The 144,179-nt window shown below is 42.2% G+C and overlaps 1 long non-coding RNA gene across 1 annotated transcript; it reads left to right on the top strand.

Annotated features, from left to right (window-relative positions):
* The first annotated feature begins 27,248 nt into the window (after nt 1–27,248).
* LOC128832384 (uncharacterized) lies at nt 27,249–128,836 on the top strand. Its single transcript, XR_008443976.1, has 3 exons — nt 27,249–27,280; nt 127,345–127,443; nt 128,630–128,836. It is a non-coding gene; the product is annotated as an uncharacterized LOC128832384 (long non-coding RNA).
* Nucleotides 128,837–144,179: the final 15,343 nt, after the last annotated feature.

The raw sequence follows: 144,179 nt of genomic DNA, 5'->3' as shown, positions 1-144,179 counted from the left end.
ATGTACATAAGGAATTCATGTTTCCTCTCAAACACTAAGTACAGCAATTCACAGAGACTTCAGATTTTAGGAAGCTGGTCTTAATCTCGACTGTTCCCCTAGAAACTTTATTTTTTTTATATTAGTGACTCGTGTGACCTTTTTGTGGTAACATTTTTGTTCCTCTGGTAAGGTTTGTAATATTATTAAAAAGTGTTGTCAGACCACATCCTTCCACTGAGAGAGAGAAACACTTCAAGGGGGGAAAGCTGCCAAAATATTCTACACAGTGTTGGGAAAAAGAATGTATAGTTCATTATTGTTTTGCTCAAAGGTAAACCAGGAAACCCCCATATGTATTTTAAATACCATGCTAGTTTCTACAAATTAAAAAAAGAGATGAGAGCCAAAGCTGCAGAAAGAATATTACAAGCTTAGGGAAAAAATTGAAAGGAGAAGTGACCCAAGAGGAATTATTCAGAATGACAGTTGTGATGCTCTCAAAGGAGGAAATAAGGTTCAGAAACATAATTTTTTGCCCTCAGTTATACCGTAAAACCTCATTAACTTCACTGGAGCTGCATGCATTTAACCAAGGGCAGAATTAGTCTTTGGGTCAAAAGACTATGAAAGCAATGGTCAGAAAGCGCTATTTATTTTATGATTACTCTCACAAGTTCAGTGCCATGCTTGAGGGTCAAGTACTGCTTTTTTAATGGCTCTGTAACCTGGTACGAAGAGGAAGATGTCTCAGTATGAAACCCTTTAGCATTAACCCTTTGTATGGCATATGTGTTGTACACAGGTCTGTGAGAGCAAGTCAACCAAAATATGCAGCTGCCATGTGAATATATTTTTTGTTTGCTGTCCATAGACAATGAAAGGGTTAAATGGATACCAGGTTAAAAAACACTTGAGAGCCACAAAACCTGATCCCTCATTTAGCCTGGAGGGATATCTCTGGGTATTTCTCAGACCAGTGACATGAAGGATGGCAAACTCTTCTGTATTTATAATGGCACAGTTCCCAGCCTTTATACTGTACACTTCCTCCTCCCCCCCCCCCCCCCCCCCCCCAGCCCCTGAGTTACTCAGATCTTTATTTCTCAGAATGACAGTCTTGAAGTGATACATAACACCAGTCTTTAGCTGAGACATATGCATTTCCAGCACACCCTCTCATTTTATGGGAAATGTCAGGCTCTTGATAATGAGTCTCAATGAGCTCCAATGAAGAGAAAGCCTCATTATATTCCCAATAACAGAACAGTCAATTGTTAATCTCTAGATGAGATCATTATTTTCAGTCTGACTCAGTTCAAAGATTTCACAGCACAAGACAGCCATGGTTCCTTATAAACCAATACTTCTCATTCACTTTAAAGGAAGCTTATGAGCGCTCAGATGACTTATGAATCATTCTATTTATCTTCATCAATTTACTTTATAACTGTTCTAACGCAAAATATTTTATAACTGAGTGATTTATAGTGTAATAAACTTAATTGCATGTGTTCACAGTTACTTCTGTTGCAGAACAAGATTTTTTTTTCTTATTGTTTTTTGACAAACGTAATAAATAATACTTGGGTTGTTACAAGCTCTTTATTTCAGCCTCATTAGCAATAAGTATCCCCTGAGCTAATTTAGTTAACAGCTCAGCAACTTGATCAACCATTATATTCTCCAGAAGGTTTTTGGGGGGCGGGTGTCTCATTAATATGTGTGTGCATAAAGTTTGCCACATTGATAGCCCTGCAGACCAAAGTCCATTTTATATGCACAAGAACAGGCCGCGAAAGCTTCCTCGCAGTGCATTGTTAACATGACTCAATTTTGGTTCGGGGATGACCAGCTATGTAGTTGTAGTTCACGCTCCATGGCATTCTTTCCTTGGCTTTGCCAGTGAGGCTGCCAACATAATGGCTAATTAGTACCCGTCATCGCTGTGGTTATGGTAATTCACTGTGGGGAACTGGAGAGGAGCCACAAGGATGTCGGGCACCACTAAAAGGAAGGGCAAGTCAATAGAAGTTGGACACCTAACTCCCATTTATGATGTGGAAAATATTTCAGAAGACGGCAACAGAATTTAGGGTCAAATTAATCCCTGGCGTAACTCTACTAAAGTCAATGAGATTACACCAATAAGGTTGACCCATAAGCAATAACCTTTGGCTGCTTGGACAGTGGATCTCACAGTGAGATTAAACAAAGTACCATAGAATTGTTGCTGGCCAAGTGTAGTATTTAATTGGGGTATTTTTCTTTTACACTAATGGAACAGGATTTTATATGAATCATTACTAACAATGTTGTACACATACTCCTAATGGCAGCATGTTTCACACTTCACTATACTTAATTGAAGGTGAACGTGCATTATCACTGATATAAAGGCATCTAGAGCTATCTAACAAGTTTTGTGTTTCCAATAAGAATAAATAATAAAAATAGTATGCCACAATTCTTTAAACTTTCATTTAACACTATTTTAAATTATATGTAAAACATCTGTTAAAAATATACATATATGTGGGACTGTCTTCCAGATGTGAAAATGTTTATCAAAAGGACAGAACTCAAAGCAGTTATCACTGAAGTGGATCAAGAGGAGGTCTTAAAAGTTACATAAACCTATCGAAGCTCCTTAATAAGCTGGAGGATATAAAATAAAGCCTGAGAGCTGGGTCAATACAACTTTATCTGCCAAATGAATGGTGTGGTTCTTCACAAGATATGATGCCCATTCAGTCAAGCTGGGAATTCAACTGAATACATTCCAAATTACATTTACAATAATTTTTATTGAAATATAGTTCAGGTTGCTAGTACATTTAAGATGGAGCGTGTCTGACATGTTAACACGGGTCTCAATTGTGCTACTTAGGCACAGCTCCATCTTGAACCATACCTATCCCTGAAGAAGTTACGTGATGAGTTCTACTTTCAGGAAGCAAATGCCTCTCAGAACTCCTCAGCCAACTGCTATACACCCTTACATGGGGCAACATACTTCCATTGTTACACCAGTCCCCTTCTGTGGCCCTGTGGGAGAGGGGTTTGGGCCATACCCTCATCCCGTCACACGTGGCCCACCTTCTTATGGTTAGACAAGCCAGCAAAACCCAGGGCTGAATCTAGCCGACAGGTTCTGGTCACACCAATATGAATTTTTAACCATCAATACCATTTTCTGCAAAGGATTTTCTACTATGAAAGCTTCCAGCCAGATCCGTCATTTCTCCAAAATGTTCATGTATTCACTGTAATGAACCTAGCCATTGTCAATTGTTTTCTTAAGATTCACTGCAGTGTCTCTTTCTTTGGAGGCTGCTTTTATAGATTTTCCAGTTGTAAGTAAGAGTAGTTTTCATATACCATACATGCCCCAGTCATGTCTTTTATTTCTGTTACTACAGCCATTTGTTTCTGACACTAAACTGGGATATAGTAGCAGACATGTTTTGAGGGACTTCTTATTTAATCATTTAATATTACATATGGTAACTCAGACCAGGTTTGTCAACAGATCCACTAAAGTTCACAAACCTTTCATAGAATTATAGAATTATAGAATATCAGGGTTGGAAGGGACCTCAGAAGGTCATCTAGTCCAACCCCCTGCTCAAACAGGACCAATTCCCAACTAAATCATCCCAGCCAGGGCTTTGTCAAGCCTGACCTTAAAAACCTCTAAGAAAGGAGATTTCACCACCTTCCAAGGTAACCCATTCCAGTGCTTCACCACACTCCTAGTGAAAAAGTTATTCCTAATATCCCCCAACCTAAACCTCCCCCACTGCAACTTGAGACCATTACTCCTTGTTCTGTCATCTGCTACCACTGAGAACAGTCTAGATCCATCCTCTTTGGAACCCTCTTTCAGGTAGTTGAAAGCAGCTATCAAATCCCCTCTCATTCTTCTCTTCTGCAGACTAAACAATCCCAGTTCTCTCATCCTCTCCTTATAAGTCATGTGTTCCATCCCCCTAATCATTTTTGTTGCCCTCTGCCGGACTCTTTCCACATCTTTCTTGTGGTGTAGGGCCCAAAACTGAACACAGTATTCCAGATGAGGCCTCACCAATATCGAATAGAGGGGAATGATTACGTCCCTCGATCTGCTGGCAATACCCCTACTTATACAGCCCAAAATGCCATTAACCTTCTTGGCAATAAGGGCACACTGTTGACTCATATCCAGCTTCTTGTCCACTGTAACCCCTAGGTCCTTTTCTGAAGAACTGCTGCCTAGCCATTTGGTCCCTAGTCTGTAGCAGTGCATGAGATTCTTCCGTCCTAATTCCAGGACTCTGCACTTGTCCTGTTGAATCTCATCAGATTTCTTTTGGCCCAGATCTCTAATTTGTCTAGGTCCCTCTGTGTCCTATCCCTACCCTCCAGCATATCTACCACTCCTCCCAGTTTAGTGTCATGTGCAAACTTGCTGAGAGTGCAGTCCACGCCATCCTCCAGATCATTAATGAAGATATTGAACAAAACCGGCCCCAGGACCGACCCTTGGGGCACTCCGCTTGATACCAGCTGCCAACTAGACATGGAGCCATTGATCACTACCCGTTGAGCCCGATGATCTAGCCAGCTTTCTATCCACCTTATAGTCCATTCATCCAGCCCATACTTCTTTAACTTGCCAGCAAGAATACTGTGGGAGACTGTATCAAAAGCTTTGCTAAAGTCAAGGAATAACACATCCACTGCTTTCCCCTCATCCACAGACCCAGTTATCTCCTCATAGAAGGCAATTAGGTTAGTCAGGCATGACTTGCCCTTGGTGAATCCATGCTGACTGTTCCTGATCACTTTCCTCTCCTCTAAGTGCTTCAGAATTGATTCCTTGAGGACCTGCTCAATGATTTTTCCAGGGACTGGGGTGAGGCTGACTTGCCTATAGTTCCCCAGATCCTCCTTCTTCTCTTTTTTAAAGATGGGCACTACATTAGCCTTTTTCCAGTTATCCGGGACCTCCTCCGATCGCCATGAGTTTTCAAAGATAATGGCCAATGGTTCTGCAATCACATCCGCCAACTCCTTTAGCACCCTCGGATGCAGCGCATCCGGCCCCATGGATTTGTGCTCATCCAGCTTTTCTAAATAGTCCCGAACCACTTCTTTCTCCACAGAGGGCTGGTCACCTCCTCCCCATGCTGTGCTGCCCAGTGCAGCAGTCTGGGAGCTGACTTTGTTTGTGAAGACAGAGGCAAAAAAAGCATTGAGTACATTAGTTTTTTCCACATCCTCTGTCACTAGGTTGCCTCCCTCATTCAGTAAGGAGCCCAAACTTTCCTTGACTTTCTTCTTGTTGCTAACATACCTGAAGAAACCCTTCTTGTTACTCTTAACATCTCTTGCCAGCTGCAACTCCAAGTGTGATTTGGCCTTCCTGATTTCACTCCTGCATGCCCGAGCAATATTTTTATACTTCTCCCTGGTCATTTGTCCAATCTTCCACTTCTTGTAAGCTTCTTTTTTGTGTGTAAGATCAGCAAGGATTTCACTGTTAAGCCAAGCTGGTCGCCTGCCATATTTACTATTCTTTCTACACATCGGGATGGTTTGTTCCTGCAACCTCAATAAGGATTCTTTAAAATACAGCCAGCTCTCCAGGACTCCTTTGCCCCTCATGTTATTCTCCCAGGGGATCCTGCCCATCAGTTCCCTGAGGGAGTCAAAGTGACTCTTGCCCAGTTCTGTGTATGCGTCAAAATCATGTGAAATTACAAACTCAACTTAGTTTTCATTCAAACCCAGATGATATGCAATGTATTCGAACCTGAAAATCAAAGTGTAATTCAGCAGGAATAATGGGGCTATGGCTTTGCAGACCAAAACCAAAGAAAGTGTTTGCACATGTCCCTGTGAAGGGAACATTAGGTTGTGCATTGTTTAGCAATGCACTGTATCAAAAGAATGATGAGAGAACCTTGCATTCCTGTGAAAACCACTTTGATCTTTACTTGCAAGTTGAGTTATCTGGTACACAGATACCATAATGATGTGGCTTCAATCAGAAATGTCTATATAGATCTTTCGAAAGAGTTCAGCCCCCCATCTAATCTTATAAATGAAGTAGCCAGACTTTTGGAAATGCTCAGCACCCAGCAGCTTAAAACCATATTCACAATACCCCTTTTCAGTAAGGTATAATATTTTCCCAATAAGAACCTAATTGAAATCAACCAGTCAGACATTACAAGGACCTAGACATTCTCCTACTGATAGGTAAATATATATGCATGCTATATTCTGAGCGGGTGTTCTCAACTTTTCTCCAGCCACAACCTCATATTCGCCCTACTTTTCATTCTGTGACTCCACATTGTGCCACTTTTAAACAGTCTGGCACAGATGCAACCCAGAATCTTTTGTGCTGGTTCCTGTGGCACTTCTAAGGAGCCACTTCAAGGATCAGCAGAGCAGTTTAATAAGGAGTTTTGGTATCTGAGCAGGACTGGTTCTAGTGTCTGAGCAAAGCTGCTTCAGCAGAAGGCCAGAGGAAAGGAAAGAAAGCAGGATCATAAACCAAGGTAACTGCTGGCTGCTTTCTTGGGAGGCTGATAGGTCATGGTGCTGTAGCTGAAAGTCCCTGATACGGCATATATGGAATGTACTTTTTTTGGTCGATGTAAAAGTGTTTTAAACTAATTAACCTGGTGTACTGATGACAAGCATTCAGTGTCCCTGTCAAATTGGTGAATTACTGAAGAAATAAAAGTGATGATTACAAATAGCGGCTTCCATTGATAAGCCAACACTTTCCACGCAGTGGTACCAGTACTTGAGATATAAGAAATAACTGCATTACTTCAGAACCCACTGGATGCTGTCAATAAGATAAATGCTGGGTTTTTTTAAAATAACAACCACTGTGCTGAATGGTGATAATAAAGTACTGCAAAACTTCATTTTACACCTTAGTGGACAGTTAATTTTTGAATTAAACTATTGGGGGCAGGGGTCATTGATGTTGTTATTTATTCGCTGCAGTAAAAAAACTCAGCTCAGAGTAGTCACATGAGTTCTGGTGACAGCCTGTTTTCATTCTATGTTCCATCTGTGTTGACTGGGGCATCAAGAGGTCAAGTGACTTCAACGGTGGCTTTCCCATAAAGGCAGAGCCAGCAGTTGTCTAGTGTCGCAAAACATAAAGCAGAATAATATTTGGTGACTTTTGAGCATGTAAATAACTGCAGGCTGGAAGGAGATGACATTTTTCCAGTCCGCCCAGAGCAGCAAAATCCTTTGGGAAGGTGCTCTGTGATTGGCCTAAGATCATTAACTCTCAGCCAGCATTAGAACTAAAATCTTCCTGGTTTCCTAGACCTTTGCTTTAATCAGTTGTTATCCAGAAGGATTATACCTGCACACATATAATACTCACTGGGCCTGAACTTGCTCCCACTTATATCAATCAGTGTAAATAGGAGCATGATGGAGTTCTGTCACCGCTCTGAAAATGTAAAAAACTCATCAAACGTGCAGTACATAATGGGCTAATCTCACACAATGGAGTTTAATGGGATACAACTAAGGACTTTTTCTCTCCTTGAACAATGGTCGCCATGACAAAGTCAAAATTTGCCAGCCTTTACCACATAGCAGTATCTAAGATAAATAAAATTACTTCCCATCCTAGATACAAGTGTAATCTGCAGCACCTCAGCGTATGTGGTAACGTTTGGCAAATGTTACTTAAATTATACGTTTAGCTTTTGGGTCAAGGGGTGACAGCTCTCTGAGCGGATGAAGGGGGTTACTAACAGAGGTGTAAAAACCCTCAATGAGTCCAGGTCACACAAAATCCTGCTGCCTTTCCTGTTGGCCTGGTTTATGCACTAATTTGAAGCTGTACCTTAAGAAATGGTTTGCATCCACACAAACTCTCATGGTCAGAAAATTTCTGATGAAATGTATTTTCATCCTAATATGCTGTTTTGTCACAGCCAAAATATTTTGCAGAGTCATCATGATTTTGACGGGAGCGCCAGGGTGCTCTGGTCACTTCTGACCAAAGCCAGAGAAAGAGAGACCTGAATTGAAAACCTGACATTGTTTATCAGAAAACTGTTGTTCCAACTCAATTCTGTTTTTAAATGCTGCAGTGGTTTTGGGTTTGTTCCAAAGTGGAATGACGACAAATTTCAAAACTTGTCATGAATTGGAGTTTTATCCCCTAGCCATCTCTATGCCCATGCTCATGGCATGGTTTCTTGTATAGTCATAGCTTGTTTGACCTGGAAACGGGGCTAGAAGCCCTTTTGTAGAGTCTCATGTGCAGGGGTGAAAGTAAGTTAGGTCACTTTACCGGTACGGGCCAAAGGGTGCTCCGGCCCCCAGAAGGGGCGGGGTCTTGGGCGGAAGGGGCGGGGCTGAGGTCAGAATCCCCTAACCAGCCCTTTCAGGCCACCTGGTCCTCACCACCCAGGGCTCCCGTGTTGATTTAAAGGGCCCGGGGCTCTGGTCACCGCTGCTGTGCTAGCGGCAGCAGTGTCCGGAGCCCCAGGCTCTTTTAAATCGCTGGCCCCAGGGCAACTGCTCCCTTTGCCCCCCCATCCATCAGAGGCTGCGGGGGAGGGGGAGCCAATGGGGAAGGGACATTAAAGTGCTTTAACGTTGCTGTGCCCCCCGTCAACTGGGGGGGGGGGCACGCAGGAACATTAAAGCGCTGCCGCAGCAAAGGACTGTCCTTAAAGTGCTGCCGTAGCAGTGCTTTAAATGTCCCTGCCCCTTTTGCCTTCCCTATCGGTGGCCCTGCCGGTACGGACCCTACCAGCAGGGCCGCCAACGGGTGGAAGGGGCAGCGCTTTAAGGATGGTCCTTTGCCACGGCAGCGCTTTGAGGATCCTTAAAGTGCCGCAGCTTTAATGTCGCTGCCCACCCTCCTCCCACATAAGCAGCCCTGCCAATATGGACCCTACCAGCAGGGCCATCGACAGTGGAGGCAAAGGGGGAAGGGACATTAAAGCGCTGCCGCAGCAGGGCTTTAATGTGGGCTGGGTATGGGCCAATGCGGGTTCTTACCAGTACGGAGTACCGGCCTGTACTGGCTCACTTTCACCCCCGCTCATGTGTAAAAATACTCAGACACTTCACACTAACTATCAGGGCCATATACATTCTCCTGAGGTTGAAAACCGGACACCTGACAACCCTAATCTCCTTTCATTTACACCTGTGCACTTTCAAAAGAGTTCCACTATTTTTACATTGGCTCTTACTGCACACTCTGTGTTCAGGCCTCTGCCCGGCAATAATATTCTAGCCCCCAGCATTATGCAAGAGAGAGCTCAGGTATCAGTGAAAGAAACTTCCCCTTGTAAAACAGAGATAATGATTGCTATTTACTAAATGGCAATAATACTTAGAAAATTCCCATTGTTGGGGGAATTACAGAAGTGTGCATATGCCTCAGCACAAGGATACTGCCTCTGAACTGGTTTGTTTCATTCTCAAGGGCCAGGAAAGAAACATATGTCAGGACAGAGCAAAGTAGCTCTTTTAAGCAGTGCATGAGACAGGAAGTTAACGTAACATTCTCTGAAATATATAACACTAGCTTGCTGGCTGATGTATGATGGTATCGTTACTATAACTAAGGCAAAGAACAACTTTTTGACAAAACAAGCCTGACCCAGCTGGCTTGACTAGGGGAAGTGTCTCTTTTACAGCTGTTGCCTATGGACCACAAGAGTATTGGTTCAACGGCATGTTCTGTGATAATACGCAGAAAGCGAAGTCAAATTGGGACAGACATTAAATGTCACGGCCTTTCTAAGCCAAGGGATGTCAGTAACTCATTAACTCATGAAAGAGTGATAGATTACAGAAAAGAATGGAGATTTTTTAGGACAACTGGAAGCCTCTACAGTCATAGAGACTCTAAGATCTTCAGCATTGTCATAAGGAAAATGTGTTAACTGTACATTAAAATAATCTTCTGAGATATTTTCCCTTGTGCCATTTTCCTTTACACACCATAACAGACTTCTCTTGTTCTTTCTGCTAATTAAATGTTCTGCTTACAAATAGAACTAACAGCTTGAACCAGATGTTTGCAGCAGGAAGTATTCTGCGGAGGAGCTGAGGTAAAGCTATGGTTTTCATTAAAATTCATTGTAGTTCATCCATTATAGGTCTGTTACACTGGTAAAAGTTCTATTCAGATATTACATAGAACATTATGATGTTTAAGTCAGCATGTAAAAAAGTAGTCTCTTAGATGCCCTGGAGATAAGCATTTTAGAAATGTCTAGACACAGATATTTTATCATATAATGTCCCTACAACACATGCACACACACATAGGTTTGGGAATTATGAATAAACAGTTGAACTCCATCTCCTCCTAAATTAACAACTCATTTTTTTTAATTGCCAATGGAATTTGGAAAGGAAATTCCCCCTTGATTTGCAGTAAGGTCTCTGACTTGACCTACAGCATGACTAAATTGTATTTAGAAAGATAAATTTCATGAGTAGAACAATGTATTTCTAATCTCTGGACATACCTGTTTTTCAGATGGGATGAAAGTAAGACCTTTTTAATTCTACGAATCTCCCAGGAAAGCCTTTTCTTCGAAGTACTGAGAAATTGGAACATTCTACTCAATGGTGAATGGAGGTTCTGTTCACAGTTGCTGCTTTTGCAAAACATGCTGTGTATCTAGGCATCACTGAAGGGGTTAAAAATACATCCAGGCAGTCAAAATCAGGAGTGTTTTGGTTTCAGGTCTGTTTGAATCCCACTATATGGCTACATTTAACAGCACCATGAGACGGTAAAATCTGAATATCAGTTTATATCTGCTGTTCTCCTTTCCATAAAATGTGTGTGTGTGTATATATATAAAAGGCAATTTGGAAACATACAACAGATGGGAGATCCAGGAGTGACATGGGGTTCCAATTGCAGTAAAATGAACCATATGTCTAATTAAATATATATGTTTTCTATTGATCTTCTCACTAAATTGCTGAAAACAGACACACGTCTTCATCTAATCAGCAGTTAGCTATACTTAGCTATAATCTGCCATTCTGCATGAAACAGCTTTTCCTCACCTGTTGTTCATCTTAACCCTTTGTAGGTAACCACTTTGTTTTTTGCTAGAGGTGTGTGCTAACTAGGATACTTGGATGTGAATTTTAGTGCTTCTCTGTATGTCAAGTGTATAAATAATCTTCACTTAGGAGATAATTACAGGTAGGTTTTTAAAGAGTGACTAGTGATGTAGAGTGCCTCAAGTTTATAGCATCTCAAATTGGTCACCTAAAGGGGTGGGTGCTATGTGCTTTATGAAAATCAGGACTCTTTAAGCTACGGCAGGTTGAACAACCAAAAGGGAAACTGCCTGCGGATGGCTGATTGTAAATCTGTTTCTCATGTACTTCTTGATGGGGAGTATTTGTACGTAGCTACGGCCCAGACACCATGCAGAGTTAGAAGAGTAACAAATATTTTTCAATTTTAGTTTTAATAGTGTACCCATAAAGCAGTCAATGTCACAGACTATGTTTCTGGTTCTTTTAACAAACGGGATGCCTACAAATTGCTAATGTCAGCTTGAACGGACATTAATTTAAGAAAAATGCCAACCCGGGGTAGATAAATTAAATCACTGCACAATACTTTAGACATAGAAATAAACGTTTCCTGTAATAAAGAATGAGTTATTAAAATTTTTGAGGATGCAGAAAAAAATGACCATTGAAATCATGTAATGCATTTTAGTCCTTGAATGAATTTGGTATCACAAATTATGTCTTAGTAATACTGTAGTAACCTAAAGCAAAGACAGTTCATCATCGTTACTAACTTTTAAAACACTATTCTGCATTGACCGGTGTAATATATAGACCCTTTGTTCCAGCATTTCCCTTAGTCAGCTTTGAATGTACTGTACTTTTGACTGGTCACAGTCATTGAAGACATATGGAAAAAATAAACAGAAAAAACAACTTCAGTGTAAAAAAGCTGCTCTTTAAACTCTGTCAGGGAGGGTTGTTGTGTTTTTTTGGTATTTTTGCGAGAATAACTCTGCCAGATAACATCCCCAAAATAATTAATTTCTCTATCATTGGATCATGAAATATGTATGCAGTATTTTAACAATACCTTTTCAAAGGGTTAATGCATTGTATTGGTTCTGGGTAGATATACCAGGCATACATTTACACATAGTGTCAGACGTGTGTCTACCTATTTTTAACTATTCCCAACCACAAAAACTTAATTGAGGTGAAGTTAAGGTTGAATGTCTAGTTCAGTAAACTAAGGGTAAACACCCTTACAAGAAAATTTCAAATTAACAAAAAGCATCTATTAAAAGCCAGGAAATTTACAAGAAATCAAAGCAGTTGCAGTTAAGGCACTCAACTTATCTTACGAAATCAGAGTGGTTGCTGAATGATTCACAGACAGAACAAAGGTATAAGTTTTTAACTAATATTATTCACAATAAATTATTTGATCATTTGCTCATATTTCTTCTCTCTCTCTCTCTTTCTAGCACACACACACACACATTCAGGCGTGTGCTAACTTGATTTTGATCTCGTATAATTCCATTGACTCCAGTGGAAGTACTCATAACTTACAGGTATAGATCAGAATCAGGCCCAGTGCAAATAAAAGTTAGAGAAACCAAAGTCTGGGAGTGTTCAGAGCCATTGTTTATAGCTATAAAGACCACCTACAAAATTTAAATCTGGATCCAAACATTCATGCACTTCAGAGGGTGTTCAGATCCTTATCTTTGATTTGTGCCCATCTGTGATTAGTGCATTTAAAAAACCCTCTCAGTATTATTGAACAAATAAACAAAAGCCCAAAGCAGGTTATCCCTTCCACTACACATGATCATTTCCCAATCAAAATTCTCAAAACCATTTCATCTCACCTTTTGCTGCAAAAGGGACCAATTCTACCACCCTAATTGATACTCAGTGGTTCCCTACTCTGCAGGTAGATGCACTGATTTCATTGGGAATACTCATGGAGTAAAGTCCTACTCAATGTGAATGAGAGTGGCAAAAATGGATCCTACTTACTGGTAGTTAGTACTCTGTTATGTCCGGATTCCTAATATTAGTTAACTCCTAGTCACTCCTGATAGGTCTTTTTATTTGTCAGTGAATGTGAATCACCAGTAGATGCTTTGCAGCTCTCCTTATTACAAAGTGGAATTTGGACAAGCTATGGTACTAAATTTCATACCTCAGAGAAAGACTTTGGGCCAAACTGTGCCTTCACTTATTCCGTATGCAACTGTAATAAAAAAAAATAGTTACATCCAAGTGTCTGATTTTTTTAGGAATATTTTCCAAGGTAAGTGCTCTCTCTTGCTCTCCCTCTGCTGAATTTGCAGACTGAAGCTTCCAAAATGGAGATTGCTCTGACTACCTTGTCACCCCACCCCAATGAAGACTGCCTCCACCCCTCCTCAAAAAAAAAAATGACAGCTGCTCTTTTCAGTAGTGCCATTCATTGGTCATGCTCAGTAGAGCCATTTACTGATCAAAATGCAGACTATATAATATTATAATAAAATAAATAGAGAAAAATATCTACCTTTACTGCTGATTTTAAAGAAAACTTGTACTTGGGACAGCATTCTGTATGGGAAATTCAAGACATTGTTTCAGCTCAGAGTTGTGTTTTGTGTTTTCATCCCAACCAAATACAGTGTGAGAGCCAGAGTGCTAAAATTAGTGATAGCAAGAAAGCTAAACGTAGTTAGGGATTTGAGGTAGGTGTGTTACACAGAGGAGGGACATGTTTTCTCCGTGAGTAAAGGGTAGCACAGTGTCATGAGTGAAAGACAAAGGGAGCATGTATGGAAAAGTGTAGAGAACAAAAGAGCCATTGGGAAAAATCAGAGCTGAAATATACAATAGGTAAGGGAAGACCAACACAGAACCTTGAAGTTGAAAACACAAAGTTTGAATTAGATAATAAATGAGACAGGGAGCCAGTAAAGGGAGTCAAGGGGATGGGAAACGTAGTTGAAGCAGCAGAAGAGCAAGATGATTTCAACTGCAATCAGTCATGCTGCAAAGAGGAGAGAAGGAAAGGAGAAGGTGCAGTATAGTCTTTTGTGCAAAGTCCCCTGTGTATGATCTGAGATCTTTCATAGATTTTAAGGTCCGAAGGGACCACTGTGATCATCTAGTCTGTCCTACTGAATAATACCTAATTCTTTCAGTATCTTATAACTTCTGGATTAGCTGTAGCAGATCATTTAAGCCTTATCTACACAGAGTGTTTATTGCACATTGAGTTGTAGCTCCCTGGCTCATAAACATTAAATAAGCCTCAGTGATAGTGTACACAGGGACAGCAGTTTTCGGTTTCAATCTGTATCACTGCATACATATAACAGAGACGTTCTGCGGAGTACATCCACAGCACTCTAGTGGGTATCCCATGGTCCCTAGCTTCACTGCTGGGCTGTATACATTCTGGGACTTTTCTTGCTGTGCATTGTGGGATACATAGCAGAAGCCAGGCAGAAGCATAGCACAAGCTGTGCAGTTTCTACAGTTACTATGCTTTAAGTGTTTGCTTTATGTGTATGTAGGCCATCACAATGAGCACAAACTCAAGTTAGCACATAGTAACCCCCCATGTAGAAAAGCCCCTCAAATGAAATCCAGACTTGATTTAAAAAACATAAGAACGGCCGTACCGGGTCAGACCAAAGGTCCATCTAGCCCAGTATCCTGTCTACCAACAGGGGCCAATGCCAGGTGCCCCAGAGGGAGTGAACCTAAAAGGCGATGATCAAGTGATCTCTCCCCTGCCATCCATCTCCATCCTCTGACAAACAGAGGCTAGGGACACCATTCTTACCCATCATGGCTAATAGCCATTAGTGGTCTTAACCACCATGAATTTATCCAGTTCTCTTTTAAACGCTGTTATAGTTCTAGCCTTCACAACCTCCTCAGGTAAGGAGTTCCACAAGTTGACTGTGCTCTGCGTGAAGAACTACTTCCTTGTATTTGTTTTAAACCTGCTGCCTATTCATTTCATTTGGTGACCCCTAGCTCTTGTATTATGGGAATAAGTAAATAACTTCCTTATCCACTTTCTCCACATCACTCATGATTTTATATACCTCTATCATATCCCCCCTTAGTCTCCTCTTTTCCAAGCTGAAGAGTCCCAACCTCTTTAATCTCTCCTCATATGGGACCCGTTCCAAACCCCTAATCATTTTAGTTGCCCTTTTCTGAACCTTTTCTAGTGCCAGTATATCTTTTTTGAAATGAGGAGACCACATCTGTACACAGTATTCGAGATGTGGGCATACCATTGATTTATATAAGGGTAATAATATATTCTCAGTCTTATTCTCTATCCCATTTTTAATGATTCCTTACATCCTGGTTACTTTTTTGACTGCCTCTGCACACTGCGTAGACATCTTCAGAGAACTATCCACGATGACTCCAAGATCTTTTTCCTGACTCATTGTAGCTAAATTAGCCCCCATCATATTGTAGAAAGACTGCAAGGGATGGAGATTTTGCCATCTGTAGATAAAATATGCCAGAGGTCAATGGTTGCACTAATTACCTGCACTGTTAAAAATTGACACCGTGTTTCTAGTCTGAAATGGTCTAGCTTTAACTTCCAGCCATTGATTTTGTTAATCCTTTGTGTGTTAAATGAAAGAGTACTTTACTATCAGAAAACTTCTCCACATGTAGATCTTATAGACCAAGTCACTTCTTAAAGTTTTCTTGGATGAATAGATTGATCCGCAAGAGTCTATCAGACTGGATTTTCCAGACATCAGATGAATTCTGTAGCTCTTTTCTGAACTCAGCAATTTTTCACATCTTTTTTAATATGTGGACACCAGAAATGGATATAGTATACCTTCCACTCAACATTTCCCGATGTATACATCTACGGACTTCTGACAGGGTGGACTAGGCCCTGAGGCCTCCTGCTTTGGAGGCCTTGTAGATCTGCCACTCCCCACCCCAGAAAAGGGAAGTAGAGAGGTCATCCAAGCTGTGTACAGTGGCTGTGCGGGAAGCAGCCAATCAGGGCCCAGCAGGTCAGTATAAGAAGAGCTGCAGGGCCTAAGTTAGAATGGGTTCTTGTTAGAACTTGAGGAGAGTGGATGGTGTTCCAGGCTGGCTGCTAGGATTCCTGGAGGCCCTGAGGTAAGGGTGAAGAATGTGCGGGACCCATAGGGAAGTGGCCCAGGGAATTATAGCAGCAACACAGTTTATTTAAAGGGACATTGCAGATGGCTGCTATCTATAGGGTTCCCTGGGCTGGGACCCAGAGTAGATGGTCAGCCTAGGTCCCCCCAACCAGCCACTGGGAAGTGGCTTGGACTTTGAGGCACCCCAGAAGGGGAACTGAACTGTAGTGGCCCAGTTGAAGAGATAAAGACACTGCCTCCAGGGAAGGAGCCCTGGGGCACTGCTCTATTCCAGAGCAGGGACAAACAGAGAGACATTACAGAGGGCACAGGGAGGCTCCTATTGGACTTGTACCTGAAAGGGTTTGCATTGCTTTTATCTCACAGACAGACTGTCAGACTTGACTGGAGGTCTGAGTCACTGAAGACCCACTACAAACAGAGAGGGAGTGCAGGCACACACACTCATCCAGGGGCTGCTTGCAAGAGGTGAATGTGACCCTGTTACAGGACTGCATTTGCTTTCTTACCCACAGCATTGCAGCTGGAGCTCACATTCAGCTGGTTATTGACCATGGTGCACAAGTCCTTCTGAAATTCACTGTTTTCCAGCATATAGTCCCCCATTTTGTAAGTGCATCTTGACATGCATTTTGACATGCATCTGACGAAGTGAGTATTCACCCACGGAAGCTTGTGCTCCAATACGTCTGTTAGTCTATAAGGTGCCACAGGACTCTGTCGCTTTTTACAGATCCAGACTAACACAGCTACCCCTCTGACATTTTGTAAGTGTGACCTACATTCTTTATTCCAGTTCCTAGATGCCCCTGCATGTGGCTGTATTAAAATGCATGTTTAGATGAGCCCAGCTTCTTTGATATTTTCCTTGTGGATCATGAGTTTGTCAAGTCATGTAAACTCCACTGGGAGGCAAATTTTGTGTCCCTGAATGTAATGTAAACTCACTGAATTTTCTGAGTAGTGTTAGCCTTCCTGCAGCTTGAGCCATCACTGTGATCACAAGGTTTTTATCTAAGTATGGTCTCAGCATGCCATACAGAGAAGAGCATTCAGGATCTTCTTACACAGGCATGCTAGACATGCATATAAACCAACATACTTTTTAGGATAATTGCCTATCAGAGCAATACTTCTGTGCAGTAGTCCTGAGCCTATGGACTACCCCACAACATGAAGGGGATGGCTGGCAAAGTTAAAACTGGTTTGTCAATATGAACTTTGAAACACAATCTATGCAGCTGTGTGTCCAAACCCTGCCCACCTAAAGCTACCCTAACACCACAGCAGAGCTTTTGCATGGTTCATGGGAAGGAAACTACTTCCCTAGGGCCCAAGGATTGGTCCTGGGGCAGGTTTTGTTCAATATCTTCATTAATGATCTGGAGGATGGTGTGGACTGCACCCTCAGCAAGTTTGCAGATGACACTAACTGGGAGGAGTAGTAGATACGCTGGAGGGTAGGGATAGGGTCCAGAGTGACCTAGACAAATTAGAGGATTGGGCCAAAAGAAATCTGATGAGGTTCAACAGGACAAGTGCAGAGTCCTGGACTTAGGATGGAAGAATCTCATGCACTGCTACAGACTAGGGACCAAATGGCTAGGCAGCAGTTCTTCAGAAAAGGATTAGTGGACAAGAAGCTGAATATGAGTCAACAGTGTGCCCTTGTTGCCAAGAAGGCTAATGGCATTTTGGGCTGTATAAGTAGGGGGATTGCCAGCAGATTGAGGGACATGATTATTCCTCTCTATTCGACATTGGTGAGGCCTCATCTGGAGTAGTGTGTCCAGTTTTGGGCCCCGCACTACAAGAAAGATGTGGAAAAATTGAGTCCAGCGGAGGGCAACAAAAATGATTAGGAGCACATGATTTATGAGGAGAGGCTGAGGGAACTGGGATTGTTTCTTCTGCAGAAGAGAAGACTGAGAGGGGATTTGATAGCTGCTTTCAACTATCTGAAAGGGGGTTCCAAAGAGGATGGATCTAGACTGTTCTCAGTGGTAGCAGATGACAGAACAAGGAGTAATGGTCTCAAGTTGCAGTGGGGGAGGTTTAGGTTGGATATTAGGGAAAAAGTTCACTAGGAGCGTGGTGAAGCACTGGAATCGGTTACCTAGGGAGGTGGTGGAATCTCCTTCCTTAGAGGTTTTTAAGGTCAAGCTTGACAAAGCCCTGGCTGGGATGATTTAGTTGGGGATTGGTCCTGCTTTGAGCGGGGTTGGACTAGATGACCTCCTGAGATCCCTTCCAACCCTAATATTCTATGACTAAAATTCTAACCCTTACATACTTAACCAGAGCAGCCAAAAGGCTGCTCTGGTTAACTTCCACTGGTGATCAGACCAGTGCAGTCAACCCAGGACTGGAGGAATACAAAGGTATCTTAAAGTCACCTTTGCACCAGCCTCCACTTGAAAGCTGAAATAGGTACTCATTGGCACCGGCCACTAAGTAATAAACTACATAAATGTCTGAGGGTTAAATAACTTTAAAACCAATTCAAACACAAACAAAGTGGAATGATTGTATATTCATAGGTTTGTGGGATATGGCTTGAGAATAAGCAAATGACTTGTGTGCCTAATAACAACCAGCCCTCAGATTCCAGAGTGGCTAAATATAATATATTCACAGAGATCTACTAGCTGAAAATACTCAAAGAATGTGAAATATTAATGGTTGACTTGTATTGCATATTTCATTTTATACTGGATTTCCTATTAATTGTATGATACCATTCATTTGGGTTTCTAGCAGCCTCTGTTATTCTTTCACAAACAAAATCTAATAAATGGAGGCAGCTAGTAACAACTGATACACTGGAGTTTCCTACTTCTCCATTGTTTTCTGAGAACAAAACATTTTTTTCTCTCATTTCAGATCAACCACTCATAGTTAAGCTCAGCTGTTGCCATTTATTATTGCTTACCCCACCTCCCCTTCTCCTTCATTGCCAATTTTTGTGGAGAATGGGTGGGGGGGCTAGGCAGAGAGAGAAAGGAGGAGAAGGGAACAATCGCATTGCAGCAGTCCTGGATGCCAGATGTCATTGTCTCAGCTCCAAGCTAGCCCAATATCCTGAAAGCACAGTTAGCATATTGTACTATATGAGGTGAGAAATAAAACTGGGGAAATCGGCTGAACCTAGCAGCAAAAGCTTCTGCTGTGATGAGCACGGTGGCTTCTTTAAATTATTCCCCGCAATATCAAATGCCATCTTACAAGGTAAAGGCAACTAGTTTTGACACTAGCCTTTGTATTTTACAATTCAAAGAACCACATTGAACAATGGTTTAAAAACATGCCTTGTAATAGTTAGTCATAATAAATGCATTCTCTTGCAATTTGTTCCCTTCCTGTGAAGGTTTATCTGTGTGAATTTTGTTTGCAAGAATGTTTGTGGAAAGAGAAGGTGTCATGATTATGTATTCACAGAAGCATTCATGCCAGAGGTAGATAGTGGCTCTTTGTAGATTTGGGAACCATCTAATCAAGGAACAGTGGATAAGTCACAGACAGAACATGGGATTAAGTTTGCCGAGTCAATTGTTTGCTAATAGTTCACCCAGTTCTTACCCCTTTCTTTGCATATATCACTAGTTGGGCTAGGGTTTCATGTAAATAAGAATGTCAGGAACCGGGAGTGCCAAAGGAAGCAGAAGAAACTATCCTTAAAACTGTAGTTTTACTTTCTATTTTAATTAGCACATAGGGTTACCATATTTTGTGCCTCCAAAAGGAGGACAGTCCACGGGGCCCCGGCCCCGCCCCCAGCCCTGCCCAAGCCACAACTCCGCCCCCTCCCCAAAGTCTCCGCCCCCTCCCCTGCTTCCCGCGAACATTTAATTTGCGGGAAGCCTGAAGCAGGTAAGGAGGGTGTGGGGAGAGGAGGCGCGGCCCAGGCTGGCCCCCCCGCCGGCTCCAGCCTGGGTCGGCTCAGGCCCTGGGGTGCCGGCCCCGGCCCCTGGCCGACCACCCCCGGCCCGCCCAGCACTGCCGGCTCCCGGCCCGGCCCCCCGGCCCCGCGGCCCAGCACACCCCCTGGCGGCCCGGCCCCCATCCCGGCACCGCGTCCCCGGGTCTCCGCCTGGCCCCGCGCCCAGCCCGGCCCGGCTCCCGGCCCGGCACCATGCCCCCGGCCCCGCACCGGCCCCGGCCAAAGAGGCCCCGGCCGAGCCCTCCCTCCCTCCCGATTTTCCCGGACATGCCCGGCTTTTGGGGATTTCCCCCCAGACGGGGATTTGAGCCCCCAAAAGCTGGACATGTCCGGGAAAATCCGGACGTATGGTAACCCTATTAGCACAAGGAAGTAAGAACAGGACCTTGGAATTTTGACTGAGCACAATGGGGTCCTGAGGGTGTAGAACTGACCACAGATCAGGGCTGCCCAGAGAATTCAGGGGGCCTGGGGCAAAGGAATTTCAGGTGCCCCTTCCATAAAAAAAAGTCGCAATACTGTAGAATACTATAAAAAGAAGAACAGGAGTACTTGTGGCACCTTAGAGACTAACAAATTTATTAGAGCATAAGCTTTCGTGGACTACAGCCCACTTCTTCGGATCCGAAGAAGTGGGCTGTAGTCCACGAAAGCTTATGCTCTAATAAATTTGTTAGTCTCTAAGGTGCCACAAGTACTCCTGTTCTTCTTTTTGCAGATACAGACTAACACGGCTGTTACTCTGAAACTTGTAGAATACTATATTCTCTTGGGGGGGCGGGGTCTGGGGCAAACTGCCCCTCTTGCCCCCTCACTTCTCCCCCCCCCCCCCCCCCCCCCGGGCGGCCCTGCCACAGATCAGCTTCTCTGCTTCTCTGTGAGCTGGGGGAAGAATTACTGCCTCAGCATTGCAGCTTTATGACTTTAGCTGTGTGCTGGGATAGGAGTTTTTCCATAAGTGTTGGTCTGACTGTATGTATGTCTGGTTACATTAGAAGTTCATTGGGGCAGGGAATCTCTCATTATTATTCATTTAATCAAGGATCAGGGCCTCATTGTAGTAGGCACAAACATAAAAATAGAAAAGGGATGAGGTTGTGAGTCCCACAAGAATTCTGAGGCAGGAACTAGCTACATGGCAGACAGAATGCAAGAGCTGCACAAAACAGACAATGACTAATAATAAAATGAACAGTTTGGCTGACAAGTATCTCTCACAACTGCCACTATCTAAATAACTGCCTGTAGTAGGTAGAGCAGCCACTATGTAAGTAGAACAGGGATCAGCAACCTTTGGCACGCGGCTCACCAGGGTAAGCACCCTGGCGAGCCGGGCCGCTTTGTTTACCTGCCCCGTCCACAGGTTTGGCCGATCGCGGCTCCCACTGGCCGTGGTTTGCGGCTCCAGGTCAATGGGGGCCGCAGGAAGCGGCGCAGGCCGAGGGGTGTGCTGGCCGCCACGTCCCACCGCCCCCATTGGCCTGGAGCAGCAAACCGCAGTCAGTGGGAGCCATGGTCAGCCAAACCTGCAGACGCAGCAGGTAAACAAAGCAGCCCAGCCCACCAGGGTGCTTACCCTGGTGAGCCGCGTGCCAAAGGTTGCCGATCCCTGAAGTAGAACATTGAGCTCCCCTGTATTATAGCACTTGTTCTCTGCCTATGGCGCACAGTTTAGTTTCCTGAGGACTGAAATGTTTTGGTCTAACTAAAGACTTTGAGCTTAATATAGGAATATCTGGGTGAAATTTAATGGCCTATGCTAGACAGAAAGTCAGACTAGAAGATATGATGGCCCCCTCTGGCCTAAAACTCTGAAATTATGGAGAAAGACTAAGGACTGTACCAGACACAACTTTGGTGTCTGAAGAAAGTTAGGCTAAGGCATATTGACCAATGGTGACAAGGCACAGTACTGAGGCACGTCTGAGAGCAATCGGTAAGGAGTTTTATGCTATTTCTTTAAATTTTATTTTATTTTATCTACAGAGACATTTTTTTTCTAGCTACTAGTATGCAAAGGCAGTTGCATCAAGTTTATTACAGAATCTTGTCACAGAGTGGCTGGCCCAGTGATTGAAATAAGTCCAGTGCCCCTGTGCCTGAGTAGCAGCTCCCAGTTACGCCAATTAAAGGGGTGGAGCTGCACCTAGGATATAAATGGTCAGCGGGAGTTCAGTGAGGGTAGAGCAAGAGGGACTGCAGAGTAAAGCTGCAGGGAGGGTGGGTCTCCGGCAATGGTTCCTGAAGAGGGGAGTTGTGGCTGGATAAGAACCAGCTGAAAGTTTTGTTCCCCTTTGAGAGAAGGCAGGTCAGGCCTTGCATCTTCTCCAGCTGTTCAGACAGCAGAAAGAGAGAGCACCTCAGGAGGAGGGGCTGGGCCCAGCTTGAGACAGGGTGGAATGTTTGTTGTGTTTGGAACTTTGTATTAATAAAGAAACCAGGCCCTCAAGAAGGGCTGTGAGTGGATGAGCAAGATTGCATGGAGTTTTGTTTAAGGAGCCCCAAAGAAGGGAGAAACAGAGGCAGGGCCTTGCAGAGGCACTCCTGTCCATGAGGGGGTGGTCGGGTGGCAGTCCTCCAAGCCAACTCCTAATTACTAATGTAATTGTATTCATTGGCATTTTATTAGCGTTCATTAGGCTATGAACAAAGTCATAATAGAGGGGGGGGAGAAGAGCAAGGGTCAGAAATTTGTTATAGAAACCAAACAGAGTAGTACAGCTTCCCCCCCCCCCCAAAAAAAAATTATGTCCTTGAAGCTGGGAATGGGTGACAGGGGATGGATCACTTGGTAATCGTCTGTTCTGTTCATTCCCTCTGGGGCACCTGGCATTGGCCACTGTTGGAAGACAGGATACTGAACTAGATAGACCTTTGGTCTGACCCAGTATGGCCATTCTTATGTTCTTAGGACTCTCAGGAATTTCATATTTTATAGAACCATTTACCATCCTTGGAAATGGATTGTCAACTCTGACAAAGATCTTTCGTTATCCCATTTTCATCCCCGGTCTAAAATTATCAAAAATGTCTCCCATTGTCCAATGTGAGACCACATCAGGCTGCTGGTCCTTGCAATGCAAGGACTTATTTGAAGAGTGTGGGATGTCAGAGCAGTGTCAGGAAACCTGGGTTCTGTTCCTGGCCCTGCAAGTGACTATATGACCTTAGACAAGTCAAGTCACCTCATTCATGTCTTTGTGCCTGTCTTTCCCCTCCTGCCATTTCTTTCTTATCTATCTAGAGCATAAGTGCTCGAGTGCACAGATTCTCTTACATTTACAAATATAGTGTGTCTGTACAATGCTGAGACCAATGGGGCCCTGATCTGTGTTGGGACTCCAGGCATAACTATCCTATTGCTGCTACTACTAGACTAGTCTGTGCACGAGAGTACAGTTTACTCTGAGTTAATATAGCCCTCTGCTTGTGTGGATTTTGATAGTTGTTTTAAAGTGGGACCGTGAGGAGTACCCAGTTTTTCTTTAATGAGTTTAAGAAAATTTTCTATATATGGGCTCACAGAGAATTTTATTGCATGCAATCTGTCAAGATTATTTCTCTATCATTTTCCAAAGACTGTATTGTATGAATACTACTCTCCTATTTCTCTCCATAGGTCTCTGCCTTTTCATTGCAGGCTAAAGATGGCATGCTATGGAGAAGCTGTGCTCAAAACATCAAAGTTTATGGAAAACTAGGATATCTTTTCAGACATTTTAAGGCCAACAGGGCCCATTATGATTATTTAGTCTGACCTCTTGCATAACAAAGGCCACAGAACCTCACCCAGTAATTCCAGCATCAAGCATATAACTTCTGTTTGAGCTCCTGTGATATGTAACGCGAGCACTGGGTCTGCAAATTGATGTATGAGACTAAGCTGACAACCAATTAGCAGAGCTCTTAGTCCTCACAATTGATTTAGGGGCTTGCTTCATTGCATCTGCACATTACTGTAGAATTTTTGTGTCCATTTTGCTGAGGTAGTCTGTCTACCAGGAGAGCAGAAAAGCTATGTATTTCTCTTTTCCATATCAGTTCAGATAATATCAAAGTCCTATGATGACAGCCTCTTTGCTCCCTGTTTAGCATATAATTCTAACAAAGCTTACCTCCACATAAAAGTTAACAGAGACAATACTTTGGCAATGATAGCGCTGTTAATCAATATGCCATGCCACAAAATCAGAGTAACTCGCTAATGCCAGAAAAGGCAGTCTGCAACCTGGTTACCTACTTTTCATCTTTGAAAAAGAAACAAATGTTGCATTCTGCCAGATGAACAGATGCCCCAAAAGTTTGTCTACCTTCAACATACCTTGACTGGGTGAATTTCTCAATAGATCATAAACAAATGCATGTGAGTCAAACTGCAGCAAACACCAACATCCTTTTAGATGTTAAAACCTAAAATTGTTTGGGATTTTATGGCTTTACAAACCCAAACACTAAAGCCCATTTCTAGGCATGGAAGTTAACACACTTAATGTATTAATACATTACAATATTCTTTTATTAGTTACTTATACTGTATCCAGTCCCCTAAAATTCCAAAGATTCTATGCTAAATCCACTACCCCCTGTTCTAAGACAGTTCAAGAATGCTATTTGAGATTATCTATACTACCTTGGCTTGTGATCTTGACAGCTCACATACATTAAGCAGTCTTTGGCAGGGCCAATACTATTACTTATTATTTGCATTATCATCGTGCTTAGGAGGGGCCAGGACCCCATTGTACTAGGTGCTGTACAAACACTGACCAAAAAGAGGATCTTCTGCCCAAAGGGTTTATAATCTAAATAGACAAGACACCCACAGGGTGGGGAAGATGTATATCACAGAAGCAGAATGAACAATGTGGTGGTGGCAAACTTCATGGTAGTTCTGTGATTATTTCCCCCCTATACCAAGGTAGAGGAATATTGAAGGGAAGTGGGGTGAGAAACATAAGAGGGGCAAGTGATGCTGAAATGAAGGGGCTGTGAGGGAGGGGGAGAATTGGATCCAACAGCCAGTCAGCATACAGAGAAAGTCCAGTCAACTAGGGCATCTAGGTGCAACTATAACAAAGATAGATAAATGGTTGGAAGAAAGTGACATTGGTGTTGGTGATTTGAGCAGAGTGACACCTACTAATGAGTCAGCTTTGCATCAGTTCCCCAGCATGGCTTTTTTAGGACATTGTACTCGGAATCAGAATTTAACCTATTTTGCCAGTCTAAAATTTCCCTTGTTGTTTCAAGTGGATATGACTTTGTCTTAAACTGTGCTGTGTTGTTCCAGCGTGCTGTTAAACAATTGATGTTTTCTCTTATTTCTATGGTGGAGGGAGTAGCCTTCTACAGTTTATGTATTTGACTAAAGATGCCATAGGGTGCATCGTATGAGTTGCTGGGGGGTGTTTGACCTCTGCTCCACTCCAGGCCTTGCCCCCACTCCACACCTTTCCCCTAGCTCCCACCCACCCTGCATCCTACCTCTTCCCTGCCCCCTCTCCTGAGCACGCATCACCCTCACTCCTCTCCCACAGTGCCTCCTACATGCTGCTAAACATCTGATCCACGGGAGGCACTGGGAGGGAGGGGGAAAAGCTGATTGGTGGGACCACCACCAGGTGGAAGACACGAGAGGGAGGGGGAAGTGCTGATCTGTGGAGTTGCCAGTGGGTGCTGAGCACCCACTGTTTTTTCTTTTCCAGGGGTGCTCCAGGGCTGGAGCACCCATGGAGTCACTGCCTATGAAAGATGCTATGTAGAAATGTAAGATCATTGTAATCCTAGGCTAGTGTGTTACCTAGATTCCCATCTATATTTAGCCTGCAAGAAAGAATAACGTGTTGCTTCTAAGCAGTGTGACACAGACAGTGAAGTGCACTCTAAACTGGTGGAGTGGGGGGAAGGAACTCTTATTGCTTTGATAGATTTCATGGTTGTTGATCTCTTATTGTATCTTAACAATCAGGATTCACTACTAGTTCATTTCTCCTCCAACAGCTGATTTTTAGGTAACTGCTAATGGTTGTATGTCATAATTGATATAATACAAGAAATTGATAAAGAAATTCTGAAAAGGGAAGGTAAGTGTGTCCTTTCTATGCTGCAATTTTAAGTATCACCTAGGGAACCTGGAAAAAATGTTTGCACTGATTATTGCGCATACATGAAGAGAATGTAAATAAAGAAACCAGAAAACATTTGCTAGGCAGAGAGGTTTTCCAGATTTTTTTATTTTTGTTGTTGAGGGAAGTGAAGAATCCAACAACAGAGAGGTTTTGCTGTATCTTTGCATGCTGCATGCCAGATTCTGATCTCGGGTACACTATTGCAGGATAGTAGGGCCTTGAATGGTAGAGGAATGTTAAGCTGGGGGAACTAGTTAGTGTAGTAGAAAGTAGCTGCTTTCCAATAAACATTAGACTTAATCCATTGTCTGTTACTCGATTGGACACCATAATTACAGTAACACTGACGTGAAGGTAGTATTTCATTTGCATTCAAACAGCCCGGCCAAGGCAATTATTCACAACTGCCTTCCATCAGCATGGGGAAACCTGAATACTGTAGGTTTGTGTCGTCCACAAAAAATCAGGTGTTTACAGTTATTCAAACCTGTTAACTTCCCTTCTCTATATCCCATTCTTCTCCTTCTTTCCTTCCGACAAGCCTTTCTTCCCCTGATTCTATTCTGTTCCTTCTCTAAAATCTCTGATCTTCTAATAAACAATAACAAATATATAAAAAACTATAAGTCTGAGCACCTTTATCCTTCCCTTTCTGGGAGCAGTCCTTATGCTCAAAGGAATCAACTGTGGCTGAGCAATGTCTTTCTTACATACACATGCAAGACCCACCCACAACCCAGTCCAGTGCAAGTATCATAAGGTACAGGAAAAAGCCATGGTGAGTTATGCCAAATTTCTCCTTATCTCTTCAGACACCTACTGTCATAAACAGATAGTTAAGGGTTAATACCTCCTTTTACCTGTAAAAGGTAAAAGAAGTTCACCTAGCCTAGCTGATACCTGACCAGAGGAACCAATGCGGGGACAAAGTCCTTCAAAAGGAAGGAGGGAAGTTCCCTTTGTCTGGGTCAGTTTCAGTTTTGGCCAGAGTGGAAAAGATCAAGGAATCAGCTCTTATCAGAGTAGTAAGTATTAAACAAAACCTATTTATTCCTTTTCTATTTTCTTTTTGTAACTTGTCTTGGCATTAGGGGAATAATCAAATTGGGTATTCTTTTGTGTAACTAAGTTTTGCCCAAGGGAACAGCCTCTGTTTTGAATCTGTTGTCTGTGAGAGTAGCTGGTATGCTAATCTCTCACAGAGGTTTGTCTTTCACCTTTCTTTTCTTTAATTAAAAGCCTTCTTTTTAAGAACCTGATTAATTTTTCCCAGTTTTTAAGATCCAAGGGGATTGGATCTGGACTCACCAGAAATTGGTGGGGGGAAAGGAGGGGGATGGTTAAATTCTCCTTGTGTTCACCAGAAAAGTGGTGAAGTCTCTCAAGGCTATCCAGGGAAAGGAGTTAGAACTTGGGAGTGGTGGCAGCAAGACCAGATCTAAGTTGGTAATTGACTTAGGGGTTCACATGCAGGTCCCCATATCTGTACTCTAAAGTTAAGAATGGGGGTGAAACCGATAACACCTACATATCACTTTTCCTAGAAACTTGGCAAAGTAGACAGCATGGTGAGATCACCTGTTTATTATTTCATATAGTCCTTTACAACACATTTACTACAAGTGAAGGTTAAAGGTAAGATATTCTGTCAAGATTCCAGTTTTTTAAAATAATTGGAGATAGGACAGGAAGTTTCTCTGGCAGTGTATTGTCATGGAATAGACCAGAGAGCAAGTCCCAGATTTCCACATTAAAAGTCTCTTGGAATGCATAGCTAATTTCCTGCAGACATGATTTTTAGGCTTTTTATGTAGTGTTGCAATAAATCTTTCCCAAATCTGTCCAAATAACTTTCAAGCCTAGTTAATTATTTTTCTTTTTTCTGTACTAGGCTCCCCCCATTGAGTAAGGATATCAAGGTAGAGCCACAATCAGAAACTTTGGTCTCACTCTGTTTACACTTCTTTATTATGATTTTCCAAATAATGTTGCACAAGATAAAATACAGTCAATGAAGTGGAAAAACTCCTCATAGTAGTCAGGGTTACTGAACATGTCAGAGGAGATGACAAAGATGGTCTACTTGGCAATTGGCTACAGCAGTGAGCCCCAAATAACCACTGTTTATTGGAAGCACTATAGAGAAACCTTGTGAACCAGTCAAAACAGTACTTCGACAATTACAGGTCTAGAGCTAGTGTTCCCTGGGCTGGAGTCTCCAATCCACTGAAGTCACTTTGCACTGCATAAATAGAGCATAGGTGTAGCAGAGAATCAAGGCCCTTGTGATTCAGTGGGGGTTTTGGATATGCAAGGAATGCAAGATCAGATCCATATATAACTCTTAATACCTAGGATCATAGATCCCATGGAAGAGCAATGTTCAAGATTAGATCTCATCATGATGAGAATATATTTGTGAAAGCCGTGGAATTTAGACATTTTTTTTCAAAGCAGGTGAATTAAATATCCAGGGCATCTTTTAAATCTACAGAAAGAGAGAATTTAGAATAGTAGTAAATTCACTGCAGACCATTCTCTCTGAAGCCCACTATATAATTTTTGCAGCTAGATAAGTGTAGATCAAACACCTAATGAAGACTTACGCATGCAGGGTAATACCTAATGAAGAAAAGTGTATATTCATATCAAAATTCCTGACTTTGTAATTAAATATCTTAATATTTAATACTAAGGTATTCTAACAATAAATTTTAAAAAATCAAATGGAGATGTATCACCTGTTTAAAATAAATATATATAATCAGATGTGTACATCTCCAGTGTTCTCTAATGGGAAGGTACTTGTTGCAAAGTGGCTAATTCTAAGTGTATATAATTCTTCCACCATCACGCCTTCAAATCACCACTATTATTCCCACACCTTCTCATGCACTGTGGCTGTGATGGTGGTGTTCTAAGGCAGTAATATCAGGATCCTCTTAATTTCTTATATAGACACAAAGTTTGAACAAACTGTTTTTCTTGAGGTTTGTGTCCCAAACATGGGAGTGAGAGAGAAACAGTCTGTTCAGAAGCGCATTCTCACATTAATCAATGTCTACAACTATTGTATGGCTTCAGCTTTTCTCAGATTTCTTAAACTGGGGATCAAGCAATGCTGCCACCTCTGTCAAGTTTTGGTATTTTATTATTTATACCGCTGGTCAATGTTATTGAAGTTTAGTTTCTTTTGTTCTCAAAGATGCTTTGGTTTGAAGACTGTGTATAGCTAGTTTAGTCAAGAATCTTGGTAAAATGAGACCCTGAATTCTCAGACATGAGCCTCCTGTCCCCTTAAATTTAGGGGCTACCCCTTTGAAGTTTGACATAAATGCCAGTGGAAGACATCTTCCCACATTTCCTAGCATTGTATTCCTATGCAATATAAATGGCTATTGGTCTTTAAAAATCCATAGAGCACAATGCCTGGGAAAAGCGCTCCAATTCTGTTACTGCCCTGGACATTGTATGATGTCCTATTACTCCAATGCATTGATAAATGGCAGAGGCTGGCTTGAAAATATTACTTTATACACTGTCAAGTGAACTTGACAGAAACGAATAATGACTTTGAATGGATGAGTGCAAGAGTAGAGATCAAGGCCACATCTACTTTACTGAGCTTGGACTTGTCTGTATTGCTATGCCTGACATTGCCTATGTTACTTACCACCAATGCTCATTTGATATTTGCACTTGGAGGGGTTGAATCCCATTTAATTGGAAAACCCCCTCCAAAGGCTGCCTCCAAATGACTGCTTTTAATAAGAAAACATTCTGCTAAGTCTCATAGCCCTCAGACTATCCATCTGGGACCATTCCATCTCACAGTATTATACTGGGTGAAAATGCACTACAAGAAAACCGTTCAAAGGATGCCTTTACTTCCAACGGGAACAATGATTAAAGGATTGGAAAACCTGCCTTACAGTGAAAGATATAAGGAGCACAATCTATTTAGCTTAACAAAGAAGGTTAAGGGATGACTTGATCACAATGAATAAGTATACACAGGGAACAGAAATCGATAATAGAGGGCTCTTCAGCCTAGCAGACAAAGGTATAACAAGAACCAAGAGCAGAGCAGATGTAAAATTCCTCACATAATTTTCCCCTTGGAAAGAAAGAAGGTGAAAAGGCGGGCGGGGGGGGGGGGGGGGGAAATAAATGCAAGTCACACAGCTTAATGCACTTCAGGAAGGTTCTCAGGCCTTGGCTACACTCGTGGATTCACAGCGCTGCCACGGCTCTCTCGCAGCGCTGCAAGTACTCCACCTCTCCGAGGGGAATAGCTTGCAGCGCTGCGAGCGAGCGTGCAGTGCTGCAGGCGCTGATTACACTGGCGCTTTACAGCGCTGCACTCGCTGTGCTCGGGGGGGGGGGGTGTTTTTTCACACCCCTGAGCACAGCAAGTGCAGCGCTGTGAATTGCCAGTGTAGCCAAGGCCTCAGACACTAGGGCAAGGGGGAGGGGTCTTGATATAAAAAGCTGAATAGAACTGTGTTCCCTTTTGTCTCAGAATGCATTTGTTTCTAACACTAACAAGAAAGGGCAGATGAGATTGGTGATTGAGATTTTCAAAGGGATTTAACTGAGGCAAATACTCAATAACAGTTGATGTTCACTGGAGGTGGGGTGTCTAATACTTTTAGGATTAGGCCTTTCAGGCTAGGAATACACTGATATTATGTATCAAGGAAGTGGTGGTGGGTGGCGGCTAGAACCATTATTGAAGGTGTTACCTGTACTCAGCCCTTACCTGATATAGATACATGTGTTACACACAGTAGTTAAACCTCAGTAAATTTTGCACAGCTATGCCCTGCTTTAGGGTAAGAGGTGCAGAGGGGCTGCATTACCATCCAGCGCTCTTTCTGAGGCCCCCTAGGAGCACATACTGTAGTGGCAACTCTGTACTGTAGACAGCTGGACCAGTTCCTCAGCTGCTGTAAACTTGTGCTACAGATTAATTCATAAGGAAAATATGGCTTTTGTGTACAACATTTTCATTCTTTTATACTACATATAAATAAGGTACATCTTACATTATTAAACTGAGTATTTACAGCTACCAGGATTAACAAAATTACAGGGACTACCAATTCACATGCTTTAAGGCATAAATTTACCACCTCCTCAGCTGTGCTAGCTGCTTCACTAGTCCAAGTTTGCCTTATGTGACTCCAGAGGACCTCCTATATGTAGAAGGACCTTGTGATGATGTGTAGCCATCATCACCACTCTCACACCAGCCTCACACAACATGGCCCAAGCAGGCTATTTTCTCTCTCACCCCAGCAGTTTCCAAGTACTAAAACAGTCGCTTGCAACCATAGGCAGCTCTAAATTATTATGTACAGCAACATAGGCTGTTCTAAATTGCTCAGTGAAGATAAGTTCTAGATCAAAGGAATACATACGCAATTTAACGCCCTTTCTGCACCTTGACTTCAGAGATACCCCAAGTGTTCTTTGGCCACAGCTCAGGATTTGGAGTCTGATTTTTCTTCTTTTTAATCTTCATCTGAAGCCTCCTGCATTGTTCTTTCAATTGTGACACTGGAATAGATAGCATACCATTAGCCTGGTATGCCAGTTATTACTGCATGCCTTCAGAGATCTCCCTCCTCGTTGTGCCCATGTTGGTTTGGTTTTACCACTAATCAACGAACGTTGGATGAAGGTAGTGGCAGACGAAAAAATTCATTGCGAGACCAAGCATGAATTCTGTAATGCTTCCTGTTATAAACTTAAAATGATGATTAATTCAATCTAGCCATAGAGAATGGCATTTCTGGTGGAGGACAGCAGAGCTTAATGGAAGATGTATAGTCATACAATAGTATATCCCTTACTGATCTCATGGAATAGCTAAACCTCTGTTAAACACATGCCAGTCTTGAAACTTCTTATCTTGCCAGGCCATGTTTTAAAACTTAGAAGCCTAAAAATATCCACCTTTAATGAGAAACAAGGTGAATAGTTTCTGTTACAAGCAGAGAGCAAACTCCTAGAAACTTTACTGAGCACTGGCAGAGTGCATGAATAAATAGTTCTGAAAGAGCAACTCTCAGGATATCATCTGATATCACAATAAATTCCCAGCTTTCATAAATTACTATATTAATATTATGTGATGCTATTGTTATATAAACACTTATTATAATAAACACTAACGACATTATATGTGGCTGTAGAAACTTTCTTAATCTTTAAGGTCCTCAAGTTCAGGAAAGCCCTTAAGCATGTGCCAAAGTTTTAGCACATGTTTATGTGCCAGTGATTTATTGGTACAGTACTTAAGCTCATGCTTAAATTCTGTCATGAATAAAGGTCCTTTCCTGAATCAAAGTAGCTGCTCATCTAGCTTTAGAAATCTGTCCCTAGCTACTTTGATCTCGTTTTGTGCCTTGGCTTTTCTAATTTTGTCCCTACATACTTGTGTTATGTTTATATTCATCCATTGTAATTTGACAGTTTCCACTTTTTGTAGGACTCTTTTTTTTTTTTTTTTTTTTAGTTTTAGATCATGGAAGATCTCCTGGTTAAGTCAGGATGGTCTCTTGCCATACTTCTTATCTTTCCTATACAGTGCAATAGTTTGCTCTTGTGCCCTTAATAATGCTAACCTAGTGAGGAGGGCTTTAAACTAGGTTCGACGGGGACAGGTGAGCAAAGCCCACAGGTAAGTGGGGAACATGGAGACCGGGGAGATGGGTCGGAAACGAGAGGGAGTGTGGGCTATATTGGCAGAGAGAAAGGAGAGTCAGGACAAAACTGGGAGGAAAGATCAAACCAGTATCTTAGATGCCTATATACAAATGCGAGAAGTATGGGGAATAAGCAGGAAGAACTGGAAGTGCTAATAAATAAATACAACTATGACATTGTTGGCATCACTGAAACTTGGTGGGATAATACACATGATTGGAATGTTGGTGTGGATGGGTACAGCTTGCTCAGGAAGGATAGACAGGGGAAAAAGGGAGGAGGTGTTGCCTTATATATTAAAAATGTACACACTTGGACTGAGGTAGAGATGGACATAGGAGACGGAAGTGTTGAGAGTCTCTGGGTTAGGCTAAAAGGGGCAAAAAACAAGGGAGATGTCATGCTAGGAGTCTACTACAGGCCACCTAACCAGGTGGAAGAGGTGGATGAGGCTTTTTTCAAGCAACTAACAAAATCATCCAAAGCCCAAGATTTGGTGGTGATGGGGGACTTCAACTATCCGGATATATGTTGGGAAAATAACACAGCGGGGCACAGACTATCCAACAAATTCTTGGACTGCATTGGAGACCACTTTTTATTTCAGAAGGTTGAAAAAGCTACTGGGGGGAAGCTGTTCTAGACTTGATTTTAACAAATAGGGAGGAACTCGTTGAGAATGTGAAAGTAGAAGGCAGCCTGGGTGAAAGTGATCATGAAATCATAGAGTTTGCAATTCTAAGGAAGGGTAGAAGGGAGAACAGCAAAATAGAGACAATGGATTTCAGGAAGGCAGATTTTGGGAAGCTCAGAGAGCTGATAGGTAAGGTCCCATGGGAATCAAGACTGAGGGGAAAAACAACTGAGGAGAGTTGGCAGTTTTTCAAAGGGACACTATTAAGGGCCCAAAAGCAACCTATTCCGCTGGTTAGGAAAGATAGAAAATGTGGCAAGAGACCACCTTGGCTTAACCACGAGATCTTGCACGATCTAAAAAATAAAAAGGAGTCATATAAAAAATGGAAACTAGGACAGATTACAAAGGATGAATATAGGCAAACAACACAGGAATGCAGGGGCAAGATTAGAAAGGCAAAGGCACAAAATGAGCTCAAACTAGCTACGGGAATAAAAGGAAACAAGAAGAATTTTTATCAATACATTAGAAGCAAGAGGAAGACCAAAGACAGGGTAGGCCCACTGATTAGTGAAGAGGGAGAAACAGTAACAGGAAACTTGGAAATGGCAGAGATGCTTAATGACTTCTTTGTTTCGGTCTTCACCAAGAAGTCTGAAGGAATGCCTAACATAGTGAATACTAATGGGAAGGGGGTAGGTTTAGCGGATAAAATAAAAAAAGAACAAGTTAAAAATCACTTAGAAAAGTTAGATGCCTGCAAGTCACCCGGGCCTGATGAAATGCATCCTAGAATACTCAAGGAGCTAATAGAGGAGGTATCTGAGCCTCTAGCTATTATCTTTGGAAAGTCATGGGAGACGGGAGAGATTCCAGAAGACTGGAAAAGGGCAAATATAGTGCCCATCTATAAAAAGGGAAATAAAAACAACCCAGGAAACTACAGACCAGTTAGTTTAACTTCTGTGCCAGGGAAGATAATGGAGCAAGTAATTAAGGAAATCATCTGCAAACACTTGGAAGGTGGTAAGGTGATAGGGAACAGCCAGCATGGATTTGTGAAGAACAAATCATGTCAAACCAATCTGATAGCTTTCTTTGATAGGATAACGAGCCTTGTGGATAAGGGTGAAGCGGTGGATGTGGTATACCTAGACTTTAGTAAGGCATTTGATACGGTCTCGCATGATATTCTTATCGATAAACTAGGCAAATACAATTTAGATGGGGCTACTATAAGGTGGGTGCATAACTGGCTGGATAACCGTACTCAGAGAGTTGTTATTAATGGTTCCCAATCCTGCTGGAAAGGCGTAACGAGTGGGGTACCGCAGGGGTCTGTTTTGGGACTGGCTCTGTTCAATATCTTCATCAATGACTTAGATATTGGCATAGAAAGTACGCTTATTAAGTTTGCGGATGATACCAAACTGGGAGGGGTTGCAACTACTTTGGAGGACAGGGTCATAATTCAAAATGATCTGGACAAATTGGAGAAATGGTCTGAGTTAAACAGGATGAAGTTTAACAAAGACAAATGCAAAGTGCTCCACTTAGGAAGGAAAAATCAATTTCACACATACAGAATGGGAAAAGACTGTCTAGGTAGGAGTACGGCAGAAAGGGATCTAGGGGTTATAGTGGACCACAAGCTAAATATGAGTCAACAGTGTGATGCTGTTGCAAAAAAAGCAAACATGATTCTGGGATGTATTAACAGGTGTGTTGTGAGCAAGACACGAGAAGTCATTCTTCCGCTCTACTCTGCTCTGGTTAGGCCTCAGCTGGAGTATTGTGTCCAGTTCTGGGCGCCGCATTTTAAAAAAGATGTGGAGAAATTGGAAAGGGTCCAAAGAAGAGCAACAAGAATGATTAAAGGTCTTGAGAACATGACCTATGAAGGAAGGCTGAAAGAATTGGGTTTGTTTAGTTTGGAAAAGAGAAGACTGAGAGGGGACATGATAGCAGTTTTCAGGTATCTAAAAGGGTGTCATAAGGAGGAGGGAGAGAACTTGTTCACCTTAGCCTCTAAGGATAGAACCAGAAACAATGGGTTTAAACTGCAGCAAGGGAGGTCTAGGTTGGACATTAGGAAAAAGTTCCTAACTGTCAGGGTGGTTAAACACTGGAACAAATTGCCTAGGGAGGTTGTGGAATCTCCGTCTCTGGAGATATTTAAGAATAGGTTAGATAAATGTCTATCAGGGATGGTCTAGACAGTATTTGGTCCTGCCATGCGGGCAGGGGACTGGACTCGATGACCTCTCGAGGTCCCTTCCAGTCCTATAATCTATGAATCTATGAATCTATGTCTCTTTGGAAAAACTGCCAACTGTCTTCAATTGTTTTTCCCCCTTAAACTTGCTTCCCATGGGATTTTACCTACCAACTCCCTGAGTTTGCTAAAGTCTGCCTTCTTGAAATCCATTGTCTTTATTGTGCCGTTTTCCCTCCGACCATTCCTTAGAATCACGAAGTCTGCCATTTCATAATCACTTTCACCCAAGTTGCCTTCCGCTTTCAAATTCTCAACCAGTTTCTCCCCATTTGTCAAAATCAAATCTAGAACAATCTCCCCCATAGTAGCTTTCTCCACCTTCTGAAATAAAAAATAGTTTCCAATACATTCCAAGAACTTGTTGGATAATCTGTACTCTGATGCATTATTTTCCCAACAGATGTCTGGGTAGCTGAAGTCCCCCATCACCACCAAGTCCTGTGCTTTGGATGATTGTTAGTTATTTAAAAAAAGCTTCATCCACCCCTTCTTCCTGGCATGGTGGTCTGTAATAGACCACTACCATGACATCATCCTTGTTTTTACCCCTTTTATCCTTTACCCAGAGACTTTCAACAAGTCTGTCTCTTATTTCTATCTCAATCTCAGTCCAAGTGTATACATTTTTAATATATAAGGCAACACCTCCTCCCTTTTATCCCTGCCTGTCCTTCCTGAGCAAGCTGTACCGTTCTATACCAATATTCCAGTCGTGTATTCTCCAACTATATCATAGTTGTGTTTATTTACTAACATTTAGAGTTCTTCCTGCTTATTCTCCATAGTTCTCGCATTAGTCCAGACACTTAAGATACTGATTTGATTTGTCCTCCTAGTTCTGTCTTGTCACTCCCTTATTTCTGCTATAACAGCCATGCTCCCCCCAGATTCTGACCCTTCTCCCAGGTGTCCATGTTTTTGACTTATCTGTGGGCTTTGGTCACCTGCCCCATTGAACGTAGGTTAGCCAGTCTGTAGCCAAATATGCTCCTTCCCTTCCTCAATAGGTAGACCCCTCATCTCTGTTTAGCAGTCTCTCTTACTGGAACAGCATCCTGTGGTCAAGGAAGCCAAAGCCCTCCAGGCAATACCATCCTCACAGGATGTATCTGTCTCAGTCAAGGCCACTACCCTTGACTGGAAGGACTGAAGAGAACACTACCTGTGCTCCCAACTGCCTCACCCTTACTCCCAGAGCCCTATAGTCACTTCTGATCTGCTGAGGGTCATACCTCAGAGTATCAGTAGTGCCCACAGGGATGAGTAGCATGGGGTAGTAGTCAAAGGGCTCATACTGTCCCCAAACACACAATCCCAATTGATCCTGTAACTGAAATAACCTAAAAGAAAAACAAACAGCCCAACAAACTCACTCACCCCAAGCTTAGTACTCACACCTTGTTTGTTCAGCAGGGGGATCTCATTGACATCATAGGAGTCTTTCCATTGACTTTCATGGGAGTTGGACTGAGCCCTATGAAAGCAGAACTAGGGAAATCATGAAAAAAGAGTTTTTGACTAAATTTTTCAGTTCACATAGTTGCAAATGAGTCCCCCAGTTCCACAAGCCTGGGGAACAAGGGGGGAAATATCACTATCTTAACTGAATAAATTATTTTGGAAATATCATTCTACCATCTTGATACAAAATAAATCCCCTCACCCATCACTGAAATGCAGCCACTCCTGGAGTAGAATGTAGCAGCCTTGTAACAAACCACAGCAACACTACACAATCATTTACAACAGCAAAAATGTAATACTATATACTCCATCTCCCATTGAAACTGAACTCAGATTGGCTGGATGTAATTACTCAACCCAGATTTTGGCCAGGACACAGGAACTAACTCCCTTATAGTTGCAAAAAAGAGCAGACTGGAATATTTAATGAAGACAAGTGAGGGGGAACATAGTTTGACATTTCAGGCAAAATATAAATAAGAGTATGGAGCAACAAAAATACAAGGAAGTAGCCATCTACAAGTGACTGAAAGGTGAATTTGGTGACACAGGGCCATATTGTAGGCATGGCCCTGATAATCCCATCCCTTATATCCACACGCTAGGGGAATCTTCTACAAGTGAATCTCCCCTCTCCACTGCCCTTGCTCTACTGGACCCTGCATGACAGGATCTGCACAGGAGAGGGAGTAGAAAGTGGGCAGATGAGGAGGAGGAGTGAGCATGTGAAGGGAGGGCCTGGATGGGTCACACATCAGCCTTCCTTCCCCCCTGTCCCTATCGATCCCTGAAAAGGTAATACAGTCTGGAGCTACAATAGTTTGCATGGAGACCACTGCAGCCTCCTGCAGGGGTCCCAAGAACAACTACAGCTAAGGACATAGTGGGGGAGGGCCCACTGGATGCCAGTCAATGCAGAGGGATTCACCCATTTGCAGGATCCATGGCTGTTATAGACTGGAGGGAACACTAGAACTAGAATGGCATTTTTCTCCTCTAAGACCCCTCCACAGGCCACCCCTCTCCCACCCACCCCATCTGAGGGGATGGTCTAGGACTTTGGTTACATCTCTGTAACTAAGCAGAATCTGGCCCATTGTCCCTGGTGCAGGGAGAACTGTTCTCCACTGCATTGAAATCCCCATCATATATAAACAATCCAATGTGGTATGAAAAAGCTTTTGACCTGGATCCATTTTTGTTTTAAGGGAATGAGTGGCCCCTAGAGAAAAGTTCTGATAAGAGACTAAATTCAGATCTCCAATTGCAGACAGCCGTTAAATAAGTCACAAGTGAAATGACTTTGGCACAGTTAATTCTTGAAAACAGATATGCACTGAGCATTCAACATGTCTGGCTTCAGCACCTCATTTTTCACTCCATTTCTGTTTTCTGGGGGTCCTTAAATGGAGCAACTTCAATTTAAAATTTGATGCCTGCTGCCAAGAACTGATTGAAATAACATGGTGCATGAACAATACTTTTTCCAGGTATATTTTTAACTGTAGGACTTGGCTTTAGAAGAAAATTACTGTTATATCATGCTTTACATTTTAATAAAAGAATCACTGAACGGTTTTAAAAACTAAACTCTTTATACTCTGTGCAAATGCACATTTTCTGCTAGATTACTTCTTATTTTGTCTCACTTTTCAGATGTATTTTGGTACATTTCTGAGTCAGCTCAGTTAAGACCTTTTGAACTCTACTACAAGATAAATTATGTACTTTAACTGAGAAAATTATACATAATACACAGCATTTCCTTTCAACATACCTGTTATATTTTGTTTGTTTCCTGGGTTAATGAGCCCTCCCTCTCCATCAGCCACAATGAGCTCTCCTTCTTTCCTTTTACTAATCAAAGGTGGAAGTGATGCTTTCTCAATAAGCTAGATGGACACCTTTCCAATCCCGCCTCTCTATGGCACTGTATGCAGTACCAACCCCAAGCCAGTTTAACTAATGATGCTGTTTAACCAATGAGAGCAGATAGGTCAAATGGGGAAATCCATGGCCCAGTAAGACCAAGGGGCATTTCAGGAAGGCCATAAGTGCTCCACACCAGATAAAACCAGTTGTTACACCACCAGCAGTACTTTTTGGAATGATGGCACAGAATCAACCAACCAATGAGGTGACGATGTCCTTTCTGGCAACAACGCTTTCAGAGCTAGTACCGCTGAAAACAATCACACTCATAGGGCTTGTTTAAAAGAGAAGCAGATGGGCAGGATACCTGGTTTGTCTACAACTCTTTAAATTGCAGGTAGCCACACCAACTTCAGCTGGCTCACTTGTCTCCTCTCTAGCTTCCCTTCAATGAGTCCCTTTCCCTTATCAAACTTGTTTCAGCTTTCAGGGAATTTGACCTTTCTGAATAATACAGAATGCTCTTGTATAACAGTTCTTATATCAGTATGTTTACCATCTGTTCTCTGTTTTCAAATGCAGACATGTGTTACTGTTTATCCACTATGTGTCATCAGTTTACTACAACAAATTCAGTGAAGTGGAAATCAGGTCAAAGTAAAATTTATTTCAAGCTTTGTTCCAGTTCATTTAACAGTTTGCCACATGTCAATCATGGAAATTCTGAGCCAAAATCAAAAAATAAAATTACACTCTGGCTTCTGACTGATGCATTTTCAATGGACTGTTTCGTTCACCTTTTTGAAAAGTTCTGACTTGGCTTCACTGAAAAAAAATGGCTGCTGGAAATCTACTGGTTGGAAAACATGGAAGGCAAAAGCTGAAGCCCTGAATGCAAAGTCAAAGAAACAGCATGGTCGTTCTTACATGTTTGGGTTACGTGCTGTGGTGGGAGAAGTTACATGCTGCACCTCACCCTCCATGTGCACTGAATGCAATGGAAGCTACACAGCATCCTATACAGGGTGTCTAAACCACCGGTTCCAGTGAAGACAATGCATATTTTACCACTGACTTCAGTGGGTCCAGGATTTCATCCCATATGTGTTGCAACATTGTTCCACGGGGACTTCTTCTATGGAACTCGGGGCTAGATACAGAAGGAATAAAGCAGATAGAAGCTATGGTACCTCAGTTGATGCTTCACAAGAGCAGCAGGGAGATAGTGAGGGAGTATTTCATCCCTTTAACCCTCATAAAATTTGCCAGCCTACAGACCATTTACCTGGAGGTGTAAATTGGCCTTAGCTACATAGTTCTCAAAAGCTATTTGCCTCAGAAACAGCAATTTGCGTATCCTAAGGGACATTATTAAATTTGTGAAAAATCACTTTAGTTTGCAAATTTTCCTATGCATAAACCAGAAAGTGCATATTTTTGTATGTCCCTGAGAATGTGTGAATTTAGACAAGTGCTAAAAAGTTGCTGCTTCAGTCTGAGAACACAATTTCCTCCATGAAAACCTGAAGAAATTGCTCTCGCTAACAAATTACAACTTTTCTTATAATTGCACCATGACATTGTCATAAAACCAATGCTCTCCTGAATAACTGTCTGTGATCACTCCATGTCTGATCTTTCAATACACATCCTCAAAGGCAAAAAAACTTCAAAAAGGCAAGCCTGTGAACTTAAATTCATAATTCTGCTAAACACAAAAATACCATGGACTTAACAGGGATACTGGTTTTATATTTCATTACATAAATGAATGTAATGGGGGGGGGAGGTCTAGGTTAGATGTTAGGAAAAACTATTTCACTAGGAGGGTGGTGAAGCACTGGAATGGGTTACCTAGGGAGGTAGTGGAATCTCCATCCTTAGAGGTTTTTAAGGCCCAGCTTGACAAAGCCCTGGCTGAGATGATTTAGTTAGCTTTGAGGAGGGGGTTGGACTGGATGACCTTATGAGGACTCTTCCAACCCTAATCTTCTATTAAGTTGACACACCGTACTGCCTGCTAACTCTTAATTGCCTACTTCCTTTTAAATGGTCACCTGTATTCTGTGAAAATGTATGCATAACAATCTAACCCTCAGTTGCTCACTTCAATTTAAGTGATGAATGCTTGACAATTAAGCCCCTTCCACTAGCAAAAGTTGGTCCAATAAAAGTTATTACCTCACCTACCTTGTTTCTCTCTCATATCCTGGGACCAACATAGCTACAACACTGTAAATAATCCATTTTTGCCAATTTTTATATAAACAAGCACATACATAAACACTAAATAAATTCATAGCATTGTACTCACTGGCACTGCGTGTGGACATGTGTCATTTTTAATGCTTTGCCAAAGACAGCATGACCCAGGGTGTTATTAACAAAGGTGATCATTATTACTAAACACTTATACAGCAGTAGCCCCAAAAGGACTCAACCAAATTGGGGCCCCATTGTGCCAGAAATTATACAAACATATAGTAAATGACAACCCTGGTCCTAAAGCGCTTGCAATCCATGTTAATGGGCTGTGGCTATTTTTGCATTAACTTGCATTAACACAGCCAAATTAGGGGGTTTTGTGGCCACAGATCCTTCTAATTGTAAATCTGGGGTGAAATGTTGGCCCTGCTTTGCCCAATGGTAGCTTTGCCATTGACTACAATAGGGCCAGAAATTCATCACTGCTCTTCCTCCATGTTCTCCTTCCTGTGAAGAAGTGACAGGGCCCAGATCCATGATAAAGAGTCCCATTGCATGCCCACTCTACAACTGCCCACTGCTGGAACAAGTGTCCTGCCTTCGACAGTGAATTTTGCTTAGAGGGAATAATATCTGTTCTTTGGTGTGGGTTAATTTCTCCCTCCTGCCTCCAGGTCTAAAATTGTCTTAACCTAGTGACCTGCAGGGCACAAAGCAAGACCCACTTGTTTTCCTTAGCTAGGAGTATTAAGAGAACTCTCGTGGGAGATGGTAAAGATTTCAAATATCTTAGCTGCTATATTGCAACATGTGGTTAATTGTTGGGCAAAGGTAGGTTACTGTTTTTATTACTGTATTCTCTTAAATGAACCAAACAGCCCTTAGAGCAAAGGATAAGCCTTTGTACAGTAAAAGCTTTGTTATCCAGCATGTTGGGGGAATGGGGGGTGCCGGTACATCAAAAATTCTAGTTAACTCAGAGGGAGGGAGTTTGGGTGCGGGAGGGGGATGGGTTGCGGGATTGGTGCAGGATGCCGGATCTGGGCCGTGCTCACCTCAGGCAGCTCCCCGCAAGTGGCGACATGTCCCTGCTGCTACTAGGCGGGGCTGCGTGCTGCCTCCGCCCGCAGACACCAGCCCCGCGGCTCCCATTTGCTCATTTAAAAATATTGACAGAAACAAAAATTCATCTTAAAATGGAGACACATATTAGTGAAATTTCTGCCTCTCATTTTCTACTTCACTGTACAAAAGAATTTTACAAATGAGTCAAAAACCTGGTATCTCAGCTCAGGAAATGTAGCTTCTCCATCTTTTATGTTTCAAGATAAAAAACAATTACTGTTTTTTTGTGGTATGGGCATGATGTATAAAATCTGAAATCATTTAAAAGTCTAACAAACCTACTCAAATTACAAAGCCAGTATTTCAAATGGGTTCTTATATTACACTGTCTGGTTTTATCAACACCATTCTTGTTTTTGTAGTATAAAACCATGGTAAGTAGAGACCTTCCAATTGTCTAGATATTACAAATATATTCTGTTGCTTTTTGAAAAAAATCTATAGCATTTTCTAGGTCATTCCCTAAATTCTCCTGACACTTAGTTCATGTTTACCTTACTCTGATGTTTATTACATCAACAATGGTAATGACTTAGTTTTCATAAAGGTCAGGAAACAAACCTGCTATCATAACTGACTGTTGAGATTACATAACTGATGCATTACTTTGTAATATAAGATACAGAATTGTATTATAGGAAACCTTGGAAGCTGTATTCCAACTATTTCCTAGTCAGAATTTTGGATTTGTTGATTTAATTGCATACACAGCAGATTATTTCAAAATGTTTCCATTTTTGACTTTGGAGACAATGTTAATAGGATAAGCTAAAGTAAAACAGATACAGTGTAGTGTGAGCGAAGGCTGTGTACAGGGGAAGCCTATTCAGCATAATGGCAGATCTACGGCTTCAGAAATGGCACGTTACTTAAGCAGAAGTACTGTATCAGTGCCCAGATGTTTTCTCTTTTGGCCTTTCAAGCACCATATAATTGCCCAAAACACAGAGGCCCAGATACTCAAAGGTATTTAGGCTCCCTAACTTTCATTGATTTCAGTGGAAGTGAGGAGCCTAAATACCTTTGAAGGTCTGGGCCAGAGTTATTTGTGTCTCATCTGAGAAGAAAATTTGTGAATGGCTAATACATTTTAATTAGGTTACAGCTAATAAGAACCAAAACATTGTCATATTAAAATAAAAGTAAGTCCCCAAGGCTCAAAATTCTTTTATCCTGGCTTCAGTCTACCCTTGATCTTGAGTTTCACATTAGAAGATGGGACTCAGTGTGTGTCTTGAAGCAGCATTGTATAGAGGATAGCACTATTCCATTAGTCTATATTTAGTGTCCTGCTTTTCACCTGATATAGCTAGAACTCTAAATTAGCTATTCTACATGCTCCCCATGCTCTGTCTTAAAATGTAACTTTAAAATTGCATTATTACATGAGAGGTAGAAAAAGCATAATTATTTTCCACTGATAGATTCATTCAAATCAATTCATCCTGGCAATGACTCCAATGAAATAAGCTGTGTTTGAGAAAGGTGTAATCTTTCAATATTTTGCTTTCAGGAAGTACTACCAACTTTGCAAAAACTGTGCAGAATATAATCTTTTACCAAAAACCCTCTGGAGCTGTTGCATCATTTTTTGGTGATCCCATTCTTAATGTTTGTGATTACTATTGTTAGCACTTCTCTGTCAAATAAAGCTTTCTGTAGACAGACTCCTCCTGGAACACTGCATCATCTGAATGCCTCCTTGATTTCTCAAGTGATCTGGGATACCAGAGATGTTGGTTTTCACCTTTCAGTCTATTCTTTATGCTTTATCCAATAAAGGATTCTGTTTGAGTCAGTTGTTATGGCATGTTAAGATATCACCCTGCAGCTCTTGCCTGGAAGCCAGTGGGAGTGCTCGCCTGTGAAAGGACATTTCACATAGGTAAAAGTTGCAGAAGCAGGCTTTTCTGTGGGCCCTGATCCAAAATACAGTGAAGTCAATGGGATTTGTTCCATGGATTTCAATGGGCTTTAGACCAGAAGAGGACGTAAGGGCCAGCAATGAGGGCACTAGTTTAGGAGTAGGCCTGGGTTCAGTGCCCCACTTCAACACAAACTTCCTGTTTGACTTTGGGCAAGTCATTTACCCGCTCTGTCCCTCAGTTTCCCATCTTTGAATTGGGGATGATACTTCCTTACTGGACAAGGTCATTAACAGGACAATACATTAACAATAGCAAGGCATTCATATACTATGGCAATAGAGACGTATAAATCCCTTAAACTAGACATGCAGAGCTACACTAGCTTCTGCATAGTCTTAGATAATATTTAACAGACTTATTTCAAATAACATTGGAATGCAAAAAAAATTAAACTAAATTGCAAAAAAATAGATTAAATGACTTTTTAAAGTACATCTTATTTCATTCAAATTTTTGAATTTTCATTATTTATCCACAATGCTATGACTTTTGTTATTTCATTGTGACAAATGCATTCTTCCCATTCCCCCCAAAACTTATCATGAGAAAATGCCAGCATAATCAATCCAATAAATAATGCAGAAATGAGAAAGCAATCAGTATATTCAAACAGAAAAACATTAACATAATTTAAATGGCAATTTCTGTGGAAAAATATGCATTAAAGCAACTTGTAAAAAAGGTTTCAGTTACTGGATTATGGCCAAAACCCAACCTAATCTGTGATTATTTTCCCTGTCAAAAACTATTTGTGTGTGTAATGGCTGGGCCACCAGAAATATTCTTTATTGCATCCATATGAAAAACAAACCTCACCGCATTTTATTTTTGTACCACAAGAATTTTCTTTTTGCTAGCATGCTGGAAGCGTAAATTAAAGATCAAAAATTATTCTCTAAAACAAAAGGTTAGGATAATTAGTTAAGAATAAATCCATTTTATTTGTCTATGTGGAAAGATACTAAATAACCTATTCCTGTGATCAGCTTTCACATATAGAACGATCTATAGAATAGACCTAAAAAACATAGTGACATATTTCAAATGTGCCCACTATTAAAAGTCTTCCAACTTTCTGGGCATCCTAAAAGCACCCAAATGTCACCATGAGCTCAATGCCAGGAGTGAAATCCTGGACCCCTTGAAGTCAGTGGTAAAACTGGAGCATGCTGCTGGTGGCTCTACATCAAATCTGCCTTTACAGTTTTGTTCCTTTGCTTCTGCACACAACATGCAGAGATCCTCCATTGCAGTTGTTAGGGAATCAATTAAAAGAAATATAGAGTCCAGTTTTCAGAATGAGCGAGTGAAGTTTACATGCACAAAATGGAGATCACTGGTGACTGTGTCAAAACTATTTAGTTGTTTCTTAGTTAGCAAATGCACGCAAGGCTAACAGCATCTTTGAAAGTGCTTTTCAGCCTTCTGCTGTGTCTGACAGGCTGTTAGGTTCAGAGCCTGATGTCTTGCTGTGGCTATGACCGGCACTACTGAAACATGCATGGTAACGGATACCCCAAAGTGCAATTTTTATGTGGAATTCTGAAAATACTTACACTGTTAAATTAAGTGCTCTACATGACACAGATTCCAGGTGAAAACTATGTTTTACTTTCATATATTTGTGTGAGATCCCCATGTCTAGAACCATCTCAGACTTAGGCCCTTTGAAATATGGCCCTATCATGTAGCAAGAAGGTGGAGGGAGGTGTTCAGTCTTCTCACCTGCTACCTTGGGCTGAACTTTCACTGATAGACCCTAAGGGCTTGTCTACACTTAATACGCTACCGTGGTACAGCTGTAGCACTTCAGTGTAGACACTACCTATATCGCCCACCTGCCACTCACCTTCCCATTCACCTCCTTATCCTGCCTGCCCATCTCCTGCCTTACCTTCCTGCCTGCCTCCTGTGGGGGCCCCGCAAGCACGGCACCCAGGGCGATTGCTCCAATTCACCGTACCCTAGGGATGGCTCTGGTATCATTTATGTATAAGCCTTTCATTTTAATAATACAGGAAGAAAATAATATAATATAGAACCAAACAACTTTTAAGTTCCACGTCTGGAGGATTATATTTAGCTAATTATATCTAGCACTTTTGTTGTCTGCAAATATCAGCAGGAAGGTAAAGGAATTTTTTTAAGATAAAGGATCAGAAACATGACTATGGGAATAAGAGAGAATATAGGAATAGCGAAGAAGCCGGCACGTTGGAACTAGAGATGTGAATGGACGAACTACAGGGATCACAGGAAGAAACTGAGGAGACCAGAGAGGGCTGACGGGAGATATAATTTAGGAAGAGGATTCAGAGGAGGGTTTGGAACATCAGAGATCACAGGAACAGGGCCGGCTCTAGGCACCAGCAAAACAAGCTGGTGCTTGGGGCGGCACATTTTTAGGGGCGGCATAACCGGCGCCAGAATGCCGCCCCTAAAAATGTGCCCCGGCCGCCCTAGCTCACCTACGCTGCTGCTGCCACGGCGCGCGAAACAGCTCATTCGTGCGCCGCTGCTCCCCCTCCCTCCCAGGCTCTCAAACCTGGGGGGGGGGAGACTCCGAGTGGCCGCAGCGCAGGCGCCGCTTCTCCCCCTCCCTCCTAGGCTTGAGAGCCTGGGGGGGGGAGGCAGGGCTGGGGATTTGGGGAAGGGGCGGAGTTGAGGCAGGGCCCGGGGGGGGGGGGGCGGCCAAAATTGTTTTTGCTTTGGGCGGCAAAAATCCTAGAGCCGGCCCTGCACAGGAAGAAGGAACAGAGGAAGCAGAGGTCTGTGGGGCAGGCACCACTACACCTGAAGGAGTTCAAAAAGCAGCAAAGAAGTTAACACAACAGAAAAAGTAGAAGTACAGGGGCAGTGAAGTGGCTGGCATTGAAGAGACTGCATAAAGAGAAGCTGGAGCAAAGATGCCACAGCCATAATTTGAGTAGAACGGTCAGCAAAAGGGCTAACAATCCTCCAAGGCAGGAAAACAAAGCAACCTTAGCTTTTTTTACAATTCTTATACACGAATGTCTTCAAACAGAATTTGGTGGGTATTTATTGGGTTCTGTTGCACTCACCAAAAACCAGATGCCCTAGTTATATTTGGATTTGCCACAAACCCCCCTCTGTCTTCGTTTTGGTAGCCCCAGTACAGTACTCAAGAATGACTCTTTAAAGGCCTGATCCAACGCCCATTGACTTCAGTGGAAAGATTCCCTCGGTGTTTGGACTGGGCCATAAAAAAAAAAAAAATTTCCTCAACCATCTGCTGGAATATATATATATATTTTTAAATATGCTTTTTAGAAGATTGTTTTAAACACATGGCAGCCTATCAGTGACCTAGTTGTGGTTTAGCAATAGCAGAACCATCTACTGCATATTCAGTATGCAGTACACTGTTCTTTTGCTGAGCCCTAAGGGAAAATAATCCAACAAGGAATGAAAAAATATTCCTCTTTTCTTTTACCATAAAGCTGTTTTAATTTGCTCTCCCCTGGAAAAGGAAGGCCAGCCTCAAAATCTGAGAACCACATGGCACAGACCAGAGAGATGCTGGTGTTACTTTTGTGTACATCTATTCTACATCTCCTGCACGTGAGACAGCTATATATACTATAGGAATGCAAAAGTGATCAATTGCTATATCTAATATCAAATAGAGGCTATGCAATGGGATCATATTTACCCTATTACATAAGAGGATTTGTGCAAATAACCTAACATCAATTAAGGCAGACAAAGAACAGAGGCACCCTGTAGTGTAGAAAAATTGTCATGACTGTCTGCACAGCTTGTTGACACAAAAGACTGAATTGTGCATCCCCTGCATGAAGTGATAAGAACCAGCTAGCTATGGAGCGTACACATAAGAAAGCAAACCTTACCACAAACTGTAAAGTACTTTTAAAAATAAACATTTGCAGGAGGGTACCGTAATTTATGTCCTTTCCTTCTTCCTCTTTTTTGAAAGATCAAGATTACATTAGCACCTATATTTTTACCTTCATCTTGTGAAAAGTGACATACTATAAGATTCCTTGAACAACCCAATAAGTGAGACTATTGCTTTTGTTGAATTTGTTCTTGCTGCTTGTCATCATTTCAGATAGCAAATATTAAATTAAGCCCAAAACAGAGGCAAAATAGTATGCTGGGACACAAATGCAAAGCCTGCTTGGGGCCAGAATCTACCAGGGTGGACTGTAGGCATTGCAAATCTACTAACATGGGCTTTACACAGTCACTGAGACATGCCCCCTACCCCAAGAGGCTTACAAATGAATGACCCAATCCTGGATACATGCTGTGATGGATTGACTGAAGGAGCGGCCTAGCTACCTGACACACCAACTGGCCTAGGACTTTCAAGGATGAGCATAATCTTGCGGAGACAGCATATAGATTTTTGTTGTTTTGCCCAAAGAGCTGTAATTCTGGTATGTTTTCAGGATAACATTTATTTTGGTTAAGAAACTCCTGTGCAAATCCTGTGTTCCTCTTTTTTACTTGCCATGTGGTCCCCAAAGAGTTAAACTATAAACCAGTGCACATAGGGAACTGGGGAGGTTGTGGGGTCTCGGCACTGGTTTCAGAACCAAGGACAGTTGGACTGCAGAGTCCTACATCCCAAGGAATTTTGCTAGACAAGGAGTTTGCACCCAGGAGTATAGTATGGGTACATCTACACTGGAATAAAAGACCTGTAGCACAGCTGCAACTGACCCAGATCAGCTGACTTGGGCTCAGGCTGCAGGGTTAAAAATTGCTGTGTAGACATTTGGGTTTAGGCTGGAGCCTGGGCTCTGAGACCAGCCCCCTTATGGGGTCCCAGCCCTTAGGCTCCATCCCGAGCCTGAATATCTATGCTGCAATTTTACAGTCCGGCAGCCCGTGCACCGTGAGCCTGAGTCAGCTGACCTGGGGCAGCTGCAGATGTTTAATTGATGTGTAGATGTACCCTTAGCTGCTCAGAGCTAGAAACAGTGACTAGATTCTGCCCAGACCAAGCTGGCTTGGAAGCAGGTGGGATCCAAAGGTTGGATCCAATTATGACAGACTAGTGACCATCAGCTAGGGGAACTCAGCCGGGTCTGTAACACATGCATGTGAGGAACTCTACTCATGGGAGTAGACCCACTAAGCACACATTCAGTAAAGCCATGTGCATGTGTTAGGGTTTCAAGGACAAGGCACTACCTGGAGTACAAGACGGGGCAAGATGGAGGGAGGAAAGAAAGTACAAAATAAGAGTATGCAGTGGCTGGTCTGGCACAATATGCATCTTAGTGCTTAGATATGATGGCAACAGACACCCTAGGAAAAAACCCAATAGCTGAGAGGAGAAATCAGTAGAAAATGTTTTCACCCCTCAGTTCACAGAGAGTATTGCATGTTATGTAAGATGTCATATAGATGACAGTATCTGGGGTAAGGGCTGATCCTATCATTTGATATTTTAACATTTATGGAGAATTGATTTAAGTCATGAAGGAGTTACAAAAGGATCAGCGCGGTGTGACTCTTGTTACGGGGGCTGGCCATTTGAGGGGGCTCAACCTATCTGTGACAGGCTCCGCTAAGGAAAATGAGCCAACTCAGATCCACTGTCAGCAGTTAATTACCTCAGTGGCTAGGCAGCAGTTAATTAGTTAAGGAATAATAAAGGCTTCTGAGGGCTCAGTCAGGAAGAGAGACTCCTCAGGGGAGTTGGTTCAGAAGCTGAGTAGAAAGAGGTCACAGAGGTAATCTCAACACGCTCTAGGCCTTTGCTCATCTGACCATCCAGTGGCACTTGAACAGAAGTTGTCTTGCCCCATAGTGTAAAAGGGATTCCATCTTCCATTGAAGAATCACCTAGTAGACTGGTCCCCGAAGAGGGAGTTGGAAGGGGGTGTGTGAGGCAGGAAGGAGAGAAGCTCTATGGACACACCTAGCCGAGACATTTCTGGGTCTGCACGCTCCCAGCAACTGGAGCCAGCAGCATGGATATAGCGCCGATGGAAGAGCTTGTGCTTTCAGTCCTATTTCAGGAGTCAGGCAGAGCATTCTTGAAATGCTGATGGACATTTCATGGTGGTATTTGTCCTATTAAAGGCACCTCTTGGAGGGTGATATAAACCTGGCAGATACTACCCGGTTGATGGTACATATGCCTGTTGCCATAGCCACAGACTCCCCATATGTAGAATGGTGCTTTTGGAACAGGGCAACAAGCTACATTCCCTCTAAGCTGCGTGGCCACGCAGCAGCCTATTAAGCATCGTGCAGGCGCTCAGGCTATGGTGGGGAGAGATGCCTCTCCCCCAGCCCCGGACCTGCCACAGCCAGGGGAGAGCACCCTTTCCCCGGCCCCAACCCAGCCCGGCCCATCCAGGGGAAAGGCGCCTCTCCCCCAGGCCCAACTGAGCCTCGGCCTGGACCTGCCACAGCCCAGGGACAGGTGCCCCTCCCCCAGACCCAAACCTGGCCGGGACCTGCTGCGGCTGGGGGAAACGCGCCTATCCCGCAGCCACAGCCCCAGAGCTGCCACAGCACAGAGACACGCCTCTCCCCGCCAGCCCAGGTGCTGCTGCAGGAAGAGTGAGCTGCGGGCAGCCTGCACCCCAAACCCCTCATTCCCAGCCCCACCCCAGAATGTGCACACCCAGCTGGAGCCCTCACCCCAAACCCTCTGCCCCAGCCCTGAGCCCCTCAGCCCCACTCCAGAGCCCTCACCCGCACCACAACTCTCTGCCCCCTCCCACACTCCAAACCCCTTGGCCCCACCCCCACCACATTAATTTTGTTATGTGCACCAATACACATCACTTCCATATTGGTTCACATAACAAAATTCATTCTGCACATGCTTGAGAAAAATTAGAGGGAACACTGGCAACAAGCACAAACTGGTGATCACATCATCATGCAGACCTGGAAGGAGCACTAGTGATTCCAGAACTTTCACATGAAGAAGCAGACGTTCCTGGAGCAGCTTGCCCTGCCCCTTCAGCATCAGGTCACATACATGAGGGAGGTCAAACCAGTTCAGACATGGGTTACTATAGCCATCTGGAAGCCAGCTACTCCAAACTGTTACAAGTCTGTGGCTAACCAATTTAGTACTGGCAAGTCCACTGTTGGGATTGTGGTGATGGAAGTTTGTGAGGTGATGAGGACTGTGATTCACCCAAATTGGTGGGCATAAACAATGCCCCTGAAATAACAGCTGGTTTTGAGAGAATAGGCTTTCTAAACTGCACCAGGGCGTTGATGGGACTGATGTGCCCATAGTTTGCCCACTGCAAGGATAACGTGAATACATAAACCCAAAAGGGTAGTATTCCATGATTATGCAGGCACTGGTCCGCCACAGAGATAGGTTCATGAACACTAACGTAGGATGTACTTGCTATGAATAGCATGGGCCTGCCCCCACTGGCATGACCTCTCACGGACAGTTCATGTAAGGTCATGCTACATGTGGAACACCGTTTTAAGGAGTGTCCTGCTCCCCCCACCTCCTCTGCAGCATGACCTCTCACAAACAGTGCATGCAAGGCCAGACTAGCAGGGGCTGAGCAGTAGGCTCTTCAAAATGGCATCCCCCGTCCAATACCAGATGAAACCACATCCAGTTTTGTCTCAGTGCCAGATGGGAGAAAAACCGCCCAAAAAAGGACTTTCCAGTTTTAAACTGGACAAATGGCCTCCCCAGTGCAGCCCCATATACCCTATTCCCAGCTTCAGGTGGTGTGTAGTTTAGATATAGTGTAGGAGAGAGTCTCTATTCTAAAGAGCTTACACTTGAAATCATGGGGGAAGGGATGCTCAGCAAGTTACCAGAGATGCTCAACACCTCATAGCATTGGGCTCCTGCATCATTCATTCTAACCTTTAATGATCTGCTTTCATTGACTATTAAGGGCAAGATCTTGCAACCTCTTACTCACACAAGCAGTTCTATTGAAGTCAGTGGAGCTTGTCACACGCACCAAGACTACTTATGTTAGTAAGAGTTTGCAGGATCAATCTTTTACTTTCTTCTGCCACTCTCAGGAGGATTAATGTAAATATTTAGTGTGGCTTCCTCCCGATCATACAATGAAAACATTCCAAGGCTAGAACTAACTGGTATGTCTATTTTTTTTCTCCTTGCTCCTAATACAGTTTAAATTTACTCTGAACAGAGTAAGGCAGTTTGGTTTCTAATGGTTTAAAGGGAAACTTTTTGTTTTCTGTTTCCCAGAGAGGTGAGCAAGCACCCGTTTTGTGACCTACACCTGAGGTGAAAGGAGTGCCTGGACTGGGGGGCTTGTCTTTATGTCCATCACCTAGGACAAGCTCATTTATTTGGAAATATTTCGGCAGGCATAAGCACTTTCCTAGAGTTGTACTTTTCAAACTGATAAGATCAAAATGTACATAGCAAAGAGCTAGATGAGTTTTCCCCAAGGCAGGACAAGACACAGGCCAACTGCAGTGGCCTTTGCCCTTATTAAAGTAAATCTGACTGCTGCTAACAAGGAGTTCTCTTCCCGACCTGTGTGAAGTCTACTGTAATCTCACAGTTTTGGCCTGTAAGTAACTTCAGAGTGTCTGGCTTGTCTAGCCCCATTTTTTCTTCAAGAAATCTGTGATATGGAAAGACAGATTATAGGCATTATTGCCAAACTGAGGCATCTGATTACAGTTATGTAGCCACAGGCTAGGATTTTCCATTTTATGTTTATGAGCAGAGTTGGGCAGGTTATTTATTATGAACAACTTACTCAGCAAACTTTGGGGTTTCTTCAGATTGTGAATTGTCCAAAAACTGATCTGGATTTCTATGAACGTGTTTGCTCTATTTAAGTATTTTGCAACTGTATCAAACTTCAACCTGGGGGTTGTTTGCAAACAGTTGACTGACCTTGATTCTCCTCCCATAGAAGTTAATGATAAGGCTGCGACTGACTTTAGTGGAGCAGGGTTGTGTTCTTCGGCTGTTCACTATTCATAGTGTGTGAATTGTCACCTACATCACATGGTGTTGGTTCTGTTTCCAGGACTGGCCAACTTTTTTAAACAGGAGAATGTCACTTGTCATTGTTCATTAATTAGTCAATGAACTATATCATGTGGTTTAGCTGGATAGTAATTTGTGATAAAACTCATCAAACTTTCAGGTTTTGCTGACTTTTTCATGAACAGACCAGCAGTTGTCTGATTACTTGTTGACTACAAATAACAGAGGACTACATATAGTGAACTCATATTTATGTGAAACTATTTGTGACCTACCTTTTGACTCCTTCTACTAGTCATTCAAAATGATAAAACTCATCAAACTTTCAGGTTTTGCTGACTTTTTCATGAACAGACCAGCAGTTGTCTGATTACTTGTTGACTACAAATAACAGAGGACTACATATAGTGAACTCATATTTATGTGAAACTATTTGTGACCTACCTTTTGACTCCTTCTACTAGTCATTCAAAATCAAAGCTGGACTAGGATATTCTCACATTTAAAACCAATCTAACAGCCTAACCTTGACTTTTGAAGGAACTGCAATTCCAGCAATTTTTTTCAAAGAACTGTACTTTTAAAATTACTGCAATTTTTAAATGCCTGTCAAATGGGTATTGCCAGGGGGTGAAGAGAACCATGCTGCCAAATGAAATTAATATATTGGAATTTCAATATTTATTTTGAGTTTAAAGAGTCATTCCCAAATTACACCTTGTGGACCATGCAACCAGACTATGGAGTTCTTCCTGATGGTATCCAGGCCCATCAGAACAAACAGAGAATGCTGGGGGAGGGGGCGCGGCAGGGGAGGGGTATTGTGAAGTTGGAACAGCATGTGTTTCTGAGAAATTCCCTTTCCTGCAGCATGTTCCAAAGAATGAAAAAAGCACTGAAACAACACACACAAAGGACTATATTGCAATACGCAATAGAAAGCAATCAATCCCTCAACATTTCCAGCAGGCTCTAAATTATAGCAGAATGAAATCCACTGGAACTTTTCCCAGTTTTCCAGGACTCTTTCTCCCCATTGTGGATTGCTATCAAATGCTAAAATGAACTATTTGCAAAGGCAGATATTTATACATGATTTTAGGGGGTGAATCTGTAATTTTAAATATTAAAAATAAATATTTATTTTGGTTAAGTTGCTCTAACAATAGCTGCCTTTCACAAAAGATTTGGCTGATCACTGTGCTATAATTGACCTGGACATCCAATAAACACAGTTGCCTTCAGCTCAGCATGTGACGCATCTTTCATAATGTTTGATCAGCAGGCAGTAGAGCTGAAGGTGATAGTGACCTTTGCTAAAAAACGTTTTGAGACTGCTTCGTTTACAAGATGGAAACTGAAACCTTGATATACATTTCTCCACTTGAAAATTGAGAGAAATCCATTGCTTCCAGACAGGATGTCATGGGTTTATCTAAATTATGTTAATAACATTCCTCAACAAAGATTCTTGTGTGAAGAAAGTGGTAAAAGTCAAAGTTAAATAGCTTTCATTTTTAATATAGTTGATCAGTTTGTTTATGGCTCAGAAAGTAGGGTTACCCTATGTCCAGATTTTCCCGGACATGTCCGGCTGTTTGGGCTCCAAATCCCCATCTGGGGGGAAATCCCAAAAAGCCGAACATGTCCGGGAAAATCGGGACATGCGGGGCTGGCGGTGCCGAGCCGGGGGCTCGGGGGCCGGGCCAGCGGTGCGATGCCGGGCCGGGAGCTCGGGGGCTGGGCCGGGCCGGCGGTGCGGTGCTGGGCCGGCGGCTCGGGGGCCGGGCCGGGGACCGGCAGTGCTGGGTGGGCCGGTGGTGCGGTGCCAGGGCCCGGGGGCTGGGCCGGGGACCGGCAGTGCTGGGCGGGCTGGGGGTGCTTGGCCGGGGGGGGCCAGACTGGGCTGCGCCTCCTCCCCCCACACCCCCCTTACCTGCTTCAGGCTTCCCGCGAATCAAATGTTCGCGGGAAGCAGGGGAGGGGGCGGGGTTTGGGCGGGGACTTTGGGGAAGGGGCGGAGTTGGGGCGGGGGGGGCGGGGCCGGGGCCCCGTGGAGTGTCCTCCTTTTGGAGGCTCAAAATATGGTAACCCTATCAGAAAGTCCACTCAGGCCCTTACCATAAAATAGCTATATGGTTAGAGGCCCTCACTAAATAGTAGATTGTTGAACGCTAAGAGGGAAGAAGTGTATGTATGATTGGGGTGGAGGGTGGCTCACCTGGCATAAATCAGCTTCACTCTATTGACATCATGAGAGTACTCCAGTTTGCACCAACTCCGGACCTGATCCAAATACTGAGAAGCAAAAACTAGTATCGGAAGTGTCACCCTTAGGAATCAAGATAATGATCAAGATAACTCGCACAAGCAACTCTTACTCTCACAGTTAGTGTCAGTGATTTTGATGGGACTGCTCACTAATATTAAATGAGAGGGTCTGGACTAATGTGTTCGAGATTTATAATTTCTATGCTGATTGCTAGAGTCAATCTCCTGAGTTTTACAGTTACATTTGCCTAAAGCTACATAAATGAATGAAGTCAGAAAAATCCTATTCACTAGCTAATACAAAGAAGAGGTAAAACCACAGGTCACATGCAAGGACCAAAGTGTAAGGAAACAATTATACATTTAAAAGAAAAGAAGAGAAACACTTGAGTATGCAAAATAGTACATCTTCCAGGGATAACTGAGAGAAACAAAATATAGTTCCAAATAAAGGCCAGTCCTCTGGCCTGAAGCATGGAATAATATTTAACCAGAGACAAAGATTGGATTATCATAAACTTTGCGGGTTTCTGGATTTTTCTGCAAAAGAAACATCATCAAAATCAGTCATTAGTCACAAAGGAGATATTTTAAAATGCCATGCCTTAGGATTTCACTTTTGTAACCTTTGATTAACAGTGTGTTTGTCCCTATTTTCACCAAGATAAAAAGTTTAAACAGAAGTGCAAGCTTTTCTACATCACATGTGGATTATGGCTCTAGCAACGATGTTGTACTCATTTACAACAGCAGTGAACATGAGCCCTGGAGTTTTACTTTGATAAATAACATTTCTTCCTTTTCATTAACACTGGGCCTCATCCTGCCCTCAGTTTGTATCAAACAACTAACTCTGGTGTGCCTTTTTGTCTGACCCGCAATTAAAACCAGCACCAAGCCATCTAACCCCTAATGTGGCGGGTTGGATTCAATGTGTATGTGCAACCTGAATATTACCGCAGCTGAGACTCAGATCAGAATCCTCAAGTCAGCAGCTCTAACAGATGTACCAAAAGAGAGCAATGCCAAACTTGTCTCCGTTGAGAATCATCCTTTGTGTTTGCTACTGGCACAAGACACACAGTCCTACCATTGCTATATTAGTCCAAATGCTAATGGTTACACCAGTGTAAATGGGGAGTAATAGCTTTAAAATGGAAATGGGCAAAAATTGGGATGCCTCTAACGAATCTGCACTCCATTTTAAATTAGCCACCATAGTTCCAGATGGATTGGAGACCTCACATAAAAGGTTCCAGGGTTGTCCAATCTCTAAACAAGCGTGTTTGCTTTGGCCCTTCTAAACTAATGGACACAAATTACATTTTATCTGAACTGGGGAAGGAGACGGGTGGATAAAATTTGAGATTTGAATCATCTCTTAACTAAAAGCTTCTTGGACATTGAACAATAAGTTACATCACTTTGCATTTATATAGTGCTTTAATCTTCAAGGCCTATATACCATTTATATAACTAGAAGGCCAAATTCTGATCTCAGGCCAGTGCTGTCACACTGATGTGAATGAGGAATACAAAGAAGTAAATGTGGGAAGAATTTGATCTAAAGTTATTCATTTCAGCCTCCCAGTGAAGGTAAAGGGAGTCTTTCCACTGAATTCATTAACTGTTTAATCAAGTCCTTAAAAGTTGTAGTTAGAGCCCTTCACTGATATTACGACTAGAGCATCTTGCTGAAAAATGACATGTGACAGTGCCTTATAGGAGATCAGTGTCAAATAATGCAAACCACTTTCCATCTTGATTTAACCAGCTTTCAAAATCAAAAATGAAACTACATTGGTCATTTTGCCTGGTCGGGAGAGGTGCTGAGAACTCATCTCTCTCATTGACTTCAATAAGAAGCCCTTAAGCAGTAAAGTTCTGCTTATTGGTAAATCAGTTTTAAAGCTGTATGGAAATTCATAGATTCATACATTTTAAGGCCAAAAGAGACAATTAGGATCATCTAGTCTGACCTCCTGAAGAACACAAGCCATAGATTTCTCCTGCTAGTTTGCAAAGACATACAATTTACCATCTCACAGGCAGTGAGATGCTAACCTCCAGGAATAAAGCTCAGAAACTGCAATTTTTATAAATGGTCAGAGAGGTTTCTCTTAATGTGAGCTATCTAAATATTTTCCTTAGTACAATGGGCCTACCTTTCTTTTTTGTCTCTCATGGTGGTCTGATTATGTGTGACCACAAACTCATTTAATCCTCTTACCTCATTGCTGCAAGAACCAAGTAAATCCTGTTTGTAGATCTTCTGGCATAGATATCCCATTTATTACTAGACTGTATAGCTATTTAACAATTAAATATACCTAGTGAGGCTCAGTAAACTTGGTTTGGCTGCCAGGAGTGGCTAGAGGGGAAGGAGGTAGGCTGAGGTGCTTAAAATTGGAATGGCCCATAGCAGTTAAGGGGAGATTGTATACATCCAGGAATAGATCTAGGAATATGGGGAAAATGTTACAGACATGGAAGAAGATTAAAGAGTTCAAGGGCAGCCAGAGGTTGGAAGAGGATTTTACTGCAGGAGGGCAGTAGAAGCCTGAAGAAACTGAGATGCTCACCTGACCTTACATTATAGTTTTTGACAGAAGAAAATCAGAAAAGCCTTAAAACACTTGAAAAGAATATCTGAATGGCCTGTAGTGGATGCAGTTTTCACATTACAAAGGCCCACAGCATTTGAGAAGGAGGAATGGAAAAAGTGCAGAGCAGCCAGACAATCAGAGGTGTCCAGAATAATTGAAGAGGAGACTCTCAAAATGATGATTAGCTGTGGAAAGAAGGAAATGGAATGTTTCAAAACAGCTGTGGGTGGAAGGAAATGGAATCCCACAAATAGTGGAGGGCAGGGGCAGCATAAAGAGACACTGAAGAAAACTTCTGAATAAAGATGGTTGAAATTTTTAGACAGAAAAACATTTCCTTAAAAAAAAAAAAGAAAAGCAAAGCAAAAAGAAGAGCGAGCAAAAAGAAGGGGAAATTAAAATTTTGACTGTTCAAATTTTTTAGAAAAAATATTTTGAGAACAAAGTAAAAAAATGTTCTAATTCTAATCCTGTGAAATGGAAGCACGTTCAAATGGTATTTTTTTCACTAAGCTTCTTTTCCAACTTCTGAATGATCCAAGAGGGCTCAAAAGGAGCAGCTAGAAAGGTCTGAAGCAGTAGAACATAGACTTGAAAGATCTGTATCTCTATGGCTGAGTGGATAAAATGGTTTAATACATAACACAAAGCAACAATAGTACCACATATTGTAAAATGTTTTTCCATGCAGCAGCAGTTACCAGCATCCCACCCACAAGGCTTAAAAGTTTATATGAGACATTCATAACCTGAGACAAAGGGGAATTGTTCTCTGTTAATGTTGGAAAGTGAGTCTTGTAAATTTTTCCAAGATTTATAAGTACCACTAAGAAAAAAATAAGGATGAACTCTTGTGCTTCTGGCTTACTGATAGAACAATGATATTTTAATATGATTCTTCCACGTTTATTAGTCTTGGTCTCGATTATCAGTTTAATGGCACATTTATAGGCTCTGATTTAGCAGTCCATCGCTATTCACCAAAGCTCATCGGTATGTGTTGGTGTCAATGGGATGGAAGTACACGCTGAAAGTTATGCATGTGCTCAAATTCTTTTCTGAACTGGAGCCATCAAGCTGTTCTACTTTTCGGTTGGTTATTGTATTAGTCTTTAGCTGCAAGGAAAAGATTGGCATGTGTTGTGTCCACAGCATAGACACAGAATCATTAGATAAAAAGTACTTTTGCCAGACTGTTGCAACATAACACTGCTTTTGTTTGTTAGGGTTCAGGTCAATAACACTCAAGAATCCCAAAATAGAGGGAGACAAGCAGGCTGCTTCCTCAAACAGAAAGGCACAACTCACCCCCACCTTACTCTGAGTCAGGGGTGGCCAACCTGTGGCTCCGGAGCCACACGCGGCTCTTCAGAAGTTAATATGCAGCTCCTTGTTTAGGCACCGACTCCGGGACTAGAGCTACAAGCACCAACTTTCCAATGTGCTCAACCGCTGGCGCAGCCACAGGCCCTGCCCCCACTCCACCCCTTACTGCCCCCTCCCCTGAGCCTGCAGTACCCTTGCTCCTCCCCCGCCACCCACCCTGAGCCTCCTGCACGCCACAAAACAGCTGATCGGGAGGTGCGGGACGGAGGGAGAGGGGCTGATCGCCTGAGCTGCCGGTGGGTGTGAGGCCCTGGGAATGGGGTGGGGGGCTGCTGATGTATTACTGTGGCTCTTTGACAATGTACACTGGTAAATGCTGGCTCCTTCTCAGGCTCAGGTTGGCCACCCCTGCTCTAGGTGATCTATCTGCTGCTAGGCCCAGATCTTCCACTTCCCTATAGAGCCCCCTAATCTACAAGCTGAACCAGGAAACCCTGAAGTGACAAGTTTATAATTCGAATAGTTTTCAATAAACCAAAGTATAGAAACTGTGTGATTTAACTTCTAGTTTTCCAGCACTGTAAGAGTAAACATTTATATTTTTTTCTTCACTAACTATATTTTTATAATAGCAATAATTACCTCTGGACTGGGTATTTCCTAGCCATTAATGAAAATCTGGATTAAGAGCAATGAGGTTCACCTGGGACCCTGAATTCCTTCTACTGGTCATGAATTGTGAGGCAATACCCTCTACACAAATCATTATTCCTTAAAGTGCCGTTCTACTCTGAGAAGTGATTGTAAAATTGATATCACAGTGGGTTCCATGTTTATTGTCACTCAGTGACTCCAGATCAACTATTCTCAGTTTACAAGCAATATAAAGAGTGTGGAGGGGGTGGGGAGTTTGGGGGTCTCACCAGCAGCTCTGCAAAGCCAGTCAGATAAGATATGAGAATAAAAAAGTTCTTTCTCATGCATCATCACTGGTAATAAAAGATTCTGTAGGCCAGTTTATGCCCTCATCTATATTTGTGCAAACTCACTGGCTTCAGATTATGCCTTCTGTGACAACTGTACAATTCTAATGTTGTCAGGTGTAACTGATTGTCACTGTAGAGCAGACATGATTCTGAATAGACACAAAAACAACAAGGAGTCCAGTGACACATTAAAGACTAACAGATTTATTTGGGCATAAGCTTTTGTGGGTAAAAAACCCCACTTCTTCATATGCATGGAGTGAAAATTACAGATACAGTCACAAATATATATTGGCACATGAAGAGAAGGGAGTTACCTTACAAGTGGAGAACCAATGTTGAAGGCCAATTTAGTCAGGGTGGATGTTGTCCACTCCCAATAATTGATGAGGAGGTGTCAATACCAAGAGAGGGAAAATTGCTTTTGTAGTGAGCCAGCCACTCCCAGTCCCTATTCAAGCCCAAATTGATGGTGTTAAGTTTGCAAATGAATTATAGCTCAGCAGTTTCTCTTTGAAGTCTGTTTTTGAAGTTTTTTTTGTTGAAGAATGGCTACTTTTAAATCTGTTATTGAGTGTCCAGGGAGACTGAAGTGTTCTCCAACTGGCTTTTGTACGTTACCATTCCTGATGTCTGATTTGTGTCCATTTATTCTTTTACATAAAGACTGTCCGGTTTGGCCAATGTACATGGCAGAGGTGCATTGCTGGCACATGATGGCATACATCACATTAGTAGATGTGCTGGTGAATGAGCCTCTCATGGTGTGGCTAGTGTGGTTGGGTCCTATGATGGTGTCGCTAGAGTAGATATGGGGCAAATACTTGCCACCAACTATACACCACACCACAGAAACACTAATCCAGGAACCAATCCCTGTAACAAACCCTGTTGCCTTCTCTGTCCCCATATCTATATTCATTCTATGAATTCTCATTTCAAAGGGATACAGGTACACAATACAATAGGTAGATCATGGGTCTGATCTCTGGAAGTGCTGAATAAATGTATCTCCTATTGACTTCAACTGAAGTTTTGGGTGCTCAGACTTTCTCAAAATCAGGCCCCTGTTCAGGTCTATGATATAAGGGAAGTACAATCTTCCAGGATGTTAGGACAAGCCTTGGGTAAGTATTCTAGAGACCTATGATGGTCCCCATTAACCTCCTCATGTTGCTGCTGCTCTACAAATGACTTCTGGGGTTTAGCTCTTAACAGTTTTTAACTTATTAGTCATCTTACATAAAGCCATGATTCTGTGCTAAGGTTCCAAGTGCATGGATCAATCACACATGAACACACATGCATTGCACACTTTCGTTAATAGCTGAGAAGTCTAGCAGAACTTCTACTGACCCACCTGGAGGAGGAACTTCAGATATTCACCACCTTCACAATTTAAGCAGGCAGCAACACTCCAAAGTTGCTCTCAAACAGGGCTGGCTCCAGGCACCAGGTTAACAAGCAGGTGCTTGGGGCGGCCAACGGAGAGGGGCGGCACCTGCGTCAATTTTGGGGCGGCAGGTCTCTCATTCCCTCTAGGAGTGAAGGACCTGCCGCTGAACTGCCGCCGTCGGTCGCGGGGTTTTTTTTTTTTTTCCCCAATTGCCACCGCTGGTTGCGATTGTAATCGCGGCTTTTTTTTTTTTTTTTTGCTTGGGGCGGCAGAAATGCTGGAGCCGGCCCTGCTCTCAAACCTTAATTTTTCAGAGATTTAACACATCAAAGCCAGTTGACTAGCTCTCACTTACTATGATTGTAGTAGTTAGTCTTCTCATGCATCTATTGCTTTAGGGCATATCTACACAGGGGCACAAATTAATCTGAATTAATTAAAGATGAGAATTTAAAAAGTGGATTAGTTAAACTGCATTAAACCCCTGTGTGGATGCTCTTATTCAGAATTAAAGTGGCCTTAATGCAGTTTATTTTAACTCATTTCCAAAGTGAATTAAACTAAACCAGAGTAAGGCCACTTTAATTCTAAATGAGTGTGTCCACACAGAGATTTTATGCAGTTTAACTAATCCACTTTAACAATTAATAATCTAGACAGGGTTTTCCTTTTGTTCACCACTTTCCACAAATTTCAGGAAGATTACTTGGTTGTCTTGATTGTTTTCTTTTCCTGTTTCCAATCTTTTAAAGTGCTAAAGTGCTGTCATTGTTGACTCTCCAAGTCCAAACACTTACTCAATGATCTTCTCATTTAGCCTTACAATACCAGTTTTTCATCAGCAACTATGCGTAAGATAAGTAGATATTTATTTGATTGAAAATGTATTTTGGCAAAGATGTCTTTACTGATAAATACTGTCAGTTTTTCTGCTGAATGTTGGTGTTCTAACTGTCCTTTAAACTGACTCCAGAATGACTTTGTTCTTTGAACAGGTCCTTCTAATGCCAAGCTGTAAAAACAAATTAAATAAATAACTAATTAAATAATATAGGCCCCCAGCAGATATGCAGAGGCCATAAAGTGAAAAGGCGGCTTTCTTTGAAGAGAGCTTGTGTTTTTCATCTTGCTGCTGGCTTCTACCACTTGCATGTGCTCTCTAAAGACATACCAAGTGATGCGGCGCTATAATTAATGCCTGTTAGATAATAATGTAAAAATAAACAAGACCAGATTTCCTGAAGAGAAGCACAGGGCTGGGGAGGTGGAGGAGAAAAGAGAGCAGAAAAGTTTGAAGAACACAAAATTGTGTGTATTAATTAGTAGTAGAACAGAAAGTTCACCTCATGGAATCTAAGCCAATAGTAAAACATTTTGGGTTATATTCTCTGGTGAATTTACAGTCCCTTTATGTTACTCATGTGGCATCATGGGGACATCATCTGGCTGCAAATGACCATCAGAAAGTTCACCTGGGTAGGGAACACTCTGCTGGGCAATGCTGAGCCATATCCCACTCTGTGGCTCTTCATCCCCATCCCACTCGCAGCATGGTAGGCTTGTTGGGAGCAGGGTGTACTGGCATAACTACAGGTACACTAGATAACTACATACATAACTACAGCTACACTACGAATTAGCTATGTCAGTTACCCTTAAGTAACTGCACCACTGACATATGTCCCTTAATGCCAATGGAGGATTTGTGGAGTGTTCCCCTCTCACTCCTACCCTTTCCCCACCCTGCAGGACCCAGCAGTAGCAGCTATACTTTAAAGGAGCCCACTCTGGTAGCCAAGGCCACAAAAACACCACTCCTGATCAAGTGTTACACTTGATTTTAATCAGATATTCTCTGATTACCGGATCACACCTTGGAAATGTTACTGGCCATGTACAAAGTGGTTTACCAAACATGCAGTCCCCAGATGCTGCTGTCAGTTCCTCAGATATTGTCAATAGGTTGTTCCAGTGTTCTTTCCTGTACCATCTAGAAGCAGCTTCTGAATGATGCTGATTTGCTGTAAAATAAATATAGGTGCCTGGAAAATTAATTTCATGTTCCCATAATCTGCATGAAAAGTTTGAGCAGAGAGACTGTAGACTCCTCACCTGGGTTTTTTATTTTTAGATGGTGCCACACGCTCTTCTAATCTAAATCAACGTGAAAGAAGCTAGATTGACAGCACCAAATCCTCTCCTTTCACAGAAGAGGTATAATAAGCACAGGCAGTGCATGTTCCCTAGCTTGTATCCCATTTTCTATTGGGAAGAAACACTATTACAGGTTCTCTGTGACTCCCCGGCCATTCAGTCCTTAGCCTTTCTGCTGAGACTACCAGCAAAAGTGCTGATGGTCATTACGTGCAGACAGCTGCTGATCAAGAATTAAATAGAGATCATTAACTCATGTTATATAGGCCACCAAAACAGTCACAATAAAGATGTTTGGTTACTACTAACCTGTGCTGGATAAACCTGTCTGTAGGCTGTCACCAAACCCCTGCTAGGATGTAAACAGGCTAATTTAATTCAACACCCCTGGATGGGCCATTGGCAGAAGGGTTTGGACCTGGCATTTCCAGATCTGAAAGCATGAACCTCTGCTGACTGAGCTAAAAGATTCAGCTGTTAGCTCAAAGCCAGCAACTCAAACGTCGGTGGTGCAATCACTAAAGGAGGACAAAAAAGCCGTCCTGTGTAAGTGTGGGTTTAACCTAAGATACTTTAAATTGCAGTGTTGTATTCTAGAACATTTTTGTAATGCTGTTATCATGGGTAAGATACAGTGCAGCCCATCCTTCTCTTTCTAGAAACAAATGTGCATGTTCTAGTCCATGAAATAATTAACGTTTCTTCTTTTCTTCCTTTCAATTTTCCATACCAGTACACAAAGCAGAATACAATCATGTCATTGATTTGCTACTGGAGACCTAGAGTAAAAGCTATGATCCCAGCTTTAACAGGATTTCTCCCTCTCTCTCACACTATTCTATATTGCCATGCATTATAAGGACAGAAAGGACCAGTGTAATCATCTTGTCTGACCTCCTGTATAACACAGGCCATAGGAGTTCCCTGAATTAATTCCCATTTGAACTAGAGCATAAATTTCAGAAAAATATCCAATCATGATTTAAACATTGCCAGTGATGGACAACACAGTGAGCCAATGAATTTATTCTTTTGAACACTTCCTGTATTTTCTCGTTTTACAAGGAAATATTTGCTCTGGCCACAGAGTCAGAGTTAGTACCGCAACATGAGGGGTGTGAGGGTAGATGCAAGTCCTTCTCCTTTTACCAGCTAATACAAGACATACACTCATTTCTTTGGCTATCTACATTGTGCAAATCCCGAAAAAGGAAGTGAATCATGAACTTGTGGTTACTGCTTCAGCCTCTGAAGGCTAAAACTAGTGAAAGTGGACCGGCAGTTTTCAGGCAGAAGTGATCGTTATAACAACGTGTAACCCTCTCTCCAGTTCTCTTTTCAAACAGGCTAACTTCTCTTTTCATATAAGTATTTTATAACCAGACTTTCTCAAGTCAGATGCTGAGAAAAGAATCTCCAGGGAAAATCTTAAATAATTTTCCTTTTATTAAACAACTAGTTTAGTAGCAAAGTGTTGGCACTAAATCTGTAGCTTCAAGACAAACTAAATAATGTCCTCAACTAAACAAAAAGAGAGAAAATAGCATTTGGATATCCTCACAGCTGTCATTGCATTGCAATTTGGAACCTTTAACTAAACAGGATAATAAATAAATGACTTTTCCTTTCAGTGTTGATCCAGTGCGGTTGATCTTTAATATCACTAGCCAAAAAAGACTTGAGGACATAAGTACTAGCACTGGCTACTGGGGTCAATTGTGTAAAGGATGAAGTACAGTACATGTGTGATGGAGGAGGTGGGATTTAGCCAGCAAACAAAAGATACGCTCTTTTGTAATCATTCTGACCAGGAGGCATTAATAAAAAAATCCTCCATCCTGCAAAGTTTTAACTGTGGAAGCTTTACACACGCCAGCAGTAACACCGTGTGTTCAGTGGGAATACTTGCATGGATAAGGAATATTCACATGAGTAAAGGTCTGTGGGTTTGGGCCCAAATGTGTTCAGACAGAAGGGATCATAGATGAAGCATTTCAGATACTTTCAGATAAACTGTTAAAACAAATGTGAGGAATGGGTAGGATGTTAACTGCATTATTTTTGCAACGAACATCAGTCTACAAGCTAAACATGTGTACATTTTACCCCAGACTGTGTTGATGGCTACTGACATGTCTTTGTGTCAGTGGGAAAGCACACACTCCAGGAGAAGTTCTGGGAGGTATTGTGCCAAAGGGAAGCATAATAACTCACTGAGATCCCTAGAGGAGCACTATGAGCATATCTACTGCACCTTGTATTAGGTGGGCGCAGCATATTTCCCCCTCCACAGTCACCCTGCTCCATTGACTAGTGCAGACATGGCCCTGCAGTCTCCTCAGCCATCCTCATCCTACTGGGGTAGTTAGTGCCTCAGAGGATGCTAGCAGAAACCAGTCCCTGTGCTTAGGAGAGAGACCGGACTGAAATGGTGTCTGGTCTGTATGGAGAGGTCAGCCAAGGGTGGAGGAAGACTCCTCACCCTCCTCTGCTTTTGCACAGAAGGTCGAGGTACAGTCTGATTTCTTTCTGGCATTTGCTCCCCTGATCATAACATCAGTCACCACACAGCAGACCTGATTCTGTTACCTGGTGACATCTCATGAAACACCACTTAGTAACTCCATTTCACTCAAGGAAGCTACAGCAGGGGATTTCTCCCATAGTATATCTTCAGCCAAAGTAACTTATTGTACAGCAATATGACAGCAACTATTTATCTTTCAGAATATCATATTATATTCTTTTGGGAGTTGCTGTGACTGGAGCAATAAAGTACCGTTGTGGCAATAGTCAACAAATGGTGCCATTAAACATAGTTCTACAAGTTTTGTTTCTTAGCTTATGAGTACCATTCAGTCTTTCAAGTACTGCTTCATTATTGTTAGTCTTGTGATGCCAGAGCTTTGGGGATGCAAGCAGAAGGAATGTTTGTTCTCTAAGTTAAGGTCTCCTGGGGCCCTGGGCCAGATCAAGTGAAGGGGGCCCCCCTGCACCGGAACCCTGCCCCACCCCTTCCACCCACAGCCCTGCCCCGTGCCCCCACACTGTCCCCCCTCCCAGTACAGCCCCAGGACTGGAGAAGCTCTGTCCCCCCCAGCCACGGCCCTGCAATGGGGAGTGAAAGCTCCTCCAGCCCTGACTCTGCTGCCGGGGACCGTGGTCCAGGTGCTGGGGTTTTCCCCATCCTGCCCACCTGGCACTGCTGCCGGGGACCACGTTTGGGGCCCTGGGCCACCCCATGGCTTCTGCCAGGGCTCCAGGCTTCTGCTGCCCCACAGTGGATTTCTGCTGGGGTGCCCATTTTCCAGGGGCCCGGGTACGGGCCCCATGGGCCCACTGGATAATCCATCACTGATTACGCCAGCACCTTGAAGTCCCAAATGAGATTGACACCTCAGTGTGCTAGGCATGGTACAGACACAGAGTGCAGTGACATAGACGATCCCTGCCCCAAAAAACTTACGATCTAAATAGACAAGATAGACAAAGGCTGGGAGAGGAAATAGAGAGGTAAGTTACTTGCCTGAAGTCACACGGCTGGTCAGTGAGAGAGCCAGGAATAGCACTGAAGTCACTTGTTGATCAATCCAGTGCCCTGTCTTTAGACTGCACTGCCTCTCCTTTAACCAATTTTGAAAATTAGGCTGGGAACAAACTCACTCATTGCATTAGTGGAAGTCCATGTTTGCAGGACTGAGCTCTACGATGGCATGGATTGGGTGGGCAGAAGGATACGGACAAATTATGAATACATTTCTACAGTCCTCAGTAATCAAAGAACACGCCAGGCTCTCTTCCCCCTCCCTATGAAAAATCCACTTCACCAAAACAATGGTTATTTATTATAGGGGTATAAGGCAAGGGGCTGCTGGCAGAGTTTTTTCCTGAAGGGCCACGCTCCTTTGGAAGGCTGTCCCCAACAAATCTCAATTTGTTGACCTTCCATGTAGGCTGCAAAGCCCATCTGTTTGAGTGGGCACTGATGGAAAAGGGGAGATTGCTGTCTGGTGGGGAAGAGCAGTGGGGTTTTAAATGACAGTGATTCCTTAATTTGGGTGCAACAATATGTGGGAGGGAGAGAAGAAGAGGGCTGAGTTTTTGTCTGGCATTATGTATGGAATTCCCATGTTACTGTATTTCAAAATGCAAGTCAAGGGTGCTCTTTGATGTCAATGGCACCCTTTGGAGAGGAGCTTCTTTTAGACTGAAATCAAAAGAAATTGATACAATTTATTACTACCACTACTACTACATTTTTCACAGTTGCAAAATTACCCCCAAATGTGGCGAGTCTTTGTAAAAATGCCATGGAAAAATTTTTTTTTTTTTTTACTACATTTACACAGATCTAATCCAGAGGAAATTTCATTTGCTTGTTAAAGATGATTTGCTTTTGAAAACCATGCCAGTTATGCTATTTGGGCTACGGGGAATGTTAAATGATGGTTTAAATTTTGGGAAAATACTTTGTTTCCCTTTAGAGAGCAAAATACAAGTATTGAATGTAAGAGGCCCCAAGTCCATCTGGATATACTGTACAGAAGCCTGAGATTCCTGTGAGGCTGCACTAATGGGATTCACTTGTGGTGGGGGGTTGTGTGACTAGAACACAAAACAACAAAGCTGCAGTGTTTTATTAAACATCTTCAAGATACCACAATGTCCCTTCCCTGCCCGACCAGAAGGGAAAAGAAAAACTCTTGGCCCTTATTAAGATTAATACATCCCCATCTCCTGCCTTCATGGGCTTGAGGAGAAGAAATTGGGGGAGCTCTGTGACTAAGACATGTAACTGAAAGCATTTAAATGATTAGACACTAACGTTTGGTATACAAAGGAAAGATAACTAATGTTCACATGGGTACAACTTACAAAACCAAGAATGTTAGATTTGAATTGATCTTCACTTTTGCCCCGTGACAATTAACAATCAGGTAGATTAAGGGCAATGTGTTTCTCTCTGTAGCAAGCAGCCTCTCACATGTTCATTGTAATGGTAGGACAGAGAGTTTTACGTTGGCAGTAACTAAGCCACATTGAGATGTGTCCAGCTTTAGATTATGGACATTTGCCATGTAGTGATGAATCTACAGAGCTCAGGTTATTATAGTCACATTTGGATCGGATACACAGCACCATTCCTGCTCTGATATGTTTTGCATACCCATGGCTCTTGGAAGTTATCCTGAGCTGTCATTTTGAAGAGAAATGGAAAATGCGGAGATGGTCCAGAAACTCTTGTTGTGGGCAATCTTTGTTTATTTTGGGTTCTTCACCCCAAAGGTTGTTTTGGAAAGTGCTTGCATTGGCTTTGTGGTTTTTCAGAAGAACAACCCTGATTTATGTTTATGTTCCTTTTAGGAGAAAGCGCAAAACCATTCATTTTGTTTTGAATATTTATCCTAGATACACTTTATTTTCTGTCCTTCGTCATGATGTGCTATATCTTTTTGCTTAAACTTTATGCTAAAAAATGCAATGTGGGTTACTAAGAGGTTTTATGTAGTTCGATTAATTTATTTTTTCTACTTGAAAGTAAAGTGTAAAAATTATGTTACCTTTAGTAGAATGTTTTTTCTGTTCCACAATAAACTTTATTTTTGTACAACAACAAAAAATGATATGGCTCCAGATATTCAGAGAATTGGAAAGAATCAGAAAACACTGGAAAATAGTTGAAGCATGAATAGAAATCATTTTCTTAAAGAAAACATAATCTGTCTTAAATATAGTGAAACTGTCTGAGCAACTTGCCTGTCTATTTTCTGGAAAATATTGTGGACTATCTTCAAGAAGTTGCTCATATGCCCCAATAACATAAGAAGTACTTACATTCTACTTACTGTGCTCAGATCCCTGGGTTAGTTACACAAAGCCCATGAAAGTCAAATGCCTTTGGATCGGGGCCAGAGCTAGTTATTGTGTGGCAATAATCAATATAAGGCAACAATTTTTGCCACTCTCAGTCTGGCCTCTAAATCTGTGCAAACTAATTGTGCATATGAATAAATCACGCTTACCCATGCACTCAGGTTTTTAACCCTGACAGTCAGGAAATTTTACATCTAATTACCAAATCTGCACATACAAATGTGTGTTTTGCATCTGAAAATGGATGCTCACACATTATTGCTTGAGCAAAATTAATGGTGATAGCTCAAATTTTGCCTAAAGTCCTATACTTGGTGCATTCATAGTGTATGTGGTTGTCCAGCTCACAAGTAATAACTAACTTAAACTAACATACAGAAATATAACTTTGAAAAGCTGCGGATAAATAATCTCATTGATTTAAACTGTAGATTGGTGACATGACAAATCTATACAAAAAGGACTGTGGCCTGAAGATTACTGGTCCCAACTCTCTTATGCTGCAGCCCCTTTATCCCACTCTGGCAGCATAAAATGGGTGGAATCCCATGACAGAGACCTAGCGTAATAGCTTTATGCCGCCCTTCTCACAGTCCCAAGCACAGAAGACAAACAGGATCATGGTTGGAAGACAGTATGTGTCACTCTGCTACGGTTACTCAGGGCCTGGGGGGCTGGAACAATTTGTATAGTGGAGATACTGAGAGCCATTGAACCAAACTGTAAACCCTGGATATACTGGAAACCCCTTCAAGCCTGGGGGTGCAATAGCACCCCCAGCACCCCTAGTTCCAGCACCTATGCTTAGGGCTGCCACAACCATTTCTAGAGTCATTATAGCTGAGTGTGAATTAGAACCACCCTAACACTGCTCCACCCTGTTCACTGAAAACAGTGAGAGTGAAAAAGTGCCTTAAAGCTACTTTTTTCTCTACTTCCCCACCATTTGTAGATTGAGTATGGCTTGGCCAGAACAGAGAGTCAGTGTCCACTTTTATTTTGACACAAGACAACACAGGTCATTTGGAGTCTGAGGAAGAGACAGTAAAATCAAATGGATTTTTAGCACACGCTACAGGGAAATTATTCTTTAGTTAACATTGACAAGAATATGCATTCCCAGTTGAACAGAATTGGGCTCTGGAGAAGAAAGAGGTTTGTTAGTCTCACAATAAGGGCTTTTGAAATATTTTAATAAAGCAATAAGGCTTTGTCTGAAAAGAATCTTGACAGCCAGTATGCAGTGCTCCGATATATGCACAGTACAACTGTACTGAACTGCCATTGTATTCTGAAAAATCCCTGGAAAGACTAGTGGGTGGAATTCTTATTTGCACAACTACACTGTATTCCAGGGGCTTTCCCCCGATACTTACCAAACGGGGTTAAGCTTCACACTTATCAGGCCCTTTTCTGTCTGCTCTCCATCGGATTATTTTTCACCCTGTAAATAACAAAAAGAACATGCAGCCTACAGTGTGTGAGAAAATGCCTCTGTGTTATACTTTGTATTAAAGAGATTAAAGAAAGGAAAGCTGACTGTAAGAAAGACACTAACAGATGTTAGTTAACTGCTCTGATCCCAGTCTTAAAACATGTTTATCTCATAGAGTGCCATCAAAACTGTGTTTTGTTTAATCCTCTGTGTTCAGATTACACAGAGAAACCATTCATAGAAAGATACCTGCAATATACAATCTGTAAGATTAGCTTCTGTCTAATTCTTCTGAATACAAAAGACATACGTGTTAGACAAGCATAAATGATCCATATCAGATCTCTGCATTAGAAGAAAAGCCAAGTCTCTAGTCTAGCCTGTATATCAGAGGCAAGATACAAAATGGTGATGTCTTAGCCTATAGAAGATGGTGGATAAAAGAGCCAGAGCTGTGAACAAAACAGTGCTTGATTGGTGGTTCACAAGCCAAAATGTTTCGTGTTGGAGGAAATAAAATAGGTAAAATAGGTCAAAGTAGTAGATTTCTGGCCTTCGGTTAGGCGGAGGATCAGCAGTAGGAGAGGAGCCGGTAAGTAGTTCAACTTGAGTGTTTACTCATGCAATTAGTCTTATGGAGCTTGTTGTGTAAATACCTCTCACTGTGAGTAAGGCTTGTAAAATCAGACCATCTTTTTTAGCAGGAAGCAAACAGTCTAATTAAACATGAAAAAATCCTATGCCAAAAAGTCTGAATTTTTAAACAGACTACGTTCAGGAAATCACTACCAAGTAATTAAATTTATTGGCAAAAATCAAGCTTGTTAATGTAATATCTTAATCATTTTTTCTAACTGTAGTATTTGTTCATTTAAAATGAACAAGGAAATAAAGGCTTTTTATCTACCTTTGGAAGAGCAGTGATTATTTTAATGGGAACATTATATTTCTGATTCAACAAAAAACCTTCAAGAACAGACTCCAACAAGAAACTGCATAACTGGAATTAATTTGCAAAATGGACACCATTAAATTAGGCTTGAATAAAGACTGGGAGTGGATGAGTCATTACACATACTAAAAACTATTTCCCCATGCTAATTTTTCCCCTACTGTTACTCACACCTTCTTGTCAACTGTTTGAAATGAGCCATCCTATTATCACTACAAATGTTTTTTTTCTCCTGCTAATACCCCACCTTAATCAATTAGTCTCATTAGAGTTGGTATGGCAACCCCCATTTTCCATGGTGTGTGTGTGTATCTATCTTCCTACTGTATTTTCCACTGCATGCATCTGATGAAGTGGGCTTTAGCCCACGAAAGCTTATGCTCAAATAAATTTGTTAGTCTCTAAGGTGCCACGAGTACTCCTCGGTCTTTTTGCTGACACAGACTAACACGGCTACCACTCTGAAACGTGATTTCTGATTATGTTCCCCACATATTCACATATTCTTTTTGGATGCAAAGAAATAACTCACTGGATGATTTGGTATTTTAAATTATGTGTGTGTGGCAGACATTTTAGCACATCAGCCATCTCTATAGTAGGGTTTTATGGCAAAACACTTACATCAGAAACCACCACTTCAGCTTTACTAGTAATCGCAGCTATGGGAGCAGTAGTGTAGAACAAAGTCCTACAAACCACATTATATAGACCACCTTAAAATTCTGGCAGCCACCTGGACTCAGATGTTAGCAACAGTGGGAAATTTTTGCCAAAATGCAGACACTTGCCTGATGCAGACACTTGCCTGATTCTGCTCTAAATTGCTCCAGTAACAACCCAGAATAACTCTCCCCTACACCAGGTCATGACTGCTGCCTCAGCTCCCCCAAAATGCATGTAACCTCACCTGTTTCAATAAGAGACCTGACTCCAAGAATGGGATATTTAACAAAGCAGAACCATTCTACTCTACTCACCACAAAACTTCCAACTGGGTTTCACAGTCCTTTCAAAGCCAGGCTTCCTGACTGGCCTTTTCTACTCCTGGGATCTTCCACCAGCCCTTCTGCCTAACTAGTGTAGATAGCCCTTTCCCCAGGTCTCCACTAAAAAAATTGACAAAAGTGAAATATTTTGGGGCAGAACCAGGGATCGGAGAGGAGCTGGGGCTAGAGGTGGAGCTGGCCTGAGTGTGAAGTGGGAATGAGGACAGAGCTAGACTGAAGGGCAGAGTGGAGCTGAGGCCAGGACTGGAGCTGGGCTGAGGGCAGAGTGGAGCTGAGGCCAACTCTCCGCTGCCGGCCCTAGGATACTGACTGGCTGCCAGCCCCAGGGTGCCATCCAGCTGCTGGCCCCACGCCCGGGGGCTCTGCTGCCGGCCCCAGGGTCCCAGCCACTGCCCTCCCCTCCGGCCCCGCATGCAGGGTCCTGGCCACCAGCCTGGGATCACGCCCGGCTGCCGGCCCTGCAGCCACCGGCCCTGCAGCCGCCCGCCCCACGCCCACAATCTGCACCCATCCCTAGCTGTGGCCCCAGCTTCCACTGTTTTACCCCTGTCCGCACCCCCCTCCTCCTGGAGCCATGGCCCTGCTCCCTGCCCCAGCTCTAGTGGGAATGGACAGGGGTAAGAGGGGTGCAGCTCAGCACCCCCACTCCAAAAAACGGTTCCAGCACCATTAAGCTTTAGACCATTATGGCCAGCTGCAATTTCCTGTTAATATGAATTCACTCATTGTTTTATATTTTTGCTCATATCCTAATGAGCAAGTTTTATAAAGGGAAATTTGTTTCGCTGAGATCAGAGCTCTGCTTTGTGCATCTCAGATAAGGCGTTGTCCTACTTCTGGTTCTGGTAAACCAGAGAACTCTGCCACAATTTGAGAGTTCACACAGGCCCTGGGGAAGTTGGGTCCATTCTTTTTAACTACAAAGCATACAATCACTTCAGGAAACAGATCTTGTGCAAAAATTCACAACCCTTTCCAAACTGAACTTGGAAGGGTTAACACTATTCTGGCTCAGGAAGAAGCCAGGCACCAAAATACTAATAAAATAGTGTATTGTATGGCATGTCACTCAATATTACATGCAATAGAAACTAGTAAGATTTACTATACTACAGTCCACAAGCAACCTCTTGGCTGCTTCTAAACAATGCATCATTTCACGTTAAAACCTGTTACTTCAGCCTTTAAGCACATTTTTTTCCTCTGTCACCAAAGTGGACATTTTAATTAATAAAAAGTGCCCAACATAAATTGAATCATGTTTTTCAAAGAAATGTGACCTCACTACATTGTTCGAATCTTAAGATGAAGGGAGATAGCTTTTAATGTGCCTTAAGGTAGCTTTTCATCAAAGTAGATTTTTCAGTTTTACAGAGGCATGCATGGCAGCACCACTATAGTAAAGGTTGCATCACAACTTCTGTTTAAAGGCCGAACTTTTAAAGGCTTCTAAAATTGACATGCTTAGTCAGATTCCTTGGAATATGATGTGCCTCAAGAGAGTGCAGGGTAAGGTTAGTGACCCAAATTTGGGGTCATTTGAGCTAGGGGTTGTAGAGATATAAGCCCTGGAAAAAAAAATTGCCATTTCTCTCAAACATAAAACAGCCAGTATTTTGGAACAGAAACCTTGTCTGTGATTTCTCTCACCAGTCCTGCCACAAACTCATCTTCCAACCATTCTGAAACACAACCAGCAATACCATTCTTTTTCAGGTGTCTGAATGGTGGGTCTCACCAAGGCTCAGGATTGAACCGATCACCATATTTGAGCTCAGGAAGGAATTTTCCCCCAGGTCCGATTGGCAGAGATCCTGGGGGTTGGAGTGGGAGGGAGGGGGAAGAGTTGTCTTGCTCTGCAGTCTGGGGCATGGGTCACTTGTTGGTTTGATCTAGAATAAATGGTGGATTCTCTGTAACTTGAAGTCTTTAAATCATGATTTGAGGACTTCAGTAACTCAGACAAAGATTATGGGTGTGGGTGGGTGAGGTTCTGTGGCCTGTGATGTGCAGGAGGTCAGACTAGATGATCATGATGGTCCCCTCTGGCCTTCAAGTTTATGACTTGTCCTTTGCTCCAAGCACTGCATGTGAGTTGGATTATAAGGCAGGGAGCGGGGGGAGGGAGTAACAGCAATAGAAACATTTGTATATCAGGGAGTGAAGACTTCCGACAGATGTGTTCCCTGCTGAAGGGTTTGGGGGTGGGGGGTGCTGCCTGGGTGCAGTAGTAGGGAGGGGGTCACATTGGAGCAGGGAATTTAGTGAATGGGTCAGAGACATGGCTGTTGAGGGTACAGGCTGAAGCAGAGCTGGTGCAGCCCAGCTGATATGTTTGTGGGAGGGAGGCTGGCTGGCTGGCTATGTAAATTACAGAACATTATATGTATAACTGCCTAAATGACTACTAACTTCTCCCAGCAACACATCTTTTCCTATTCAAAAAGCTAGGAAATTCAGTGGCAAAAAAGCCTACATGAATGCAGAGTTATGATTACTTGGGGGTAGGTCAGCCCAGAGCCGTAACTAGGTATTTTTGTGCCCGAGGCAAGGATATAAAATTGCACCCTCCCCCAGGGCCGGCTCTTTGGCGGCTATTCGGCGGCGGGTCCCTCAGTCCCTCTCGGAGGGAAGGGCCTGCCGTCAAATTGCTGTCGAAGAATGAATGAAGCGGCGGCGGTAGAGCCTGTGATTTTGGGGGGGGTCTAACTCACGATTTTTGACTGCTTGGGCTGGTAACGTTGCTTCCAAGATCTGGTCCACACTAACCCCCGACTTCAGACTAATGTACGCAAATTCAGCTACGTTAATAACGTAGCTGAATTCGAAGAACCTTAGTCCGAACTTACCGTGGGTCCAGACACGGCAGGCAGGCTCCCCTGTCAATGCCGCGTACTCCTCTCGGCGAGCTGGAGTACCGGTGTCGACGGCAAGCACTTCCGGGATCGATCTGGGATTGATATATCGCGTCTAGACAAGACACGATAAATCGATCCCAGAAGATCGATCGCTTACATCCAGACCAGGAAGTAAGTATAGACGTACCCTAAGATGGTCTTTGGTTCCAGTCCAGTTCCAATCCAGAGAGGGACTCACAGGTTAAGAGAGGTGCTGGATATCAGCAGTGGCCACTAGGGATCAGCATGTGTCCTGAGAATGCTGGGAGTTCAGGTTTGCAGGGCAGGATCAGGGGTGCTCAGAACCCCCCACACACCCAAACTCCGCCCCCCCCACCCGCCCAAGGCTTTGGGAAGGAGTTTGGGTGAGGGAGGAGGTCTGGTGTGCAGGCCCTAGGCTGGGGCAGGGGATTGGGGTGCAGGCTCTGGGAGGGAGTTTGGGGATGGGAGGGGTGCAGAGGGTGGGGTGCAGGGGTGAGGGCTGTGGAGTGTGGGAAGGGCTCAGGGCGAGAGTAGGAGTGTGTGAGGGGTGCGGGCTCTGGCTGAGGCTGGGAATGGGAAGTTTGGGGTATGGGAGGGGCTCAGGGCTGGGGCAGAAGGTTGGGATGTGGGGGTGGGGGCTCTGGCTGGGACTGGGTATAAGGTGTTTGGGGTGTGGGAGGGGCTCAGGGCGAGAGTAGAAGTGTGGGGGTGAGGGCTGGGGCTGGGAATGGGAGGTTTGGGGTGTGGGAAAGGCTCAGGGCTGGGGCAGAGGGTTGGGGTGCTGGAGGGGCTCAGGGCTCAAGCAGAGGGTTGAGGGTGCGGTGGGGGGGGTGAAAGCTCTGACTGGGGGTGTGGACTCTGGGGTGGAGCAGGGCTGGGGATGAGTTTGGGGTACAGACAGGCTGCTCCGGGACAGGGGCCAGAGAGGAGGACTCCCCCCAGCCCTTTCCTTGCCGGTAGCAGCGAGCTCTGGGGGAGGAGCCCCGCTTTCGTGCCCCCCCTGGCAGCACATTCACCCCACCACTGTCACTGCAGGTGCTCCTAGGGCCCCTCAGGTCCAGGAATCTCCCTCGCCTCCCGCGTGGAGGGTGCCGGGGGGTGCTGCATGCGCTTCCTCCCCTGCTGTTGCCCCTGACTGTAGCCTCACTGGAGGTGGGGGATGGGGCTGCCTCCTTGCCCAGCATGGGGCAGGAGCGGTGACTGCAGGTGGGGGGGTGCCCTGTGCTGCTGGAGGGTCCCATTGGAAAAGGGAAGGGTCTGAGGGGGAAGGGCAGCCTCAGAGTCAATCTGCCATGGCAGTGGAGCTGGGGGCACTAGGACCCTGCAGCAATTGCTGCTGCAGGCAGCATGGAGCTGCTCTGCTCCGGGGCTGGGAAGGGGGCAGGGAGAGCAAGTCGTGGCCAGGGGACACTCGGGGGAGGCACGGGTGGGGCTGGGGGGGAGATCACCTGGGTTATAAATATCTCCGTGCCAGCAGATTTTTTTTCTTCTTTTCTGCACCGCTTTCTGCGCCCATCTTCCCCTCCCCTCCCCCGGATTTGTGTGCCCGAGGCAAGTGCCTCATGTGCCTCCCCCTTGTTACGGCACTGGGTCGGGCCCTTGCAGAATGCTCAGTTGAGCAAGACAAACTTCTGAAAACCAGGAAATGCACAGTTAAGGTTGCCCGTGCAACCTTAACTCTGCCTTCTTTCAGCAATGCCCCAATACACCCCATTAAGACACATATCTTTACTCTGCCAACCCCACAGCTGTTGATATGTACAGGCTCTTCACCTCCTTTTACAATCCATTCACTCTCACTCACAGGATTCCACCAACCACTATGAAAGGACAAAAAGTTAAAAAGAAAAGGTTGCCCACACCACCCTCCCTCTACCCTCTTCGAGCAATGCTTCAATATGCACATACTTACACTGGCCCTCAGCTCTGTAAGAGGCAGGAGGCTCCAGACCCTGGCATACCATCACACAACTAGCAATTGAACTCAATAGGAATAGCAGGGGTTGAGAACTTCTGAAGATCAGGCACTTTTACTTCAGTGCCTAACTTTACACATTTCTCTCTCAATCCTTTGGTACAAATTCAGTAGCAGTATTGTAAATGACACATTTTGAAGAATACCCAAAGCAGTCTTTATACTCTATAGTGTCTACAGATTCCTCAGTGTAATAGCCATAGAGACCCATTATGGTTTGTTTTCTAGTGAACTGCTCAGTAAACAGGAGAGAGGGGAAGGGGGGGAAAAGAAGGGAATAAAGATATAGCCCATTTCTTAGATACCATTTTATTTCTGAACGTTTTCTCACCGTGCAAGTGAACCAATTATACCCTTTATCCTTCTATATAGATTGTGATACCCCTTTTCATTACGTGACTGCCTATGCATCTCTGATTCCAATGACCTTTCCTGACCCTTTTTGTTTCCAAAAGAAGAATGTGCAAAGCATGTAATTATTTGAATGTCCATGACCATATTTAGGTGGAAATTAACAAGTGGTCTAAGCTGCTGTCAGCAAGACTGGAAGGAAAAATATTAGAGGACCTGTGGTTTGAGATACACACTTCAGCAACAGTATGTTTGACATGATTCTGAAAAAGAAATAATGCAGTATAAAACAACCAGAGAAAACAGATGAGAGTTTAGGCATGGTGTCATGCAGTATTAGTATCAAGTGGAGGCACAGAGCACAGATTATTGCAGTACCCATGAATCTATGGTATCACAGTATCAAGATGCAATTTTTAATGAATCAGAACAAGTAAAAATAGATAAAAAAATACAGTGGACAACTTACTGAGATATACCACTCACTATATCAATAACTTTATCATCACATTATCAATAACTCTCTTTAAATAGTAGTTCTTTTTGAAGCAGCATCAGGGCAAAATATTGTTAAGTGCTAACACCACTGATGTCTTCTCTATGCTGGGAAAATGCATAATATTAAAAACTTTATAACTAGCACAATGTTAAACACTACTTTGCCCTTAGTTGGGCCAAATAGTCATGTTTAATGCACTAACCCTGTTTTCTAACACAATGCATTTTCCCATCATAGACAAACCCTGGAAGAAATCCAGGAGATCTTGCTGAAGGATACTTTACACTTTTATATTGAGCCATTCAAATTATCCATGTAGTTTAAAAAAAAGAATGGGTGACCTTCTTTGGATACACTACGAATCGACCTAAACCTTCACCCAAAACCTTGTCCAAACCCAAACTAAGATTTTGATGTTCAAAAAAATTCATGTATGCTGCTTTACAATAACAACAAAATCAGTATTTCTTAGTTTTCACCAGAAATAAGAAGTCAGAATTTCTTAGTTTTCACTAGTAATAAAATTACAACTGAGACTAATAGAATGGGTCATGGATAATGAAATGAGAAAACTGCTTTAACTGGGTAGACATCAAAGAACTCTAAAAGTCCATGTGTGTTCTGTCACTCTAACAGGATGATCATAATTGTTCAAACTGTTCTGTTAGAATTTTTTTGCCTAATTCTCCTAGTTGTCAGTTACAATTAGAAGTGCTATTACCCTGGTTCAAGGTTTCAACAGGCTTCCATTGCATGAATTGGAGTAGAAAAATGTGTGGTTACATGTTGAGTAACACTTACAAAACGTTAAAATGAGATAGCCTTTTAATTTGGATGTCCCAATTAAGCAGCTTCTACTACACAACATTATCACAGGATCATGTTCTAGTGAGTTTTTCAGCATAGTTTTAAGAGCAGGAGAGACAGTACATTATATACAGTTATATACCAGGACATAGCTGGACAAGTTTCAGGTAAACAAACGTTTCAATGCACATCTGAACTAAAATAAACTTCCACACCACAGAGAGAAGTTTACAGACATTTCCACAGGGAGGAAATGATGCTATAACAACTAGTGATGGATCACTGGCTTGAATAAAATAACCAACCAGAGCCTTCAGCCAAATCTTCAAACCAAAATGGATCCTAACCTTTTGAATTTGAAAAAGTTATTTTTTCTCTTTAACTTTCACATTCCTATTCACTGCTCGATTCCAGAGGGAATCACAAAGCTGATATGATTACAAGAAAGGCTTTGCTTATGGCATTCCCTACCCAACCTGGAGCACAAGTATTGCGAATCTCATGGGAAAGCTTATTCACACAAGCTTCCAAAGGCTAGAATAATTCAGATCCATGTTGGAGCATGTTGGTGCTGCGTATGCACAATGAACTAAACATCTAAGGCTGGTTGAAATTCACCCTGCATTAATAATAGTGAAGGTAACACTGGGGAAGGAATCAACAGAGTCAGTGGTTTCAGGGTTTGTACTTCCCCCTGATTTTAGAAGATGCCCTTTGTTTGCCTTCCATATTCTTGTTCCAGACAAATGTTGATATTTAATTGTGAGACAGTATGACCTAGTGCTTGGCAGATGTGGGATCAATTCCTGACTCTGGCACTGGTCTGCTGGGTGACCTTGGGCAAGTCATTTCCCCCACCCATATCTCAATTTCCCCATCTGTAAAACAGGGGTAATGATACTGACCTTCTTTGTAAAGTGCTCATTTCCCCTTATTGTGAAAGCTGATCATCTTGGGCCTTGGCAATTTTCTCTCGATTCCTAGAGCTGTGTCCTAATTTATCCTTTACAAGCTGACCATTCTAAGTTTCCCTGTTGAGCTCAGACAAGGAGTGCATGGTGACTGTATCTAATTGCCATTCACAGAAACCAGCCCTACCAGAGACAATCATGAGATTTCAGAAGAGACCCTGTGCATAACTACAGAACAATACCAAGTAATCCTGTGGATAAGTTTTGCCTGTCCTCCAACAGCCTTGAAACGCAAAGTATAGCAACTCCATCCACATAAAATGCCAGATTTGTGCTATTAAGTCACAACAAGAGATTTTCTTTCTGTGATCTTAGGGGGAGGTATCATGTTCTCCTCTCTGTATCTCCATCTGGCCCCCTCCATCTTTTTGTGTGGCCTTTGGCCCTCTAGCACTAATAGTCCCTGAGTTTGTCCAGGAGAGCTTGGGGTCAAGAAGTGAGACAGGCCCTATGAGGAGGATATAAAAGGAAGGGAAAACTCCTTGCACCCTTCTACATGTGGGCCAAGCACAATCTGGTCCAAAACTGTGATCCAGAACTCTTTTTAGCCAGGAGAAGGCAGGGACATCAGGGAACTGCTCCCAGTTCTCTGAGTCGCAGGACCAGTCCCAGTGCTTATCATACTTACAACTACTTCCAGGCAGCTCTAGGTTCTGCTACTAACATAGGGTCCTTAACGGACCCTACAGCAGTGGTGGACAGATGGAGTGGAGTGGACCTTCATCACACCCCTCTCTCATTCCCACCCCTGCACAGAGTATGGAACAGATATGGAGCCCACAGAAATTGCAGCCAGCATATGGAGCCAGCATCCTTGCAGCAGCAGGGAGGTGCCTTTCAACAGGGGAATTCTCCATTGGGCGTTGGTCAGTTCCAGCCAATTTCCGGCTCTTTTGCCTCTACTGCGTGGCAAACTGGCCTATGGTGTTTTCTTAGTGCTAGGCCTGGTGTTTGCTTGCTGCCTCACTACTGACAGGGAAGAATTGGTAGGGGAAGTAGAAGTGGGTGGCAACCTGGGCAGCAATGATCATGAGATGGTTGAGTTCAGGATCCTCACAAAAGGAAGAAAGGAGAGTAGCAAAATACGAACCCTGGACAGCAGAAAAGCAGACTTTGACTCCCTGAGGGAATTAATGGGCAGGATCCCCAGGGAGCAAGTTCGCAGATGACACTAAGCCGGTGGGAGAAGTAGATGCACTGGAGGGCAGGGATAGGGTCCAGAGGGACCTAGACAAATTGGAGGATTGGCCCAAAAGAAATCTGATGAGGTTCAACAAGGACAAGTGCAGAGCCCTGCACTTAGGATGGAAGAATCCCATGCACTGCTACAAGCTGGGGACCAACTGGCTAAGCGGCAGTTCTGCAGAAAAGGACCTGGGGATTACAGTGGATGAGAAGCTGGATATTGTGCCCAGTTTTGGGCCCCCCGCTACAGAAAGGATGTGGACAAACTGGAGAGAGTCCAGTGGAGGGCAACGAAAATGATCAGGGGGCTGGGGCACATGACTTATGAGGAGAGGCTGAGGGAACTGGGCTTGTTTAGTCTGCAGAAGAGAAGAGTGAGGGGGTGAGGGTTGATAGCAGCCTTCAACTACCTGAAGGGGGGTTGCAAAGAGGATGGAGCTCGGCTGTTCTCAGTGGTGGCTGATGACAAAACAAGGATCAATGGTCTCAAGTTGCAGTGTGGGGGGTCTAGGTTGGATATTAGGAAAAACTATTTCACTAGGAGGGTGGTGAAGCACTGGAATGGGTTACCTAGGGAGGTGGTGGAATCTCCATCCTTAGAGGTTTTTAAGGCCTGGCTGGGATGATTTAGTTGGGGTTGGTCCTTCTTTGAACAGGGGGTTGGACTAGATGACCTCCTGAGGTCTCTTCCAACCCTAATCTTCTGTGATTCTATGACTGCCTGTGTAGGTTATTAACCAGTAGCAGTAGCCAACCACAACAACATTTCACCCTTGGACCTTTGGCTAGCAGATTAAATCTGTGTCCTTTCTGCTTGTTTAACTGGAAAGTCACCAAATCATACCATGGCAACTTCCAAAGAGAGCTGCAAATCACTCTTGATTGTCCTGATCAACATTCATTCAATAAAACATGCTCTGAAGTCCATGTGAGAAGAGCGAATAAGGACATCTGTTTCCCTATATAATGACTGCATTATCAGTATCCATTTTGTAGTGAGATTTAAAACCTTGAATATGAAAGGTACTATGTGAAAACAAATTGGATCCTGTTCTCAGAAGTATTGCCATCAGGGACAATACTTCCATGAATGTTCCAGTGCTGGTAGATGGCCTTATAGAAACTCCTATAAAAATTAATAGGAATGGAATCAACAGCATTCTATAGAAAATTAATAAGGTTCTAATTCTATGATTAATGGAGGAAGAGGATATTCTTACAGGGTTTTTTGGTCATCATTTCCTATCAAATTCTATATGATTGGTCAAAAAATAATGCATGGTTCAGTATTTCTATTAAATTCTATTCATAAGGGAGGGACCTATGGCAGTGGCAAAGGGTGGAGTTTTCTGTCCATTTAGAGACATGTATAAAATACCACTGTACATTTCATCTGTTCCAATAAGGCAGCAGAATGATTTAACTGTCAACTATGCACAAATGTAGATGTGGGATCCCCTGCGCAGTGGGGATTACTTCAGCATATGGAAGATTGAACAATGGAAGGAAATAGTGGAAACCAACACCAGGATTTCCTTTGACAATTTCACTTATTCCTTCTCCCATAAAATCCTTAGATTCACCTAGTAAAATATTGTGTTCATCAATGGCAGCTGGATGGAATGCAACTTCAGCCCTGAAAACACTTTAATCAGTCAGTGCATAGGTGTGGCAGCTGATTGCTATGTTGTCACAAAGGAAAAGAATTCATGGCCTTTGTTTCCAGAGTCAGTAAGAAGCAAGGAGGGAAATAGCTGTGGTTAGATAGAGGGGAAGGAGAAGTCAGGTTTTGGAGGAAAGATTTGTGAGTAGAAAATAGACGCTACTTAAAGTTTACAATTACCCATAAAGATTTGAGTAGGGCTTATGCTGAGAAATCAGGACACAGAGGCAGTTTTTCTTATCATTCCGCTGTTGTTCAGCTCTTCAGATAATGGATATGCTCTGAGTCAACATCCTGAAAACCAGCATAAAGTCTCCAACTCAGACATTAATACCATGATAAGTAGTGCACAAAATATCTATATCTGTTCATATGTTTAAGCCTTACTAGTAAAATTAATCTTTTACATGGGATAGGTCAGGGGTCAGCAACCTTTCAGAAGTGGTGAGTCTTCATTTATTCACTCTATGTTAAGGTTTCGTGTGCCAGTAATACATTTTAACGTTTTTAGAAGGTCTCTAAAGGAGAGGGGAGGAAGAGGGGAAGAGAGCTTCTTTCTTGCATATGCTCTGCAGCTACTTTCTAAAGTTAAGCTTCTCAGACATCTTAAAATAACCTGCAGTGTGTTGTGTGAGGCCATTGCTTCTTCACTTATGTGTGGCTCTGGTCTTGATGGGAAAATTTTAGCTCTCGCTCTTATGTGAAATGTCAAGTTAAGAGTTTGAGAAAACTAATGCCCACTTTCCTTTCTGGTTTACTGCTCAGTGTTTATAATGCATCAGGCTAGTACAAGCACATTACATGATCTGCTTATGCAAAAACCAGATCTTTGCAACTCCCCAGCAATTGGCTGTGCAACGTGATTTAAGGTATACTGTATCAGCTGTTGTTTGGACTGCTGGCTGGCTGTGAGTTAGCAGTGAGCTCCAAAGAAAACATGTCCAAGAGAGCAGAGTGCTGTGAGGGAAAAGAGCAAACTTCATGTCACAGAGTTTTCTACCTGCTGCCAACCAGTAATGGAATCCAACCATAAGGCACTTTCCATCTGTTTCTTTGGAAGATCCCATTATTAAGAGGATCCTTACTGAATTAAATCCTCTCTCTTTATGTTACCACAGTCATATGTACTTATAATTGACAGGAAAGTTTGACATTTTACTACCATCATATTTCTTTCACAGCATTAGACCTTCTAAAATCTTCCAAAATGGAAATATTTAATTGTCCCTAATACAGATTCTATGGTCCTGAGGCCTTCATATCTGCCAGAGATGATATCCTGAGCATTGTCATTTTAAATTCTTTTCCCAAACCACACTGAACTGGGATTGAAAAAAAACAACAGTCTAGGGAACTAGAGCTATCACCCTCTAGCATTTGTGTGCGCGCGCACATACACACCCTCTCTTTATTGCCCAGTCATTCTCTAAATCTGATAACTGAAAGCTTTTTTCTTCCATCCGTGAACAAAGCTTTCATCAAAACTAAATGGCTTATGTCAAATCAGATGAAATGGCAATCCAAAGCCACAAGGAAAACAAGCTCCAGAAACAAAGTACTCACACCAGTAGCTTTGGAAATTTGCTAGTTGACTGAACTCATAGCAGTCTGGTGGATATATTTAACCTGACATCCCTGTACTGCAACTGTAAACTTCTTAATGGAACAACTAGAACTGGGCACGTGGGGCCCATCTCTCCTCTCACACTTATGCAAATCAAAGGCAACTCTGCCAAGTTCTGTGGTCTCTTATTACATCAGTCTGACACTGATGTAACCCCAATGTTGAGTAAATATTTCAGTCAATTGCTCAAGTCCATCCAACATGAACTAGATATAAGGAAAGCGATGCAGCCTTTCCTCTGGGATAATATCTCTGTTTAAATTATAAACCCTAAAATCAATTAGTTTTCCTGAATGATTCCTCGTTAGATATTGGAAAACATCTTCAGCAAATTGGATAAACTATTTAAAGATTTCTTGTGCATGGAGAAAATATATTAAAATGAGCTTTACGGAAGCTCCAGACACTCACTTGGAAAGGAGAAATGGGTCTTTCTGATTAAACATATAGCATAGCTAGGCAGGCCAAAAAAAGAATTTGAAGAACAACTATCAAAAGACTCCAAAAGTAACAGCAATATTTTTTAAGTACTTCAGAAACAGGAAGCCTGCTAAACAATCATTGGGGCCACTGGCCATTGGCAGAGGATGTGAGGAAAATTTCCACACCTGAGCCATTCTTTTTAGATGACATATCTGAGAAACAGTCCCAGATTCAAGTGTCATGAGAGGTGGTTTTGGAACAAGTAGATAAATTAAACAGTAATAAGTCGCCAGGACCAGATGGTATTCACCCAAGAGTTCTGAAGGAACTCAAATATGATATTGCAGAACTACTAACAGTGGTATGTAACCTATCATTTAAATCAGCTTCTGTACCAAATGACTGCAGGATAGCTAATGTGACACAATTTTTAAGAGAGATCTAGAAGTGATCCCGGCAATTACAGGATGGTAAGCCTGACTTCGGTACCAGGCAAATTGGTTGATGATCTTAACCAGATTTGGGATTGATACAATGCCCAATGATCTGGACATAGCCATATTTTTTGAAGATGTTTGTTAGAATAATTTCCTTGGATTCTAGAATAAGAGGAACTGTAATGAATAGTAATTCTATTGGCAGAAGTAACTGAAGCAGAGAGAGGAGGCTTTCTTGGCCAAATGAAACTTTTCCAAGTGCACACAATTAAAAGTATAACTGGGTTCAAAAAAGAAGTACATAAGTTCATGGAGGCTAAGTCCACCAATGGCTATTACCCAAGATGTCAGGGATCCAACCCCATCCTCTGGGTGTCCCTAACCTCTGGCTGCCAGATGCTGGGACTGGACCACCTGACAATAGCCCTGTTCTATTCATTCTCTTTGGCGTAGGTCACTGCCAAAAGACAGGATACTGGGCTAGATGGATTATTGATCTGACCCAGTATGGCCATTCTTATGTTCTTCTTATGTAGGCAATATTAATACCATTAGTCCTCTTACAGTAACTGTGTTTACACTCTGATGTGCTCCCCAAAAATAAATTTCTCCAGCATTTGAAAGAGATACTGCCAAATGTACTCAATTTTTTTTTTCCCCGTGAAGAAAGCCACAACTAGAGCATCCAATACATCAGCTTTTATATCAGAACAGAGATGCTGGCTTATGCTGTATGCTGTTTATTCTTTAGGAAACCTGATTGATTTGGGTGAACTAAGCATGGAAAGTAGGTTTTCAGAGCACCATTCTAAGAACCTGATACAGTATTCATCAAAGTCAATGGAAAGTTTCCCTTGACTACAAGGGCAATGTATCAGGCCTCTAGCCAACAACCTGTAGTCTTGATTGATGAGAGTGATGGGTCAATAATCATAAGCAAATGTTTGAATTTTTTCTCAATTAATGAAAAAAAAACCCTATATTTAACAAATGAGTAATATGTAAAATATTGATTATGTACATCATCAACTTATCACTAAATAAGGATGTTGCATTCTTCCTCTTCTGGGCTATGTACATAAGTGTTACGACATTTAAGGCTCATTGATTCCTTCATATGTGGGCTTGCATAACTGTATCTCTTGTAAACTAAACCATCAGCCTTGTGTTATGTCTAGAAGTTGAGTTTTAAAATATATAAGGGAAAAGGTGCCAGCATGTCCCATGGCAGGAATGGACCTAAAGTTAGAATTTAGAAATTTATAAAGTCTTAGCAGAACAAGGGACTAAATTGCTCAGGCTGGGTCTACACTACAAATGCTACAGAGATGCTGCAGCTATGCTGCTGTAGAGTTGTAGTATAGACACTTATTACAGCGATGGAAGGGGTTTTTCCATTGCTGTAGTAAATCCACCTCCAAGAGAGCCTGTAGCTAGTCTGACAGAAGACTTCTCCCTAGCAGTGTCCACAGTGCAGGTTTGGTTGACCAAACTACATTGCACAGCTAATGAAATTTTTCATAGCCCTGAGCATTGTAGCCAGTCCCACTTAAGTTTTAAGTGCAGACAAGTCCTCGCTGGAAAGAGGATTGGATGCAGAATCTTTTAAGTTGGTGACATAGAGGTGAATCAGCCTTTGACTGGTAAATTCTGGAAGTCATGTGAAATGAGTTGACCACTTAGTAGTTCAGTTCCTGCTCAGGAAGTTCACATCACAAAAGCTGCCATCACAGTCGGCACTAATTCTCAGCAATCTCAGCTGAGGCACCGAAGTTTGTGCCAGATTATATAGAGTCATTTACCCTTGTATCTCGAGTGGTCTCCAAGTTAGGTTTGAAACACATTAGCTGATTTGTGTGTGTGTTGTCACAGCCATATGGTTCCTGCTCTGTGACTGGAAAAAGGACTTCAGTCCTGAAGGCTTTCAATCCAGCACCTCTTACGAGTACTTAAAAAAAATCACTTACTATATAAAGAAATATAAAGTTTTGTTCTAGCTGCAGTACATTTCTCTCACAAAGCTGAACCAGGAAACGGAAGTATAAGGAAATTAGAGGAGAAATGTGAAGGAATGGAAAGCTCCCCTGGATCTTAACTAGACACTGTGAAAGATTTCCCTTTCCTTTCTCCTTAAAAAGCCAAATAAAACCATGCTGTGTAGTTGGCCAAAAGGTATTAAATCCTCCCTGGATGTACCCAGCTCTAGTCAAAGTACAAATTATTCACATTTCGATGTGATTACCTGAGTTCTTACCCCATGGGCAAAGAGTCTGAAACACCCTAGCAACCTGCCAGCAAGAAGGAGAAAAAAAAGATTATAAAAATTTATCTTAATTTACCTATCTATAATTTATTTTAATGGAGTTTCAAAATGCTCTACTCATTTCCAAAATCATCTGAAAAAGACTTTGCTTCAATCTTTCTCTGTTCTCCTTCCTTCTGAACCAAAAGTATTTGCCCTCGCTGTGTCTGAAATTATTATTATTTCTATTCCATCCTAGTCACCTAATGAAAACTGTAATAAGTCTGAGATTAGATCATGTCAAAGCTTCCATTGACTTAAATGGGCTTTGGATTGGGCGTCCCAGAAGGAAAAACAGAACAGTTTTTCAAGCTTTCACATTTACCAATTCTTTTCACAGCTACAGGGTATAGGGAAGATCAGCCATTTTTAATTCCTCTCATTCCAACTCTATTTAAATGCTGAGACATACTTTTCACCCTTAAATCCATATGGACATGGTGTTAAGAAGTTTTTCTCCAAGCCCCCCCAAAACTGAGGTTATGTAAAAATGGAAAGGGGATGAGTTATATGATTTAATGATTTATCCAAAGAGTTATATGAGTTATATGATTTAATATGATTACAAGGGAGTTTAAAGGGTTTTTTTTTTTTCATGTAAACCCTTCTGGGAGGAATTTAATACTTCCCTGCAATATTAGGTATCCAAACACAACTGGCCTGATTCTCATTTACACTAGGGCCCCTTTTATACCTCTGTGGCAGTGTACAAGGGGCCTTAATGTAAAGAAGAATTAGGCCCAACTTCACTGGACTAATGCATGAGAACAAGAAATTGAAAGTGACTGCAAAGCAAAAGTGAAATTAAGGCCTGACCTGCTCTTACAGAACCCAGTAGAAAAACTACTATTGAGTGCTGTTGTGACAATTGGGCTTCCAAATTTACCTGAATTGTGAGCTCAACCGTAAAAACCATGTAAAAGTTTTTGCAATATTAACTTATAATAACAAATGTGTATGAGAAAGTACAAAAGGAAGACCGAATAACTGAATTAATCTAAACAAAAAGGCTACATTAATATACTTTAAGTACTGTGCTGAAATTATGCTTGTTAAAAACAAGGAATGTAAAGCCGGAAGTTAATAAGCCAAAACTGGTATACTGGATATTAGGCCTAGTTAGTAGACAAAATAATGAGGGAATGAGCTATCCCATCCATCACTCCCTTTAATTTTGTGGGGAAAATATGAAAAAACACCACCACTGCCACCAACAGGAAGGACAGACGCTTCACCACCAAGGCTCCAACTCTCACTGTTTCCTAGGACCTGGGACTTAATCATCCTGATCCTGAGAGGTGTCCTGACCAGAATGGACCAGAGAGAGAGACCCAGATGACACTGCCACTCCTACCAGCTCCAGCTGAGTCCCAAGCATAGGCACCGACCTCCCCTCTTTGCCGTGGGTGCACGATCCCCACCTCTGCCCTCCCCCCACTCCACCCCTTCCATGAGGCCCTGCCCCAGCCCCGCCTCTTCCTGCCCCTTCCCCGCCCCCATTCCAATCCCTTCCCCAAAGTTCCTGCCCCAACTTGGCCCCCTCCCAGCCCCTATTCCAACTCCTTCCCCAAATCCCGGCCCCGCCTTTTCCCTGCCTCCGCACGCCACGTTCCCGCTCCTCCCTCCCCCAGTTGGGGGAAGCACTGGGAGGTAGGCAGAGGAGCGGGGACGCGGCACGCTCAGAGGGGGAGTAGGAGGAGGAGGTGGGGCTGGGGGTGAGGGGAGATTGGCTGCCGGTGGGTGCAGAGCACCACTAATATTTCCCCGTGGATGCTCTAGCCCGGGAGCACCCATGGAGTCGGCACCTATGGTCCCAAGCATCACCTGGAATGACCCGTTACTACCACCTAAGAGACTATCAAACAAGGGGGCTTTTCCTTCTAACCTTAGATTTTAACAGCAGCAGCAACATCACCAGGCTATCTGATCTACTAACTTCTTATCTTTTCCCCAAAAGGACAGTTATTACCATCTTTAATGCCCTCTAAAAGACTGTCAAATAAGGGGAGTTTTCCTTCTAAAATTTTCTCACAGCTCAAAGGAAAGGGAACAAAAAAATGTGGTTAAAATAAAAACCTTATTTAATACTTTACATTTCAAATGTTTCCACTGTTTTCCCTTCTTCTCTTTATCTTTAATAAACATTTCAAAGAATTTTTAATGTGTTTGACATGGTTCTAAGCAGGCTGAAGTTTTTCTATACCAAGCCCTGGACCTTGTTTAATATTAGATAGTAACTAAGTTATGGTAACAACTTTAGCCTATATATCCCATCTAAATTAATACAACAATGCAGCGGGACAGGTTCAAGCCCAGGATTAGATATTTTCACTACATAAGCCGTTAAATAGTGTTAAAAAACTAAGCAACATAAATGATGAAATGTAAATTGCATTTTTTGGAATTCCTTCAGTGTTAGTTATCTAATGTCTTATTAGTAACTAAGGGAAGGATGGATCTTCTAGAGTAATTTTTTTTCTTCAGAGTATTCCTTTGTATGCAGTATAAATGCATATGCATTTGTATATATATATATCTGCCATTTGTGTCTATGCAGAAGGGAGGAGCTTAGATGTAAATGGTCAGGAAACAGAAAGTGTTCTGTTTTCAAGTTTATCTCTGCCTCCAACCACTACTCTGCCAGATTTTATCAGGAGCACTTGTTAAAAAGAAAAAAAAGAAAAAGAAAAAAAAATTAAGTTGCAGCATTTAAATCCCAGATGCACTCTACAGTGATTGCTATAAAGTTTGTATAAGGAACAGAAAGTGTAACCATATGTGCCATTTTTGCAGTGATGGGTTAAATTAGAGTAAAACTCTCCATATGCTCTGAAAGTTGTAACATGGGCAGCAGTGTTTTCAGACCTGGATAGATATTTTCCCATACCTTGCGAGTTTCCTGATTTTTACTTCCACTTCCATAGATTCATAGATTACATGACCAAAAGGAACCATTGTGAACATCTAGTCTGGCCTCCTGTATAACACAGTCCAGGGAACTTCCCCAAAATAATTACTGTTAGAACTAAGAGCATATCTTTTAGAGAAACATCTAATCATAATTTTAAAACTTCTAGTGATAGAAAAATCAACCACAACTCTTAGTAAATTGTTCCAATGGTTAATTACCCTCACTATTAAAAATGTGTGTCTTATGCAGCTAGCCTGAATTTGTCTAGCTTCAGTTTTCAGCCAGTGGCTCGTTATAGCTTTGTCTGCTAGCCCAAAGAGCCCTCTTATCAAATTTCTGTTCCCTGTGTAGCTACTTATAGACTGTGATCAAGTCAACCCTTAACCTTCTTCTGGATAAGCCAATAATATGTGCCATATTGATTTTGTATCATTCTAGTTTTCTTAATCAAAATATCATGCAGTACCAAGTCAAATGCCTTATAGAAGTTTACATATATTATACTAATGTTATTACCTTTATCAATCAAACTTTTAATCTCACCCCCAAAAATCTATTTTCTAGAAACTCATGCTCTTGGGCTCTCTCTTTGTAGCCTTAGAGAACAACAGATTCTTTACTCAGGCAGCTATGTCAGAAATTCTATTGAGTTGAGATCGGTGGAGCACACACAGAGACTTTGTGATGTTTTAGGTAAATACAGACAAATATATTTGAAATAACAGAATAATATAAGAAAGCAAGGTAAGTCTAAGTACAGTGAAATGATCTCCTGCATACTTACAGCCTTTAGGCTGGCACAAGATAAAGCAATCCCCCAATGTTGACATATTTACAAACCTGTGCATAGTTATAAGTTTATGGAGACTGGTAACAACAAAGATAGAAGGAAAAGTAAGTGGAGCTCATCACAAGAGCGCTAATTCGTACTCAGACTCCCGGGTCTCACGCTTCGGTCATCCCTGATGTCCCAATTAGGCCATCTTTTACACACCTTTTTTTCATTCCACCCATATGCATTTGATCAGATATGGTCCCAAGTCTCAGTCCCCTATTCATATTTGGTATTTCAGGAGACCAGTTTTAGGGTTTCGGTTGTCCATATATGTTATTCCAGTTGGTCATAACTACATTTTTGACAGTCCAGTCATTCATGTCAGTCCTTTCCCAGTATTTTTGGTATGTCAAAGCAGTTAGCTGTTAATGCAAAAAGCGCCTAAGATGCTACCATCTATCAATTCATGGTTTACCTATTTATCAGAAGATGCAATGCTAAACTATCACAAGATACATATTGCTAACTTCTAGGCCTCACTCTAAACTCTTAATGCTTAAGACCTATAGCCAAACCTATTTTTAATACATACATTTTGGTTCTTCTACTTGCTGTTCAGCTTCAATAACTTTCATTATTATTTTACCCAAAACTATAGACCCTTCAAGAGCAATTCAAGTGTCAATATATTTTTAAAACTCTTGGAAACATTATAACCTTCTGATTTAACAATGTCTAGCTTGAGTAGCTGCTGTTTAACACTCTCCTGAGTTACTGTCAGACTGAAAAGTATTTCATGACCATCATATGATATGAATACATCATCTGGCATTTTTCCAAATACAGAACAGAAGTATTTATTGAACACTCCGCCTTTTCTGCATTATTATTGATGACTCTATCATTTCCATTTAGTAATGGAACAATACCATTGTTAGGATTCCTTTCTTCCCAATAAACAGAGTATTTCTCATTGTCCTTAGCTCTGCTGGCAATGGAATTCTCCTAATGTCCTTTTGTGTCCCTTATCAATTTTCTACAATTACTGGCTTCTAATTTATATTAATTACTATTAACTCTCCCTTTCTTCTAATGATTATATAGACTTTAAAAAAAGTTTACAGCTGCTTTCGCTTCCCCTCTATGCCATTTAACCAGTGTGGCATTCTTTCTCAGTTGTGGTTTTTTGGGGGGCAGGAAGGGGAATTGGGAGGAGAGCTCTAGTAAAATGGTCTTAAACAGTTCCAAGTTATAATTTACATTTTTCTGTTTACATTTTCTCCCAACTGATTTGGCTCATAATCATTTTCAGCTTTGTGAAATTGGCCCTTTTAATACATCAGCGCACACACACACACACATTATATATATATATATATACACACACACACACACAAACACACACACACACACTGGTTTGAACTTTATTCTGTTTTCACATAGCAAATGTAATCAAGTCATAATCCCTTGTACCAAAGCTACCACTGATTTTTAGTTCTGTGATCAACTCCTCTTTATCTTTCAAGATGAGGACTAATATAGAATTCCCTCATGTTGGATGCAACCCTTTTTGAGTTAGGAAATTGTCATCTATAATATTTAGAAATTCTGAAAATGTTTTAGTACTGGCAGTCTGAGACCTCCAGCATATGTCACTTAGGTTAAAAAATGCACCTCATGATAAGGTAGCTTTTTTTCTATACCTTATAGATGAGTGCTTAAGGAGAGGGTCATCCTATTCTCCAGTGTGATTTAGTAATCTTGTCTTTGTATGTTAGAATGTTGATCCTAAGCATTCAAAGTTACTTGCTTCTGAGTGGTCAATGAGTCAGAAAAAGATGCCTTTTCAACATAGGGTGCTTTCCCCTACTTCTTTTGCTTACTTGAATCTTTCTAAATAAGTTGCAACCACAGATTTTAACATTCCTTTTATGCAACTCTTCCTACCAGTAATACCTCTGAGGTCAACTTCATGCTTAAAAATGAGCAATTCCAATTCCTCTTGTTTATTTACAGGCTCCCAGCATTGGTTTATAGGCAATTTAAAGGCACTAAAAAATTATTGGAAGGGTCACAAATCTGCTTCTTCTAGGGATAGTTGTACACACAACTGGAGTAAATTGTGCATTTAAGAAAACAGACTCCTTTTTTTATCCAATTGAAGGAGCAAATTGAATTGATTGGTCAAGATGTCAAACCTGTAAAGTAAGAGACAGAGCTTCTTGGGGAGAATCTAAATATGATTTTCCATCTACATACTAGGTCTACTCACATGAGTAAGCTGAGCAAGATTTGACTTGTAATTTGTAACTGAGTGTGTGTATGCGTATTACTCCTGTAAGGGAACTATAATACTCAGATGTCCTCTAGTGAAGTCACATCCATGGTACTGAACATTTTCAAATTTCCCCTGAAACATGGCTGAATATTGTAATTCTTAATGAATTCTGTGACATGCCACAGAGAGGATTTTAAAATGACAAAAAGCAGAAGCTCTAAGGTGTTTATGTGTGCGCACATGTATGTGTGTATATATATCTGTATGTATATGCAGAGGTGTATTTATGTACAGGGTGTGATTTTTCAGTGTTAGCCTAACTCTACTCCCATTGAAGTCAATAGGACTTTATCATTTACTCTAATAAGAGCAATATTAGGCCACGTTAAGATCGTTTGAAAATCACACCCCATAAAGGCAGGCTACATCATCAGACCAAATTAATCCCTGATGTAACTTCAACAGAAATACTATGGAGAATCAGTTTGTCTATAGAGCCCATCCAACCACAAACTTTGAACCTTATTCAGTGGTAACAGTTTAAAAAAAGAACAGGAGTACTTGTGGCACCTTAGAGACTAACAAATTTATTAGAGCATAAGCTTTCGTGGACTACAGCCCACTTCTTCGGATGCATATAGAATGGAACATATAATGAGGAGATATATATACACACATACAGAGAGCATAAACAGGTGGGAGTTGTCTTACTAACTCTGAGAGGCCAATTAATTAAGAGAAAAAAAAAAAAAAAAAAAAAAAAAAAAAAAAACTTTTTTGAAGTGATAATCAAGCTAGCCGAGTACAGACAGTGTGATAAGAAGTGTGAGAGTACTTACAAGGGGAGATAGTCAACGTTTGTAATGGCTCAGCCATTCCCAGTCCTTATTCAAACCGGAGTTGATTGTGTCTAGTTTGCATATCAATTCTAGCTCTGCAGTCTCTCTTTGGAGTCTGTTTTTGAAGTTTTTCTGTTGTAATATAGCCACCCGCAGGTCTGTCACTGAATGACCAGACAGGTTAAAGTGTTCTCCCACTGGTTTTTGAGTATTTTGATTCCTGATGTCAGATTTGTGTCCATTAATTCTTTTGCGTAGAGACTGTCCGGTTTGGCCAATGTACATGGCAGAGGGGCATTGCTGGCACATGATGGCATAGATCACATTGGTAGATGTGCAGGTGAACGAGCCCCTGATGGTATGGCTGATGTGATTAGGTCCTATGATGATGTCACTTGAATAGATATGTGGACAGAGTTGGCATCGGGGTTTGTTACAAGGATAGGTTCCTGGGTTAGTGGTTTTGTTCAGTGATGTGTGGTTGCTGGTGAGTATTTGCTTTAGGTTGGGGGGTTGTCTGTAAGCGAGGACAGGTCTGTCTCCCAAGATCTGTGAGAGTAAAGGATCATCTTTCAGGATAGGTTGTAGATCTCTGATGATGCGCTGGAGAGGTTTTAGTTGGGGGCTGAAGGTGACAGCTAGTGGTGTTCTGTTATTTTCTTTGTTGGGCCTGTCTTGTAGGAGGTGACTTCTGGGTACTCGTCTGGCTCTGTCAATCTGTTTTTTCACTTCAGCAGGTGGGTATTGTAGTTTTAAGAATGCTTGATAGAGATCTTGTAGGTGCTTGTCTCTATCCGAGGGATTGGAGCAAATGCGGTTATATCTTAGAGCTTGGCTGTAGACAATGGATCGTGTGGTGTGTCCTGGATGGAAGCTGGAGGCATGTAGGTAAGTGTAGCGGTCAGTAGGTTTCCGGTATAGGGTGGTATTGATGTGACCATCGCTTATTAGCACAGTAGTGTCCAGGAAATGGACCGCTTGTGTGGATTGATCTAGGCTGAGGTTGATGGTGGGATGGAAATTATTGAAATCATGGTGAAATTCCTCAAGGGCTTCTTTTCCATGGGTCCAGATGATGAAGATGTCATCAATGTAGCGCAAGTAGAGTAGGGGCGTTAGGGGACGAGAGCTAAGGAAGCGTTGTTCTAAGTCAGCCATAAAAATGTTGGCATATTGTGGGGCCATGCGGGTACCCATAGCAGTGCCGCTGTTTAAAAAAAGGGGGCTTTTTTGTGTTCATGACCAAAATTACATAGGCTTGAAACTTTGTTAGTTGCTGACCTGCTAAACCTGGCAGAGAAATTCCTCCCAAGTGTTAAATAATTCAATTAGAGGCTTTGTTTAGTGATTCAGCATGAGCTTTAGATCATTTTTCCAATGAACTCTTTAACAAACTAATCACTGTTCTCTTCTTAACAGGATTAAAAGATATGTAGGAACTCACATGAATTACAAGAGAATTAGTTGAATTAATCACTTCAGAATACCAGTATGGAATAGGTGGAAGTAATTCAGATGCCAAGACTAATTTCCTTATTTTTGTAAAAGAACTGGTGTTTTTAAAACTAAATGACACTGAAATTGAAAGATTGTCAAGATTACACTGTTAAACCATTCTAATAAATTAGGTGGGAGAGGTTGTGGAAAATATACCAAAACAAGTAAACCTCAGATGTATTGGAATACCAAAAATGTTCCCAAGCAACATCTAAGAATATGTTTTAGGCTCCCTTTTTGCTATCTTGATGCCATCTCATTATTTAGTTCATCCCTAATCTGCAATAATATGTAGTTGATGACATTTTTGCAGTATATGGATGGAGGAGTGTTATATTTTCAAGTTGCAAATGTATAAGCATATTAATGGTTTTGTTTAACCTTATCAGTACTTACTTGAAAGAGCCACTAAGGAAGAGGCAACCTAGCTCACTTGCTGGATATAGGCCCAATTTTTTAAGGTATTTAAGCATTGCTCTGCTCAATGGTTCAATGCATATGTGATTTATATGGCTAAATCCCATTTCCAAAAATTATTTTGTCACTTAGGCACCTAAGTGTCATTGAAAATGCTTGGGATTTAGCCATCTAAATCCCTTAGGACTTGCACTGCTGAGCAGTGCAATCATAGAATCATAGAATATCAGGGTTGGAAGGGACCTCGGGAGGTCATCTAGTCCAACCCCCTGCTCAAAGCAGAACCTAATCCCCAACTAAATCATCCGAGCCAGGGTTTTGTCAAGCCTGACCTTAAAAACCTCAAAGGAAGGAGATTCCACCACCTCCCTAGGTAACCAATTCCAGTACTTCACCATCTTCCTAGTGAAAAAGTTTTTCCTAATATCCAGCCTAAACCTCCACCACTGCAACTTGAGACCATTACTCCTTGTTCTGTCATCTGCTGCCACTGAGAACAATCTAGATCCATCCTCTTTGGAACCCCCTTTCAGGTAGTTGAAAGCAGCTATCAAATCCCCCCTCATTCTTCTCTTCTGCAGACTAAATAATCCCAGTTCCCTCAGACTCTCCTCGTAAATCATGTGCTCCAGCCCCCTAATCATTTTTGTTGCCCTCCACTGGACTCTCTCCATTTTTTCCACATCCTTCTTGTGGTGTAGGGCCCAAAACTGGACACAGTACTCCAGATGAGGCCTCACCAATGCCGAATAGAGGGAATGATCATGTCCCTCGATCTGCTGGCAGTGCTCCTACTTATACAGCCCAAAATGCCATTAGGCTTCTTGGCAACAAGGGCACACTGTTGACTCATATCCAGCTTCTTGTCCACTGTAACCCTAGGTTCTTTTCTGCAGAACTGCTGCCTAGCCACTTGATCCCTAGTCTGTAGCAGTGCATGGGATTCTTCCATCCTAAGTGCAGGACTCTGCACTTGTCTTTGTTGAACCTCATCAGATTTCTTTTGGCCCAATCCTCTAATTTGTCTAGGTCCCTCTGTATCCTATCCCTACCCTCCAGTGTATCTACCACTCCTCCCAGCAATGCCTAACTGCCTACAAAAATCTGGTTCCGAGCTGGTGGGTGGACCAGAAACCTAGGCTTGTGAGGAAGATAGAGGAACAGGATATCTTGAAGAGCTGGACTCTGAGGACCAGGTCTGTCCTATAGGGCAGCAGCTATATGGAATGGGGAGAAAGAAAGAGATACTGTTTGAGTGAGAGAAGGAAGAGGAGACAAACTGGGGAGTCAGAGGCAGAAAAAGATGGGGAAACCAGTGGAATGGAGGAAGAGAGATATGGGCTGAAAGCGAGGAAGAGGAGTGAAATAAGAAGAGAACAATAGAAAGGAAGTACAAAGGGAAATAGTAAGAAGACAAAACTGAGATGGAAAAGAACAGAAGGAATTGAAGAAATGGAGAGGGAAAAGAAAGGAAGAAGGAAATGGGAGGTGAAAGAACAATCAGTCACACTGAATAGAAATAATCTGAAAAATATCAACAAAAAGCATTTTTGTCAAAAAGACATTTTTTCTGGAAAAACTGTGTCAAAAATTTCATTGTTTGTAAAATAAATAAATAAATAAAAATGAACGCCTTTTTTCTCTATTCCTTCCCCCACCACCAAAATTTTTATTAGAAACGTGTTCAAAATGGATATTTAATTTTACATGGAATGAAAGCATGGAATGAAATCCTGGCTCCATTGAAGTCAATGGCAAAACTCCCACTGATTTTAAAAGGAAGGGGATTGCACTCCTGGTTTTTAAAAAGGGATAAATGCATTTTCTGGGCTGATTTAGCCACTAGGAGGTGAAGAGGTATGACAAAAATTGAAAACAATTAAATGAACTGAAAAATTGAATTTGGGATCGGGATCGTGTAAGGATCATGTCAGTTCTTATTTTATTCAAAATCATCTCTAATTTACATTTTAAATTGGACTGTGTGCATTAATAAATAGCAGTCAAGAGAAAGTAGATCTACTCCACATCGTTAAGATGGCACTCCAAGAAATTAAACACCAAGAGAAGTTTAGAAGAAGAGACAGTAATTCATGTCTAAATATGACAGCAGTTTCAAAAATAGAGGAAAAATGTAAATCCTGTTTTAAAAAAATGTCAGCAACTTCTAAGTGGTAGAAAATATCTGCAAGACAGAGCAAATGTAGCCAATATAGTTGAGAAAGTGAAGCTTTTCATTTGAAAATGCCACCCCTCAAAACAAATATGACATATATATCACCTCTTTGCTCTGCTGGCAATGGGTAGAGAAAGGAAGGCACTACATCGCATCTGTCTCATGTCAACGAGGACAGTAATGCTGTGGATGAAGACAGTGTTTCCCTTGATGCACAGTGTATCACGTTGCTAGGTAAAAAGGAACTGTGTCAATGAACCGATAGGCGTGCTGAGAAACTTTAACAAAGAGAATGAAAAGGAAACAAAGTGGAATAGAGAATTTAGGTTCGAATTCATGGCCCCATTGAAGTCAATGGCAAAATTCCCATGCCTGCCTATGTCAAGCTGCTTGCTCACACTGACATTTCAGTATAATTGATTATAACAAAAAACACTCATGTACTCAGAGACATTTTAATTATCAAGGGGTCTAGTAATTTGTACCATCATTTGGCTTCTTTAACACAAGATTGGATGTCTTTCTAGAAGATATACTCTAGCTCCCACAAGCTGTTGGGTTTGATGCACTGGGTGAAATCCATGGAGTTATGGAGAAGGTCAGACTAGATGCTCATAATGGTTCCTCTGGCCTTAAAATCTATGAACCTATATTCATTTCATCCTGAGAACGAAGTATAGCCCCACAGTACAGTGGAAATATGTTGAGAACAGCTGGTCAGAAAATCCCCTTTTAGCAATTCCCCCAACTGGGGATTCTCGTTTTCCTGAGGGACACTTCAAATACATGGAAAGTGTCTTTTGTTTTGTTCCCCCCCCCAATAGTACCTTACTGCTTCTAAACGTTTTCTATTTGGGATACTGCTAGGGAATGTGGGGGAAGTAGGAATTTTTTTTTCCCTTTTTTTAAAAAAAACATTCACTTTAAGTGCTAAATTAACATATGAAGGAAGTGTGACTTTTTCTCTGAAAGTAACATTTTCAATACTTCTTTGCCAAGTAGCAAAAGTTGGAAAACAGTAAAAAAAAAAAAAAAAAAAAAAAGTGGGGAAAACCCACAATTTCAAAATGAAAATTTGAAAAAAAAAAATTCTATTTTAAAAAAATTCATTTCCAAAAATTTCAGTTTCCCATCCATTTTTTTTCCATTTAATTTTTTTTTTTTTTTTTTTTTTAAATCAAAGTGTTGGCAAAAATGACATTTTTCCCATTGAAAAAAATCATTTTGACTAAACCCCATTTCTTGACCAAAAAACAAATTTTAATTGGAAAATTTTGTCATCTCTAATTCTGGAGCTCACACTGACAAAGAGAAAGGCAGAGGGGAATCATGTAAACCACCAACACTGGGTTGGTTTACCCAGCATCTGGTTAGCACTGATAGAAATATGCAGCTGTTCCTTTGTTAAATTATTTTGCCCAAAGCACTACGGTGATCAATGAGAGGAAGCCTACAGCTCTTCTCACACTGACCTCATTACGGCTGTAGAGGGAAATGGATGGAGTAGATTAAATATCTTTAAAGTGCTATTGGCCTGGTTTCAGATATGACAAGATGACTTGTGAAGGACATATTAGCTGGTAATAGTACTCAGTTTTAAATAGGAATCACTTAACCATATACTCAAATGTTTAAGTGAAATTTAGCAAAACACTAGCGGTAATTCTCACCAGCAGTGATAAGTAACTAATATGGGAAAGCCTCCTGTGAAAATACCATAATGATCCCCGGCACACAATGCCTAGTACAGTGGGCCTCAATCACAGAGAGGGCTCTAGGTGCTATTATAATACAAGTAATCACCAGTTATTATATATAATACCCAGCCCTATTCAGGATAAAAGTATTAAATACCCTACCTAACCTACCAGTAAGATAAACACAACCACTGAAAGACAGTTTGGGATGCAAGTATTAGATTCTGATTGCCCAAGAGTTAACTTAGCTCCTAAATGAATTCCTAGTGGCAGTTTTAGAGAGCTAAAATCCAGCACCATTTTTCTACTCTGCTTCCTCCGCCCCCATCTCCCCCCCTACACCCCACTGAAGAGATAGTGATTGATGTCCTCTCCCACCCAAAGCATGCTGTGGTTATTGCTCCTTATGGTTGGAATTAAACCCAGCAAGACCAACAGCCCAATTCAAACACTCTGCCATTTAAATGAAGTATTTATTAGCCTGGGATCCCTCTGTTCCTACACCACCTCAAAGTTTTTGTGCACGTCACTGAGAAAAACAAAAGGCAGGATTCTGGCATTCAGCTGGAAAACTCAACTACCAAACTCTCTAATAAGGCAAACAGACATAAATTGACTCCTTCAAGCCAGATGTTCAAAAAGCATATAAAGCTGCGGAAGAAAATAAGGAGCAGCTGAATTACATAGGAAGGAAGGCAAGATACAGTCATTGTCTGTGATTAAACTACTATAAGTTTTGAAATCTGTATTATGGAATCTATTATAAAACACACAACTGATTTAAAATTAATAGTCTTAAGGTTTACTTCTCTGTTATTTATGGTATAATGATAAAGCACTTTACTAGGATCTCGCACAGTAACTACATGGATTCCATTAGTCCTGCCCTGTTGAAGACTAAAATTAAAGGGAAAAGGAAATACAGTTTTTTTTACATGGCAATTTATTTTCATTAAAAAGCTTTCAAAAGCAGAAACTTAGAAACTATAAAGACAATGGGAGGCTTTTTCATTTGTTCAGTAGTATAGCAGGGAACAGGGAAACGACCCATTTCCAAATGCCACCACATAAAGCGCCTGCCCACATGTTCGGGACATGCCTGCAGACTCAGAACAAGGTACTAATTTGATTCAGAGTAGATTTGTCAACACATTGGTTAAATCTGATTCAGACTTTTACAGCTAAGAATGCATAGCTGAAATGACCTCTGTGCCCTCCACCCTTCCCCGCCTGCATCCTTTCTTCCCTCCATCCAACTGTGTGCCAAGTCCAATTCCCTGCTCGTTCCTATAAGCCGTTTCCTCCCTCTACCCCATTCCTAGAGACTAGCCTCCTTTCTTTCAGAGTCCATATATTAAAAAAGATTATGCTTTCAAAATGCTCCGTCCTTTTGGTGATTTCATACTCTCACATCCGTTAAAATGGAAAATGAGAGAATGGATTCTGATGGGATCTTATGGGGCCCAAGTAGTCTGTAAATTCAAGTTATTGGAAAACTTTGATGTTCCCATTTTATATTCCCCTTCCAATGTTTTTATTATTTTTAATTATTTATATTTTATGTTGATTTATTTGGAGTTAGCTTATCACCACTGAAAGCAAATAAGGGTCAAAGTCAAGGTCCCTTTTCACACATTTATTTTTTAATCTACTAAAGTCTCCCTCAAAAACTTTCTGAGCAGCACTGTTACAATGACACCTGCTGGGAGAAGCTGGGAATGGAAAAACCACAAAGTCCACTCAAAGTAGAAACAGAAAAATCAATGCATGCCTATTTGCTGATTCTAAAATGCCTATTTCTAACTGGAAGTTCTGTGTATTAAAAGAAAATCTCCCTGTATGATTGGCTTGGCCATATTCACTTTATACAAATAGAGAGACATACAATACCCTTGACTCACACTGAGAAGTGCTTTAAACTACAAAGAGGCTCAGTGAGGTCAAAAACTGACCTGAAATTCTTTTTTTAATTGGAAACTTAAAAAAAAAAGTTTCAAAGTTTCCCCTCAAAATAATTTTTTTAAATGAGCAGCTCTAGTCAGAGGGTATTAAATGATTTTGTTGGGGAAAAGCAACAGGAATTTGTAGGTTGCAGATCTCAAGTTTGCTGTTCAGAAGAAACACTCAGATTTTAAGACAAAACATGATGAAAACACACAAAGGGGGAGAGAGCGGAGACCGGCAGGAGACAGGAAAATTCAGCTTCTCTCTTTGGGCTACAGTTCAGTTGGTAGAAAACCCCCTGGCACAGCACACAACATAATTAGCCACTCCATGAACTTCTACCAGAATCAGGCTGTTCCAAGCATTATTTCTAGCTCGCTACTCTGGTCACAACAAATTTTTACAAGTATAGAATTGTCCTGACTGGCTAAGCTAGACTCTTATTAGAAAAGAAGATTTAAAAAAAAAAAAAAAAAAGGACAGAAATGGTTATACAAGTAAGATTTGGGATCTCAACCATGAGCCCATCATGGATGGCAATAACTTCATTAGCTAGCAACCCTGAACTGAACAGTACAGTACTTTGGGGGATGTTTATTACAAAATCTGGCATGTATAGGTGATAACTATCAGTTCATAGAGAACTGTGCTACTTATAAACAGAACCATGGGGTATTTATTATCAGAATTCTAGTCTAAAGTATGTAACTTACAAATAGGAATTCCATTGTTTGTTAAAATTCCTACATATGATCTCATTGATGAATCCAGTTCTATGAGTTTACAGGCACTTGTACTGTAAGAGAATGTGATTATCTATCCTAGAATTCTGGGCTAGATGCTCAGCTGGTGTAAAGTCAATGCATCTGTGCTGATTTATACCAGCTGAGGATCTGACCTGTTTTTGATGCAGAATGAAGCAAGAAAGGAAGTGGGATTATATGGGAAAGAATCATTACTAACATCAAAATAAAATGCTAGGCAGTTGATCTCAGTACTATTCCCAGAGAACATGACCAAATCCACTAACATAGGTTGACAATTAGTCCCAACTATCCGGCAAGCTGAGCAGAGAGCACAAATATTCAATGGTCCAGTCTGGTAATGATCCTTCTGTTATTTGTGTTTCTATAGTGCCCAGAGGTTCCAATCAGAAGCAGGGCATTGTTCTGGGATCTATACACACATTATAAAAGATAGTCCCTTCCCAAAAGAGCTTGTAATTTAGAGTTAGGTCCTGAAACTGGGTGAGGAGATGCTCCCAAGCAGGCAAGATAGACAATAGCTGGGGGGGGGGAAGGATGCAACATGCAAGCAGAGTGATTAGGGAGAATGACAAGCATCATGTGAATTCCACATTTTTTAAATTGTTCTTTTTAATAGATAAAGTAACAGTGTTACTGTGTCGATGAGGTGAATTGCTGGTCCATGGAACACCCACAAACAGCCTTAAAAAGGTGCAGGTTCTCCCGGGTGGAAAGTACCCCTCATCCCAGGAAATAATTCTGAAAGGGAGTTTATGGGTATGCCTGTTCTTCCTGACTGGGAAAAAAAGTGAAACTGTTTGGTACAGCAACACCTGCTCAAGTAGGGGAACTGCCTTGGCACCTTCGTCCAGTGACAAGAGTATTGCCAACCTCAGTCATTCAAAAATATCACAAGATTCATGATAAAACCATGAGAGAACTGGCAAAACTGTTAGATGGGGATCTGTTTTTACTGGGCTCATGTCTGTGTCATTATTCCAGGGACTCTGCCTACTTGCCCATACCCACTAATAAGGAGACCACGAGATTGTGTAACACGGGGAAGCTATATAAGGGAGGGCGCTGTAATGCGGGAAGGGAGAAGGCATGGGTGAATAGAAGTAAGGGGATAGGAAAAGAAAAGAAGGAAAGGGAGGAGATGAAAATAGGAAGAGGAGGAAGGACAGAAAGATGATGTAGTGGAAAGGACTGAGTGCAGGGGTGGAAGCAAACAACCAACCAGCAAAGAGGAAAACATATCAAGCACCAAAATATACTAGATTTTCCTTTTTTTTTTTAAATCTGATGTTCAAACGGTCATTTGTCATAAACTCATATTATTTCTATAGACATGCTGCACCACCAATTGCTGTAAGCCACATGGACCCTTGCAGAATACCAGCAAAACTCAGAGAGGCAAGAATATCAATTAAAATTGAAAGAGAAAAGGCTCCTGTAGGGACAAACTTAAACAACAATTTTTTTTAAAGGATTAGTTTTTCATTCCATGAAATAAATGAGATTTTGCTGAACATTAAGGGGGAGAAGTTATTCCAAGTGCCGTACAGGGTTTTAGCCCTGTGGTTCCCATTGGCAGGAGGAGAAGTCATGGGGTTAAACTACTAGCTGTTGATTTCAAACTAGATTTAATCTGTGGTCCTTGTAAACCACGAAATTAAAAAGGGAGGGAGGGAGGGATGTGTGTATGTGTTTCAGTGCACGTGCAAGTGCTAGCCTGCACTGACTGGAAATGGACAAGGAGCCTTCTGTACTGTATAGTAACTATAATTTCTCCCTTTTTTTTTTAAACAAGTTTCCTTTGATTTCCGAAGTAGCTATCAAAAAGCTTTCTTTTGCTGTAACACTGAAGCCAGATTCATTTACTACAACAACAGATGTCGATTTCCCAGTTGTTGTTTTGCTTTTACTATAAAGCTTGAAATGGAAACTGTGGCCTTGATGAAAACAGTAAAATTCCCGTAAACGGGATTAGTCACCCTTTTGTGTGCCCCAGCATTGGATATCAAACAGTGAGCAATGATTCCCTGAGCTAACAAGTGGAAGCAAACATTCCTAGGGAAAAAATAAAAAAGCCACAGAGAGGATGAGTAACATTTGACATTTTCATGTCCGGAATTTCTGTAAATGTCTCTCTCCCAGAGGAGAAATATCTTCCAAAATATTTGGTTCATTGTGGTATCACTCTTTGATATAGGAACCATAAAGTCCAGAGGGGGAATACACTTAATGAAAACATCTTTGTATTTAACTCTTTGTAGCCTGGGAACTTTTAAGGCATTTTAAATCAAGACTATGATTTAAAATGCCATCTGCTATCCTAGACAGGAAATGGGAATGGATTTCATTCTAATGGATTCCTGATGGTCTTGGACCTTTTCTACACTGTCTATGAGTCTCATGAGGCTTTTAATTTTCATTCCCAAGAGATTAATTTCATCATTATTAAGATCCTATTTTTCATGTGAAAAATTCCTCTCACTCCTTTGTCTGTTATGGGTGATGCAATCTTTATTCTTTCAAAAGTATTAATATCCCATCATTAATCTGAAGATCAGGTTTAGTTTGGAATGGATGATATTTCCCATGGAACCCCTAGAATAACATTCATGTTCTTTGAAGTCTGGGTCAGGCCATATATTGGGCCAAATCCTGTGTTGATCTACAACCTGTGCAATCCCAGACAGAGTAATGGAATTGCCCAAGTTGTATATTATGGTGCCAGTTCAACAGTCTGGTCTTATTGAGCAAAGCTCTTAACTACATACCTAACTTAAGGAACATGCAAAGTCCTTTCAAAGCCAATGGGACTTGAAGCACATGCTGATAGTTAAGCACGTGTTAAGTGCTTTGTTGAATAGGGATGGGCTTAAGCACATGCATCAATGCTTTGCTGAACTATGGGTCTAAGATTTTGGTCTATTGGTAAGTTTTAGGCCAATAACATTATATTAAATTTTTAATGCTAATTTCACAACTTGTCTAAAAATACAGATCAATTGCAGAGGACCCAAATCCTTATGAATACTCAGGGCTTAGAATGACCATATTACTCCCACTAGATGCTCTGAATTAAAGAACATATTTTTGCAAATGATGCCTCATTAGCCTCAGTTAGTTCATCTCAGACTCTCAGTGATTGGTTTGGAAGAGTCACTGTATTGGAAACACTAGGTACAGAGCCTTTGCTGTCCAACAAGTGCTTTTTTAAGAGGCTGTGTGAAATGAGTTGGTGATTTCAGACATGTTCTACTAAAATAGGGGTCCAGAGCACAAAATCCAGCAGTTGATACCCTTGTTGGGAGTCTCAGTACAGAGATCAGTAAGTTCAATTGCGCAAGAATCTTTGACAGGTGACCAACACACTTTGATGGTGCTGAGCCCCTCTCAGGAAATGCTCAGTACACTGCAGAATAGGGGCCTAAAAAGGGCAAAGGAAATGACTTCATCCCTGCAGATCAAAGCTAAGGCATAATGAATGTCTAGGGAACAGAATAGCAATGATCTGAACTGCTCCTATCATGCAGAGGGAAAAGGCGGGTGAGGGACAGAGCGCATTTCCGTTTCCAGTGCTGTTTATCTGGCACTTTTCATCATCTGATTTTTTTTTAATTTTATTTTAATAAATAGTAGTCTCAGGAGTGAGACTGCTGGAAGCTTAACTACCCTGACACATAAGTTACAACTTGATAATGTCTTAATATAACTGTTGTATTAACTCAGCAGCAACGCATTAGCACTGCAGCCACATATCCATTAATACTTCCTGCAACACTCTTCTCTCTATTTTTTTTTTTTTAAAGTAGAGCTGGTAAAAGCATACAGCCTGATTCAACCCTTCCAAGCTTAACTGCAGCCTGACTGTGGGATACTAGGAATTTCACACTGCTGCATTTGAAGGGCTGGGCTTGGGAACACAAATCCAACAGGTCTTATGTCAGCTCATTAACACCTTTTTGAAATCAGTGTGTAACACTAATGCTCGTAAAACAAATCTCCTGTAATATTTACTGCTAAATGGCATTTGTTTCCATGCTGCCAGACCGACTTTGCTTAGACTCTGTACAAATATGGAACAAACCCCCAGTCCCCCGACCCAAAGAGGTGACAACGTAAAAGTCCAGCTGTAGACAAGGAAAGCAATGATTTTCACCTGCTGGCCTTATCCCTGCTTGAAATGGCTAATCTCAACCTATGCAAGTCACCTGGTCTATACTTGGTGTAGCCATAGCAAACTCCATTTTCTGGCCAATAATAGCAGAATGGGGTCTAATTCCTAGTATGTTCAAGGCCTACAAACCATTCCCAATCACATGGAACATCTCATCCTTTCATGACCACATACGCTCTTTATCATAGTTACAGCACTGCTTGCATGGAATATTAGGGAACTATTTCATTTATATATTTTACCTTGACTTTTAATGTAATTTGAAAACTGGAAGCACAGAGGGGAGCCAATACAGTGTGACCAACCAGCCCTCTGCAGGCCACCAGCAATTGTACTGCAGACCACAGACAATGGGGGGAAAACTGCTGTGTTACAGCATTTCATTGTTTGGTTCTTATAAATCTGCATCTTCCATTTGACCTCTATAGGAAGTCTCTGACAAGGAACAGCAAGCCAGGTGCAGGAAAGTTAAGGCATCCTTCATTCTGTTCACTCAGTTACCGCTGTATATATTTGCATGTGGAGGAAAAGTCCCTCCTGAGTTGTTTCAAGCATTAGCTCTGCTGGCACAGCTCACATGGGCTTTTACAGGAAAAGTATGTAAGTAAATATGAAAAAGGTGTGTCCTCAGAACTGACAGGAATTGCTGTGTGAGGGAGAGAGAGCAGGCAGAAGGTCAGCAGCTCTCCATGGGGTAGCAGTCCAGACATGCCACCACAAAATCTCATGCACTGAGAAACTCTCAGAGTTAGTTTCTCAAGCTATGGATGGCTGCCAGTGCCACTCAACAGCTACACACAGAAGAGGAGTGAGGGAAACTTTACCCATTTCCCATTTAACAATTTATAGCTGTGCTGCAAATAATTTTGGAGAACTAATCCAGGAAGGAAGGAAATACATTAATGCACCTTTCAACTTTAGGTTTTTTTGGGGGGGGGTTCCTGAAAAAGATAACAAAGAGTTGGCGCAAACGATAAAGGCATTTACGAACATGGTCTGTCTGCACCAAATGAAAATGCCCAGCAGTAACAGCCCAGCGCAGCCCAGCCAGTACTCTTTGATAAATGAAATAAGGGTTTGGAGTTTAACTACCTTGGAAATATCCAAATGGAACTCTTCTTTGAACCCCCAAAAGTCTCTCACCCACTTTTTTTTGGTAAACAAAAATAAAGACAAGAAGCAGGGGACTCATGTTATGAATAAGTGCAGACAGCAGAAGAACTGTATTCATTCATAGTTCTATGCGCATATCAGCCACCCACGGGAAGACGTATCACCTACCAAGGGTATGGCTATACTTTAATCCAAGGTACGACTGCAACTCGGGTACATAAGAACAAAGAATATAGGAACTGCCATACTGGGTCAGATCAATGGTCCATCTAGCCCAGTATCTTGTCTTCCAAAAGTGGCCAATGCCAGATGCTTCAAAGGGAATGAACAAAATGGGGCTATTATCAGATGATCCATCCCATCACCAGTTCTAGCATCTGGCATTCAGAGGCTAGGGACACCCAGAGGATGGAGTTGAATCCCTGACCATCTTGGCTAATAGCCATTGATGAGCCTATCCTTCAGGAACTTATCTAGTTTTTTGTTGAACCCAGATTTGGCCTTCACAACATCCTCTGACAACAAGTTCCACAAGTTGACTGAGTTGTGTGAAGAGTACTTCCTTTTGTTTCTTTCAAACCTGTTGCCTATTAATTTCATCGGGTGACCCCTGGTCCCTGTGTTATGTGAAGGGGTAGATAACACTTCCTTAGTCACTGTCTCCACACGAGTCATGGACTTTATAGATCTTTATCATATCCCCTCCTCCCCCTTAGGTAGACATACCCATGCAAAGTTGTGGTAAAAACAACAGTGTAGAAGCAGTGGCAAAGGTTTCAGCACAGGCTAGCAATATGAGTATGTACTGTAGGGTCCCCAACAGGCTTGTACAGCTTGTGCTGAAGCTTGTACTACATCTACGCTACTATTTCTAGCAATGCTAGCATGGGTGACGCTAGAATGGCTTTGTCTATCCAAGCTGCAATCACACCTTGGACTGTAGCGTAGCCATAAGTTAAACTGTATTCAGAGGCAGTGGCTCCAGAGAATTTCCCTTATAGAAACCTTGGCACTGGAAATATAGACTGGATAGCTGTGATACAGTCGGAACCCCTTCTGCCATAATAAAATGTAATATTACAACCGCAGAGTGAAAGATGAACAGTTTCATACTCCCTACATTGGCTAATAGAGAAATACTAATGGGAAAGACCAATGAGGGAAAAACCTGACCAGCAACTTATTTATTTTTACACACAGCTATTGGACATAATTTTAATTTAGGGTCAGATTCTGATAACTTTACTCATATTGAATAGGCACTAGATGTTCCCATTGACTTCAGTGAAAGTATATGAGAAGTAAGGCTCAGATCCATAAAGGTACTTAGGAACCTAAACCCAGACTTAGGCACCTATGTCCCAGTTTTAGACACAACTGTGATCCACAAAACCCCCACTCAGTTGTCACATAACCGTGACGGTATCTAAACTCACTCATTCTCTCTGTAAAAGGTCCCTAAGCACCTCTGGGCATGCACACAGCTACCCTCAACTCTAGGCCTATCCCCTGCCTATCTCCCCCTCCCTGTTGCAACCCATGAACTGGGAGAAGATAGGTGGACAAGCACCTATCTCACCTGTGGTGCCCAAGCTAGTAGGCATGCTCAGAGGTCACTGTGACGTGACAGTCCACATTCTTTATAGAAATATGCTTATTATATGAATATGGCATAACTAAGATATACTTCATGCAAGAAGACTCATGTAAGATATCATTGGAAAGGTTATGATTTACTGAATGTGATTATCCATTTGTATGCATGTATCATTTCTGTATCTGGAGTTAGGAATACTGACTATGTAACAATTACAACTGTGGTTGTACTTGGAGACGCCCACTGGACAGTTAGCAATCAGCCTTAATGGGCCATTAGGGAAAAGACAATGAGGCTTTGAAGATGTGGATTCCCCATCTTCTGGGAGTTCCTTCCTGTGGATATTGCAAATAAACCTAGTTTCATGATTGCTTTGACACTGCAAGGTCAGGTGATAATGTCACCTGGTAAAAAGTACCTCCTTGGACATTTCTGGTACTTTTCCACTGGAAAGAAAGGCTTCCCGCCTTACGTAAATTCTATTTAAGGCTGGGAAGTAAGGCAAACAGGACTCTTCTCCATTGCCTTCCTGCTCAAGAAGAAAGACAGCTAAAAGTACCTGAAGAGACAAAGGAACTGAGCAGTGGGAAAGGCAAGGGCTGAGTCCAGACTTAGGGTACGTCTACACTACCCGCCGGATCAGCGGGTAGTGATTGATCTATCGGGGATTGATTTATTGTGTCTACTGTAGATGCAATAAATTGATCCCCAATCACCCTGCCATTGACTCCTGTACTCCACCGCGGTGAGAGGCAGAAGCGGAGTCAACGGGGGAGCAGCGGCAGTTGACCCCACACCATGAGGATGCGAGGTAAGTCGACCTAAGATACGTCGACTTCAGCTACGCTATTCTCGTAGCTGAAGTTGCGTATCTTAGGTCGATCCCCCAGTGTAGACCAGGGGTTAGGGTATGTCTACACTACCCATTGGATCAGCGGGCAGTGATCGATCCAGCAGAGAATCAATTTATTGAGTCTAGACTAGATGCAATAAATCGACCCCCAAGCACTCTCCCATCGACTCCTGTACTCCAGCTTGGTGAGAGGTGCAGGCGGAGTTGATGGGAAAGCATCAGCCGTTGATTTACTGCAGTAAGTAGATCTAAGTACGTCGACTTCAGCTACGTTATTCACGTAGCTGAAGTTGCGTAAGTTAGATCGATTCCCCCCCCCCCCAGTGTAGACCAGGGCTAAGACAGGAGTCTAGACTGTAAAGAGGAATAACTGGAACTCTAAGCTACAGAAACTCAGCAACTTGCTAAAACAATATTGAGGGTGAGAAATTAAATTTTTTTAATCTGTTTCTTGAGTGTATTAAGCCTAGTTTGTGTATTTTGTTTTTATTTGCTCAGTAAACTGCTTTGTTCTGTTTGCTATCCCTTATAATCACTTAAAATTTACCTTTTATAGTTAATAAACTTATTTCTTGTTTATAACATAACCCAGTTTGTGAAATTCATACCTGGAGGAGGGAGGTGAGAAGCTGCGCATATCTGTCTCCACATTGAGGAAGAGGGCAATTTTTATGAGCTTGCGCTGTGCAGATCTTTCTATACAGCGCAAGTCAATATTATTTTGGGTTTACTCTCCAAAAGGGATGTGCACGTGAGTGCTGGGTGAATCCCCGAGCTGTTTCCTCCCACACAGAGCTGAATTCAGTCTGTGTCTGCAGCTGGGTGTGGCCTTACCTATGTGCCAGAGAAGGGCCTGGCACAGCTAGGACAAGGTGAGGAAACCCAGGCTGGTAGAACCAGTGGGACCCCAGCACATCCTGTGGCATCCTGAATTGGGGCGGGAGAGAGGTCTAACCCATCACAGTCATCTACTGGATCATCTCCCATTCAAAATCTGTCCAGAAGGAGGAGGCAGTGCCACGCCTGTAACTCTTAGCTCAGTGGTTAGAGCGCTCACCTGGGATGTTGGAGACCCTGGTTCAATACCCCTTTCTGGCTGAGATGGAGACAGGAACCCCTGTTCAAATCTTACCTCTCAGGAGAGGGCTCCAATCACTGGGGTAAAAGCTATAAAGTGGGCAGCCCCACCACCAATTCTTCCTCCAGCCATTGTCCCTTTGACTTTCTAAGCACCCAAAACTGAGGCATTGCATTGCCGAGCACCACTCCATCACAGGCCCCATGTGGATCCAGGCCTAAGTTACTGAACAGCATGAGCCAGGGGCTCCTAATCTGGCCGTTAACAGGAACATATTGATACATGTTCCACCATGTGGAACAAATTAAACATAGACTTCTAAAAACAAAAACAAGTTCTATGTAATGTCACAAAAAAACAAAAATCCCACAGACTCTATATCAATCACATTGGCTGCTCTCTGGAGAATATTAGTGCACTTTGAAGTCTATCTGTTGTGCCAAGGCACTGTCGGTTGAAGGCACACTCTTCCCGTCATGCTTCTGGTGTAAAATTACTTTATCAAAATGAAGCAAGTTTAGGAAGGAGGGGAGATGCATTTTTGTATTTGCTTCATCATTCTAGCCTACAGGAGATCATTGTGAAATGTGATTGGATGATTGATTCCACCTTGAAGTCACTTCCTCCAACCGCTGAATCATCTTTTCCACCCAGTCACCCCCCACCCCAAATATTTCAAGAATCATGCTGCAACACAGGAAAAATGTTTCAAAAGCACATATCCATCCCATAATAAATCACCAGATCACGGCGCTTCAGACATGAGGCAGTAATTCACCTTTAGGAGTCTATGTTCATAAAAGCACTTGAGATTTGCTTGGTCTCAGCATGTGTAGTATATAATTAACATCCGTGTCGCCCTCCCCCCAAGTAAGTAACTATTGTGCATCTGAATACAAATCATACATCTGTTTCTAGAGAAAAAATTGATTGTTAGAATAAGTGTAAGAAGACGTGTCAATAAAACTGTGCATGACTAGACCATCCTCTAACAGTTCCTGGCTTAAAGTACAATGCCATCTAGCACCTGGGAAAGGGATTAACCCTCTGCAGTTAAGTGGGCTTGTGCCTACACAATTGCTGTCCAATAAAAGAAAAACAAAATAAAATAAGTTGGTCCAATAAAAGATATTCCCTCACCCACCTGGTCTGTCTGCCGTCTAGCTAGGCATTTATATGGTCCCTGTATTTGTTGATCCTCAGCACCACTTGAGAGCCTCACTCTAGGTATCCAAACCTGAGAGAATTTCTGAGCCTCTAGCATGAAAAACATTGACTGGAAGTCAGTCAAAACGTATCACAGCTTGATAAGGACGAGGTCAGGAAGGTCATGCACTTCGTAAAGGTGCAGGACAGAATCTCACCCTGGAACGGGGACCCTCACCATTTTTTACAACACCAAAGGGACATGAAATTCCCCATTTCCCTTTGGGGATGTTATGAGGCAAACACAAAAACCTGAGTTTCAGTGAATTTTTTTTTAGAAAAAAAAAAGAAAAAAAATCACATTAATTTAACCTTTTTGCCATATCACCATTGAACAAATGTGAAAAACTTCTACTCCTTCTCTTCTGCCATCCTAAATACCTACACACACAGTGGAGGGGAAAGGAACCATACAAGGCTCACGCTTACAAAATGAAGAAATACGTCACATTACTCACTGTTCTATGATCCCATTACGAAAGACCCTGCTTTCATAACACATGCACAGTATGAATGAAGGGTGCTGGTAATGTGACCATGTTAACTCTGAACTTGAGTTTAAGAGCTGAAATGTAACCTGGCAGCAACATGATTTATTGCATTAAACAGAATGTTTTCATAAAAAAAGATGCCCGCCAGCTCTTCCATTTTTATTTTGTATATAATCATATACCTGCACACTAGGGTGACCAGACAGCAAGTGTGAAAAAAAGGAAAAGACCCCAAAAAAATCAGACTGACCCTATAAAATCGGGACATTTGGTCACCCTACTGTACACACACACACACACACACACACTAGAGTTAAAACATAAGCATCCCTTTTGAATGGTTCATTTTTTATTCTCACAAAAAAGTTGGTAGTTACTTATCAGGGCTATTATAAAATGTAAAGCTGGCTCTCTGTTGAAGCTGTAAGGGGCATCTTTCCCAGGCAGGGAAAGGATGTTATTTAAAGAGTTCCATTAGTCACCAAAGTATTTTGCTGTACATTGTGCAATTCTGTGACCTCAGAGATCAGTGACAGACTATGCTGCTGTTGTTGTTGGGTGGCTTTCCTGGGGAGTCACATCTAAATGCTCAGGCTGATGGTTCCTTAATTGCATTTCCTTTTAAAATAGTTTACCATGCCCTCATTTGAAAGAGGTTCAAACTGGTTTGTAAGTGCTTTCTGAAGGCATTCAGGGAGTGCAGTACTTCTCTAATACTGCTGGCTGAGCTGGACATGCCAAACATAGCGATTACAATTCGTTAAACTCCAATAAAACCAGACAGGGGGATCCTTCCTGAGATGAAGAAAAGAGGTTTGCATAATAGACCATCAAATCACAGTAGTCTCAGATTAGGGCCCAGATAACATATACTGTGCCATAAGGAAGCCTCTTTCCACTGTACTACCTGCAAAGGCCAGTGGTTATTTGTGGGGTGAGAAAGAGTCCACCCCACCCTTTCCTTTTTCTGGTGTTCACCCAAAAGCCTAATTGCTGTAATTACAGCAGCTGTATCTACTTGCTCTGAGTAGATATGGAAACATTCCCAGACAAGACGGCAGTATAAAGGCTTGAGTGACTGCAACCAAGTAGTTGCTATTTCAGCACACTAGAGGGAGTGCAGGAAGCTGCTAATCATGCTCACAAGCTATTTTGAAGGCACTGCAGAAGTTTTCATTAAGGGCAGACATTCCTGTACACACATTACACCCTTAGTTAGACGCTGTAAGCTCCTGACCAATCAGTGGCAAGTTCTATCAGAGATACAAAACTGATAACCATGTTGAACCCCAGTAAGATCCAACCTTGCCCCGAATGAAGATGATAGAGCTACCAGGGGTAGTGGAGACTGAATCTGAGGGTACAGTTCTCAATCTCAATGCAGTGTCCAGTAATTTTACAGCAATCAGTGGCATTAAGAGTGAGAAACCACCATAAAGGAGAAATCATAGACTGGTCGCCGGATGTCTTTGAGAGTTTTGTCACATTATTGAACCAAAGAAACTGTGTGAGCCTAACAGTTACATAAATTGTCAGGGTTTTTTCATTAGAAGTTGTGTATGTGCTCCACATTGTAGATGCTGAAACAAGTGGTTCTGTGGGACAACTAAATGTTTTATCTACTTGTCAGTGTAATACCCAGGCTGAGCCGACATGAAAACAAAAGACCTTCAATTGTCAAAAGTCCCAAATCCAGTATTTATTTTGTGAGGTTTAAAAATATATACAAAGAAAAACAACAAAATCTCTAGTTAAAGATGTTAGTCTAGCTAGGGTGTGTTATAACTGACATACTGTAATTGTCTTTCTTCTGCAGTGTTATTCAGTAAAAAATGTGAAACTGCTAATATTGTGTGTGTCTAACTTTCTTATGATAAAGACTGGTACAGGATTTCTAAGGGTATGTCTACACTACGGGATTAATCCGAATTTAGATAATTCGGATTTGAGAAACAGGTTGTATAAAGTCGAAATGAGTGCGGCCACACTAGCACAGTAATTCGGTGGTGTGCGTCCAAGTACCGGGGCTAGCGTCGATTTCTGCACCGTTGCACTGTGGGTAGCAATTCCATAGCTATCCCATAGTTCCCGCAGTCTCCTGCGCCCATTGGGATTGTGGGTTAAGATCCCAGTGCCTGATGGGACAAAAAACATCGTCGCAGGTGGTTCTGGGTACAGCCTCACTCCCTCCCTCCCTGCATGAAAGCAACGGACGGCAGACAACCATTTTCGCGCCTTTTTTCCTGGGTGGGTGAACACTGCAGACTCCATACCACGGCAAGCATGGAGCCCGCTGAGGTCAAGACAGCACTCATGAATATTGCAAACACCTCGCGCGTTCTTGTGGAGTTTATGCTCAGCCAGGACCAGAAAAACGAGGCGAGGAGGCAGCGGCGGCGGCAGCGCAGCGACAAGCATGATGAGGACATGGACACGGACACGGACACAGAATTCAGTGAAACCACAGGCCCCGGTGCTTTGGAGATCATGTTGTTAATGGGGCAGATTCTATCCATGGAACGCCGATTCTGGGCAAGGGAAACAAGCACAGACTGGTGGGACCGCATAGTGTTGCAGGTCTGGGACGATTCCCAGTGGCTGCGGAACTTTCGCATGCGTAAGGGCACTTTCATGGAACTTTGTGACTTGCTTTCCCCTGCCCTGAAATGCCAGAATACCAAGATGAGAGCAGCCCTCACAGTTGAGAAGCGCGTGGCGATAGCCCTGTGGAAGCTTGCAACGCCAGACAGCTACCGGTCAGTCGGGAATCAATTTGGAGTGGGCAAATCTACGGTGGGGGCTGCTGTGATGCAAGTAGCCAAAGCAATCACTCAGGTGCTGCTACGAAAGTTAGTGACTCTGGGAAATGTGCAGGCTATAGTGGATGGTTTTGCTGCAATGGGATTCCCTAACTGTGGTGGGGCAATAGACGGAACCCATATCCCTATCTTGGCACCGGCGCACCAAGCCACCGAGTACATAAACCGCAAGGGGTACTTTTCAATGGTGCTGCAAGCACTTGTGGATCACAAGGGACGTTTCACCAACATCAACGCGGGCTGGGCGGGAAGGGTTCATGACGCTCGCGTCTTCAGGAACACTACTCTGTTTAAAGGGCTGCAGCAAGGGACTTACTTTCCGGACCAGAAAATAACCGTTGGGGATGTTGAAATGCCCATAGTTATTCTTGGGGACCCAGCCTACCCCTTAATGCCATGGCTTATGAAGCCATACACAGGCAGCCTGGACAGGAGTCAGGAGCTGTTTAACTACAGGCTAAGCAAGTGCAGAATGGTGGTAGAATGTGCATTTGGCCGTTTAAAAGGTCGCTGGCGTTCATTATTGACTCGCTCTGACCTCAGCCAAAGAAATCTCCCCATTGTTATTTCTGCTTGCTGTGTGCTCCACAATCTCTGTGAAAGTAAGGGGGAGACCTTTATGGCGGGGTGGGAGGCTGAGGCAAATCGCCTGGCTGCTGATTACGCGCAGCCAGACACCAGGGCGATTAGAAGATCACACCATGAAGCGCTGTGCATCAGAGAAGCTTTGAAAACCAGTTTCATGGCTGGCCAGGCTACCGTGTGAAATATCTGTTTGTTTCTCCTTCATGAAAACCCTCCCCCTTTACTGACTGATTTTCTGTAAGGAACCCACCCTGCCCCTTCCCCCAGCTTTCTTTCAAACCAAATAAAGTCACTATCATTTAAAAATCATTTATTCTTTATTAATAGATTAGAAAAAGAGGGAGGGAACCCGGGTGGTATTTGGGAGGAGGATTGCTGGGAAGGAAAAAGCCACAAAGAAAAGGTTAAAAAAATGACAGCCTTTTGCTTGGGCTGTCTACTGGGGTGGAATGGGAAGGTGTACGGAGCCTCCCCCCCCGCGTTCTTACACGTCTGGGTGAGGAGGATACGGAACATGGGGAGGGGGGAGGGTGGAACAGGGGCTGAAGCGGCAGTCTGTTTTCCAGCAGCCGTTCCTGAACCTCCACCAGACGCCGGAGCAGCCCCAGCGTTGCATCCTTCATCCTCTGGTCTTCCTGCCGCCATCTCTCATCTCGATCGTCTCTCCTCTCCTCACGTTGGTCCCTCCTCTCCTCACGTTGGTCCCTCCTCTCCTCACGTTCACTGACTTCTTTCCTATACTTTGAAACTGTTTCCTTCCACTCATTCAGATGAGCTCTGTCACTCCTGCTGGATTGCATAATTTCAGAAAACATGTCCTCCCGCGTCTTCTTCTTACGACGCCTTATCTGTGATAACCTTCGGGATGGAGGAGGGAGGCTTGAGGAATTTGCAGCTGCTGTAGGGAGGGGAAAAAAGAGAGAATTGTTTTAAAAGCTACATTTTGCAGAACAATGCTTATACTCTTTCACGGTGACCAACACTGTTCACATTACATAGCACATGTGATTTCTGTGCAAGGTCGCATTTTGCCTCTTAATGCTGAGTGCTTGTGGCTTTGCTGCTAGAGATCACAGGTCTGGGCAACAGAATTCGGCTTGCATGCGGCCATGGTAAGCCATTGTTTTACAGCTTCTGCACCCTCCTTTCCCACATACCAAGCATAGCCTGTAGAGTGCTGCAGAAGCCTGGCCAATCTCAGCCAGTTGGGGGGGGGGCAGTGTGGGGGGGCTTGTCTGGGCCCCTTCAGGCAAGTAGAGTGCTGCGGTTTTTCTGTTAACATTCAGCAGCACCAGAAAACAAACTAACCCCCCCCCCGCCATGAATTCTCTGGGATGATCACGGTACCCCTCCCCCCACCGCATGGCTGGTATCAGGGAAGATCCCTGCAGGCACCAAACTACCCCCCCCCCGCCGCCGACCCCCCCCCTCGCCATGAATTCTCTGGGATGATCACGGTACCCTCCCCCCACCGCGTGGCTGGTAACAGGGAAGAACCCTGCTAGCCAAACGCGGAAAACTTCAGGGCCAACTTCCCATCTGCGCTTGGCTAACTGCAGGGAAGGATTTATTTTCCGCCACAGGCAAACAGCCCAGTAGGAACGGCCACCTCTGTCCCCTTAATTAAGTTCCCGTATTTCAACCAGGTTACCAGGAGTGATATCACTCTCCTGAGGATTACACAACAAGATAAAGAACGGATGTTGCTTGAATGCCAGCAAACACCGGGACCATACGCTGCTAGGCTTTGTCAGGCAATGATACCAGATTACTTGCTGCAAGCATGGCGTGGTCAAGTGTCCTACCATGGAGGAGGGAATAAGGATGCACTGCCCAGAAACCTTCTGGCAAGGCTTTCGGAGTACCTCCAGGAGAGCTTCATGGAGATGTCCCTGGAGGATTTCCGCTCCATCCCCAGACACGTTAACAGACTTTTCCAGTAGCTACAGACTTTTCCAGTAGCTGAACTGACCGCGAATGCAAAGTCAGGCAAAGTAATCATTAAAAACCGTTTGCTTTTAAAACAAGTTTTATATTTTAAAAGGTAAACTCACCTGAGGTCCCTTCCATGGGGTCAGAGTCTTGGGTACTGGCTTGGGAGGCTTGGGAGGGTACTTCAGTCAGGGTGAGAAAAAGATCCTGGCTGTTGGGGAGAATGGAGTGCTGTGTGCTCTCTGCAAGCTCATCCTCCTCCTCCTCCTCCTCTACCCCATCGGCAGAATCCTCAGGCGTCGAGACTATCCCCGACCCAGAATCCACGAACAAAGGTGGGGTAGTGGTGGCAGCCCCCCCTAGAATTGCATGCAGCTCGGCGTAGTAGCGGCATGTCCGCGGCTCTGACCCGGAGCGACCGTTTGCCTCCTTTGTTTTTTGATAGGCTTGTCTGAGCTCCTTGACCTTCACGCGGCACTGCTCAGAGTCCCTATTGTGGCCTCTCTCCATCATGCCCTTGGAAATTTTTTCAAAAGTTTTTGCATTTCGTCTTTTAGAACGAAGTTCTGCAAGCACTGAATCCTCTCCCCATACAGCGATCAGATCCAGTACCTCCCTCACGGTCCATGCTGGTGCTCTTTTTCGATTATCAGCCTGCATGGTTACCTGTGCTGATGAGGTATCTGTGGTCACCTGTGCTCTCCATGCTGGGCAAACAGGAAATGAAGTTCAAATGTTCGCGGGGCTTTTCCTGTCTACCTGGCCAGTGCATCCGAGTTCGGATTGCTGTCCAGAGCGGTCACAATGATGCACTGTGGGATAGCTCCCGGAGGCCAATACCATCGAATTGCGGCCACACTAACCCTAATTCGAATTGCTAAAATCGATTTTGGCGCTACTCCGCTCGTTGGGGTGGAGTACAGAAATCGATTTAAAGGGCCCTTTACATCGAATTAAATGGCGTCGTTGTGTGGACGGTTACAGGGTTAATTCGAATTAAAGCTGATAAATCCGAATTAAAGTCGTAGTGTAGACCAGGCCTAATGGGGGTAAGAGAGGGGACAGTGAATCCTATTTTAATTTCTATCCTTTAGCATTTAGAGGGTTCCTATAGAAAATCGAGCTGTAGTCCCTCGCAAGGATACACATTCATGGTCTGTGCAAATACCTTATGTCAGAATTCTGTAGCACAGAATTGGTAAGTAAATTGCAACCAATACAAACTTAGACTTACCTTTCCTCTATGCAGGTTATACAGAGAGGTAAGCAGGGGTGGGGGTAAGAAAGAAGGGGAAAAGCAGGATGGCAGAAAATAAGCATTACTATCACCAGAAAAAAACAACAAGGAGTCTGGTGGCACCTTAAAGACTAACAGATTTATTTGGGCATAAGCTTTCGTGAGTAAAAACCTCACTTCTTCGGATGCAAGTGAGGTTTTTACTCACGAAAGCTTATACCCAAATAAATCTGTTAGTCTTAAAGGTGCCACCAGACTCCTTGTTGTTTTTGTAGATACAGACTAACACGGCTACCCCCTGATACTTATCAGCAAAAAATTACTTCTCACCCTGTCAGGTGAACAAAATCATAGAATATTTACTTGCTCAATCGGGCATCCATTTTGGGCCGAAAGACAAATATGTCAGAGAAGGGGGCCAACTACACAACAGATCAAGTTACTGATGGTTTCTGTTTTCAATAACTTTTTTGACATTACATAGATGGCTTCCTGCTTCAGATGGTTCCCATACTTTATAAAATCAGACCAACTGAGAACAGATAAATGTTTAAAGAGAAACGTAGTGACATGATTCCCCTCCCCTCTCCAATTTCATCTTACACAGTTCAGAGACCAGTTCATTTGCACAGGAATTCTAAAGCAACCCATCATCAAAGCTATTTTCTCTGACAGTCCAGTGAATCAGAAGGTGTTATTGAAAGAGAGAGGGAAAGATTAAGCATCCTGTGTGTGTACTCTGGCAGTGATCGATACCCGATGCTTCAGAATACAAAACCCCACTATGCACCTAACTGCAGTGTAATATCATTGGAACAAAGTGGAGACTGTAAATTCCTTTCTAACCGGCACAGATGAGCATTTCACAATTAGCCAAGACAGACCTTAAGATATCAGACTGTAAATCTGTCACTCTTATAAGAATGACTAGTCCTGTTTCTAATCTCTAGGTTAATGTCACTTTGGAGATGAGTGGTCAGTGTGGAGGTGACAAATACAACGTAATCCAGGAGTGTACATCTATTAATATATTAGGCACACAATTTATTTTAAAAAATGGATAAACTATTGGTTGTAATGAATCCCTGTGTCAGGCAGTGAGAACTGTTCCTTTTAAAGTACACCTTGACTTCTGTATTGAAGAGGTTGAAGAGAGTGTTCTTGAAGAAGAACAAATGCACATACAATAGCAGAAAACAGATTTCATAGATAGATGGGGTAACTTTTCAAAGGATGTAATTCCCATTGACTTCACTGAGAGTCATATGCCTAATGCTCTGATATTTATCACCTTGCTGTACAGATCCAAATAGCCAAAGAACCACCCTTTTGTAGTGGTATGGTGAGTCGGTCATTAAAACTATTTTAGCTTACTGCCCAAGAAAAAAACAACTTTTGCAAAGGTTACAAAGGTGTGAACTTGAATTATAAGGGGGAAGAAATTATCCTAAGAAATTTCAAAGTGCAGTTTAATACAAATGTGATAATTAATTTCAGCGCTCACTAGGTGGCAGTATTAGACTATAAATCACATCCTAGCCGATTTTTAAACACACTCTTTTAATCAAGTTTTCACTTGTAAATTGCTGTGGCTTTATGAAATGTGAAGCGAGATTTGATCCATTGCATTTTAATTCTCTCAATATTTTGTCATTTTCTTCTCCGTTCATTAATGAAAAAATGTACTTGCGTTTCTGTTAAACAACTGCCTGCCAAACTAAGTTACACTGAAGCTGTCCAAACACTTCAGCAAAAGAGCAGCACTTCAAAAAGACCAAAGAAGTTCAAACAACAAACGTCATATTTATAATCAAGCAGGATATAAATCACTTTATCTCATATAAAACAAATCTTGGTGATCCAAATCACACATGTCATAAGATCCAACATAGCCTATTGGGGAAACGCCCTGAAGAGGAGTATGTTTGAACCTTGGCTTTAAGCAGCACCCACTATACACTTGTATGTTATTAAGACAATCCTGAAAAAAAATATAAAATGCCTGCATAACCGTGGCATTTTTATCCCACTGTTCAATGTTCAATTATTCAGAATTAACTACAGTATAAGAATATGTATGCCTATTCTGTTAGTAGTCATTTGGTTATTGTTTAAAATATGTAACAAAATCAATTGAATAATAAGGCTCTGCTGACCTGTGTCACTCAAGAGAGCTCAGGGATAAGACAGAAATAAAGGTAAAGGTGATGGAGTGGCATTATTATTGATGAGGTAGACTGTAAAGAAATTACAAGTGATGGCATGGATAAGAGTCTGTTTGGATCAAAATCACTTTGGGGAAGAAAGCTATCAGAGGTTCTCCTGGGATAGTGCTTGGGGTATGCTGCAAACCCCCACGTCCAATCTGGAAATTGATAGAGACATCTTTAATGTTTTTAATAGGAATTGTGTAATTATGGGAGAATTTAACTTCCCAAATATAGATTGGAGGACAAGTGCTGCTAATAATAGTAGGGCCCAGATTTTCCTGCATGTGATAGCAGACAGATTTCTTCACCAAATAGTCGCTGAACCAACAAGAGGTGATGCCATTTTAGATTTGGCATTCATGAGTAGTGAGGACCTCAGAGAAGAGCTAGTTGTAGGAGGCAATCTTAGTTAGAATGCTCATGAACTAATTCAATGGAAAGCTAAACAAAACTAGGTCTGCAACTAGGGTCCTTGATTTCAAAAGGGAAAACTTTAAAAAAATTAAGGGAATTCATTAGGGAAATGGACTGGAATGACAAAACTCAAGGATCTGAATGTGGAGGAGGCTTGGAATTACTTTAAGTCAAAGTCAGAGAAACTATCTGAAGTCTGCATCCCAAGTACGAGAAAAAAATTGCAGGGAAGGGTTGCAGACCAAGCTGGATGAGCAAGCATCTCAAACAGGTTATTAAGAGAAAGCAGAAAGCCTACAAGGAATGGAAGATGGCATGGATCAGTAAAGTCAAAAAGTATAGAGCTAAAGTGAGAACTGCCAAAAGCCAAGCAGAGTTGGACCTTGTAAGGGAAATTAAAACCAATAGTAAAAGGTTCTAGAACCAAATAAATAAATTTAAAAAAAATCAAGGTAAGAAGTGGGGCATGTTTGGGGCATGATGAGTGGAAGACAGAATGTCAATGCAGATATGGCTTAAGCAGTTTGAATCTGGGGGATGTTGTTGGAGGGGGGCAAGGATACGTTTATAAGTATTTATGGAGATCACTATTCATAGCTAATTGATGTGTCATGGAAAAAAGACTGTCAATTTACACACACACACACACACACACACACACACACACACACACACACACACACCTCTCTTTTCAAAAGACAGTTCTAGTGTCACTCAGATATAGGTGCTGGAACTAGCAGTGCTGCCGCATCTCCTGGCTTGAAGTGGTTTCCATTACATACAGGGTTTACAGTTTGGATCAATGGCTCTCAGCAACCCCACTATACAAATTGTTCCAGTGCCCCTGCTCAGAGAGCGCAATGAGCCAGTTTCATATGTGCTCAGCACCCATTTAGTCTGGGAATATAATGCAATAAAATCTCACTCCATGGGTGATTTGATTCATAAAATTCATCTACAGAATCAGGATTTCAATGGTGTCACTCTCCGCAGTTTAGTAGCACCTCTCTCTGTGGCACTGATGACGTACGAAATAATTTTAGTGTCAGCCTCCTCGTGGGAACGACAAAGAAACTCCATTGAACAGTGTGAGGTAGCAGCTTCATTACACCACGCATTGACTAAATTTTTTTAGCAATTCTTCGCATGCTGGCACATTTTTCCTGTGAGTTAACTCAGCCTTCGTGTGAGTATGAGACAGTAGCTTCTTCACCGTGATATTGGAGATTTATGTGGAATCAATTATTTTTATATTAGACAGGTGCAATACCATGGAGTCTCAGCTTTCTGGTAATATTTTTAGTCGATTCCTCTGCACATATGTCAAACACAAGATGGGCTTCACCATAGGGCAGTATTTTCTCTGTAGCCTCCTAACAGTGTTCAACCAGATCCCAGCAGGTGTTAACAATTTCTGCTGTGTTGAGAGTTTGTGCCTCGGCCATACCATCTATGCTGAAAGGCCTCTGCTGACATAAGATGCAAGTCACATTGTTAATAGGGGCTGGCTTAGGAAGATCACGAAAAATGGGCATTAGTTTGCTTTTCACCTGTCACATATGCTGTATTCCATTGCATTCGAATATTTATCGTGGTACAACAGAGAACTTGTACTTCCTCACAGTCTCATGCAGATCAACATTATGCTGAGATCTGTATGCAACTAGGAGATGAACAAACATTGACATGTCTGCAGTGAGCTCTGTAATAATCCCTGCTGCCTTCCCTCTGACTTTCTTATTTGCATTCAAGCACAGCTTTAGTGTGTTCTTCTTGATTAATGGAACTGTAGATAACTCTTTGGGTTTTGAAGGCTTCATACAAGTCATGACCCAAAGTATCCATTCAACTGACATCTTTAACTATCTCATCACTGAGGACTGCTTTTGTCATATTAGTGAGCCCCAATCCGTCACATGTGAATGAGTTGCCAGTGCAAGTAAGTTCATCCTGTAGCTTTAAAATTGCCTCTTCTTGACATTTAGCATCAAGTAATAAGTCTAGAGGCTGCTCGGTTACTTCAGGAAAAATGGGAAAGAGCATTTGGATGCTATGTTCTGCCCATCAACCCCTTCCCCCAAAGACTTGTCTTGCTCTGTGACCACAATGTGCCACAAAGTAGTAGTAAAATCAGGCAATATTATTCTGTCAGGTTTGACTTCAGCTATGGATCCCTGAAGCTTCCACATACTGCAGGACAAAATGCTTTTCTGCAAAATTTTAGCAGCTGCAAACAGTTTTCATATTACTATTGACATCAGCACTTTTTTCCACTTTTCATAGCGCCATGTCTTTTGCAGCTTTTAAGGATATGTGCCGTAGGGTTGCCAGGTGTCCGGTTTTTGACCAGAATGCCTGGTTGAAAAGGGACCCTGGTGGCTCTGGTCAGCACTGCTGACCGGGCCGTTAAAAGTCCGGCCAGCGGCGCAGCAGGGCTAAGGCAGACTCCCTGCCTGCTATGCCTCTGCGCAGCTCCTGGAAGTAGCGGCATGTCCCGCCTCTGGCTCCTACACATGGTGGCAGCCAGGGAGCTCCACACGCTGCCCCTGCCCAAGCGCCGACTCCACAGCTCCCATTGTCTGGGAACCGTGTCCAATGGGAGCTGTGAGGGTGGCACCTGAGGAAGGGGCAGCATGCAGAGCCACCTGGCCATGCCTCCTCATAGGAGCTGGAACATGCCACTGCTTCTGGGAGCTGCTTGAGGTAAGCACCACCTGCACACCTGACCCCCTCCCATGCCCCGACCCCCTGCCCCAGCCCTGATCCCCCTCTCACCCTCCAAACCCCTTGATCCCAGCCCAGAGCACCCTCTTGCACCCCAAACCTCTCATTCCCAGCTGGAGCCCTCACCCCCCACACCAAACCCCAGCCCCAGCCTAGAGCCCCCTCCCGCACGCTGAACCCCTCATTTCTGTCCCCACCCCAGAGCCCTCACTCCCAGCCCAGACCCCGTACCGCCTCTCACACCTCTCAACCCTGCCTCAGTCCAGAGCTCCCTCCCATACTCCAAACCCTTCAGCTTCACCCCGCAGCCTGGAGCCCCCTCCTGTACCCCAAGCCCTTCATCCTTGGCCCCACCCACCAGCCCACACCCCCAGCTGGAGCCCTCACCCCTCCTGCATCCCAGCCCACTGCCTCAGCCCGAGGCACCCTGAACTCTTCATTTCTGGCCCCACCCTGGAGCCTGCACCCTCAGCCAAAGTCCGCACCCCCTCCAACACACCATCCCCTGAGCCAGCCCAGTGAAAATGAGCGAGTGAGGGTAGCAAAAGCAAATGATTGGGGGAGGGGGGGTAGGCTCAGAAAAGGGGCGGGGCAAAGGTGTTTGTTTTTGTGCAAGTAAAAAGTTGGCAACCCTAATGTGCTGTGATTCATTTCTGTGGATAGGACTGCTTAAAAACTACGTCCATATCCCACAGTTCATCTTCAATAAGTGCTTTAAGATTCTCCCTGCTACGCTTTTGTTTCTTTTCAATCCCATTCAAAGCACTATTTCTCTGTAATAAGCCTCTGCATCAGCCATTGCCTCTGCAAGGCAAGTTAAGAACTCCAAATGAGTTGCACAGTTTGCAGTAGTAAAATCAGTATTTTCCTGTTGCATCAAAAGGTGAAAGTAACACATTACGTACATTCTTGGTGTAACACTCAACGCAATATACAGTGTTTGCGTGGACGTCTTTTGCATCAATGCACCTTAACTTTACTTCCATGCAACGTTCTCACTAAGTGTGACTGCTTCACACTATGTCTCACCTGTTTCAGATATTGAAATTGCGCTTAATGGATGCCTTCATGCTTCTGGCTTACCACAGAAGAAGCAGGTGGTGTTCTTGAAACCCATGCCATGGAACCTTGTATAAGGTGAGTCTCATCTCACAGCTGGCATTTGTCCCGGCATCTTCAACTTTTCCTTAATTCTCAATTTACTTCCTCTCCAACCTTGACACATTCAGTTTATGGGTACACTTCTTATAGCATGTAAGGTGCCATCAAGCATTGCACTAACCATGTCCGCGGCAGTGGTGTTCCCCAAAGATTCAGCTACTCTTCATCTCCAAATTGATGTCTAAAAATGGTCAAGACCAAAATAAAAAAAATAATTTTATAATAAATTATTTTGGGATTGTAATTATGTTAAGTTATGTAACTATGTGCATACCATTTGGGGATGGATTCTACTAATTTCTGGCTGGATTCTTAGCCACTGCCTCATTACAACTCTTTTGGCATAAGGAACAAAGCTGATAATCAATAACACTAAACCACTTCTTTTTTGAAGATGATGCTACTCATTCTAAAGCACTCCTTCCATTTATGGTAATCTGTAACATTAAACAAATTAATCAAGTATCATGTTCTGAGCATTAACTGCTAACACAGTACTATCTGTCGAGGGCCACAATTTAACTGGGTAAGGGCTGCCTGTTTGACATGCTAAAGAAAGAACATAAGATTGGCCATACTGGGTCAGACCCAGGGTCCATCCAGCCCAGCATCCTGTCTGCCAACAGTGACCAATGCCAGGTGCCCGAGATGGAGTGAACCTAACAGGCAACAATCAAGTGATCTCTCTCCTGCCATCCATCTCCACCTTCTGACAGACAGAGGCTAGGGACACCATTCCTTACCCATCCTGGCTAATAGTCATTAATGGACTTAACCTCCATGAATTTATCTAGTTCTCTTTTAAACCCTGTTATAGTTCTAGCCTTCACAACCTTCTCAGGCAAGGAGTTCCAGAGGTTGATTGTGCGCTGTGTGAAGAACTTCCTTTTATTTGTTTTAAACCTGCTGCCCATTAATTTCATTTGGTGGCCCCTAGTTCTTGTATTATGGGAACAAATAAATATCTTTTTCTTATTCACTTTCTCCACACCACTCGATTTTATATACATCTATCATATCCCCCCTTAGTCTCCTCTTTTCCAAGCTGAAAAGTCCTAGCCTCTTTAATCTCTCCTCATATGGGACCCGTTCCAAACCCCTAATCATTTTAGTTGCCCTTCTCTGAACATTTTCTAATGCCAGTATATCTTTTTTTTTTTAGATGAAGAGACCACATCTGTACTCAGTATTCAAGATGTGGGCATACCATGGATTTATATAAGGGCAGTAAGATATTCTCTGTCTTATTCTCTATCCCTTTTTTAATGATTCCTAACATCCTATTTGCTTTTTTAACTGCCGCTGCACACTGCGTGGACGTCTTCAGAGAACTATCCACAATGACTCCAAGATCTCTTTTCTGATTAGTTGTAGCTAAATTAGCCCCCATCATATTGTATGTATAGTTGGGGTTATTTTTTCCAATGTGAATTACTTTACATTTATCCACATTAAATTTCATTTGCCATTTTGTTGCCCAATCACTTAGTTTTGTGAGATCTTTTTGAAATTGCCTGTGTTAAAGCATCATTTTTAAAAAGTTGATTTTAAAACATTTTCTTAAATATGTAGCTATGTAATTGTTCTAGGTTTGTCATATCTGGTACCACTGTGTTTGTGGGAGAAAGGGCTTTTGAACGTGACCAATTTCCAATGACATTGTATTTATCATAACTTCCCACAATCAGAGGACCTGGAGCTGGGAATCAGTGATGGTGGAGAGGGGGAGGGGAAGTGAAGGAAGCAAGTCCCCCTGCCGTGCTGCAGATGGTGACATTGAAATCATGATTCTGTAGATTTTTACCGATCAAATGACACCTCCCTTACCTTTCTATCATTAACTTGCCTATAGAATTACACGTGGTCCCAGACTGATTATTGGGGCCAGATTTTCATAAGGGTTTAGCACATTGGCTCCTGAACACTTCTGAAACTCTGGTCCTTATTTAGGTGATTAAATGGGAGCTGAGTAAATCTGGTTCTGAGCTCTTTTAAAAATCGGACCCTAAGAAGGTGTCAGAAACTTAGAATAATAGAGATGGAATACCCTCAATAAATCATCCAGTTACTCACCCTGGAAATGAAGGACTTTATCCTGTAGTATATTTCCTAGGGTTTTCCCGGTTATTGATTTTTTTTTAACAAATTAATATTTCCAGGAACAGGTGCCTTTAAGCATTCCCTAAGTTCTTTTAAAATATTTATTGGAATGTGCTTTTTCCAGTTCATTCATTGCTCACATATCTGAAGTTTAGTAAAAGACAGAGAACACTATAGCATTTAGATCTAACTCTTTCAATATTCCCAGTGGAATCGTAACTCGGCAGGAATGCTAAACTGCTGGTCTGTGTTAATTAGCTGGCAGCTTTCTCCAAAGCTTCTAAATCCAAAAAAGCAGTAATACGGAGTGGGTCTGCATGTCACAGAAGTTCGTTCTTCAGTCTAACCTAACAAATCCTGAAAAAGGAGAAGAGATTTAATTTAATAGGCATTAATTCACTAATTTAAAACTCATCCAAGGACAAGGAAGGAAAATCTACCTTTTTGTGATGTGCTTGATACAGCTACAAGATGCCAGTAATGACATTAGCAAAATTGGTTGGGTGGACATAGAAAAATGTCTGCAAACTACCACAAAAGCCTCATTGGCAATATCTGTAGCGAGGCCAAGGATTCAATAGACATGGAAACTAAACTACTTTTCTTGCCTCTAGAAGTGGTTTGCGGTCATTCCGTGTGCTGTTCACAGGCAGCTTGGTTCGATCGTGTCTTTCATACACTAGCTGTTTGGGATTTGTCACCTAGGGTCACGTGGGATTGTTTCTGCTCTTTTTGCACATGACAAAACTTTTCAAATAGGAAAATAACTAATAACTAAGGGAAGCTGTGTGGTCTAATGGATAGGGCGATGGACTGGGACTTGGGAAACTTGGGTTTTATTCCTGGATCTGCCGTTGGCCTGCTGGGTGAGCTTGGGCAGTTCAGTTTCCCTCTGTGTCACAGTTTTACTATCAGTGAAATGCGGATAATGATACTTACCTCCTTTGAGATCTGCAGATGAAAGCTCCAAATTGCTACCACAATAGAAATTTGAAAAAGTATTATTAAATAGCTCACAATGTACTTGTAGCATAAACCATCTGTACACTAAAGTCCATTAAATGTTTGCCCATTGGTTACAGATATTTCCTTGAATAAACCAGCAGTCAGCTGTAAAACAAAAATTATCCCACGAAGGACAGCAGAGCAAATTTGCCACATTAATTGGTGACAATATTCACAAGTCATTTCTTGTGCTGCTGCACCAGCAATTCTGCACATACCACACTTATCCGGGGACGGCTTGCAACATCCTTATACTTACACATTTACGTCAATAGGCCCACTCAAGGAGTAAGGTGCCACTCAGCAAAGGTATCAGGGTGTCAGGGTCTGGTCCTTTGTAACAGGCATGTCAGAATCCAAATCCATATAATTTCAGTCTGTGATAAAAATTCATTCTATGTCTTTTTTAAATTGTGGGGTTTGGTTTATACAGTTGAGTTTATAGAAAGGCTCAGGGCGTGGGGAGAGCCGCTGTCACCCCAAAGCTGCTAACTACAGAGGCCAGTTCTCCAGGGTGAGGAAAGAGCCTAAGAGGGAGAAATGTACAAAAATGGATTTTAAATAATTTACAGGGTTGTTTTCGGCACAGATCCTTATTGGCACTGTGTGTGTTTCTGACTAATCTGAGGCTCAGTATTGTGGATGTCTGTTCAGGATAGTCACACATAGCACCGTTTAGTACTGGGTGGGGCTCTCCCACCTACCCCTATGTCATTTGAGATAGTTTTCCACTTACTACAGTGACTCCAGGAGAGCAGCACAGGAGAAGGCAACTAGGACAAAAATGTAGTTCACTTGTTCCAGTTCATGGACATATTGCTTGGCACTGTTTGCCACCATTTAATTGCATTGCCTTCTATTATCACCGAATACTTCCATACGCAGATAAGAGAAGCAGCTACTTTTCCTTTTTGCTGTCATGCCAACTATGAGTGATATCCGAGGCTCACTGAGAAGATACTGTGATGGGTTCTCCCCAGGATGCCACCTGGAACTGGGGTAACTCTGAGCCCCCCGACCCACCAGCCTGGGCTCCATTTACACCAGTCTGCACTTTCTCCAGCACAAATACAGTTTCATGCAGACACTGATCAGCTCCGCATGGGAAGGCTCCAGCTAAGGAACTTCCCAGCTACTCAGGCACGCACTCCCCTCTGGAGTGTAAACCCAAAATTATACAGTCTTGCGCTGCACAAGGAACTGTACAGAGTAAGCTCATGAAATTCGCCCCCTCCCTCAATGAGGAGAGGAATATACAACAGCTTTCTGCCCCGAGTTATGACCCCCACACACACACACACACACTGGTTTTAGACAAAGTAAAAACTAATTTATTAACTACAAAAGATAGATTTTAAGTGATTTAGAAGGGATAGCAAACAGATCAAAGCAGATTACCTAGCAAATAAACAAAAATGCAAACTAAGCTTAATATACTAAAGAGATTGGATATAAATAGCAAATTCTCACCCTAAGGGATGATACAAGCAGATTGCAGATTCTTAAGAGGAAAACTGCACTTGCTTACAGCTTGGAATCCCCAAGTATTCTATTCATAAGCTAAAAATCTCTTTGGCCTGGGTCCAGCACTTCCCCCAGTTCAGTCTTTTTTCCTCAGGTGTTTCCAGGAGTCAATTTGGGCGGGGCATCAGCGAAGAACCACAATGATGTCACTGCCCAGCCTTATATAGCTTTTGCATATGGCGGGAACCCTTTGTTTCAAAGCTTGGTTCCCATGTCAGTCAGTGGAAAAATACTGATATCCCAAGATGGAGTCCAGCACCAGGTGACCTGATCACGTGTAGTAGCCATTATTCGAAGGCTGTCAGCAGCATCCTTGGGAAAGCTCCCCCGGGTGAGAGAAGCTTCTCCTAAGGCCTATTGTTCTCCCTAATGGTTCATTAACTTGAATAGGCCCTTCGCAGCCAGCCATCTATACTGAGAGCCTTTTGTCTAGTGGGCATTCCCCAAGGGTAAATGCATTCTCATTTGAAATGCAGATACATAGCCAATATTGCTAACTTCAGATACAAAAATGATACATGCATACAAGTAGGATAATTATATTCAGTAAATCATAACCTTTCCAATAACAGATGTTTAACATGTTTTAAAGGCATAGTGCCTGCCTACATTAAGCTGCTAGCACGTGTTGCCTACTGTGTGTTAGATTTAGAAGGTGTTAGCTAACACACATTAGCCAGCACATGCCAACATCTCAGTGTAGACAAGGCATTGGATCTTTAACAGATATTACACATAAACCTTCCAAATCTTACTCTAGATGAGGCTTTCGTAGGTGCAACTACACTGATTGCTGACTCAAGGCTATCACTGAGCATTGGAAATGTCTGACTCTGTAAAGCTTTATTGTTTTTGTTTCTTTAATAGGTAGTAGATTTATAAAGGCTCCTGGTATTATTTCTGCCTCCTCTTTGATGAAGACCACAAGGAAAGTGTTTGTTCAACAGGTTTCTTTCACAAACATGTTCTTTCTTGCTATAATTTTGTATTACTACATAGCAACATCTTGGCAAGTTTTCATTCTGTATTGTCACATGGGAACTGATGTGGCTTATTCCCACAGACAGATTTATCTAAAGAAGTGTTCTCGTGTACAATGTTACCTCCCTGCGAGAGAGAGAGAGAGAAAAAAAAGTAAATGCAACACAAATTACAATTATCCACCAGTTTTTAGGCACCGGGAATAATGTCACTTAAGAAGCTGTGTGAAGTGGCAAAAGCAGCATTCCAAATTAAAAATGGAACTGCAGACAATGGTAGCTATAAAAACAGTGCTGGCAAAAAGTTTGGCCCTAAAAGATAATAGAGCAACTTTTTTTAAAAAAATATTCAGGGCAGCCCAACAGTAGCACAGGGGTCTGTGGAGTTCTAACCTGCTTCCCATCCCTGCACTCACCCTTTCTCTGTACAAACAGAGTGAGGGGAAAAGATAATCAGCTACAAATTTACAAGCCATTGGTTGTTTACACGGTGTATCAGCAAATACAAATGTGATTTAGTGTGGTTGTGTACTTTGGTTTTACTTTAAAAGTATGCTCATGAACATGGAAGATGGTAGCCATTGGGCTTCTGGCAAGTTATTCATGGGCTATCAGTGCGGCAAAAGCCAGATCTGAGTCATTTTATCAGAGCTCCTTTCTGTACAGTTCCATAAATAAATTTTGTATTAGCCCTTAGCTTCAGGGTGTCCTGTCTGTTTGCTAAGATGAATTTTAAAAATATGACAAAAAGAGTCCACAGTTGGTTCGCTACTAACAGAGCGTCTGCTCAGTGCTTTTTAAATGAGATGTGGCTGAATTTGAAATAGCCCCTTCACAAGTGCATCAGGTTACAAGACATGCTTTATGTGCAGTGGACCTAACTAAGGCCTTTACTCCATTTTGGCTCAGGCAAACTCAGAACAAGCATCAAATGCAGATTAGCAAGAAACGTCAGCAATAGGTCAGTTACCATCTCATTGCTCCTTATGGAAGCTTACATCTGCTTTCGAATCCTCTTCTACTGGACCGAGTCCGAGTCAGAATATCAGACCAATTGGTCCATTGAACTGATCCAGGACTGAAATCATCTTCAATCAGCCATCATCATCATCATCATCATCATCGCAAATCCCAAAGAGATGTATGCTCCTTGGAAATTGAGCACCTCACCCAGATGAATCCCTGGCAAGGTGCTTAAGATTGTTTGGTTGTAGAGTCCTCATCATCATCACTGGCAATCTTGGACTGAAATGACAAAGCCTAACTCTCACTGCCATCATTGGGAGTTTTGCTCGAGTCAGGGCTGAATAGGGATTCCAAGATTGTATCTGCTTATCTGTACATTCTTTTTTATTGCCCTTTAGCATTCATCTTTGAGTTGTACCAGCATCGGAAACAGCCTTTGCTACACTCATCTTCAAGTAGACGACAAAGATTACGTAGATTTATTTATTTATTACACAAATGACATTTTGTAGTTATTTAAGATAAAAACGGTTGCAAGGTATGTGCCACTGTTTGATTTGCCACAGCCTACCCAGTGAAGGAGATGTAACAGATGTAACTTTTCTTTTCTTATATCCAAAGGGGATATTTAAAGATTTAGCATCTCATTTTCAGTGGGTTTCTAAGCATCCAAGAAAGGCAACGCCAAACACAAACAGCAATAGCAAATTACAATTACCAACAGGCTAAATTAACAATTTTAGGCAGCGATCCTGCAGGCAGCTCCAAATGGGCACAAGACTGCACTAAAGCAACTGGGTGCCCTGCTCACATCATGACAGGGACCCCGTGGCTCTCCCCGAGGCTCCAAGCCACAAATTTTGGGTTTGTAGAGAAAACTCAGGATCAGTCAGCAACAGAAATCAGTAATTAACTAGCAACCAGGGGCACATTAGTGTTTACCAAGCTAGCTCAGACCTGAAAAAGAGCCCTGTGTAAGCTCAACCAACACCTGTCAGGGAGGGTTGAGGATGGGTATTTTTGGTCTTACCTCAGAACAGGAGGCTGGACTTGACGATTTCTCAAGGTCCCTATGAAAACTTGTGTCTTTCTCCAACAAAAGTTGGTCCAATAAAAGATATTACCTCACCTACATCATCGACAACATCACTGCATTTTCCAGGAGGTGGCACTCTTGCTTCACAATTGTGCACATTCACATGTAATCAGCGTTTCTGTACTAGATAAAGACTTGGTGTATAGCTTGCAGCTATAGCATAGCCACCCAATATGTGGAGGAGTGTAGGTGATAATCACCCTCCCACTTGGGTACAGGAAAGGGTAGAGTATACATTAGTACTCATTCTCTGAGGGCCAAATTCCAACCCCTGTATCTGCTAATAGCAGTGGTGAATTTGCACCTTCAGGGAAAAACTCTCATTGAAGTTATATGAGAGGTTTGCTTGAGAAAAAGACTTTAGGACTGGATCCCAAGAGAACTGGAAAGAAATAGGCATATATCACTCAACTATGATGGACCTTGATACTGTTTAATGACCAGCACGGGGGGGGGGGGGAGGGAGAGGGGGAGGTAGAGGGCAGGAACAGCTCTTCTGCCATCACCACCCTCCATAATTAAATATACGATTTTGGAATTGTTCCATAAGCCTGCAGATAGGGTTATGTGAATGGAGCACTGAACCAGCCAAAAGTGTCATTATCAGACTGCCTCTTCTAAGAGTAAAATATCAGAAAAAGGCACTTCTAGGAACATTTGAGTGACATGAACATTATTAGGATAGTTACATTGGTCAGAAGTGAATATTCCCTAGGGATAACTCACAGATTTACCCCATACCTCTTTGCCTGTTTATGAGGCACGCTGAATACAAATTAGGTGTCATCTACAAACTATGGGCCTCTGTATGAAAAAATCCTATTTGAATTCAATAGGAGTTTTGTGTAGAAATCTGTAGGATCAGACCCCTTATAAACCTGATTAGAGCTGCCATAAATTGCAGGAGATTAAAATAGGGCATTTAAGTTCTAAGGAGAGAAACTATTCTGTCTTTTCACTATATAAGATATCTTGCTCCTTCTTGTCCTCTTATGCAATGATCAAGGGTTAGTCCACTGGCCGCAGCAGTAAAGATTTCCCCTAACTGAGTATTCATGCATTTGCAGTTAGGGTACAGAACTAGGAAATCCTAAGTGCACTTACTGTCAAGATTTCTGAATGCTAAAGCATGTCCATCTGTAATGGTGACAGCTGAAATAGGCTGTTTTCTCTAGATCCTCAGCTGCTGATTCCCAACAGACTTCTCTGTCGGGGATTTGCAGAAAATTGAGGCTAAGAGATGCTTTTCAACCATTCAGATTTTAAAGAAAATCAAATGACACTAACGGAAAATGAGAATCTTGGTCATTTCTAACCAGCAACTCTGCATTAGGCATCACGAATCTAAGCCAGGCTCAACAGGGCAAAGTAGAAAAGTTCTCACCTGCTCCAATAAATATCATAGAACTGGCTGAATCATTGGCATTGCTAGCACAGGCTGATATTAGGAAGTCTGCAATAGTATCAGTCTCTCCCCTATGAGAGTGGGTGTTGTTTTCCACATCAGTGCAAGGCAGTCAAATACATGGGACTGAGTTGAGAACGATGTTGATAAATCACACATTCCAAAGCAAAAAATAAATTATATTGCACAGACCAGTTAGCTGCTATTTAATGAATTGGGACTGAAGGTCAAGAGACTGAGGGGTGTAAATATTCTCCATCTGCCTCAGATGTTTATAAGTGACAACTTTTAATCATCACAATGTCAGGCCAACATAAATCACAGAGATAAAGGAAAATTTTTCTCCTTAAGAGTGAAAAACACTGGGACATCTGGACTGGAAAAAGATTCAGTTGGATGTGTATTTTGGACATTGCATAGGAAAATATGTGCAAGAAAAGAGAGTGTCTTGTCTTTAAGCAATGATCATTGAGGCACAAGGCCTTTTCAGGGGATTAACAACTAACTGGGAGAGTTAATGACCCAAGGCAAAGCTGAGGGTCATTAAATCCAGCCAGTCATCAATTCATCAGGAAATGCCCTTTGCTTGAGATTGTTATGATTGCTTTTATAACCCCTCCCTCTTCATTAACACAGACAAAAATGAATTGATGATGTGTCTTTCTGCATACCCAGTGGCTTTGATTACAAACACTGCAAGGAGACACTTTCGGGGTACTACCATGATGCCAGGCATTTCAAAGATGCCTGTCACAGCCTCCAGGAAAACACTGTCCTTTAAATTGCATGTTTTATCTGGGTTATAAAAACAAACCACATGCCTCAGAGTTACAATCTGACAAAACATCTCAGTGGTGCTGGTGAACTCATAAGCGCCAGAAGCAGATTCTTCTTGGGAAGAAAAGTGTCCCTCCGTCTCCGCCCCAATTTTGTCTGTACCTTAAAAAAATTAAGGGACAGTGAGACTCAAATTTTGGCCAGTTTTAATATCTTATTACTGTCCATTTGAATTTTTATAAGAAATCCTCAACATTACTTCTCACTTTCCTTCTTGAAGAGCAGAACCCACTCTTAACACCACACAACTTAATTTAAAAAGGGATTCTTCTCCACACTTACCAGGTGCTCTCAACTGTAAGGTGCTGCGGGAATGCACATATGTAGCGGTTCTTGCCATTAGTTTATGCATTGGATGATCAAAGGGAACCCCGTGAATTCCAGGTCATTTCAATCGGTTCTGTCTCACACTAGGATTATGACACAAGTATGAAGTGGAGACCTGAATAGCTGAAGCAGCCCAGATCTCGTGTGTGACAGAATTGACAAAGAGCTGACTGTGATGCGGATTGCAATGGATCCAACCCTAATTTGATCATCATAAAGAGCATCCAGGCAAGATAACTACAGAACAGCCCAACACAGTGGTTCTCAACCTTTCCAGACTACTGCACCCCTTTCAGGAGTCTGATTTGTCTTGCGTACCCCCAAGTTTTTCCTCACTTAAAAACTACTTGCTTACAAAATCAGACATACAAATACAAAAGTGACCCAGCACATCATTACTGAAAAATTGCTTACGTTCTCATTTTTACCATCTAATTATAAAATAAATCAATTGGAATATAAATATTGTACTTACATTTGAGGGTATAGTATATAGAGCAGTATAAACAAGTCATTGTCTTTAGTTTGTACTGACGTCACTAGTGCTTTTTTTGTAGCCTGTTGTAAAACGAGGCAAATATCTAGATGAGTTGATGTACCCCCTATAAGATCTCTGTGTACCCCTCGGGGTCTGCATACCCCTGGCTGAGAACCATTGGCCTAACACATATGTGGCACTTTATGTTTTGTCCAAAGTGCTGGACAAATGTCACTCCATCCTCAACACCCTGTCAGTAAATCAACATTGTTAGCCATATTGTAGAGATAGAGAACGTGAGACAGTGAGTTTAACTGCCTGATTTTCAAAAGTGAGAGTCCCAATGAATTCATTGGCATGCACTGAGGTAAGCAAGCACTTAAGTCTTTGCAGCAATGGGGCCCTCATCTTTCTTTCCTTCAGTTTCCTCATCTGTACAATGGACTTAATATTTACTTACCTGACCAGGGCATCAGTCATGATGTTACAGAGCACTTTGAGATACTCAAATGGAAGGACACACAGAAATACAAAACATTACTACCCCATACTCATTATTTATTGATAGCACCTTAGCAGGCTGATAGGATCATGCCCTGAAAGTTTCTCTAATCTTTTTGGTCAATAGTGTGTGGGGGGGGACACACTGTATTTTCCTATTTCTCGGTTTTTCCTTTTCAGATGTTTCTTTTATAACTTTACCCTATTTTTAGTTTCCATGTAAACACTGTTATAAACAAAAAGCCCTTGTTTCTGGGTAACCACCAAGCATGTTGCTGTTTTAAAAGACTCAGAAGCTACACCTCACCTGAAATATCCATTTGTGCGCTATGCTGGTTTAAAGGGATACAGTTAAAGTGAACATTTCATTTGCATCTGAAAGTGCTGGATCTGTCCTAGTTAAAAGTAACATAAGATGACAGCTGGTCACTTTGTACTTTAGGTGTAGTCAACTTTCACCATTTAGGGGGATTAGAAAATCCCTTTTTCTAAAATTGGCAATTAAAACTACCAGTCAGGACCTACTCTGGAAAAGGTGTTCTGTCAGAAACTGGATTTATTTTTTTAAACGAGTCAGATGTTAAAGAATTCAGGTTGACAGGGTCCTTTTCAATGAAGGTCAAAATGTATTAGGTATTTTTATCTTCCTCTGAGCAGATCATGCATGAGCAACAACATGTAAGGCCAGGGCTATACTACAAAGTGTCGCTGGCATAGTGATGTTGGCCAGGTGTGTGAAAAAAGCACCTTCCATAATCGACATAACTATGCCAGCAAAACTCTCTGTGTAAACACAGTTGACTGGTTCTTTTGCCAGTATAGCTGATGATGTTAAGGGGGATCGGGGGAGGGAGGGACGTTAACTATACTGGCAAAAACTCCTTTGGCCAGTATATGCTGTGTCTCCACTAGGACCCTTGGCCAGTGTAACTATATTGGCGAAGCCTTTGTAGTGTAGGCCAGCCCTAGGACCTCGTTTGCCAAGGCCCAGCCAGTAAAGGAAATGTGACACCTTTCCTTTTCTTACAAACAAGGGGGATATTTAAAATTAGCATCTTATTTTCAGTGGGTTATGAAGATGCCAAAGGTAACACCACACACAAACAACAACAAGCTACAGCTACCAACAGGCCTCAAGTAATTAATTTTAGGCCTCAATCCTTCAGAGAGCTCCAAGTGGACATAGGGCTGGATTAAGGCAATTGGGTGCCTTAGGCATACCATGGCACAGGGTTTCCCCGCACAGCTCCACCTGTTTTTCCTGCATTGTGGCCAGGCCCTAAGGTGGCAAGGAGCCTCCCTCTCTCTCAAGGAGGCAGGGGCAGCAGTATAAGGGTCCCTTTTCCTTCTCAGGAGCAGCCACTGAGGGAACCACAGTATAGATCCCAGCAGCTGAGGTGAACCAGGTCCATTGCACTCTTCCCCACCCACCACACCAAGTCCTCTGCTGGGCTGCTATGGCTAGCATCCCCCAGAGCTGTGGGGCTTTGTGTTAACAACCCACTGAAACACATGGGCAGCTCCCACCCCGAGAAAACATTGCTGCAGGGATTATGTTCAAGTCACATGCTCAAGCATTTTCTTTTTTATTTTCTTTTTTTTGGCGGGGGGAGAAGGGGTAAGTGAAAACAGATTCTGATGTAGCTGGAGTCCTGGGCAAGGGCCTATCCCTGACTATGCACCAGAAGAGCCTCATCAACTTCAGCATGGGTGGTGGGGGCTGCCCATAAAAGCTCATTTTTGGATCAGGGCCTTGGTCTCACACAAAAACAGACATTTGCTAACATGTAAAGCAGAATTCCATGCTACCACTGCTCAGTATGAACAATAGTTTGACCAATATGATTATTAGAGTGACATACTGGAAGAAGGTTGATAGCTCAAAGATCTCAACACATCCATGGGTCCTAGTTATGAAGCAACCACAACTCCCATTGAAGTCACCAGGAGTCACGGGGTACATGCCAGTTCTCAGGATGAGGCCAATAGTTTGTTCCAGACTAGGAACCTACGGCAGTTGGTTGGAAAGACGAAATTTCACTGACATGCAAAAATGTGCAACAAATTGCAATGACAAGGTATGAGCATGTGACCTTGGAAAAATGAAATCTCTGCTCACACCATATCAAAAGCGCTACTTTACTCACGCTGAACACCACTAATGTTGGCCCATGGACGGGCGCAGTCAGAATAGACTACCACAGCACCCATGTTCCTAGTCAACCAACTGTTTTGCAAGCAAACAATGGGAAATACAAAGAGGTCAGGGGGAAGCCGTAAGTATCCAAAACTCAAAACAAGCTCTTTGTGCCCAAGCACAATGAAAGGAAGGTTTGTTTAGCTTCTCAGATGTTGATACTTTTTCTCCCTCCCACACATGCACAGAAACAGACCTTATTTTTCCTGCCTCTATCAAAACAATTTTAGAAGATTGATTTTTGTTTTAAAAGAACCTGAGAAAGCCTATCTGAGTCACTACTCAAAAAACCCTTCAACTGGCTGGACAAGGGCCCAGTCTGCGTGGGCTTTATCTTTACAATGCCTTGGCCTTGAAAAATAGTTACACTGGGGCCATTTTTTAAAGGTGACCTGTAAGAGACTTTAAAAAAGGGTACGTACCCATTTTTGATTCTTATCAAATATAAGAGAGACTGAAGGCTTATTTATTTTTATAAGGTTTTGTTTTCCTGCTTGTATAACCTAGAAATAGCAGGATTGTCACTTCTGGTCTTTTCCAGTTGTAATGAAAGAATTCAAGGGGTCTCAAAAGAGCACGGATTGCAAACTCTCATATGAAAGAAGTAAGACTGCTGAATTTTATCGTAAGCACTCTGTCTCCAAAGCATTCTTTAAGCATTAGAGTTAAAAAGAAGTTAAAAGAATTTCAAACTAAAATTCCCTTCCCCTCTCAGTTATTCAATTTTAGTCTCATATGGTGCCAGAATTTCACTAGTTTTCCAGTTGCCTTCCAGGTACCTAAAACTTGAATTTCTAAAATTTCTAAAAGTAAAAAGCTAGCCAGGCTTCCAAACCTACCCTCCTTTATCCTTTCTCTTCCCCTCCCCACTCCATGCACCTTAAAATTTATTTTAAAAGATTTTTCTCTTTTGTAATTCATCTTTAATGTCGCAGTAAGAAAATGGAATAAAAAAATCTTGATTGAGAGTCTTTTTGCATAGATCCCAACACAGGATTGGATTTTAAACCAGATTGTGTGTCACAAAGTAGGTATAATGGGATGGCATAAAGGTTTCATTAGCACTTTTGGGATGACCCACTTAAAACCTATTTGGGGATTAGTCCTGATGAGTAACTCAGACATTCGTGCCAAGAAAACCTAACTCCCCTCGACGTGTTTGCTATCATATGGGTGGGTTTGTAAACAGAATGAACATTCCAGGGGGAAACACACTTTGAACAAAAACGTCAATAACTGCTTCTAATGTAATTTAGAACAAAACTGAAATCATCATCTGACAGAGAAGGAAATTAACATGCATGCCGCAGGGTCAACAATATATCAAGAAACAATTATATATTCTGTAGTAAGGAAACAATTCCATTCATCAATGTATTTCATTTTATTTGTTTAGCATTTGGATGGCTTAACCCAGTGTTACCTGAATTATTGGCACCTGGGACGGATGTGTATTTTGTCCACTGCAAAACCTTGCTGTATTTGCAGGTATGGAAACACCTCTTGTTTACTATCTGTTTCATTGAACTTTTGACTCCTCCCAAGTGAATGTTTCCTCTCCCACGTTAAAGGATACAGCAGTGCTTTGTGTCAGATTCTGCTCTGACAACCACAGCAGCACTTGAAATCATGACCTCTCTGGAAGAAGCATGCCTTTTGGGTGTGCTCAAGGGGTTAACACTTCCTTTTCCACCCTCAAAAGTCCTGTAATCAGTTTCTGGTGGTCCCAGTTCTGAGCCAGGGTTGAAAGCTTACTCCTTAATCATATGGCTTTATTACAGCCATCTTTGGTTTTAGAAAAATAAAAAAATTGCCAAGAGCTAGAGTGACCTTTGACCCCAGAGCTCTTGTGAACACTGACTAAACAAATGCATTTTCCCAATGCTTCTCTCCCTCCTACCCCCACTTCTAGTCTCTCATCTTTTGTCTTGCTTTGACACTCTCTTAAACACAGCGTCTCCTCCTAAGAGACGAATGAAGGAAAAATTCAGCTGCTTTCATAGATTAAGCACCACATCCACTGGGGTTTTCCCAGACACTTCTGTCATCAGCAGTTGACTATCACAGTATGAGAAATATATAATTAGACCAACTCACAAGCCTTTTTTTGAAGGGATAGGATCACTGAAAGAATTAAAATAAGCAGTAGGGGTTGGGGTGAGGAAGATGACCCCCCAAATTTGCTTCAGCACCTTATGCAAATTTTTTGGCTAGGAATCTAACTGGAAGTCTTTCAAAAGATGCTGGCTCATGATGGCTGCAATCAGGTTCTTGTGATATTTTGGTACTTTTGCTTCTAGCTGAAACCAGAAGTCACAGGTACAAGAAAATATAAGTGAACAAAAGGTTAGCCAAACTTTTCAAATACCCCCTTTTCCATTAGCTCTATTTTGTAAATACTCACTGGAAAGAGGGGGTTCCTCATGACTTAAAATTTACAGGTAATTTTGATTTTTCACTTGAAGCACACAATCAAACAGCTGGGGTCAAATGTGAGACAGGAGGCAGCAGAACAATGAACAGGCAATGAGCATGATCATTTATCACTCCCCAAATGGACCTCAAATGCCTTCACCGCAGTAGATAAGGGACAGACTAGATGATATGAGTACACCCCTGGTCTCTATTAATTATACACGGCTGGATACCCATGCACTCAAGAATTATATAGACTTCTCTTGGTTACCAGAATCCCTAATTTCAGACTTGTTTAGAGAAATGTCTGTTGTAAATGTACTGAATTTATGCTCATTCACTCAAAAAATATACTTGGAAGATCTATTACCTGAAAAATCCAATTGTGGTGGTAGGCTTTGGGGTTTATTTAGGCCACAGATGCCAATATCTTGGAGATATTGCAGACATTGCAGTCCTGCATATGGGCTCTCCCAGCAACTTTATTTTTCCCTTTAAGGCTTCACTAGTGGTATGACTAAACAAAAATTACTTTCCAAAAAAACAAAAACAAACAGGACTATTTCCTTGTGCATATTTCCTCACTGGGAAAACCTCCTCCATTCATCATCATCTGGAAAGACAAGCAGAGATTCACATTCCCTTTCTAATTTGAAAGAGGCTTCTGAAAGGTTCTTCACACATATCAGTACTATGTCCATTAAACACTAGCAGAATGGTAGTGACTTCCCAACACATCCCAACGCTTGGCAGGGGGAGGGTTAGTGGAAAACTAGAATCAAATTTGAATACTCCTGAACTGAAATGGAGAGAGAAGGGTTTGAAAGACAGACCCTTCTCTGTATTCAAGTTTCACATTTAGTTCCTTCCCTCTAATATAA

The sequence above is a fragment of the Malaclemys terrapin genome, chromosome 2, assembly GCF_027887155.1.
Source record: "Malaclemys terrapin pileata isolate rMalTer1 chromosome 2, rMalTer1.hap1, whole genome shotgun sequence".
Lineage (NCBI taxonomy): Eukaryota > Metazoa > Chordata > Testudines > Emydidae > Malaclemys > Malaclemys terrapin.
The sequence above is the reverse complement of the archived record's forward strand: the minus strand, read 5'-3'. Positions and strand labels throughout refer to the sequence as shown.